Source organism: Xenopus laevis, chromosome 2S (genome assembly GCF_017654675.1).
Source record: "Xenopus laevis strain J_2021 chromosome 2S, Xenopus_laevis_v10.1, whole genome shotgun sequence".
Taxonomy (NCBI): domain Eukaryota; kingdom Metazoa; phylum Chordata; class Amphibia; order Anura; family Pipidae; genus Xenopus; species Xenopus laevis.
The window spans coordinates 133,872,702-134,014,980 of record NC_054374.1 but is presented as its reverse complement, the minus strand read 5'-3'; the positions used below and the strand labels follow the sequence as shown (position 1 = coordinate 134,014,980).

Below are 142,279 nucleotides of genomic sequence, written 5' to 3'. Positions count from 1 at the left end.
TAATAAATGTCTTAAATACAGACCATGAACTTAAGGCATCTAGAGAACACAATGGCATAGAGATGGCAGCTTTAAAGATCTGTTTGTAACACCTGCAGCAGTTGCTTGGTTCTGCCCAGTGTCTGCAATAAATTTATTTGCAAACTGCAAAGCATTAAACTTATATGTTGGCCCTGGCAACAATTTGCTACTTATGAATTACTCTTAACCATATTGTTTTAATTATTTGATGGTCCTTTTTTGTTGTAAATAAACTGTAAAACAACTGTATTTTTTCTAGATGGATAGTTGTTGATTTTGTGCTTTTATCTTTTATCCTTTACAAATATATTATATATTTTGCACAAACAAAATATAATGGCACAGATTGCCTCCTTGTTTAGTTCTAGATCTTCCCATAGATTTCAGATCTGGTGTCACATAGTGGTCACACCTAAAAAGGACACGAGAATAGAACTGGGTACAACCTAAATCCAATATTCTATTTCCCCTGTAGGCAAGATTGTACATTACATATTTTATTTCAATAAAAGGAAACAGAATTAAGGTGGCCATACACGGGCCGATAAAAGCTGCCGACAGACCAAGTCGGCAGCTTATTGGCCCGTGTATGGGGCCCCCTGACAGGCTTCCCCCATCGAGATCTGGCCGAAAGTCGGCCAGATCTCGATTGGATGGGAGAAAAAATCCCGTGGGATCGCGGCCGCATCTGTTCCTTGATCCGACTGCCCGTTCACATTCGTTAGGATCTGATCGTTGGACCCTAGGGCCCACGATCGGATCAGCCCGATATTGCCCACCTCATCGACATCGCCAAACGAGCGGATCTCTCAGTGTATGGCCACCTTTAGTCAGGTGGGTACCAGGAAATAGATTCCTAATTGTAAGCACAAAAGTGTCAATAACTTTGACTCAACATTTCTTCCCAAGACTATAATACTTTATGTAAAATTTCACAGGGATGTCAGGTAAAAAATCACTTCATGGGTTTGTCTACTAAATGGTGCTAAAGATTGTCTATTCACCTATAGCAACAAGAAATCGGGTAGGCGGCGTTAACTGTTGTAGAAGCAAACATATTATCGGTTGCTATAGGTAACTGAACTTGGACTGTGTGTATTTTATTACATTTGGCAGTATTATACTATAGATAGACCTATTCCAAGCAATAATTTGTTTAGTTGTGTTTAGTTGGGGTACACTTTTATTTAATTTGTTCATTAATGACTTAGGGTAGGGGATTGTAAGTAATGTATCAGTATTTGCAGATGACACAAAACTATCCAGCCCAATTAATTCCATCCGGGATGTGGCATCCTTGCAACACGATCTTGATAAACTGGCAATCTGGGCAGCTAAGTGGCAAATGAGATTCAATGTTGATAAATGTAAAGTCATGCACCTGGGATGTAAGAATATCCAAGCCACTTATACCCTTAATGAGACTGCACTAGGCAAATCCATAATGAAAAAGGACCTTGGAGTCCTTGTAGATGATAAACTTGGCTGTAGCAAGCAATGCCAGTCAGCAGCATCAAGGGCAAATAAGGTCTTGAGCTATATTAAAAGGGGCATAGAGTCACGGGAGGAGGGGGTCATTCTTCCACTGTATAGAGCACTGGTAAGGCATCCATGTAGAATATGCCGTACAGTTTTGGTCTCCATCACTCAAACAGGACATTATTGAATTAGAGAGAAGGGCAACTAAGCTGGTGAAAGGTATTGAAAATCTTAGCTATGAGGAAAGACTGGCCAAGTTGGTGATGTTCACGCTGGAGAAGAGGCGCTTAAGGGGTGATATGATAACTTTGTATAAATATATAAGGGGATCTATAATAATCTCACTAATTCTTTATTTAACAGTAGGTCTTTCCAGCTGACACGAGGTCACCAATTCCGTTAAGAAGAAAAGAGGTTCCGCCTAAATATTCTGAAGGGATTTTTTACAGTGAGAGCTGTGAAAATGTGGAATTCTCTCCCTGAATCAGTGGTACAGGCTGATACATTAAATAGCTTTAAGAAGGGGTTGGATGGCTTTTTTTGCAAGTGAGAGAATACAGGGTTATGGGAGATAGCTCATAGTACAAGTTGATTCAAGGACGCACAAACTAGCAGCAGCAGTTGGGGAGACACGCAAACGGACATGGGGTAGGCGACAGAGCAGGTTTGTGCCTGGCACCCCCCCCCCAGCTTTGCGCCCTAGGCACGTTCCTACTCTGCCTACCCCTAGTTCCGGGACTATTCCGATTATCATTTTGGAGTCAGGAAGGAATTTTTTCCCCCTTTGAAGCATATTTGAGAGGCTTCAAATGGAATTTGTTGCCTTCCTCTGGATCAACTGGCAGTTAGGCAGGTTAAAAAAAGTTAAAAGGTTGAACTTGATGGACGTGTGTCTTTTTTCAACCTAATTTGCTATGTTACTATGATCATTATTTATTTTGTATGCTTTCTTAATTATTAGCCTTTATACTATCCTACTCTTTCTGTCCTGCCACTGAAAATGCTTTCTGATTGACTGTTAACTGTGAGGCTTCAGCTTTATTGCTATTTTTGTTTTTCACTTCTTTTATTTCTAAGTAGGCCATCTACTATTCATCTGTTCTAACTGCTGCTTGGTTGCTAGGGTAAATAAGACCTAGTACCAGGTAGTTCTTAAAATGTCAAACATGATCCATTATGTGTTTAAAAAGGAACATTTTTTTTCTCGCTGTGGATGACCCATGATTTTGGCTGGAAAAGAAATTTCCAGGGCCAGCCCTTTTCAAAATCGTTTAGGTACTTCTGCCCCTCAGCTGAATGGCCCTAATATGTGTAATAGAGAAGGTCCACAGTTTAAAATTACAGGGACTTTAGCATTGAACATTTTTTTCTGCATAGCTTCTTTAGACTTATCTCTTCAATCACATTACTAGTAAGAATTTTGTTTAATTACACCTATACTCACTTAGTCACGTCCCACGCAATTAAATATAGTACAGGATTAGCATGCAAGGGAACACCCTGCAACAGGGATGTAATTATACATTAATCACAGAATACTTCCTTAAAACAAAGAAATTGAGATGAAACCCCAATTACTGTTAAATCTGTCTAATGTGAACATTGCACAAAGTAAAGTTGTTTCCCGCTATAATTTCTTAGAAATGTTGCAAGGCATTAAGAGAAACAAAGAACTTGCTGCTCTACAGAGAAGCTAGAATCTGTGGCTTACATAGAAGCTTATCTGCATTGTCATCAAGCGATGACAATGCAGATAAGCTTTACAGGCATAGACAGATGTAAACTCCACTGAACATCAATGATTTAAAAGACGATGTAAATTCCACTTACCCCCCAATGAACTGACTTATTAGCACATTAATTAATAATTTTGACTATTTATATAAATTACTTATTGTACAGTAAAATCAACTGTTTATTTTGGGAACTATTTATTTAAAGGGATACTGTCATGGGAAAAAAAAAATTGTTTTCAAAATGAATCAGTTAATAGTGCTGCTCCAGCAGAATTCTGCACTGAAATCCATTTCTCAAAAGAGCAAACAGATTTTCTTATATTCAATTTTGAAATCTGACATGGGGCTAGACATTTTGTCAATTTCCCAGCTGCCCCAAGTCATGTGACTTGTGCTCTGATACACTTCAATCACTCTTTACTGCTGTACTGCAAGTTGGAGTGATATCAACCCCCCAGCAGCCAAACAAAAGAACAGTGGGAAGGTAACCAGATAACAGCTCCCTAACACAAGATAACAGCTGCCTGGTAGATTTAAGAACAACACTCAATAGTAAAAACCCATGTCCCACTGAGACACATTCAGTTACATTGAGAAGGAAAAACAGCAGCCTGCCAGAAAGCATTTCTCTCCTAAAGTGCAGGCACAAGTCACATGACCGGGGGCAGCTGGGAAATTGACAAAATATCTAGCCCCATGTCAGATTTCAAAATTGAATATAAAAAATCTGTTTGCTCTTTTGAGAAATGGATTTCAGTGCAGAATTCTGCTAGGGCAGCACTATTAACTGATTAATTTTGAAAAAATCTTTTTTTCCCATGACAGTATCCCTTTAAAGATATGAGCTATCTCCTACATAACATTTTCAGCAGTGGAATGGATAGTTATTGGGCTGCACAGCAAGGCCATACTGTAGGTATTTTCCATAAACTGCTTAAAAATCCCACTGGGGCCCCTATAGTTGAGTATCATAGTAGCTGTGGTGGGCGGGATGCGTGGGTAGGCCCAGACTGGCATTCTGTGGGTTCTGCAACACCATAGACAGTGACTATTTGTTGGGTCTCTGTGTACTTGGAACGCCTGTGCCTATTTTGAATCCCAGTCTGCACCTAAGTGCGTTCATGCATTGCGGCTACATTGTTACTCCTATCCTCCAGCTCAGCGGTCCCCAACCTTTCTTGCACCACTGACGAGTTTCAAACAAGACAATTTTTACGAGGACCGGGGGGGAGATGTCAGGATCAGACTGGGAGCCCCCCTTCTGTGAGGCGCCTTTCGCCCGGCCCTCACGCATGAAGGCGCGCTCGGCATGCATGCGTGCACAACGCTGCACGGTGCTGTATTTTTTTTTCTGCCATTTCCAATATCGGAAGAGGGGTCTGGTCCGGCAGGGGCCCATGAGGGTCAGGGCCCACCGGATTTTTTTCCAGCATCCCGCAGGGCCAGACCGACCCTGGAAGATGTAAATGCGTGGGTGCATTTCAGGCTTACCAAAAAAAACTGTCCAAACAGTATTTTTGTCCTTATTGCGATAGAAAGCTTCCTGGGCTTTGCACAACTGTTGTCATAGCAATGGAATGTCAGGGAGCTAGGGTTGCAGGTAATTAGGGCCCTTTTCATTGTTTTTTGACTATTTTAGACTATTATAGACTGCAAGTGGCACCAGAGGTTGCCCAGTTCAGCACAGCACTTGGTCCGCCGCTTGTCCATGGCCTGGTAGTTGGGGACCCCTGCTCTAGCTTGTTTCTTTAACATCCTGAATTCCCATATTCTTAACTTTGGCCGCACTCTGGCTTTCTTTAAGTCATTTTATAGGCTTCCACTTGCAAATTGTCACCTTTAACCTGCCCCCAGAAAAAACATGACCTCATGCACAATTCCACGTGGCACCCAAGCAGCAGAAAGATCACTCTCATTATAAAAAAGTGAAAAGCACAATAAGAAAGGAAGGGAGCCAAAATGAAAAGCAATGTGCCAGTAGGTGTGTATTATTTACTGAGCAAAAATGTAGACATAAATATCACATAGAATCTCCCAGCAGCAGCCCCTTGCTAACAACTGGGCATTCTTGATTAACTTAGATGCTTCTTTTGTGCCACGAGGAATCACTATTACTTTTTCCAAAGCTTTTTTTTTTTTGAGCAATTCTGGTAGAGACTTATATGACTGTATTTAGTTTAATTGAAACTTTTGATCTCATCTGCTTTATACATTGTGTGCACAGTGTTTAAAAATAAACAACTGGTGACTGTCCACTCCTCATCTTTCTCTTGCAGTTAAATTGGAAAGGTAAGAACAAGGAAACACCTTAAGCTTGTGTGAGCAATAACATTTCTTCTTACTTACCTAGAAAGGATCAAGGTCAGACCCAAACTGCCCAGGAATCTATATTTAAGGTCGGTAACCTACGTTTACATGTAAAACTGCAAAACTACAATGCTTTGAGTATGAAGTTCTGGGGTGTTTTGTTTTTTTTTCTGTGGGAAGATGAATCATTTTCAGCCGGGATAAATTAAATATGTAATCAGGGTATGAAGGTAAGAGCAGGAATATCCAGACTTCTAGCTCACCTATGCAAAATGTCTTTTTTTAGGGTTTAATTTTCATTCCTGTTTTTTTTTTCAATTTGTTAATACTCACAATGTGTGCGTAGTTTTCTGTCTATTCAGCAACGTACTGGTCTATTTATCTCTTTATCAAGCTCTGTTTTCATAATTGGGTAAATTGGGTCAGTCTGTCACAAAGTCTGTGGGTCATTGGTCTAGGTTGCAGCCAGGTCACAAATCAAGTTTGTCCGCCTTCCCCCAAAGTTAGATGACATCACTTTCAGTTTTAAAATGACACCATTACCCCTTTTATGGTTTGCATTATGCAGCTGGTCCAAGCAGGTAAAAATACGATGTGCAGGTCCAGACGTGTGTACACCTAGACGAGTGTAGATCACTAAGCCATAAAACACTGTAAACTGAAATTACTAAATTGTAACTATGGGAAGCCAGTATATAGCATATAGCTATATATAGCTGAATTTAGCTTGTATAGTTCTTTTTCAGTAGAATTTTATTCAAGTGTCACATTATTTCCATCGATAATTATCTTATCACAACTGAAAGAAAGTAAATTTATACAATATCTAACATTGCTTTAAAATTTCCCCATAAATGTGTTCAAACTTTCCATAACCTCCCAAATTTTGTAAAATGGACTGCACACATGCCAATTCTTTTTCTCACTGTTGCTATTTTCAAAATGTTGGGAGGTATGATATTGTCCCATAGTTGAAGCCAATCTTGTTTAGACAGTGTCCACCCTATTTCTTTTTCCCATGCTTTAACATATCCAATACCTGTGTCGGGTGTTAAATTGCCTATATAGAAGTGATATAGCCTCTCTAGGCGTGGGCCCATTCAAGCACCACCTTATCAAAAAAGGAACTACTAGAATCATGAGATGTGGTGGTATTCCAGCATTTACGTAAAAAAAATTAAGAGTTGGGAGTCTGTATCTTTCAGTAATAGGGAGTTGAAAATATTTCACTAGAACAGTGCCGTCCAAATTCTGTGGAACTGAGGGCTGGAATTTTTCTGGCCTACGCGGTGGAGGGCCGATAATGGAAGCCAGTGTTGACCACTCCCCCTTTAAAATACAACCATGTTACCACAAGAACTTTTAGGACCATCTCCACATTAATGGTGGCAAAACACAAAAAAAAAAACAAATAGTTGCTACTCACTGCAGAGATATCACTCATGTGAAATATCTAAGGGTGATATGTGCCCCTTTAGAAGGTATGGAGTAAGAAATACAAGGGCTCACATGTTTAGGTCTAACTTTCTTGGGTAACCATAGATATGCTGAGGCAACATATAGAAAAGTGTAAGCATTCTCCAAGGCTACCCACTGAGGGGCTCTGTAGTATTATGCATAAGGGAAAGCATGGCTGCAAAATAATAATTCCTGTAGCTGGGAAGGCCCAGCCCACCATTGAGTGTGGACCTGTATGGCTAAATCTGGGAGCTCTGTTATTCCAAATAAATTTGAAGACCTTGGCTTCAAAAACTTTCAGATCTTAAGGCTTAACTTGAATAGGAAGTAGGTAAGGATGTCATAGGACATATCACATATAATATAACATCAACAGCAAATAGCTGATTTTATGCTGTATACCATTAACATCCAAACCTATTGGGGCAGATTTACTAAAGTGGCCATCAATTGCGAAATTTTGCCAGAGATCCCATCCGCAGTTACATCGCCAATTTACTAACAGGCGTAGAGGACAATTCGCTAGCGAAAGAGACCATCACTTACGTAGTTTTGTGCCCTATAGCATGGTGAATTTTTGCTCACGAAAGTGCGAATTTTACAGAACATTACCTCTTTCTCCAGAGTTTGCTTTGCCACCTTAGACCTGGTGAACTGATAAGATTATAAAACAACGGGCAATGAGTTTCACTTAATGGCCCCTTTAAATATTTAAACTTTTGCGCCGAAACGTGATGACGTGATCCGTTCGGGCTATAAAGCCCGGAAGTGCGCCCTGCGCACGCCATAGGAGGCAAGTCTCACAGAGGGACCGGATCGGCTTGGCGAGTGTCCCAGTTGGGCCCCTAGACCACCAGGGTAAGAAATGCTAACGCTGATGAATTAATGCTAGCGAATCTTCGCCAGCATTCGGCTGCTGAAACGCAAATTTGCATTTTAGTGAATTAGAGTAGTGGTAACGAATTTATGCGTTGCGAAGTGGTGTGAAGTGTTCACTGGTGAAAATTCACCCTTTTATTGAATTTGCCCCATTATAAATTTATTGGCTTGGATTTCTATCACTAAAGGCTCAATAGCCAGGACAAATAGCAGTGGAGATAAGGGGCAGCCTTGATGGGTGTCCCTAGCAATTTGGAAAGCCTCTGATATGCTGTGGCCTATATGAACCTTCGCTGTCGGATTAGCAGAGCTGACAACCATGTCATAAAGTTATGACTGAAACCCCAATGTAACAGGGAGACTTTCAAATATCACCAGAAAATAGAATTGGATGCTTTCCTGAAATCCAATTTTAAGATCATAACTGGTTGTGAAGTTAGCTTAGCTCGGGATATCAATAACACAAGACACTAATAACTTAATATCAATATTTTGTACTGAAATTGGTCTAAAATTCCGGCATTCTGTAGGCTCCACTGTTTGGGTGTAGGCAAAATATTAGCTAATAGTGATGCTGCTGTAAAATGTTTGCCTAAAAGAAGGCCATTAAACATATCCATCAAGAGTGGAGAAAGAATAGGAACACATTTTTTATAATAGGTGGCCGAAAAGCCATCTGGCCTCGGGGCTTTAGATAACTGTAGAGTGCTAATAGCTGAAATCACTTCTTTAAGACTCCATTCGTTCTTTTTGGTCCAAAGACAATTGAGGAAGTACCTGCTCCTGAAAAAATTGTAACTTTACATCCTGAAAGGGAGTAAATGTGTTAGAATTCAGCTTACTATAATAAGTTGCAAATTATTTTACTATAGTCGCTACTGCTAGAGACCTGGATGCTGTTCCAGATGTATAATTCTTTTATTCAAAAATAGCTTGGTTCGTGGATTTGGGTTGGTTTTTCCACACAGTCTCCATGTAGTCACTCTTGTGTCATTCTGCCCAGTGATGTAAACAGGCCCAGATGCTATGTCGTTGGGGCCCCCACAAATTCCCACAGGTAAGCACCTCTACAGTTTAATTCTTGATGTAGCATTTCCAGGGTGCCCCTGCACCCCAGCACTTACACCACTGGCTTTTAATGGCCATATTACCATACAGGACTCCCTGTGACTGCAGGAGGGCCCACTGAAGAAGATTTCACCATCTACCCTGTCCCTTTACAAAGCCCCAGTGCAGCACAAGAGAAATCTCTTTACTCCTGGAAGTGCAACAAGTCCTCAGAAATACTGCACACAGACAAAGACAAGTGAATGAGCCACAGCGTTTTATTGTTAAACCAGAAAGTCTATGTCTGAGTATTATCATCCATCCAGGATGTGGCATCCTTGCAACAGGATCTTGACAAACTGGCAATCTGGGCAGCTAAGTGGCAAATGAGATTCAATGTTGATAAATTTAAAGTCATGCACCTGGGATGTAAAAATATCCAAGCCACTTATACCCTTAATGGGACTGCACTAGGCAAATCTATTATGGAAAAGAACCTTGGAGTCCTTGTAGATAATAACTTGGCTGTAGCATGAAATGCCAGTCAGCAGCATCAAGGGCAAATAAGGTCTTGAGCTGCATTAAAAGGGGCATAGATTCACAGGAGGAGGGGGTCATTCTTCCACTGTATAGAGAGCTGATAAGGCCCCATCTAGAATATGCCGTACAGTTTTGGTCTCCAGTGCTCAAACAGGACATTATTTTATTAAATAGGGTACAGAGAAGGGCAACTAAGCTGGTAAAAGGTATGGAAAATCTTAGCTATGAGGAAAGACTGGCAAAATTGGGGATGTTCACGCTGGAGAAGAGGCGCTTAAGGGGTGATATGATAACTTTGTATAAATATATAAGGGGATCATATAATAATCTCTCTAATGCTTTATTTACCAATAGGTCTTTCCAGCTGACACAAGGTCACCCATTCTGATTAGAAGAAAGAGGTTCCGCCTAAATATTCGGAAGGGGTTTGTTAAGATGTGGAATTCTCTCCCTGAATCAGTTGTACAGACTGATACATTAGATAGCTTTAAGAAGGGGTTGGATGGCTTTTTTTTGCAAGTGAGAGAATACAGAGTTATGGGAGATAGCTCATAGTACAAGTTGACCCAAGGACTAGTTAGGCAGGTTAAAATAGAGTTTAAAGGTTGAACTTGATGGACATGTGTCTTTTTTCAACCTAACTATATATCTATTACCTGAAATACTCAGCACCTCAGGTTTTCTGGATATGAGTTTTTTTTTCATAAAATGGTATGCTATAAAAAACTACATTTTAATCAAGTAATTCAGTTCATAGTTCTGTCCTTTACCATCCCACACGTATCACTGCCTTCCTAAGGTACCTTGGACCCATTCTGACAATTCCAAAAATATATGGTTTTCTTTGGTCATACACAGTAACTATGAGGGGACTACTAGACCTTGCAGTATAAAGTTAATATAATTACAGATCTTGCTACAGAAGTAAAAACAGACAAAATTGCAAAGAGGGATGTCCTGTTAAAACATTATTTTTTTCTTAGGTAATCTGAAAGGAGTTCCCTCTTTGTCAATGTGTGGGTTTCCTCCTGGTACACATTCCACATGCTAAAACCAACAGGTAGGGTAACTGGCTCCTGGGCTTTAAATATGTTTTTATCATTTCCCCTAATAATAACATTGGCATCAAGCTTCATTTCTACTGGTGAGGCTGGTAAAATACCAACCAGGTGGCAAACCTGATAAAACTGACTTAGCATGTGACAGGGACCTTAGATTGTAAGCTCCACTGGGGCAGGGACTAATGCAAATGACGTTTAATAGTATGTGTCAGTGCCATATAAATAACTTGTAATTATATCTTAAACCATCCCCTAGGAACAAACATTAATGGGGCGGTTCATCCTTAAGTTAACTTTTAGTATGTTATACAATGGCTAATTCTAAGCAGGGTTGCCAGATTGGTGGTTTTCCAGCCAAATTGGGCTACTAATTTAAAGCCCAGGCAGTTTTTGAAAGTACAAACTAGAAAAGGAATGGATTTGGGCTACTTTTTGGCCGTTTGGTTGGTTTGTACTTTGGAAATGTTTTTCTCGTCCTCATGTGTCAAGTCTGTGTCTCCCAGTGCATGTTGGGTAATGTAATTTTTGTTTTACAATTTGCCGACTGCCAAGTTTCATGTAAGACTATAATACCCAGCATGCAGTGGGACTGGCTTGTGTAGAAGTCGTGGATTACCAGATTTTGGGCTCTGTACCCCAGTCTCCTATCCCTCTTAAGCATTCTCACATTTTCCTGAGACTTTCCTCAATTTCAGGGCAAATATCTGCTGGCCACCAAAAGGTTGACCTGTTTTAGCAATGTTTGTTGAAATTGTATATGTATTAGGGCCACATGTCACCTCCTGGGCCCTATCTGTCCAATTTTGCTTAGTGGGAAAATATGCCAAACAGTGAAAAATTGAAAAAGGTTTATTTTCACTTATATTCATTTTTTTTAGACTTTTGTTTCACTGCACAAGTGCTATTTTTGGGCTACATATGAAGCACCTCTTGGCTAGTTTTGGGCTGGATTTGTAGCTGACTTTAGATGGTTTTGAAAATTAGACCTGTCAATCCTGAGCAACTTTTCAACTGGCCTTCTTTTTTTTTCCATAATTTTTTTAATGATTTGCCTTCTTCTTCTTCTGACTCTTCCCAGCTTTCAAATAGGGGTCACAAACCCCATCAAAATTATGCTTTGTAACAATACAAAATGTATTGTTATTGCTACTTTTTTTAAGACTCCTCTTTCTAGGCAGGCCTGAATTATTCATATCCCAGTCTCTCATTCAAAACGATGCAATTAGATACCTCCCAACTGTCTCGTTTTCAGAGGGACAGTCCCTCTTTTAACAGCTCAACCCGCAGTCCCTCGTTTGTACTGGAAAGTCCTGATTTTCTCTGCACTGAACAGATAGAAAAACTAATAATGTTTCTAACTTTATTGGCTTTTGACAGAGAGCCCAGAACAGCCACAGCTGCAGATAAGATACTTTTGTAACAATTTCTAGATATGCAAATAAGTTATTGTTACAATATAACATGTCCCTTGGGAAAAGATGGTCTCACAGTTTAAAGGGCAATTCACCTTCATTAGCAAAACTGTAATAACTGAAAAAAAACACAGAAATATGTTTAAAATTTCATAACCTGCCAAATTTTGTAACATGAACATGGTAATTAGGGGGTGTGACCACAAAAAATGGGCGTGGTCAAAAATCTTATTTTATAAGATAAATGTGGTAAAAATGGAATAACACAAAAACCACATGTCATATTTGTCTCAGAAAATCATTCTCTAAATCATAATCATTAATTAAAGGTGAACAATCCCTTTACCATAAGAGCAGACTCTCCTCAGGGCATTTAACAGGCACTTTCCTCCAGGTCATTCCCAAACCCTATGGATTAATTGAAGAGTGAAATAAGCAGGACGTGAATTAATGTAATGACTTGCCCTGTGAGTAAGGGATGGGCGGGGCAATGTCCGAGTGGTGACGCCCCTGTTGTGTTTAGTTGTGGCTGGAGGATCAGCGCGCGGCAGGGCTCGGGTTAAGAGAAGTGGGTGGGGCGCTGATTTTCGCCTTAACTACACCTGTAGCTGCCGTGTATCCGCCCCGCACTGCGCAGCTTTGTTAGAGGAAAGCGGTAAGTGCTCTCTGTCTTTAGGGGGGTTCGTGTGTTTAAAGTTCTCAGGAATAGCTACTTCCCCGCACGCACACACGAGTTCTCGGCGCCCGCCAAAGAGAACGTAAGATAGTGTAATATAGAGGGGAGAGTCGCACTATGATGGATGTGCCGGGACTATTTCCAGTCTCATGATGCGGCTCGGGACTTTCCTTGTGACTCCGGGGACGGATAGTTCCGCTCCCATAACTTTCACGTATTATTCGCCCCCTTTCCTATAAGCGCTTCCCCTTCACATGGTAAAATACTGCGCGGCTTTCCCAGCGTGGAAGTCTATAGAAGTAACGGGGCGTGGGAAATAAGGGTGAAAAAAAACCATGAGAAAGAAATGTCCTGTGTTTGTATCAGGATACATCCTGTAGACTTCCTGCTGCTGTTTAATTACTACTCCCTATTCCAGCTACATCCAAAGGCTCATTGGGGAGGATTGCTGGGAGTTGGGGCAGTTACAAGAGACACATGCCTGGCGTCATTATGTGACAGAACAGGAGAGACATCTCTGGGGGTACATAGGGGACACAGTCACCCACTGTCTAACAGGAGAGACATATCTGGGGTACATAGAGGACAGTCACTCCCTGTCTAACAGGAGAGACATCTCTGGGGTGCATAGAGGACAGTCACTCCCTGTCTAACAGGAGAGACATCTCTGGGGTGCATAGAGGACAGAACAGGAGAGACATCTCTGGGGTGCATAGAGGACAGTCACCCACTGTCTAACCGGAGAGACATCTCTGGGGTGCATAGAGGATAGTCACCCCCTGTCTAACAGGAGAGACATCTCTGGGGTGCATAGAGAACAGTCACTCCCTGTCTAACAGGAGAGACATCTCTGGGGTGCATAGAGGACAGTCACCCACTGTCTAACGGGAGAGACATCTCTGGGGTGCATAGAGGATAGTCACCCCCTGTCTAGCAGGAGACATCTCTGGGGTGCATAGAGGACAGTCACCCCCTGTCTTAACAGGACAGACATCTCTGGGGTACATAGAGGACAGTCACCTTAATTTAACAGCAGAGACAATCCTGAGGTGCAAAGAGTACTGCCATCCTATCTAGCAGCAGAGACATCCCTGGGGTACATACACGATAGCTGCTCTTATTCATCAGGAGAGAGGGAGTTGCTAATGTATTCACCCCCCAAGTGAATGCGGACACACACACACACACACACACACACACACACACACACACACTCTCTCTCTCTCTCTCTCTCTCTCTCTCTCTCTCTCTCTCTCTCTCTCTCTCTCTCACAATCTGACTTTCCTTTCCAACAACTACACAACTGTCACACATTATTTCCCAGGTATCCCTTGCTGCTGTCAATGACTGGCACGTGTATAGTATTGTAACATTTCCAATTTTACTGTGCAGTGTTGTGTAACACAACTGGCTACCTTAAATACACACAATGCTGCTGAAAAAAAACACTTATATTGTGACAGCAGGCAGAATACAGTAAGGAGACAAGCATTTAAGGAGCATGTACAGGGATTGGGTTCTTATACTCCCCTTTGAGTTAACTTTTAATATGATGTAAAGAGTATATAAAAGTATATTCTGGGACAGTTTGCAATTGGTTTTCATTTTGCATGATTCTTTTTTTATTTAGCTTTTTATTAAACAGCTCTCCAGATTGCATCTAGTTCTCTAGGGTCAAAATTCCCCTAGCAACCATGCATTGATCTGAATGAGAGACTGAAATAGGAGAGGGTCTGAATAGAAAGTGGCCCCCCTCTTTTCTGAAAAATGCTGTGGCCCAGAACCCATGCAGTTTAGAAAAACTCCTGCCTTTTTTTCCTACTCTCAGTTTCTGATTTTACTCTACTGCACATGCACACAGCCTAGCATCAGAGATTCCTGGTAAATGCAAGAGGAGCACCATTAGTTTGTGGTAATCATCGTTGGTGGGGTTCCTAGCACCCTCCCCCCAGTGATTTCAACAGTTCCCTTTTAAAGGAACAGTTCAGTGTAAAAAAAAAAAAAAACTGGGTAAATAGGCTGTGCAAAATAAAAAATAAAAAAGTTTCTAATATGGTTAGTTAGCCAAAAAATATAATCTATAAAGGCTGGTTTTCAGCTCTCTAACTCTGAGTTAAGTCAGCGACTTGAAGGGAGGCCACATGGGACATTTCTGTTCAGTGAGTTTGTAATTGATCCTCAGCATTCAGGTCAGATTCAAAAGCAAACCGTTATGACCCATGTGCCCCCCCCTCAACCGATTGGTTACTGCCTGGTAACAAATCATTGGAAACAGTGGCGTAACTGAGTGCGCCGGGCCCCCCTGCAAAAAAAATCTTCAGAGGGGCTCGGCGCACTCCAATTGCCATCCAGCCTCCGCCCACTCAGTGCCGACTTGAGTCCCCCTTCGCCGCAGGTAAGAGAGCAGCTGGGAAGGAGGGGGTTTTCTTATTAGGTATAGAGGAAGCAGACCCCACAGTCCAGGCCCCCCTGCGTTCTGTTCTGTTAGACATCCGCTCACTCCAGCCTTTATACATTACATTTTTGGCTAACTATATTGAAAACATTTTTTTTAATTTTGTACAGCCTATTTATTAACCCAGTTTTTATTTTTAAACAGCACTGCCTTATTTGGTGATGCAGTGATCATAATGGGGAGCAGATGTCTGGCACATTGCAAGCATAGTCAAAATTCTGCATCAAACCAATTGATACACTGCAAAATGCATCCAAATACATTTGGCACAGGTAGACTATTTCAGTAGAAATTACAGTGTCTAACAAACATCCCAAATAATTAAAGACTGTTGTTGGATGCTATTTCAGGGGTGTGCATCTAAATAATTAGGGGTATTATTCCGTTGGATCAGTGGCAAAACAGGATGCCTATTTAGGGCTTCTCCCTACGTAAACACACTCCCTGCTTTTATAAATGAGGATACCTGGAAATGCAGGTCTGTATATGCAACTACATGCAGCCCCATTGGCTCCTATCTTGGGCATAACTAATATGTAGTGTTGAAGCTCATTCATGCAAGCATAGGGTCGGGAACACATGCCCCAGAACTTGAGGGAGTAATCCTTAACAAATTTTGCATGTTTTCTTTTTTTTTTTTTTTTTATTTATTTAGATTTACCATTGACGTGATAGTAAAACTTTGCGTTTACATCATGAGCATTCTACCAACACAAGACAGCATACCAGGTAATTGCATGAAATTTCTGGCTACACGAGTTTGCTGCGAACAGGCTTAGCCAAAATGAAATTGTTGACCTACTTCTAATACTTTACGGGTGTGACACGCAGGATATTTCCTGTCCTTTGCATGGCAGTGGGCCAATAAGGGGTTAATCCCCCGCCGGAAGGCGGCACAGGAAGTACAATAAAAGTCCATCCGGGTCCCCCCGCGCCCATCTCAATTTTCCTGTCGAAGATACCCCCCATACCAGAGGTGCTACTCTCTCCCTCTGAAGCGCCTGGGACCGAGGTTCTTACCTTGTGTGTGTTCCAGGGGAAGCCGGCGGGCTTCTGGCCTTTGTTGCCGATGGCGCAATCAGCCGCAATGCTGCCTTAACGGAGGTAGCGCATGCGCGATAAGACGCCAGCGCCCATCTCTCTAATGGCGCCTACGTTTTCACGCTGCGAATTTACGCACGCGCCTTTTCGCGCCGGTTTAAAAGGAGGAGCGCATCACAGGTTAGTTCCTCTTATGATTTCAAACGAACTGGCTGGTGTTCATTTCTGGCAAGACAAGACTGAGGAATCTGTGTGCACCTGTATTCTCGATTGATCCCAGGTGTAAGTTACATGGAGGTTTTAAACGCTGGAGCCTTATTCTTTGGAATATCTTTTTAATTACTTGACAATGTTATTTATTTCCTCCAGACTGTCAATTATGAGCTGCAGACGCTCAGGCTCCAGGGGGTAAGGCACTAAGAGAGTTTTTTTCCATCGTGATTGATACAAACTACAAGCAGCGGTGAGTAATTATAATACCTTATTTTTCAGGAGTCCCCCATTAAGAGAGGAATCTCAAAGAAGGAAGACTCCCAGAACTGATTGTATTGCATGCGGAGAAGCAGCAATTCTAGGCAAAAGGCTCTGTGAGAAGTGTCTGCAGGAAGTGGCTGGCCCTCCTCTGATCAACTGCACTCTATTAAAGACTGGATGCAGACTACCATAAAAAAATCTGAGTGATATGGTCAATGTAGTTACTGAGAAAGTACTACACAATCTAGATGAAAGACACAAGGCGCCCTCCTCTATGACTGAGGTCAGTGACAGACCTCACAGGAACACGCACTACTCCAGTGTTTCTGAAGGGGAGCTATCTTTAACCGATCAAGAAGAAGAAGAAGAACAGTCTGAAGATACCTGTTCTTTCAACCTTGAATACCTAGAGCCACTCATCAAAGCAATGAGATTTTCTCTGGAACTTGACAATACTGAGGATACTCCTAAACATGACAAAATGTTCAGATCAGCGGTCAAAAAAGGAGAAAAATTCCCGGTACACAGAGTCATTAAAGAAACCATTTTAGAGGAATGGAAGACGCCAGATAAAAAACTTAATTTCTCCAGAAGACTTAAAAAGATGTATCCATTCGAAGAAGAGGACTCAAAACTCTGGCAAGCCTCCCCTAAGGTGGATGCGGCCATCACTAGAGTGGCTCGACGTACTACCTTGCCTGTGGACGAAGGAGTCTCGCTAAAAGATGCGATGGAAAGAAGACAAGACATGACACTCAAAAAATCGTATCTAACATGTGGAATGTCCAACCAAGCCTCCATAGCCATTACCACTCTGGCCAGAGCCAACCACATTTGGATAGAAGAACTGGAACAAGCTGTCAAAGCGGGAACAGACAGAAAAAAAGCTTATTGAAATGATCCAAGATGTCAAAACCGCAAACGAATTCACTACGGAAGCATCCATGGATCTTGTCAGACTCTCGGCCAAAGCTATGGGCCTTAGTGTGGCGGCCCGTAGAGCTCTCTGGCTGCGCCACTGGCATGCTGACCCGCAAAGTAAACATAACCTTTGCTCCCTCCCATTTGAAGGGTCACTTCTGTTTGGTGAAAGACTCGACAAAATCATATCCAAAGCCTCTGCAGGAAAATCGGCTTTTCTTCCTCAGGACAAAAGAGACAAGAGGCCCTTTAGAAAAAATCCCCTGCAGGAGGCCAAACAGTATAGACCGGGAAAGCCCTTTACTAGGCAACCCTGGAGAAGAACCCAGGGACAAGGGGCACCTGGAAGAAGGGACTTCAAACAGGACAAAAAATCGGCATGAGGGTGCGCGAGCCCCTCTGTCTTGCCTTGGAGGAAGACTTCAGAATTTCAGGACAGTGTGGGCTCAACACGTATCAGATCAATGGGTTGTAAAAACCCTAAGCAATGGTTATGCCCTGGATCTTCAAAAATTTCCGACGTTTTACTTTGTGTCTTCAGAAAAGCCTCGATCCCCACTAGCTGTTTCTACCCTAAAGATGATCCTTGGGGACCTACTAGACAGAAAGATCATCACAGAAGTCCCCAAAAGAGAACATTACAGAGGTATATATTCTCACCTATTCTTAAGAAGAAAAAAGAATGGGGATTTCAGAGTAATTCTGAACTTAGGCCATCTGAACAAATTCCTCAGAACAAAAAAATTCAAAATGGAGACACTGAGGTCTATATGCCAGTTCATAAACCATGGAGACTGGATGCTCAAGATAGATATACAAGATGCCTATCTGCATGTTCCAGTGTGGGAACCACACAAACAATTCCTACGGTTCCTGATCCTGGGAAAGCACTTTCAATAACAAGCGCTCCCATTCGGACTAGCTTCAGCCCCAAGAGTTTTCACCAAGGTGCTTGCTCCCATGATGGCTTTCTTAAGGCTAAAGGGGATCCAGATTTTCGCATATCTAGACGATATATTGGTGAAAGCTCCTTCCAAAAAACTCCTCCTACAACACCTGAGTATAGTTCTAGATACTCTGAAAAAATGGGGGTGGCTCGTCAACTGGGAAAAGTCCATGTTGGAGCCAACACAACAGATTCAATTTCTGGGAGTTATCATAGACTCCAAAAAACTTCAAGTAAGTCTAACAGAGGAAAGGATTTCAGACATACAACACCAAGCAGATTATCTGTCTCATCATCCATCCTTGACTGCCAAGAGATGTCAACAAATTCTGGGGAAACTTATGTCCACCATAGAGGCGGTGAAATGGGCACGAATTCAAGCAAGACCTCTCCAGATAGAATTCTTGAACCAATGGAACAGGAATCACCTGGAAAACTCCCAGTTGATTCACCTATCACAGACGACGATCACTCATCTCTCATGGTGGCTCAGGAGAGAGAACTTGCAAGTTCCTGTATCTATCGCCTCCCCTACTTGGGAAACACTGACCACGGATGCAAGCAGAGCGGGGTGGGGAGCACACTTCAAACACTTCCAAATTCAAGGGAAGTGGACACCCATAGAAAGCAAAAAATCCTCCAATTGGAGGGAACTGAAGGCGGTGCTACTAGCGATCCTACACTTCCAAAAACACCTCAGAAAAAAATCTATACTGATCAAATCAGACAACCTAACCACAGTGAGTTATATAAACAACCAGGGAGGAACCAGATCCAAACAACTGTTGTGCTTGACCACAACTATTTTCGAATGGGCTCAAAACAATGCGAACCACCTCAAAGCCTCCTACATACCAGGGACATCGAACACCTTAGCGGATCTCCTCAGCAGGAAATTTCCGGCTATCGGGGAGTGGGAGTTGAACCAGCAGATTTACGACCTAATATGCCGAAAGTGGGGTCACACATCCATAGACCTGATGGCTACCTTTCAGAACAAGAAGAATCTAGTGTTCGGTTCGTGGGACAAGGACCCCAGAGCGACCTTTTGGGATGCTTTCTCATTCCAATGGAACTTTCAACTGGCTTACATCTTCCCTCCAATCTCGATGTTAGCAAAAACCATCAAAAAAATTCAGGAGGACAAAGCTCAAGTCATCCTCATAGCTCCCTGGTGGCCGAGAAGACTCTGGTTCCCCCTCTTACTTCAGATGTCTCAGGAGGAGCCCTTCAGACTCCCTGTAACTCCGAACCTTTTACACCAGGGATCCCTACTGCACCCAGACCCAGGGTACTGGGCCCTGACTGCTTGGAGATTGAAAGGATAAAACTCAGAAAGGAAGGACTCTCAGAGGGAGCAATCAACACTCTTATTTCTTCTAGAAAGATGTCTACCTCTTCCAAATATAACAAAATCTGGGAGAAATTTTCCAGCTGGGGGTTAGAGAAATTTGGATCGTCTTTCCTCATCTCAGAGGTCACCATCATCGAATTCCTGCAGTCAGGTTTAGAGGCCAGTCTCAGCGCTTCTACCTTGAAAGGTCAGATTTCTGCCATATCTGCTTATACGGACATTCAATGGTCCTCATATCCTCTGATCAAAAAGTTTTTCAAGGGCCTCATCAGAATCCATCCTCCAGTTAAAGACACAGTCCCTCCCTGGGACCTCTCCCTAGTACTGGATGCACTGACCAAAGCACCCTTTGAACCTTTAGATGATTTACCATTAAAAATCCTGACGTTGAAGACGGTCTTCCTACTTGCCATTTCCTCAGCAAAAAGAGTGGGAGAACTACACGCTCTCTCATCTGATGCAACTAAGATCCAGTTCCTTCATGATAAAGTTACTCTAAGAACTCGAGAAAACTTCATTCCCAAGGTTGCCACAAAATTCCACATGTCCCAAGACATAGTGCTTCCTACTTTTTTTGAGAATCCCAAGAACGAAGAAGAGAATAGACTCCACAATCTCGATGTGGTGAGATGCCTAAAGCGCTATATACACAAGGTGTCAAGTTTCAGGAAATCTGAAAATCTTCTTATTCTCTTCGGAGGTCCTAGACAAGGCATGGGAGCTTCCAAAAAGTAATCTCAGCATGGATTAAAGAATGCATTCTCATGGCCTATTCCTCTCAAACAATACCTGGGCCATCATCAGTCAAAGCACACTCCACCAGAGGTATAGCGGCGTCTTGGGCCTTCCATGCCCAAGTTCCAGCTGACGAGATCTGCAAAGCTGCTACCTGGAAAAATTTACATACTTTCTCAAAACACTACTGTTTCGATGTTTATTCAAAAAACCTAGCTGGGTTTGGGCTAAGTGTCCTCTCAGCTGCTGCAATAAAAGTTCCTGAATAATCCCTCCCTATGTGTTCTGCTTTTACATCCCCTTATTGGCCCACTGCCATGCAAAGGACAGGAAAACAGAAAATCTTAACATACTTACCGTGATTTTCATTTCCTGGACTGTAGCATGGCAGTGGGCAGGGGTTTCCCTCCCTATTAGGGGGTATTGTCTCCAGTCGTTGAGATGGGCGCGGGGGGACCCGGATGGACTTTTATTGTACTTCCTGTGCCGCCTTCCGGCGGGGGATTAACCCCTTATTGGCCCACTGCCATGCTACAGTCCAGGAAATGAAAATCACGGTAAGTATGTTAAGATTTTCTGTTATCTGAGCCGGCATGGAAGCATTGAACATTGTCACCATTGTGATTTTGGGCAGTTCTTCTGCCCAGTGTGTTCTCAGAGCTTAAAGGGCATGTAAAGGCAAAAATATAAAATCCCATTTTTACTTTCTTTAACGAAAAAGAAATCTATCTCCAATATACTTTCATTAAAACATGTCTACGGTTTTTATCATAAACCTGACTGTATGCAGTGAAATTCTCCCTTCTTTTACTGCTGTTGATAGGAATTGTCAGATGGTCCCTAACTGCTGTGCAGGTAAACGATCATACTTTCAAATGGCAGGGGGAGCCCCCCCACCTTACTTCCCAGAACTCGAGCAGCATTGTTGGATTCCCTGTAGAGATTTGTATCCAGAGACGCAGTGCAGTCTCTATATTATGATTATTAATCAGTCTTGCTGTATTGGCTTCTATGGCAGATATTATTTGACTTGTGCTGTTTTGATAATTTATGACGATCCCTAAGCTTAACCTCCCAACTGAAGCCCAGACCACACTGAGCATGTGCGAGTCTTGATATTGCAGAAATGTCTAACAAAGTTACAAGATGACAGCCCCCTGCGCCAACTTTGAAAGCATAAATCATTTGTCTTATTAGGCTGCTGGTGCAGTAAGTTCATGTTTATATTTAGTATACATAATACAGCATTTCTAACATTATTCTATTTTAGACTTTAGTTGCCCTTTAAAGGCTTTGAAATTGATGGGAGTTGGGGGGGGGGGAAGCTGTTACTGGCACCCTTCTGCTGGCAGATAAACACTATGGGGTAGATTTATCTAAGAGTGAATTTAGAGATCTCCATAGTCCGCAGAGTGAAATACCGCCTCTCTCCATTCATTTCTATGGGATTTTTATTAAAGGGTGATAGTGAAAGTTCACCATTTGATAAATACGGCTTTAAAAAACCTATAGAAATGAATTGAGAGCGGCAGTATTTCACTCTGCGGACTGTGGGGATCTCTTACTTTACTCTTTGATAAATCTGCTAGTGATGTGTGAGTCGAGAATTTCTCAACCTGCACCCGACCCTAACCCGCCCCCTCCCAAACCGCACCCGACCTGGGCCCGCTACTGCTAGGTCACGGGCTGGGAGAGCAGGAGACGAGCTCGACCTGGACCTGCCTGCGACCTGAAGATTTTGTGCAGGAGTCTGCCAAAACCTGCAGGTCCCACGGGATTCGGGCCGGGCCACATATCACTAAAGTCTACCCCTATGTCCTGTGTGCCTGTTTAGAGGCAAGTTAAAACAAGAACACAAAGATAACTGTGGTTAAAATCTCTCTGTTCCTATGTCTCGAGGTTGCAGTGCCTTTTTTTTTTTTTTTAATATATACCTTTTGAGCTGAAAAGGTGGAAATTATGTATAGGCTCGCAGTGCCATTGTTACAGGCCCACGGTGTGGCCGTGGCAACAGTGATTCTGTTTAAGAAAATGAGTGGAGACACAGAGCCAATGTTACTGGTGTGCTGCTGCTGCTCAACTGACAAAACAGCAGCTCTCTGTGTCTAAACTCCCTCACAGTGTGGGCTTATGGGTAACCCCTATTGGTGGGAATGTGAATGGATTACACCACTATACAGAACTTGGCTACAGTCTGATGCACAGATACAGTATACATCCACAAATATATATATACATTCATGTAAATGTGACCTCATATTTACTGGGGTCACACCATCATCTCACTGACTTGTGTAGACAAACCTGTATTTGAAAGACTTGTCACTTGCTTACTGTATATGTATATCTCGTTTTAGAGGAACATAGTGATTTGTGGTTATGTGTCTTTAACAAAGCTTTTTGTTTGTCCATCCAGTATCCAGTATTTGTTTGTTGTTGGGATGTTGTGTACTTTGCTCTGTCATCCTGTGTTTATGCAGTTGTTGTGGTTGGGTAAACTTGTGTCTAATCATTGGCTCCTATATTCTGGTTGCAGGCTTTGCTTCCTTTTGAGTCTTGCCATCTCTTTTTGAGCGAATGCCTGTTTATGTTGAGCACACTATAAAAAAATAAATAAAAATGTGGCGTGCCCCTCAAATGGTTGCATGTTATCAGGCCAAATCACCAGGGTATTTAAACTTTTGATCAGGGTCATTTGGGTAGTTTGTGTAGTGATTATGATTCAAAAAGAGTAAACACAGTTGTTTGACAATAAATGGCTTCAGCCAACCACTTACCATGAGTGAAAGAAAAGTTTTTGTGTTATCATTCATATTCTCTGAAACATGGTTAAGAAATCCTAAATTCTGCCAGGGTATGTAAACTTATGATCACAACTCTATGTAGTGTTGCATGTATGTGTGTCTGGTTATTTACATTGTCTGTAAGACTATAGAAATGACAGAGATATAGCTTTTTATAGTTTTATTGCTTTGCGGGTGGGCATGGCAGGACTATATTTAATAGAGAAATATTAACTGAAGCTTCAAATTTTCTTTGGGGTGTTGTCATTTTAATTTTTTTTTTTTTTCCAGAGGAAGCAGTAACCAAATCATCTGGTGATGTGGATGGTTTTGAAAAAGCTGTTGTTGGAGGTAATTCTTGTCCTTATGTTTGTGAAGATTCTCATTCATCCAGGTCATGGTATGTCTGTAGAAATAAGTCAAATCAACTGGACTTGCTGTGCTTTTCTTGAAGAGTTTGCATCTGTCAGAATTCATTTCTGAATTGAGAAAGCCAGTTGGATGACTGGTGAAACGTCTTCAAGAAAAAAGTACAGTTGATTTGACTGATTTCTAAAGACAATTCTTGTCCTTATTTTGACCGTAGTGCAATCAGCCAAAAAACACAGCATTCCCCAAAAGTGCCCCCCTTAGGCTCACTCTGTCATGCAACCCCTCCCTCATCTTGGTGATGTATTATGGAATTTTATGTTCCTCTGCTATCCAGAGAATCTGTGAACCCCCACTATATAAAGCATAGATGCTTCAAGTTGAGAAATGGTTGTTATGTAGGGTTATAACAAACAAGCGAAGTTGTGCTCCCCACTAATTTTTAAAACTATTAGGCGGGGGTGCAATGAGGCTGCGGCCACAAAATACATATAGACAAATACAAGAATCCTCTGCACTCAACCCATTATCAATATATTTAAGACAGAGACATTTTGTGCATACTACTACTGAAAAATGCCTTACCCTTTAAACAAAACAGGGATTGTTTGTCCATATATTGCAATATATTTAAGCTGGCCAACTACGTCAAAGCCATCCCATATCTGGCCAGTCCTACGCTCAATTTTCATCTGATTCATGTTATGTTGGGTTGCCACCTGCCCGGTTTTGACCCGGACAGCCCAGTTCTTTGAAGGGCTGCCTGGGTGAAAACTGCCTGCCCAGATTTCCAAATTAGGAAAACCAGGCAGAATTTCCTATGATTGACACGGCGACCAGCCAATTGCCGATCGGCACATCATAGCCCCACCCCTGATGTCACAGCCCCGTCCGGATTCCACCTGATTAAAAGGTGGCAACCCTATTATTATGACTATATGGTTTCCTTTCTCTCTGTGGAATTGAGTGTGTTTGTGCAGGGGCAAAGAAAATTATGTACGACCATTATGTAGTTTTTTTTTTTTTTTTTGTAGTTTGGGAGGGACTGCTAAAATGCTAAACTAATTTATTTTCATTTTAAAATCTGAGGAACAACTACAAATGATGACCTGAGAGAAATATGAAAATATACTTGTAATATGTTACAACATATTTGAAATGCGGTCACTCACAAGCTAGGGTCTCTTTGCCCTTTTGTTAAAACCTTCAGTGGCTATATGTGGTTGCTTGTATGACTTTCTGGATTCCCCCTTTAGCTTGTACTTGCCTAAGCAGGGTCAGTACTGGCTCCCCTTAAAGGATAACTAACCCTTAAAAATGAATAGGGCTAAAAATGTCATATTTTAAATACTGAACTTATTGCACCAGCCTAAAGTTTCAGCATCTCAATCGCAGCAATGATCCAGGACTTCAAACTTGTTACAGGGGGTCACCATCTTGGAAAGTGTCTGTGACACTCACATGCTCGGTGGGCTCTGAGCAGCTGTTGAGAAGCTAAGCTTAGGGGTCATCACTAATTATCAAGCAGAAAATGAGGTTGGCCTGTAATATAAGCTGATGCTACAGGGCTGATTATTAAATTCTGATGCTGATTGCACTGGTTTCTGTCTTGCCATGTAGCAATTATCTGTATTAATTACTAATCAGCCTTAAGCTGCCCATAGATGCAAAGATCCGATCGTTCGAATCCTCGAACAATTGGAATTCCCCATCTCCCGACCTGCCACTAACCTTTCAGATCAAATAAAGTAGAAAAAGAAAATATCAGCCGATGTGTTCTGTTCCTCTTTGTTGCCTTGGCCATCCTGCCCTGTTTTGCAGCAATGGTTTTCCGCATACTAACTCCTGTAATATATCCACACTGTTTATTCCAATGCTTGTAACTGCCGAAACCTATTTTCCTCTCTTAGGTGTAATTGCTGCCGTATTCCTAACCCTTATTACTGTTGTGGTGCTGATCACAGTGTACTTGTACAAGCATAAAGGCAGCTATCGTACCAATGAAAATGCAAAGGATGTGGAGGCAAGCAAGACCTTGCAGATGGAGGACCGTGCCCTCACTCCAGAAAAAAAGGAATATTTCATGTAATTGCAAAATATTTTGGGACTTAATTATTCATAACTGAAGGACTCTTATCTGTGGACTGTGGAATGTTTTGACAACCCCTCCCAGTCATGGTTGACTGTACCGTAACTGTGAAGTTTAGAGGATCCGGCCTTTCATGCTGGTGGTCTCTCTGGTCCCTTGCAAGGAGATGGGTGAAGGATGTATTTTTTTAACTTGTGGCATATAGGATTGTAAAATAAATGTAACATTTTACTTTAGTTTTTGGAACCACATTATGAATTTTATAACACACCTTACATATTCTTTAGCACTGTTTTGGTAGTTGCAGCATGTACCTTTGCCCCCTCCTTGTCTTGCACTTTTATTGCATTTCATTTTCAGCACTGGAGCTTTCTGTTCTGCAAATACTTTTATATATAATTTAATAATTTAGTCTTGTCAAGAGGGCTTTGCTTTAGTTAGATATGTAGTGACCCCTCACTGACTTTAGTTTGTTCCTGCTGAGCATAGAAGTACAGTGGCAAGTCCTTGCTTCAGCCTATTTATTAAAGAAATAAAAGGTTCTCATTTTTAAACTTTTTGCAGTATTATTTACAAGCGATTTATTGGCCAATTCTCATAATTTGGATAATTTAACAAGAGTAGTGATGAGCAAAGCTTTTTTTGGCAGGTATGGTTTGCTTTAAATCTTTGCTGGTGAAAATTTTCATGAAACTGCTGCAAAATTTGTGTGGTCCGTTTTGGAGAATTAACATTTGTGTGTATACAGAAATAAATATATAGTGCTAGTGCAATAAAGATGGCTGCTTTAAGTTGTTTTCAAACCCCACCAACTGTTCTACCTTGTGAGATTCCTTCTAAGACAAGGGTATTATGATTTCCTATGGGGACACAAGGGGATACTGCAGGAAAAAAGGAGGATAATGGAGCAACTGACCAGAAGACTAGAAGAAAAGTTCAGTCTGGAGGTGGTTTCAGATCTTGGGAGGATCTAGTTTTTTGTTTTTTGAAACGAGGCATTCTTCTATATTTGAGGAAGTTCAGAATGAGCTGGAAGGTAGACTTTTTTTTTTTTTTCCATCAAGATATTTGATTAATTGAATTACAAAAAATATAAGCTATTAAAAATAGAAAATTAGGCAAAACACCTATTTTTCAACAAAAGTCCTATTTGTTTTGATTTCTTTGAGTAAATGTGTTTTTAGGTGTATACTGTCCTTTTTAGGGGAGCAAGCAACAATCATGAAAACAAGAAAATCTATCAAGTATAAATTCTGCTTAGAAAAATGATTAAAATATTCTCCCCCATACATTTCATCATTATAGAAGGTTTTTCAAAAATTACATCACATACGTGTATAACCCAAGAGGAACCAAAGCCTTCATTGGCAGCAACTGCAGCAGCATCTTCCAGACATCTGCATCTCAGGCTTCACCATCTGGGCTGTCTTCTCCACCCCTGCCACACGCACCCTCTCCATCTGCAGCATTGAAGGATGCAGGCACCCAGACAGAGGAGCAACGGGGTGGGGGGCATACAGATGGTGCTAGCAAGAATGGGGAACATGGAGCAGCAGATGGTCAACTCCTCTCCACAGTTATTTCTTAATCGTCATTTTATAGCACCAGCAAGTTTTACAGCATTTCTATTTTTGTCATATAAGAAATATTCTAACAAACAAGTTTGCAAAAGTTTGAGCAGTTAAGATGCTGGTGCATTTTATATACTTATCTTAAACTTTCGCAAACTTGTTTGTTAGGTATTACTTTAATCGTCAGATTTTTACGTGAAGTGAAAGGCAGATTTGCTATATCAGAACCCCCCCAATTTCCTGACCTACTGAGAAGTTGTCCCAACTCCTTGAAACTATCAAATGTATCTGCCAGTACAACCACTTCAGGGAGAGAATTCCACAAATTAGCATTTCTCATTGTGAAAAAACCCTTTCCTAATATCTGGAAAGCACATTGCTAGACCACCCTTTTTTCTCCCTGTAGCGTAATCCTAAACCCAGAAACCCATGCGCTACATGATTTGCAGGGAACAGCACTACTGCACAATAGCTTAGTACCCAGCGACTAAGATTTTTAGCCATTGTTGTGCTCTACTATAAGCAATACTTGCAAGTCACCTTCTCAGTGTAAAGGTGGTCATAGATGCACAGATACATGCGATATTCAGTGGTGGTAGACGATAGTGATGTGCGGGCCGGCCCAATATCCACGGGTTGGTCGGGTTCGGCCTGACCCCGCAACCCCTTTGCGGGTGGCTTTAACTGCTGGCTTTATAGCTGTGCGCCTGCTTGCCCCGCCCCTTTTGTGACATCATGGGCGGGTCCACACGAGTCTATAAAGGGGGTGCGGGTTGGGAAAAAACTGATCCGCACATCACTAGTAGATGAGCCAACTGATAGCAGAAGACTTGGATATTGGTCGGCTCGTTGATCGGACAGGTCAGAAAATTTTGGTTGGGCACCTCTGAAGGTGCCGGAACATCGCCCACTGCTTACTGCTGATCGTCAGATACAGGTAGAATTGTATTGTTTCTAGCTGTATATCTGACAATTCACCTCTAAGGGGGTTATTTATCAAATGTTGAATCTTAGAATAATGTGAAACTTTTTAAACTCTTAATAAATTTGATTTTATTCCCAATTCGAACGGTATATTATTAATAAAAAACTTTAACATCTATAATTCTATAGAACATTTTCGACCTGAAAATTCTAATAGAATTCAAACTCTGCAAAAAAAACATGAATATTGTGCGTCAAATTTTTTTGAAGCGCAACATTTTTTTCTCCTATTGGAGTCTATGGGCGTAATTTTTGCAGCAAAACTTGTCGGAAAATTACGCTTATATTAACATCTTCAAATAGTTCAAGGGAGCTCTGCCACTGACTTCTACATGAACTCGGCAGGCTTTAGGTGGCGAATATTCAAATTTGAATCTTTGAAGGGTCTGACTGTAATAAATCTTGCATTCTAATTTAAATTCGAGTTGGTGGTTTTAAATTCGGAATTGTGAGTTTTGACCCCAACAAAAAAAAAATCTAATTTGAATTTACCATTCAAACCTTAGTAAATCTACCCTTTAATATCTGGATTGAAACGAACCATCAAAGGATCATAAGTGTTGCGTCTATGGCCACCTTAAAGGGGAACTCCACACAAACATAACAAGGTTTTTGGAAAGTAAACATCATTTCAAGCAACTTTGCAATATACATCAACTTTTCATGATTTTTAATGGTTTGGAACAGTTCCCTAAGCTTAGCCCCTGCTCTCCTGCTGATCTGTCTGACTACTTTGCTGAGCTGGCTGACTACTGTTACTTTGTATCAACAGCCAGCTGTCCACAGCCTGCATCCTCCAAACCCCACAATTCCCTGCACATGTGATTTCAATAAGGAAAGGAACATCACAGTGCAATGCATTGTGGGTTATGTAGTTCCTGCATGCTGTCTGTAAGCTGTGGAGAAGTTGTTACAATTTGTAACATCAGTGTTTAGTCCCTCCTTCCCTGCCAGGATTTCAAATGATGCAGAAAGAGAAGAACTGTTAAACAGCTGGATTTCAGCATAGAAAATGGCATTTATTCATACTTTTTTAACAAACAGGTAACTGTGATGGATATATTAGGGGTTTCTGTATTATGTGGGCCTCTTTATCAAATTCTGGTTTGGAAGCTTTAAGTCTTTACCATCAGTGCAGTCAGAAAAAAAGCTATTAACTCTACACACCCCTGTTCAATCTCTATTAAAATCAACCACTTAATACTAGAAAGCTGTTAAATGTTGGTTAAGAAATCTGATATTGGGGTGAAATGGCCTGCAACAACTGACTCCTAGCTTTCTATTACCTTATCTAATAGTATCAATCAAAAATAACCATCTCGCTCAACTCAGCTCTGCTTTTGGACAGAGAGAGAGCGGAGAATGTTACTTACAAATATTAGGTATATACAAACCCCCCTTTTACATATTGAGCTGAGAAAGATGGACGTAATTCCTCCCACTTCAAGCTATGGAGTATCTGAATGTTGTCTTAAACATGTTGTGCTTTGTTAGTCTTCCAAAATCTATTTATAGAGAATAGTGGGCAGCACGTACATTCAGCAACTTGTTTTTATTTAGTACTTTACATAAACGTGACCATAGCTGACCCTGTTGTGGCCAAAATGCACTTTTTCACTTTTTGTTTCAAATAACTCTCAAATTATGCTCAAATAAATGAATCTACTGCAAAATGAGTTTGAAGTTCCTAAGAACCACGTTGTCACAAGTCCTTGTTTTATTCTTAAGATTTAGATTTCATTCAGGACATAACATATCCTTTAATATCTGTCTGAACTCAGGGGTGACTTTATCCAACAAGTATATAGCCGATAAGCAATTTAAAGGAACAGTTCAGTGTGAAAATAAAAACTAGATAAATAGATAGTGCAAAATAAAAAAGCAGGAAGTAGTGTTCTGGCTATTATGTTACACACCCAGTCACTCCAGCCTTTTTACATTACATTTTTGGCTAACTAACTATATTAGAAACATTTTTTATTCTGCACAGCCTATTTACACAGTTTTTATTTTTACACTGAGCAAAAATAGTGGCAGTTGCCACACCCAAGATAAACCTTCTAAGATACAAACAACAATGACCTTGTTGTGACCTACTGTATAACCCCCATTTGGAGTCCCTACACAAAACTATAAAGGAACTGCACTTAGTCTGCACTCTCTCCAGCTCATTTACACCCATCTTAAGGACTGGAGTCCAAAACTGCACTGCATACTCCAGATGAGGCCTTACGAGGGACCTACTGTATAAAGAGGCAAAACTATGTTTTTATCTCTGTCGAATAAGCACTGTTTCTGAGAACTCCTGCACATCTGTAGACGAAAACCAGAAAGAAATCGTCAGCGATAGGTCTAACACACATTCTGGAGTTGACCAGCTGCCGAAAACTATAAAAAGCCAATATTTGTACACAAAGAGTAAATTTGCCAGCACTCAGTTTGCCTTTCAAATATAATTACAAAAAATGAGGTGTTAGTACCCAAAATATACAAGCTCACATGTCACGTCATTGTACGTGAGTCCTACTCTGTCTTGTATGTAGTGCATTTAAAATCAAGTCCCCCAGCAAACTGTGTGACTGAGTAGTAAGACCATTGTGCACTTACCCTTAGCTCAGGAGCTCAAGTGGGTACTGGTAGAACTACACAAGCGTTTTTAAGTGCGATACCTTCCTTTCTGAGATGAATCGCAGGCGTCACTTTGGATTTGCTGAATCTAAGGTAATAGGAATGTCAGACATTGTCGTTGGGTGCATCTGACACGACACGACTGTTGGATGAAGACACAACATGCAACGTTCACATCCGACAGTGAACCTTAGATTCGCCACATCCGACGTGACGCCTGCGATTCATCTTAGCTCTTCGGAACGGAAGCTATCACACTTAAAAACACTTGTGTAGTTCTACCCTTAAGCCCCAGCCAACAAACATACACCTGTGAATAATTTCCTTCCTACACTATTAGCATTTTAACTTTGTAGTGCATTTAAAATCAAGTCCCCCAGTAAACATGTGACTGAGTAATAAGACCATGATGCACTTCCCCTTAACTCGGGGGCTATAGTGAAATAGCAAAGAGCTTTTTAGCCCAACCAATTAACATACATCTATAAGTGATTCCCTGTTTTAAAGGCTAAATGGCAGCCATAGGCAATATTTAGCTACAATTTGAACACATAACACAGAAAGAAATCGCCAGCGCTTGGACTAACTCACGCTGTGGCGTTGACCAGCTGTCGTAGACACCATTGTCCCAGCGCTCCATCTAACCACATTCTGGAGTTGACCAGCTGCCGAAAACGATAAAAAGCCAATATTTATACACAAAGAGAGAAAGAGAAAATTTACCAGCTGTGTTGGCCAAGTTGCAGGGATACACAGCGGATTTCAGCACAAGAGTGCAGACTCACATGTTTTTGCCAATCTCTTCCGCATGTGCCTTCACCCAGGTCGATATAATTATTTTGGGAGCAAGCTGGACAGGAGGATAATGCCAGCGTAAGGGCTGATTCTCTGTATTTCAGTAAGCCTATATTCAGCCCATGTGGCATTAGCCTGGGGGTTGTCTATATCCTTCATTTTCTAATCCCTTAAAGGGGTTGTTCACCTTTGATTTAACTTTTAGTATAATGTGGAGAGAAAATTTGCAATTGGCTTTCACTTTTTTATTATTTGCGATTTTTAAGTAATTTAACTTTTTATTCAGCAGCTCTCCAGTTTGTAATGTCAGCCATCTGGTTACTAGGGTCTACACTACCCTAGCAACCATACATTGATTTGACTGGAATATAAATAGGAGAGGACCTGAATAGAAAGGGGAGTTTTAAAGAGTAGCAATAACAATAAATATGTAGCTTTACAGAGCATCTGGTTTTAAGTTGGGGCAGTGATTCCCATTTGAAAGCTGGAAAGAGCCAGAAGAAGTAGGCAAAGAATTGAAAAACTATAAAAACGAAGACCAATTGAAAAGTTGCTTATAATTGGCCATTCTATAACATACTAAAAGTTAAAGGGATCCTGTCATCGGAAAACATGTTTTTTTTCAAAACGCATCAGTTAATAGTGCTGCTCCAGCAGAATTCTGCACTGAAATCCATTTCTCAAAAGAGCAAACAGATTTTTTTAAATTCAATTTTGAAATCTGACATGGGGCTAGACATATTGTCAATTTCCCAGCTGCCCCCGGTCATGTGACTTGTGCCTGCACTTTAGGATAGAAATGCTTTCTGGCAGGCTGCTGTTTTTCCTTCTCAATGTAACTGAATGTGTCTCAGTGAGACATGGGTTTTTACTATTGAATGTTGTTCTTAGAACTACCAGGCAGCTGTTATCTTGTGTTAGGGAGCTGCTATCTGGTTACCTTCCCATTGTTCTTTTGTTTGGCTGCTGGGGGGGAAAAAGGAAGGGGTGATATCACTCCAACTTGCAGTACAGCAGTAAAGAGTAATTGAAGTTTATCAGAGCACAAGTCACATGACATGGGGCAGCTGGGAAATTGTCAATATGTCTAGCCCCATGTCAGATTTCAAAATTGAAAACAAAAAAATCTGTTTGCTCTTGAGAAATGGATTTCAGTGCAGAATTCTGCTGGAGCAGCACTATTAACTGATTCATTTTGAACAAATTTTTTTTCCTCTTTCCCATTTTCTCCAATTCACTTTTTTATTAGCTGCCAAAATAGTGAATTTTGTAAAAACAGTACCATATACTGGTCTTGTCTAACTGTATGATCAGAGAGATAAATCTAGTAGGAAAAGAGAAAGTGGTTCTGTTGTTGCTCTGCTCATGAAACCTCAGATGACATTTCTTATCTCTTTCCCACCAGAGCAACATCAGAACAGTAAACTCATCCTTCTAGATGTCTGTCTCCAACCATAAAGTTACACATACTGATAAGCAGATGGCAATGTTGACACAAAATTAATTTCATTAGCAGTTAATAATAAATATAGCTTTGTTATAACAATGTTATAGCAATGTTCAGTGTTTACATCCACTAATTTGCCAGAAAAGATTAAACTGCACAGCAAGTACAATTGTAAATGCCCGTGGCTACCTACTCTGTTTTTAACATGGCTACAAACTGCTTTCAGGACCACTATATTCTCGAATATTCCTACAAAATATCTGCACTGGTAAGTTTATAGCATCTCTCAGAACAGGCTACAAGGAAAGCAGTAACACCTTTCTTGCAAAATTAAAATTATATGCCAAGCCAATAACAATGAATAGTGATGAGCAAAATTTCCACCAGGTTTCGCCGCCAAAAAGATGCCCATAGACTCTAACGGGTAGGAAAAAATTGTTTAGTGTCAAAAAAAATGTCACCAATAGGCCGATGCATCTGCCAAATTATTTGCTGTTTTGCGAATTTTTGGTGAAGCAAAATGGTTCTGATTCTGCCTTCACTAACAATAAAGCATAGGGAAAAAAAGCCATAGGGAAAATATATACAGTAAGCGACAAGTACATCTGCTAATGCAGTACGATTGCATTTTTCTGGTTCCATCTGCACCACATTTTTATGCAACCAGGTTTTACTGTGTAGGCGTACAATTCTTAATGGACAAGGAAACCATGATTTTCAGGGGGTGCCACTATATTAGACACCCATGAGTAAATCCAATTCCAGAGTTTTTCCTGGGCCAGAGGAAAAAAAACCCCACAGTGCTACCATCCTACTTACTGTACATGTCCTATGCTTAGACAATAAAGACTAAAAAGTCCATAGAAATAAATAGAGGTGGAATTTCACTCTCACACTCTACTTTTACAAAAATCTGCCTTATTGACTCGCACATGTGCAGTACAGTAAAAAATGGGTGTAAGTGTTCAGGTTAGGGTGGGTTCTGGGTCAAAGCTGCCAACAAGGTCAGTGCCTGCTGCAATGTCACTGGTGGGTATGGGTCAGAAGAAAATAGCTACTCTATGAGGGTCACTCCAGTTTGGGATTGCAAACAAGTGGGGTACACTGGGATTTACGTTCTAATGACATACTCTGCTCTAGCATGAATGTGATAAAAGTGTAAAATCATAAGAACAATGCATATTAACCAATGCTCAGTTTAAGGAATACCGAATATTGGTCAAAGGAGCATGCAGGTGAAACAAGCCATCCTTAAGCTGCAAAAACAGAAAAACCCATCTGAGAAATTGCTACAATATTAGGAGTGACAAAATCTACAGTTTGGTACATCACGAGAAAGAAAGAAAGCACTAGTGAACTCAGCAACACAAAAAGACCTGGATGTCCACGGAAGACAACAGTGGTGGATGATCACAGAATCATTTCCATGGTGAAGAGAAACCCTTTCACAACAGCCAAACAAGTCAACAACATTCTCCAGGAGGTAGGTGTATCGATATCCAAGTCTACCAGAGAGAAGACTGCATAAAAGTAAATACAGAGGGTGTACTGCAAGGTGCAAGTCACTCATAAGCATCAAGAATAGAAAGGCTAGATTGGACTTGCTAAAAAAAAAAAAAATACATCTAAAAAGCCAGCACAGTTCTGGAAAAACATTCTTTGGACAGATGAAACCAAGATCAACCTCTACCAGAATGATGGCAAGAAAAAAGTATGGAGAAGGCGTGGAACAGCTCATGATCCAAAGCATACCACATCATCTATAAAACATGGCGGAGGCAGTGTGATGGCTTGGGCGTGCATGGCTGCCAGTGACACTGGGACACTAGTGTTTATTCATGATGTGACACAGGACAGAAGCAGCCAAATTAATTCTGAGGTGTTCAGAGACACTGTCTGCTCAAATCCAGCTAAATGCAGTCAAATTGATTGGGAGGCGTTTCATAATACAGATGGACAATGGCACAAAATCTACAGCCAAAGCAACCCAGGAGTTTATTAAAGCAAAGAAGTGGAATATTCTTGATTGGTCAAGTCAGTCACCTGATCTGAACCCAATTAAGCTTGCATTTGAATGCTGAAGACTAAACTTCAGGCAGAAAGGCCCACAAACAAACAGCAAATGAAAGCCGCTGCAGAAAAGGCCTTGCGGACCAATAAAAAGGAGGAAACCCAGAATCTGGTGATGCCCATGACTTCAGGCTGTCATTGCCAGCGAAGGGTTTTCAACCAAGTATTAGAAATGAACATTTTATTTACAGTTTTTTAATTTGTCCAATTACTTTTGAGCCCCTGAAATGAAGTGATTGTGTTAAAAAAGGCTTTAGTTCCTCACATTTTTATGCAATCTTTTTGTTCAACCCACTGAATTAAAGCTGAAAGTCTGCAGTTCAACTGCATCTGAGTTGTTTCATTTAAAATCCATTGTGGTAATGTACAGAACCAAAATTAGAAAAAAAGTTGTCTCTGTCCAAATATTTATGGACCTTACTGTAAGTTAAAAAGAAAAAAGTGCAATATCTGGACTAAATACAAACATTCATATAACACGCTGCCCACCCTAAGACGTAGCAGTGGGAAGGGAGGCAAAATGCTGTGCTAGACCAGAACCACATTTACTTACCCAACAATAAACCCATTTTCTGAATGGACCATACACACTGCAGGACCGTGAGCAGAGAAATAACGCAACAAACTGGAGATTATTAATTTATGAGGTTTATTTAAACTTCATCAGTTTATTCCAATCTTCAAAATAGTTTTCAATCTACATTTGTTTTAGTATAAAAAAATCCACAAGTGCACCACAGTGTATTAAAGACTTTGGGGGTCATTTGCGTAGGTGGGGCTGTGCTCATGGTTACATGTGAATTGGCAAGCCCTGTGCAGGTTCAAACTTTAGATTCTGCAAATGAGGTCATTAGCGTAATGCCTTATAGCCACCTATTAGTGGCCACATTTGCACATACACAACTACTAGTTTTCCTTCTTTTTAGTTCTGTGTCACCAGGTATATATATGAGCACAGCAACTTAGCGCAAATGATCCCCATGAAATGCTTCACTTCCTTACCACATCAGTCACAACAGTATGGAGTAATGGACATTGTTCGATAGATGCAAGGCTGCAACAGCTAAACAGTATTTCAGACCTATCAGATATAGGGGAGTGATATTTCATCTTGGCATAAACAGGTTTGCTCGAATAGGGACCTTTAGTGTGATCTGCAGTGGGATTTTGAAGCAGCAAACACACAAAACTTATTTAAAGGCAACATACCTTATTTCTATACCTTTTTACAGTAAGGCATAGGGTATTATGACCAAATAACATTATGTTTTGCACAATCTTATATAAATGCAAATAAACAGGAATATCTAATAGCTCCTATTGTACTGACAGAAGACCTCTATTAAAAGACTAGGAAATAAACTTGTTAGGCACCCACAGTGAGCAAATCAGCAACCTAACAAGTTAACTGATTTAGGGTATTCTGCCATTATACCACCATTTATCTCCCGATTGTTTTATGTGCAAACTTGGGCTGGGTGCAGTACAGCAATTTTTGAAAGCCTAATGTGCATATAACCAGCCAAAGCCCACACAAGGAACCACTGTGATAAAAAAAAATGGCAGGTCATGCTCCCCAGCAAAGTTATCCACTGGGAAAGAGGTGCAACCCTCACTCCCAGTGATGAACTTTCCGTGTCCTTGTATAAAATTCTATACTATATGCAGAGGGCCAAAACCATGCAGGAAATAATTTGTACTGCAGCTAATGTATTTTATTCCCAAATTTTCTTAAAACAAAGCCAACAGTCTGACAGTTTTTAATATGAATTGCATTGTATACTGTATATGTGCAAGTTACATACTGTATACACTGTGTATTGCTGCAGGTCTAGCTGTTATAACTTCTAGCTGTTCGATTCAAGATTGGCATTTATTCTGTGTAGGAGCAGTCTACAGGTGATAAACTAGTTCCAAATTTTCATTTAAAACATTCCAATAAAAATGGGGCATGCTTATAAATGCTGTCTTTGCACATGAAACCAATGTAGCCTTTTTTTGTTGACTATATTAATAATGCAATATTTTACATATCACGCACAAGTGATATATATATATATATATATATATATATAAATGCTTAAAAAGCATAGTAGTTTTGTTCCAGTGTAAAGCTTTTTTCAAAATCTGATTTTGTGTTTTATTACGAATACGTTATGTTCTGTTAATGAAGCTTTGTCCCTGCTCCCAAATGTTCTTTGTGCAGGTGTGGGTGGATATCTCTTAATTTGCACAGACCTCTTTAAAAGAAACCATTAAAAGATCATCCCTATGGTAAAACACAAAGGGCTACTGAATATCAAAAGGATCTATCGGATTTAATAATGTTCCATTTGTAAAATGCATTGCTTTGGACTACCACAGCCAGAAGTCTAAATCTAGTCTTTTACACTGAAAAGAAGCATGTCAGGCCTCCTAACTTTTTGCATTTGTTCAGTGGTTCTTAACGCTGACATTCAAAGTATGAATTATACATTTATGTAGGTTGGAAAAGTACTTAAAAAAAAAAAGTGTTGTTGAGTTACCACTCCTTGCCCAAAACACCATTCCTTCAGGGAAACAATTACCGTTCCATTAGGAAATGAGCAGAACATGTGTTTAGGCTATCTTACTATATGGGTTTTTTGGTGGTAAAGGTAGAGTCACAAAAAGCACCATGCTTAGCAGCCTTGCCTATTTCTTCCATTTCCCAGAGCCACTTGAGTAATAACAGAAGTTGAACCTTTTGAACAGAAAATATAGAATCATTAAGTATTGTGATATGATTTGCATCTGAAAATGATAATATAGCACCCTCGTGTGTAGTCTAACTGCTAATCTCTACAACATCCAACTATTCTATCATGCTGCTAATTGAAAATACAAATAACCCTGAAAGCAGAAATTATTTCAAGCAGCATTCAGATTTATAAAAAAAAAAAAAAAAATGGTTGGTTTGCAGAACACATAAACAAGATGCATATATCTGAAATCTGGGGACAGAAAAGAAATAGGACTTCCTAGAATACAAGGAGAACTGAGGACATTCAGCAACAGAGCCCAAATATATATATATTTGTGAAGGCATTTCCTTTTGCTTTCTTTAAAAAAAGATACCATATGCATTCATAAGTGTAATTAATACAGCGGTGTCCTATCCCAAAGCCAGCAACAATTATAAAGCACAACAATCTGCATCTTAGTTACTTCAAAAATTACTCCTAACGTACAGTCCTTCTATCCCTCATCGAAAGGACTCGGTGAGCCTAAAAATCAGCCTGTAATTTGAAAGTTTATTAAGTGAAGGTGCATGGGAAGAGGTTAGAGGTGTTTTAAAGGGTTGCAAAGCGTTTCCTTTCCTTTTTTAAAAGGACCTCCTTTAATATAGTAGGAGTACTTAAAGAATGAGCACCAGGAAGACATCCCACCACATCTGTGACTAAACAGCAATTCTGGGTTAATATTCTAAAGCAGAACATTGTGGGAAGTGCTCACATGGTGAGATGCCATTCCTTGTACAAAGGCTAGCCCATTTTATTATGTTTATTTTTTTTGTTTTCATTTTTGCTTTTTAACCCCCGTTTCGATGCCTCTGGTTCCATTTCACCAAATGGTGTATCCACCATCTGAGCCACCCATGAAGTAATTGCCTTTCCTCTGTGTGACTAATACATTTGCACCCTGCATGGCAGCCAGCTGAGCAGCATTTGGGGGGCAGCCAGGAGGTGGTGGCTGAAAGAGGAAAAAAAAAGCCATTAGAATGGTAACAGATTTTAAAGTGTAAAAAGCAAAAGATATACCAGGGCCCCACACCACAAATTAACAATGTCTTAAGTCACTTTCATAGCAAATATCTGGTTAGGAAGATCTAATGCACATACTGTATATGATCTTATATGGCAGGATTCCCAAGGGCCACTTTTGCCAAGTTTATATGTTCACTACAATATTGCTAGTTTTTTTGGCTGGGGAATGGTTTTGCTCATTACATTTGTATTCATGTTTTTTATACCCTGAGGCAAATTTAACCATGTTACAAACAGGTCAGAAAATAGGTGCATATGTCTTTGTTATATAAAAGATAAATATAACATATACACATACAAATACAAGAAGTCCTCTGCATTCAACCCTATTATCAATATATTTAGGACATTTAGACATTGTGTGCCTTAAACTACTAAAAATGCCCTTTAAAAAAAAAACAGGAATTGTTTGTCCACATAATGCAATATATTTAAGCTGGCCAACTACGTCAGTCATCCCTGGTATGGCCAGTCCTACTAAGCGTAAATGTTGGTGTAGCCTATGATTAAGTGTCCCAGTGACACGAAACAGGCGAGAGATGACTATATAAAATAAAGTTTTCATTTTTTATCTACTACTTTATCTGATCAATACGTGAGTCTACCAGTGTGCCCTGCATCAACATTTACACTTTGTATATGGATTGTCCACTCCCCTGAGCCGAGGGCCTGGAGCACCTGGGCCACGTTTCTATTTTGGTGAGTGACTCCGCAAGATAACATTTGCTTTATGCTTAAAATATTCTCGGTCCAGTCTATTGTCTTCATGGCCAGTCCTACACTCAACTTTCATCTGATTTATTAAGAATTATATTGCTTCATTATTAGGGATGCACCGAATCCACTATTTTGGATTCGGCCGAACCCCCGAATCGTTCGCAAAAGATTTGGCTGAATACCGAACCGAATCCGAATTTGCATATGCAAATTAGGGGTGGGAAGGGGAAACCATTTTTTTGCTTCCTTGTTTTGTGACAAAGGGTCTCGTTATTTCCCGCACTTAATTTGCATATGCAAATTAGGATTCAGTTCGGCCGGGCAGAAGGATTCGGCCAAATCCTGCTGAAAAATGCCGAATCCTGGCCGAAACCCTAACCAAATCCTGGATTCAGTGCATCCCTATTCATTATACATTTTACGCAGGGACTAAGTTTTACCCGCAACTTACTTGCTGCTTTCAAGGTTAAGAATGTCTCAATGTCTAAACATATTGACAATGGGTTAAGTGCAGAGGACCTCTTGTATTTGTCTGTATGAACCTTTTGGTCACAGCCTCATTGCACCCCCACTTGGTTTAAAAACTAGTGGTGAGCACAACTTTCCCTTGTTTGGTATAGTTTATACAGAAGCAGTGGCCAGCTCCATGTTGTAGCTCCCACCCTTCCCAGCTATAGTCAGGTGATCTCAGTGGTGGCAAATAAAAGGGCAGCCAAGTATGGGAGTTTTCACCTTGAAAGCAGCAAGTAAGTAAGTTGCAGGTCAAACTTAGTCTCTGTGTAAAATGTATAATAAAGTAATAGAATGCATAAAAGAAAACAGTAACACCAAAAAATGAAAGTGTTTTAAATGAAAGGCAATATAATGTAGCCCTGCACTGGTACAACTAGTGTGTTAGATAGTTAAAACACAACTAAAGCTTATATAAAAAAAGCAGATAGATAATTTTTAAAGAATAGCATTCTATACTACAGAGCTTATTTTATCTGCTGTGTATTTGAATGGCTGCCCCATGGTTACAGAGTAGCTTGTTTATATTAATTATAGTAGTCAATCTGAAACAAACACACTACATTATATTTTCATTACTTTAAAACTCTTTCATTTTTTTATGTTACTGTACCTTTAATGATTCAGATGAAAGTAGAGTGTAGGACTGGCCAGACCAGGGATGGCTTTGATGTAGTTGGCCAGCTTAAATATATTGCAATATATGGGCAAACAATCCTTGTTTTTGTTTGAAGGAGAGGGCATTTTTTGGTAGCTTAAAGCTGGCCATAGATGTAAAGATTTTTAAAAGATCTTATCGTTATCGTGAGACCACGATTATCTTGAAACGATTGTTTAAATGTATGATTTGTCCATCAACTAAAAAGACCATTTCAAGTGATATTGCCAGGAAAACTAAGGGTAGTTGTCGGTTTGGCCCTGCAAACAGATAGATTGCACTGGGTCCGCTAACATTTTTTAACTTGGCCGAACAATTTTCTAAAAAATGTTGGATGGAAAATCGAAATTTGACGGATTGGTCGGATTGCACTGAAATTGATCGTTCACCAACGAAAGATCTTTGCGTCTATGGGGACTATAAGGCACAAAATGTCTTAAATATATTGATAATGGGTTGAGTTCTGAGGACCTCTTCTATTTGTTTGTATGAACCTTGTGGCCACAGCCTCATTGCATCCCACTTAATGGTTTAAAAATTAGGGGTAATGGAAGTACACTTTAGAACTCTAGATTTTAAAATACATTGCAAGTAATCTGGGTTCTAATACTACATAAAAATAATTGCGATATGAATTCTAATACTGATATACCAGAAGCAGTTATATTTGTCCCTATACAGTGATTGAACATTCGGTGAGAACACTTACTGGAACAGATGGAGAGCTACCCACACCAAATCTAGCACCTGCATCATAGCCCCCATCAACAAGGACAGTGGAGCCAGGTGGGTAGACAGGACCGATAGGGTAATAAGCCATAGGTACTGATGAGGCCATTGGTGCAACTTGCATAGGCTGAGTCATAGGAAGGTACATTGATGTGTTTGGATAATGTGCAGATATAGGGGCCATATTAGCTTGCGATGGATGCACATACCCAGATCGGTAGAGCTAAAGAAAAAACATATCTGTTAGTAACAATAAATTACCAAATAAAGTGAAACAATATACTTTAAAAGCATAATATTATACCTGTAATGGTGCAGCTATAAAAATATATAATTTTAACCCCCCCCCACCAGCATAAAAGGGTAATTTTTAATACGCCCACAGTATACATGGCAGACAAGTAGGACCAGTGAGAATGCTGTCTTTTGTAAGGAAGACAGGGTTGTGCCAACAAATAAACCATTAGCACCTTGTTTGTTTAACAAGCTAATTGATTGCTGTAGTAGCTGCTGAGTGTGAACTGGAGTGACCCACCTGCTTGAGTGGAATTCCTGACTGCACACAGAGGAATCAAGTATCAAGTAAGTATGTGACTACTCGTTAACTTATACTATTACTAATAGCCAGAACACTACTTCCTGCTTTGCAGCTCTCTTGGTTTCCACTGATTGGTTACCAGGCATTAACCAATCAGTGACTTGAGGGGGAGTAGCGCAGCGGAGCTCTTCGGAGCGCCATCTTCTGTATCTTCGGATACTCTTCTTTTCCTTCGGCAATCTTCGGAGCTTTCCAAGCATGCACAGTAGGCACAAATACCAGAATGGTCCCAACTGCGCATGCGTGAAAAAGCTCCGTGCTGGCACTCACTTCCACAAGGAACCAGAAGATTGCGCCGGAGAGCTCCACTGCGCTACTCTGCATGAATATACCAAGGCACATGACAGGGACACTTTTTCCACTGAGTTACTAAGGAGGGAGAAAGCAGTGAGGGGGACTAATGGACAGAAGGGGATGGGGATTTTTGATTAACGTGGGGGGGTATAGTTCTCCTTTAAAGTCACTGATTAACTCAAAGCTAGAGAGCTGAAAAGCAGGAAGTAGTGTTCTGTTATGTTAGACACCTAGTCACTCCAGCCTTTATACATTACATTTTGGCTCTTTTTACACTGAACTGTTCCTTTAAAAGGTAACTGTGAAACATTAATGACCTGAACGTGGTTCTACCTGTGACTGTTCCTGCCCCACTGACAAGTAAGGGGGATAATAGATAAGGGTCAGAAGTCAAATGCCTACCATCACCAGATGTAAACATTACTAAAGTAGATCTCGAACTTTTTCAATAATAACAGAACTGGAGTAACATTTTGCCACCAGGTGCAGAACATAATGTAACAACATTAATCTCTTAAAGATACTTTTATTTGTTCACACAGGCTGCAAGGCACACTAGTAGGTTGATGAAACAAATTCTATGGAAAGGGAACACAGTGTGTGTGGTCCACTGGGGTAGCTAAAGTAAAGCACAATATTTACACAACATATAAATGAGGCAAAGAATAATAATGGTGGGTTTCACTTTGATAGTTGAGTTCCACTGGGTAAAGCTGGTCATACACTAAAAGATCTGATTGTTTGGCGAAGTTGCCAGATCATTCCCTGACATGGCCACCTTAAGGTGGGCAGTATTGGGCTGATCTGATTATTTGGCCTAGGGCCAAACACACAGGTCACAATTAAAGGGATGCAGGCCATCAGAGCAAGGACTGCATGAGCAAGCCAATATGGTCCTTGTCCTAAAGGGATGTTTAAACCGGCCTGATCGATATTTGCCCAATTTTCAGCCATATATAAGTCGGGCAGGAGCGTCCGAGGGCCCAATACATGGCAAATAAGCTGCCAACTTGGTCCGAAGAGAGCTTAAATCTGCCCATGTTTTGCTAACTGGAAATGATCTTTTTCGGTAGCATTTTACCTTTTTACATTTATTGTTATTGTAGCACATGGATACGTTACCTCAGAATAAGCAGGAGGTGCCTCTGTATAAGGAGGAGCCTGAGGCAGGTGCATGGTTGGTGGATATACTGACTGAGGATTAGGAGCCTGGGTTGGGTAGGCTGGGGCAGTAGGGTATTGTCCTGTAGAATGAAAGGCACAAGTAAGGATACACAGTACATTCAAATAAGAGCAAGATAAAACGTTGATAAATCAGTATAATATTATAATAAACAAAAGCCATGAATATCTTGAAAATGATATCCTTATAAACGGTGAGTACTGATGTCATCAGTTATAAACGATGAGTAGTGATGTCATTTCTGTCACGACTCATTGAAACTTGTGTATTATAATAAATAAAGTACCCCCTGTTGCAAAATATGAGGATATTAGAAGTCACCTTGGAGTTCTATGACCTGTATAATATCCTTATAATTTACAAGAGGGGTACTTTATTCACTCTATAAGTACCATACTTAAGGAGTCACAATGTAATCATACATTACATCTGACTGTACATGTTTGCAATGCAAGATATACTGTGCCTGCATCCATGCTTTTAAACACAGAGTAGCCGCACATCATTAAAGGGGACCTGTCATTCCAAATTCTTTATTATCATGTTAGCTGAGCAAAATAAACATTACTTACATTATATGTCTTATTTAAATTTTGTTTCCTTTATTCTTAGAATTACACTATCACAGCAAGCAAACAGGAGCCATTATGTGTACACTGTTATTAAGATAAACTTTGTATCACCCCAAAAACTTGCATATGCACCAGAATGCGGAACGTAATGTCTATGCACAGTGCCCTAAATAATAATGGAGCCTGAGGAGGGACGGGGCAATGTGAGAAGTGCAGTTATATGAAGCAAGAGCTGAATTGAAAGTGAAAGTAATTGACTGCCCTACCTCCATGACTCGGGCAAATTTTCCACTTAAAAACATTAGGGATGCACCGAATCCACTATTTTAGATTCAGCCGAACCCCCGAATCCTTTGTGAAAGATTCGGCTGAATACCGAACCAAATCCGAATTTGTATATGCAAATTAGGGGTGGGAAGAGGAAACCATTTTTTACTTCCTTGTTTTGTGACAAAAAGTCACACGATTTCCCTCTCCGTCCCTTATTTGCATATGCAAATTAGGATTTGGATTCGGGTTCGGCCAGGCAGAAGGATTCACCCGAAATCCGAATCCTGCTGAAAAAAAGACGAATCCCAAACCGAATCCTGGATTCCGTGCATCCCTAATAAACATACAAACTGGTCATTATATGGTCCCCTTAAAAGACAAACAAAAAAACCCATATAGGACTATTATTGTACTGGAAGAAATCCTTAAAGGTGGCCATACACATGATGACTTTACAGTGATCTGATTGATTGGACCGAAGGAAAAATATCTGCCCTACAGTTAAATCTAACTCTTTAAAGACGGAATGCCCTTCAAAGAACTAAGGCTTATTGGCAACTTTTTACACAACATTTCCCTCTTCTTAACCTCAGCAAACCAAGAGACAAGTATGTTTAGAATGGGCCATGGAAAGAAAGTTATACAATAGGAAATTGTACTATAAATAAGTCACACCATACTCACTGTACTTTCACTTTTAACAGTAAACAATTCTTCTCAGTTCTAGCTACATCAACTATAGTGGAAAGCATTGCTATACAATCTAAAGTAATAAGTGTACAAGATTGATGAATGTGTGTATACAGTTGTATCTTGCATCATCAATAACAAGGAAATGTAATGCATTCCTCTTTAAAATATCCTTCTGAAGGGGCAGAACACCATTAGTTTCAGAAGACAAAAATTTATAAGTACTGTTTATATAAGTATAATTATAAGTACCTTTTCCTATTTCTGGCTTAACCTTTGAACCTGAGCATTGTGTGTTTTTTAATATTTATCCAATAATTGCGGTCTCCTTCAAATCAATTACCATATTTATAATCAACTGTTAAGCACTTTAAACTTAATGAATTAATTTTTAAGCTTGAATGAATTCATGTTAACTGCCAGTCACAATCAATTATTAAGCACTTTAAATTTATTGCAATCAATTCTTCAATCTGATTGATTGTGGGTATATTAGTAATTCATATGATAATACACCTTATTGTAAAGGATATAAATCAGTGTGAAGTAGAATTGATTTTAGTAAGGATCATATCACTATATACCTTTAAGCTTTACTATATTTAATGGAATGAACTGTATCGTACCTGCACTTTAAGTGTAATTAAATTAAGTTTTAATTTAATTGGTAGTTTTAACTGTTTGAATTATAGCACTGCACTTTAAACCTTTAATTTTACTGTGATTACTATAAGGTAATCATTAACATTGCACGTCAATATAGATATCATCCAATAGGTAGTTGATATAATTGAGAGACTGCTGAGCGAGTTTGAAGCAAGTGGGGTACATTTCTCCTTTATTATACTGTAAAACTTAGTCAAACCCTCAAGTATCAGATTTGTAAAGCATTTGTTTAGTAGATGCTATATCACTATACATAAGCAAGGATATTAAGTCGTCCTTGGTACAAATCATTAGAGAAACAACCTCCTCCGTAATGATAAAGTAAAACAAGTATTGTGACATTCTTCCATAATGACCTCCTGTAGATCATCCATATAATCATTTGTTCAACTCAATCTCCTTTTTTCACTGCTAAGAGGAAGCACAATGGGCTAGGAATTCACTTTTTAAAACTTTGTGTTTTTTTGTTCCTCCTTAGGCTGCAGGCACACAGGTTGAGTGAAGGGCACAGCTGCCTTTCTGCCTGCATATTTTTGTAGGCTGAGAGAACAAAATCTGCTCCATACCCCTGCTGAGGTCAGAATGGAGATGCCTCCTTTTGCTTATTTGGGTTGACCTCCGCTTCAGCTCTGCTGTGTGTGTGAGCACAGACAGGCCGCTTAGAAAGTGGTGTGTGGCTCCGTTCTCAATAAAAGTCAAAAATATCAGAAAAAATAAATAAAATAACAGTAGTAGTGTAGTTTAGAAGGTGGTATCTTACCAAGTTAACCCCCAGTCCACAGGTTAACCAATCAGTTTTGTGATATTGAGAAAAATTCAGGTTGGGAAGAGTCCATCCAATAGTAAAATAGTAGCCAAAATATTGATAAAGTTAAAAAAGGTTTATTAGGACATGCATAAGCCAATGCGTTTCATGCCTAAAGTAAGTGTCCACTTTAGGCACGAAAGGCGTTAAGCTTATGCATGTCCTAATAAAGCTTTTTTTAACTTTATCAATATTTTGGCTACTATTTTACTATTGGATGGACTCTTCCCAACCTGAATTTTTCTCCATATCACAAAACTGATTGATTAACCTGTGGACTGGGGGTTAACTTGGTAAGATACTTCCCAACCTGAATTTTCTACATAACACACACACAGGCTGCTCGTATTCAAATCAATGGAACAGGGGCACGGAGCAGATCAACTAATCTCGGACAAAAAATACGCAGCCTGAGAGCAGCTGAGCTAATCAACCAGTGTGCCCACTTGCCTTACATTTCCGTGCTTATAATATTGATGAAGTTATTATCCTTTTAATAGCTAGTGTTTACCCTTATTAATCATTTTTACATTTGAATTCGTACCGGAGCAGAAACAAATGACACAATACACCTGGTGTGCTTAAAAGTAGGGATGCACCAAATCCACTTTTTGGCCAAATACGTTGTGAAAGATTTGGCCGAATACCAAACCAAATCCAAATTTGCATATGTAAATTAGGGACGGAAAAGGTGGAGACAATGTTTTTTACTTCCTTGTTTTGTGTCAAAAAGTCACGTCATTTCCCTTCCCACGCCTAATTTACATATACAAATTAGGATTTGGTTTGTCAACGCAAAAGGATTTTGGCCGAATCCGGCTAATTTGACACTGGACTTTAAAATCCAACTATGAAACAATACAGTGTGTCAGATATTTGTCAAGGAGATGGAGTGCAACACCATTAATTCATGCACAGCAGGCCTGGAATGTGTTTGTAGCAATTGGCAGGGCCTAGTTTTAATCCCAGTCCAGGCCTGATCATTCGAGTGCAGTACTAGGCACTACCAGAGTGATGCAATGATATGACTCGATTACTGCTCTTCACTATCAGTCAGTGCCAGTCAGATGGGCCCTGGGTTGTTGTTGTTGCCCTCCAGTCCTTTGTACAATAAAAAGGTCAGACACATCAGGGCGTTACACAGTCACAAGGTCAGTAGTTAAGAGAGTATGGATTTGATATTGCTGTACGGACTATATAGGTGAGCTCACACTCCCACAGGGACCCCCCAAACCCGATCCTGGGAAACTAAACGTGGCCCTTTTTTTACGAACATTTCGTGCTAAAACCAAGGCCCGAAATAAAGGAGTCGCAGAAGGCCCAGAAGCACTGCTATGCGTTGCAGCTCAGTGACAAACAGCGGCTCCGTCAGGTGCTGACGTCAAAGCAATGGCTGAACGTGAGCGGGACAGAAATCACCGGCAATCACTAAACACACGCCATGACACTGCTCCGTTGGGATTCTTACCTTTATTATTCATTGCCCCGGGTTTGCGTCTCTTGCTCGTTCTGTATTTTCTCTGTGTTGTTGTGGGAGATGATTCCACTTCCGCTTCTGTCTACTTCCTTGTTGTGATTTTTCGCTGTACGCAGATGCTAAATCCCGGATGAGGCGCGCCCCCTGGCGGTCCTTATTGCTGGCTGCAGCTTTTGGCTTGTGATCACATGACAACATGTCCGGACTGGCAAACTGTGGGTTCTGGCAAATGCCAGAGGGGCTGCTATAAGATGTCATAGAAAGTCAGTATTTAGTGGGCTTGTGGGGGCTGATTGGGCCTCTGTATACTTAAAATGCCAGGGCCTGTTTTGACTCTCAGTCCACACCTAGGGCGGAGCCACGTATAAATGGGCGGACTGTGATGTAAAAGGGGCGTGGCCACGGGGGCATGCTGCAAAAGGGGCCGGGCCCCATCGCGAGAGGGGCAGAAGACTAAGGAAAGGTAAGTTTCTGCCGGAGGACCAAGGGCTTTTGTTAAAGGTATTACAAATTACCGGCAGCTACATTGCCGGTAAATTTGTAATACCGGCCCCGGCAGGTATTTTACTGGCTAGGCCGGTAAAATACCGACCGGGTGGCAACCCTATCCACACCTGAGGGATCCCCAACCTTTTGAACCTGTTAGTAGGGTTGCCACCTTTTCTGCAAAAAAAATACCGGCCATCCAATATTTTTAGGGTTTTTCCATATTAATAACAATGTCCCCAAGCAACATTTGTTGCTGAGCAACACAAGCATGAAAAATGTTCCAGGGATGCAAAATAAGGGCTGTGATTGGCCATTTGGTAGCCCCTATGTTGATTGTCAACCTACATTGAGGCTCTGTTTGGCAGTAAATCTGGTTTTTATACAACCAAAAATTGCCTCAAAGCCTGGAATTCAAAAATAAGCACCTGCTTTGAGGCCACTGTGAGCAACAATCAAGGGGTTGGAGAGCAACATGTTGCTCACGAGCAGGGCCGGAACTAGGGGTAGGCAGAGTAGGCACGTACCTAGGGTGCAAATCTGGGGGGGCGCCAGTCACGTACCTGCTCTGTCGCTTACCCCATGTCCGGTCCCGTATCTCCCCAGCCCCTGCCGGAAGTTCAGTGTGTAAATGTACTTCTGCGCAGTTTCCGTCTCTCCCCAGCCGCTGCTGAAATTTCTGTGCGGAAATGCGCTTCTGCGCATACGATCGCAGTTTTGCGCATGCATGCTTCAAATGTAGCTGGCGCCGTGGCCCGGCCAGGTTGCCTAGGGCGCCTGGCTGGGTTGGCCCGGCTCTGCTCACGAGCTACTGGTTGGGGATCACTGGTCTAGCACATAACTTACATAAGGACTGCTGGTTATGCAATTTAACAGTTATGTTCATTAAATAAACCCATTGGGTCCAGTTAGACAGCATAGTCGCAGCTTTAGTTCAAATAATCCTCTTTAATTCCAGCTAGATAGGTGTAGCTGCACAAAAACATGTTCAATGCAGAATATACAGTAAAATTATTATAGGGAGAGTCAACCCAAACAATAATGTTTGCCTAATTAAAGAAAACACAGTTCTAAGCAACGTTTTTTAAATAATTGGTATATGTATTGCTATTGAAAGTAACGTTTGTCCCTTTCTAGTCTCTGCCATGGTGTCTCAGACTGTTGATACAATGTAAGACAAGGCAGCCGATTAACAGACCCAGGCCCGGATTTGAAGCGAGGCCTAGGGTGGCAAAATATTAGGGGCGGCATGGCGCCCAGCCACTTTCCGGAAAGCATAGCTCCCCACCACTCCAATGCAGGTGGGTGCTAGGACCGTGCGGCCTAGGGGCACCCACCCACGAGTTTGGCGTGTAACAATCCTGTCTTTGCTGGGGAACTAAGCACTAGGGGGGTAATTCACAAAAGTAGATAGAGCCCTTTCTGGAGTAAAAGTGCTGGTAAAATGGAGTAAAATACTTTCTCCATATTCACAAACAGAAATCTGCCTAAATTCCAACCCTACCGACACTTTTCTTATTTTAGTAAAAAAAACACTTTTATGAATTTATCAATAAAAATTAGAGAAGAGAGTGCACACCCTTAAAAATATATAATGTGAGGTGCTAATCCAGAGGGAGACTCCCCATGTGGGTCTCCAAGTCTTACATATAGAAAATTTAAAACGGATTGCACACTCAATTTAGAAAAATGAAACCATATATTTATTACATAAGACAAAAAGAGAAAACAAAAAAAATACAAAAATTACAAAAAATTAAAGTGAGCCCAACGCGTTTCGACCATATTGGTCTTCCTCACTTCCTCTCTTTTTGTCTTATGTAATAAATATATGGTTTAATTTTTCTAAATTGAGTGTGCAATCCGTTTTGAAATTTCTACTTTTATGAATTTGTCTTTCAAACGACATAAAAATGGTGCAAAAACGACATTTTAAAAATGGAGTAAAGCTCAGTATAACTGTCCCCCATGTGTCAAATAACTTGCTCTGCTTTGCTTCACCCATTCTTCATTTCACACCTCTTGTAGGTTCCCCATTGGGGAAGAATTAGCATATTAATAGGGATTAGCATTTTATAGTCAGGGCACTAGTTTCTGTTTAACCCTATAGGTGTAGCCTCATTAACAAAACAAGTAAAAAACTGATTTAACAAAAAAGTGTATTTTATACAATTTTATATATAAAACTCACGCATTATTTGACTAGTTTTATCTTAATGAATGAGGCAATATTAGCAATTTGAGTGAAAATATCATGAAATATTTGTTTTTATCAACACGTCTGTGTGAAGGATTGGTCCTTGAGTGCTTGCTACAATACAGTTTAAATTTAATTGAACTGTCACGAAATTTTCAATGAAGTGACCCATTTTTCAAACCTGAAACCTGTGTCAGTTCATCAGAGTGTGTTCTACTCCTCTGAGCAAATGCCATTCTGACCTGCTGGGTAGTAGTGCCCAGTTCATTCACCTACCGGGATACTCTCTCCCAGGTGAAATCCAGGGAGGTAGGATTACCTTGTTTGTGTCAGTCTGCCAATCTACTACTAACCATTCAGTAGGAAAAATATAACAGACAATGTTGTGGCCATAAATTGTACAAAAGTTATGTCCGATAAATAGTAGTGACAACCGCCCACTGATATCATCAGACAGGCAATACATTCAGAGATCTTATCTGTAGTTTACATAAATCTTTTAACCTGCCCAATCAACTAAACGACCAATCCCCATGGTAGAAAAATGTCGGGACATTCCAAAGAATTGCACGAATCTTCACGACTATAAATATGCATTTACATTATGGCCAGCTTTAGTGCTCATTCAGAAAGCACTTCTGTCTGGGGTCTGACCACACTGTACTACATGGAGAATTGTGGGCACAGCCAGGGCTGCCATCAGGGGGGCACAGGGGGTACAAGTGTACCTGGCCTGGCCCTATAGACCCTTGGCAGCGCTGAAGCCGTGCTGCCTCTTCGAAAGTCCTGAACCACCGAAAAGCCAAAGTCCTGAAAAGAGCCGATCTGACGAATTCCCGAAGTCACGAAAAGACGCGAAGTCACAAAAAGAACCGAGTTGAAGTCCAGAAGCCACGAAAAGAGCCGAACTTGAAGTCCTGAAGCCACGAGTTCAGTTCTACTGAACACCAATGTGTGTGTGTGTTTTTCTTTTTTTAAAAGACCTAGCCACCAATGTATTATTTTAATACGCTACAGGCCCCTTCCATCAATGCTTTTTTTTTTTAAATATTCTCTGCGCCCCAATGTTTTTTTTTTTTTAATTGTAAGGGGGGCCCTGGTGCCAACATTTTTTTTTAAATTATCGGGGGGTCCTGGCCACCAATGATTTTTAAAAAAACTTTCATGGGGGTCCCTGGCACCAATGTTTTTTTTTAAAAAAAGAAACTTTTATGGGGGTCCCTGGCACCGCAGTTTTTTTTAACTTATAGGGGGCCCTGATCTGGGGTGGGGCTTGGGGGCTGGGGTGGACGGGGCACAAAAATTTTGTTGTATGGGGCCCCATGATTTCTAATGGCGGCCCTGGGCACAGCCATGTCCTTACTGCCAGTCATAGGGCAGTACAAACTGTACATCTGAATGACATGCAAGTTAGAGGGCAGGAGGGAGCCCTAAAAATATCATTCTGCTATAAGCAGCACTATATTCATGGGGTTGAATATTGGTTTCTGAGCTGTGGCTATTCTACTACTTGCAGGGCAGGAAATAAAGTGCAAAAAACATGGCAGATTGTGCCCATAGTAAATGGCTCCTAAAGTGTAGTATAATACAAACTAAATCACACAGATTACATACTCATAATAAATTTTCATGTTTAGTCACAGAAAAGCAGTCATATTTTCAGCCATATATTGCCATATTTAATAATGTATGAAAGAGAACATTTTGATTAGTTTCACCAAAAATGAAGATAGGAGATGTGAAAATACACTTGACAAAGTGAGACAAACTTCGGTGTTAGATGAAGAGAAAATTCACACTTTAGTAAATGTGCCAATATGGTGGCAAAGACAGAATAAGGTCAGTAAGGTACAGCTGGAAAAATAAGTGGATAATTTGTGACAACCCCTAAATTTAGCTTCTCAACAGCTGCTCAGAGCCCACTGAGCATGTGCGTGTCAAAGACACTTTCCGAGATGGTGACCCCCTGTGACAAGTCCTGGATTATTGCTGCTATTGACAAGCTGAAACTTTACACTGGTGTAATAAGTTCTGAATATAAAATATGGCATTTTTAGCCATATCCATTTTTAGGATTTAGTTCTTCTTTAAGCCCTAATCTTTACTGTTCTTCATCTGGATGGTTGAAGAGGGAGCTGACAATATCCATCCACCCTCCCCTAAAAAAATAAATATTTTGTTGCAGCTTTATGAGGATGTTATGGTAATTGTTAAAGGTGTGGTTCACCATTAAGGTAAGTTTGAGTATGTTGTAGAATGTCCCATTAATAGCGACTTTACAGTTGGTCTTTATTATTTATATTTTATCATTTTTTTGCCTTGATCTTTTGCCTCTTTCCAACTTTGAAACTGACCCCATCTAAAAAACAAATGCTTTGTAAGGCTACAAATGTATTGTTATTGCTACTTTTTATTACTCATCTTTCTATTTAGGCGTCTCCTCTTAATATTCCAGTCTGTTATTCAAATCAGTTTATGGTTGCTAGGGTAATTTGGGCTCTGGCAACCAGATTACGGAAACTGCAAACTGAAGAGTTGCTGAATAAAAAGCTAAATAACTCAAAAAAACACAAATAATAAAGAATGAAAAACAATTGCAAACTGTCTCAGAATATTAGTCTCTACATCAGGGGTCAGCAACCTTTACTATCAAAAGAGCCATTTTGCCCCTCTCCCACTAAAGAAAAATAGTCTGGAGCCGCAAAACATAACACAGTTATAAACTTTTTTTAACCTTTTTTTAATTTTAACTGTTACAACAACAGAATACAACAAACAGAAGTGCATTGTGTATATGCAGGGCTACTTTGAAATAAATTAAACACTGAATAGCCCTATTAAATGCTAGTGTTCTCATCTGTTTATGTGATTTCTGTTTCTGAAGCTCCATGCTGATCTTCCCTCTCTTGTCTTGAGTGTGTGACTGCAGTAAGGACCATGATGAATCATCTTGCTGTGGCTCAGTCTTGCCTGTCACATCTATATAGCCCTCGCACCTGCTGGCGGTTTCTTGAGTGTGCTTATCGCGGTCGCTCACTCAAGAAGCCATCAGCAGGTGCGAGGGCTGTAAATATGACCTGACAGGCAAAGCCGAAAGACTGAGCCGCAGCAAGCAGGATGAAGAGCCGCATGCGGCTCTAGAGCCGCAGGTTCCCTACCCCTGCTCTACATCATAATAAAAATTAATGTAAAGGTGAGCAACCCCTTTAATGATTAATAGTCTTTTTCTGAAAGGTGACTCGGCAACAGTTAGAACATCCAATTGGACCAGTTTGGTTAATAATTTGTTTAGGTTGTCTTTGTCATAGAAAACAAACAATGTATTACACACATTTTTCCTCCAATGCTAATGTGGGTATATGTGTTATAATAGCTATAGTCTGTCCTGCCTATCCCATGCCATTACAAAAACCACAGGGACTTGGAAAGCTGACCAGAGCCAAATCATTCTTCATAGCAGTAAAAGCTACTTAGGTTTTCTTATAACATTTAATGAAAAAAGGTACAATAGATAGTATGCCTCCATAAGCACTCGTTGCTGTACTAAGCACAGGGGAGCCCAGGGGATATACCACTAGTCAGTAACCAGTTGACCAGAAGATGGCAGCAGCCCATTATTTCATGGAACACAAAAGGGAGTTTTTCCTTTCAGTGTTTTAAATATATGCTTTGAGCATAATACCTTTTTTGGCAGCAACACAAATTCTGAGTTCCTGACAGTGAAAGGGTTAACATCAAAGCCTAGGTTCTAACAAACTACAGAAATAACAGTCAGGTGTCTGCAAATACCCCTTTGATAAATAAGTAACCAGAACAATTGTAAAGCAGTACTAAAGCAAATATCCTATGTCAGGTGCCATGTATTGGAGCTAGGAGTCAATTCGGCCGTACAAACCTGTAAGCAAGTCTCACTGTTGGATAAACACAGCATCAGACAACCCCAAAGGTACAACAGAAATAAGTAAGGGAAGCTCTTGGCTCATTGTTCTGAATATTCCAGTTAAAACTGGAATTCTATAAGTAAGTGCAAGTTGAGTTCTTATTATTTTAATGTCTATTTAGCTTTAGCCTTGAAAACTGTTTTGCATCCAGATAAGATCCCTGCTAGGCAAGTCTAAAAAAATGGACATTATGACACACGGAAAATTTGTCGCCTGCAGTTAAATCTATTACTGCGGACAAAAAAATCTTCCAAAAAAGACTTCCCATAGCATAACCTTAAGATTGCTATAAGTACAACCTATAACTTACAGCGATCTGGCTAAAAGGGATACTATTGTGAAAATGAAAATGTAATTTAAGCTTCAGCATACTGAAATAAGAAGTTTTCTAAATATAATCAATTCAATATTCTGCACCAGTTCTAAAATAATCACGTTTATCTTTGCTATTCCTCTTCTCAGCATGTTTCTCTTCATTCTGTCTTCAGGCAGGGGTTGGGTGTCATAAAGGAAGCTCCCCTATAAGATATATTGGATCTAACTGTCAATGAATATCTGACACCCAACTGCTGCAAGAAGACAGAATGAAGAGAAACAGATGCTGAGAGAGGATTAGTGAAGATAAATTTGATTATTTCAGAAACAATGTATATTTAATTGATTGTATTTAGAAAGTTTCTTATTTCAATATGAAGAAGCTTATATTACATTTTCATTTTCACAATAGTACCCCTTTAACTGCAGGAAATGCTAAAGGAAGGGAGGCATATTACCATGATAAGGCTGGATTGCCATAATATGTTTTAATTGCAGCAATAAACTATGGAAAGTATTTTTCAGGAGCTTTATTGCCCATGGTAGCAAAGATTTAACTGCAGTGTATGTGTATAAGAAACGGATCCGCACACACGCTGATTAATGCAGTCGGGGAATATCCCCTTTTATTCAGCCACCAAACATCAACGTTTCGGGGGAGGAACACCTTCCCTTCATTCAAGGGTGGGCATGCAGACAAAGCAAGTAGAAAAGCTGCCTGAATTGTTTATCCATGCAAATTTAATAAAATAACAAGTCTGTGAACACAGTGAGTACAGATAAAGCCTACGCTCCTTCAAAAGGAGACACTGCTTTCAAGTATGTTATCAAAACAGACCATTCTTGTTTTAACACACTGACACACCCAGTGTTTGGGAATTAAATTTTTGGACTGACACACAATGGATGTGCCTATTTTGAACTCAAAATAATATATAGAATTTTAACACGAGAAAATTCAGACTCATTACATTAGATTTTTTTGGAGACTCCCAACACTGCTCTTTACAAAGGTCTTTTGCATTTATTGTAGCTAATCATCTGAGATGATAAACATTTAAAAAATAGAAGGGTTGATAGAAATTCGGAATTCTCACATTCCTTGTACTTGGGAACCTATGGGCAAACTGCTACCTCGCCCTAGGCAACCCGGCCGGCCACCATGCTCCCTTCCACCATGTGCATGCATGTGCCACAAGAGGAAGAGCGGTGAAATTTACAAAAGCAGTGGTTGAAAAAAAATTGTGTAAAAACTACATAAATGCTCTGAAAAATTAAAAGGCAATTGCCATAGTAAAATTGTTATAGGTAACAATACTTTTTTGGGCCCAAACTCAGCACCTGCACTATAATACAATTGTAACTCATACGATAAACAGGTCTCTTAAGGGAACTGAGATTTACAGCTTAACCCTCTTTAGCAAAACTGTAATAACACATTAAACATGATAAAATATGACCCCAAACTTCCCAGAATTCTGTTTAAACTTTCCAACTGCCAACTGGAGGGTAGGGTTTTTTTGATAGATGGTTGAATTCTCCTTTAAGATGGCCATACAAAAATAGGATTTTATTCCTTGTTTGATGAATTTCAGATATCGATTGTACTCTTTTATCCTTTAATCATGCACCTTAAAGAGATACTGGCACCAGAAAATATACTTTTTTTTACATCTATCTTAATACTGGCCTTCCATGCTACTTATAATTTTGCCATAAAGAATTTGCCCAATGCTTTTACATTGCCTATCTGATTCCGTGTGATTGCCTATCTGCCATATTTGTGCCGCAGGAGTCCGTTAGCATTAGAAACTTTTACTGACAGGCTGGGATGACACAGTCAAGTTGGCAAAACAGTCAGGTGTAGGAACTAACAATTACTTACAAAAACAGACCTCTCAGCAAGAAACGATCAACATGACCTATAGGTAACTTTAAATGTACATTCATATTTTAAAAAGTAGTTTTTAGTGTCACTATTCAGATCTAAATTGTACGATTAAAGTGGTAAAAATAACAAATCAGAAGATGTTCTGGTCATTCATTGACTGACAGCAATTGTATGAAAGTTATGTCCCGGAAATTATTTGGAGCCCACACTCCTTCCCAAAGTGTGGAGCAGCTGTTCATATGAGACATACAGGGGTAAATTTATCAAAGAGTGAAGTTCCGCAGCTCTCCATTCATTTCTATGGGATTTTGAAAGGTGTATTTATCAATGGGTGAAAGTTATATTTCACCCTTTGATAAATACGCCTTTAAAAATCCCATAGAAATGAATGGGAAGTGGCGGAATTTCACTCTAGTGGCGGAACGTCACTATTAACTTCACTCTTTGATAAATATACCCCACAGTTGTTTACTGTGTCTGAAGAGAAAATACAATGAAACCATGCCATGGAAACAATTCCTGGAATTGTACACAAAATAATGATTTGAGTTAGGTTCTTTAAATCTGATATTATTGTTTGAGCTTAGGCTGTAAGTTAGGTCTAACAGGAAATGCTGTGATGGAGTAGAGATAACGGTTGATATACTGAGTAATGCCTCCACTAGTATTTCAGGTAGATCTCCTGAGTTTTTGAACATGGCACTGTATCTGCTTGCTTAAATAGCAAGTGTTGATTGTCTTTTTTTTTTAAGCCTTGTACAGGTATGGGACATATTATCCAGAATGATTGGGACCTTGGGACTTTCCAGATAATAGATCTTTCAGTTATCAGTAATCTTCATACCTTAAAAATAAACCCAAAAGGCTGGTTCTGCTTCTAATAAGGATTAATTATATCTTAGTTTGGATCTTAGTTTGGATCAAGTACTGTTTTAATATTACAGAAATAAGGGGAATAAAAAGCATTATTTGGATAAAATTAAGTCTATGAGAGACAGCCTTTCTGTATAATGGGATTCCGGATAATGGATGGGCAATAACAGACTATATTTGTCACCCACAAGTAGCACAGAAGGTATATCCTGAAAATACCTTTGCATTAACAAACACTGGCATTGCCACATGTAAAACACTTAACTTGTGGTGATCCAGCATAATCTTAGAAAAAAATCAAAAGGCAGAATTATCTTGTAATAATGCCGGATCATCACATAGTGTTTATAGTTGCTTTTTGGAATCTCACACCATATTGGGTCAACCTGTACTGATGACAGGTTCTAATTCAAATCTCTATAGCTTATAAACCTAATACTGCCCTCAAGATGCATTGTGCATCCCCTATCGATGCCTTTGTATGGTTGCTGGTATTTTACCTTCTTAAAGGTGTAGTTGAATTTTTTTGTTAACTTTTAATATGTTATGGTCAATCATTTAAAATAGCCAAATAGGCATTTCAATAAATAGTGCATGTCTTTGGTATATTACAGATCTTATAGCAGCCCCTCTGTCTTCTGCTACAATCTACAGATTGCCAGGCTGGGCCTTTATGGGACCTTTTTTTGGCACCACAAATGAATATAATCGCTCACCTCACATGCTTGAATGGTGCACCTTTATAGTGAAAAGCAGGCTGGCCAGGGGTACTATCCTAATAAGCTCTGTGCTGTGATATTTTTTGGATCTCAAAGGGATCCCAGTCGCTGTGCATAAACGCAGTAAAGAAACAGCAGAACTAAGACATAAAAAACATAGTTTAATGCAATGTGCACCCACCCAGGGCACTGCTGTATGGTGGAAGAAAAGCACTGTCATGGCAGGGATTGCTGTCATATGGCCTTGTGCAAAAAGCTACTGTAAAATTACCTCAAAGTAACACCAAAAAAATTAGGTGTTTTAAATGAAAGACAATATAACATAGTAACATAGTAAGTTAGGTTGAAAGAAGACATACATCCATCAAGTTCAAAATGTTAACAATTTTAACCTGCGTAACTGCTAGTTGATCCAGAGAAAGGCAAAAAATAAAATTTTGAAGCCTCTCCAATTTGCCTCAGAGGGGGAAAGATTCCTTCCTGACTCTCAAAAATCGGACTAGTCCCTGGACCAACTTGTACTATGAGCTATCTCCCATAACCCTGTATTCCCTCACTTCCTAAAAAGTAGGGATGCACCGAATCCACTATTTTGGATTCGGCCGAACCCTGAATCCTTCGCGAAAGATTTGTCCGAAAACGAACCAAATCCTAATTTGCATATCCAAATTAGGGGTGGGAAGGGGAAAACATTCTTTACTTTCTTGTTTTGTGACAAAAAGTCACATGATTTCCTTCCCGCCCCTAATTTGCATATGCAAATTCGGATTCAGTTCGGACGGGCAGAAGGATTTGGTTGAATCCGAATCCTGTTGCAAAAGGCCGAATCCTGAATTCAGTGCATCCCTACTAAAAAACCATCCAACCCCTTCTTAAAGCTATCTAATGTATCAGCCTGTACAACTGATTCAGGGAGAGAATTCCACATCTTCACAGCTCTCACTGTGAAAAACCCTTTCCGAATATTTAGGTGGAACATCTTTTCGTCTAAACGGAATGGGTGACCTTGTGTCAGCTGGAAAGACCTACTGGTAAATAAAGCATTAGAGAGATTATTTAAATGGGCACTTAAAGGGGTTGTTCACCTTCAAACAACTAGCTGGTTTCAGATAGATCACCAGAAATAAATGACTTTTTCCAATTATTTTCTATGTGTGACGGTTTTTCTTATATTAAAGTGTAATTTCTCTCCTTCTGAAGCACCTCTGGGGGGGGGGGTCGCTGATCCTGTAAACTGTTCTAAGTGGATACATTTAGTTAATACATTTTTAATCTTTGTCCGTGCTGAGCAGAATCTCTGGGTTTCATTAAAGGCAGCTGTTAGACTTGATACAATAGTTGCTAATACTCCACAGATACTGCTGAGAAATGTATCAACTCAATGTTGCAAAATTGTAACAGTTTAGAGTCTGCGCCTGAATTACTGAACTGCCAGACTCAAACACCAGAGACAAGAACATTCAACTTTAAGCTTAGATTTTGGAAAAAAAACTTAAAAAATAAATAATGGAAAGTAATTGAAAAAAAGTCTTTATTTCTGGGGAACAATCTAAAAACAACTGAATTGAAAAAAGTGTTTGGAAGGAGAACAACCCCATTAAAGACCAGTTGCATACCTCCCAAGTTTTCAGCAGGACAGTCCCGCTTTTGACAGCTCAATCTGCAGTCTCGCGTTTGTACTGAAAAGTCCCGACTTTCTCTGCACTGAACGGCCAGAAAAAGAAACAACGTTTCTAACCTAATTGGCTTTTGCCAGAGAACAGCCACCAGATGCAAATAAGATACTTTGTAACAATTTTGAGATAAGCACATAAGTAATTTTTAGATAGAATTGCCTCACGAGGAAACTTCGTGAGACTTCGGAAAACAAAGCGATCCGAGTGCTACAATATAAATCGATGGCGGGAGGCAGTTGGGGGAGATTAGTCGCCTAAAGAAGAAGCGATTCATCCCTCTTTATCGCTCGAATCTGAACGTGTGTCTCTGCCCTTAGACTCACAGCTTAGAGGGCAATTCACCTTCATTAGCAAAACTGTAATAAGGGAAAAAAAACAGAAATATGTTCAAACTTTCATAACCTGCCAAATTTTGTAAAATTAACATGGAAATTAGGGGGCGTGGTCAAAAAATGTCCCTCTTTTCATTTCCACAACGTTAGGAGGTTATACAGTTGCAAACTTCGGTCTTTCCAATATTGGCCACCTCTATTTTAAAAGGTGAGAGTCAAGCAGCGACCTGGCAGTTCTAAAATGAAGTTCGAGCCAACCAGGGTAAATCCCTCGCTTTCAGCAACCACGCCCCTCAACCAAACCAACCAATCTCTTCCTCTTTCTTTTTAGCATGTTTACAGCCCTCAATGAGAAGGCTGCACATTTTTGTCTCAAGAGTATGGCGTCCTTTCCATCTGATTGGTAGACTGCTGTATCTGGGGGCGTGGTTACGTCGCGTCAAACTATGCGTCGTGTCGGGCACTGCTAGTCTCCTCCATGTTTCCTGGCCGAGCCTCTTGTCACTTGCTCTCGGCTGCTGTGAGGGAGTTTGACTGGCGCTTCCGCATTACAGCTGTTTGTAGCCCCTCCCCGTTCAGAACTTCCGAATGAGCGACTAGAACCGGAAATTAGCCTCCTGCTTGTGCTTCTCACACCAAAAGCGCCGCTAACCATGATCTCCTAAGGAATCTGAGAGCGACTCCTTTGTATACGCGATACCCAATTGTTGCACGGTGTGACGGCTCCGCCGCTAAATGAGGAGGGGAGCGAATAGGCTGATGATGTAAATCTGAGTTCCCATCCGATCAGTTTGAACGGTGCGGGTGCAGCTGAGCGAGCTATGCGTTAGTGGGAGGGTCGCAGCGCCGTGTGATATTCCTGCTGGACACTGCCAGGCTTCCGCCCACACAGCTGCGCCACTTCTGCTGGGGATAAGAAGGGACTGTGGGAATCATGGCCTGGGCACTGAAGTTACCGCTGGCAGACGAAGTGATCGAGTCTGGATTGGTGCAAGACTTTGATGCCAGCTTATCAGGGATTGGACAAGAACTTGGGGCTGGTGCCTACAGCATGAGGTAAGCACTGCTATTTGGCCTGTGCAGCAATTAAAGCAGTCATTTATTTGCATTCCAGCAGACATGGGGTTAGTTGTACTTTAAAGGGGTGCTTCACCTTTAAGGTAACTAAGTATGTTATAGAGTGGTCCAGTCTAAGCAACTTTTTAATTGGTCTTCATTATTCATTTTTTTATATTTATTTGCCTTTTTCTTCTGACTGACCCCTTCTAAAAAAACAAATGCTCTCTAGGGCTGGATTTTTATTGCTCATTTTTATTAGTAATCTTTCTATTCAGGCCCTCTCCTATTCATATACCAGTATCCAGACCTGGACTGGCAATCTGTAGGTTCTGGCAAATGCCAGAGGGGCTGCTATAAGTTGCCATCAGTAATTAGTGGACTGGTGAAGGCTGTTTGGGCCTCTGTGTACCTGAAATGCCAGGGCCTATTGTGAATCTCAGTCCGGACCTGCCAGTATTTTATTCGTCAGTGCATGGTTGCTAGGGTAATTTGGACCCTAGCTACCATATTGCTTAAAATGCAAATTGGAGAGCTGCTGAATAAAAAGCTAAATAACTCAAAAACCACAAATAATAAAAAATGAAAACCAATTGCAAATTGTCTCAGAATATCGCTCTCTACATTGTACTAAAAGTTATCTCAGAGGTGAACAACCCCTTTAAAATGATTAGAGGCTGTGGACTCTCACTACCAGCAGTGATCAGGATTCCATAGAAGGTGAGTGCTGTGAGTAGTGGTTGCACGCGTATTCTGCATTATAACTAATTCCCCTGTGGCTAATATGATGGAATCCGACACTATTTTAGATGGAATTGCTTTTCATTACAATACTCGTGAATTCTTGGAGCTCACAAGTTCAGAAACTCTTTATGAACATTTTGTGAGGACATATGTCTTCTAAAGGTTTAGTATATTATCGGGATTCTAGGGACATGGGTTTTTTTTGGATAAGGGAACCATCTATAATTTGGATCAAAGATAAATTCTTATGGATGATGTGATCCTTTCATAATTATGACTGGTTCCACTTCAGAGTCAGGGCCCCGCCAGACCTGCAGACTTACACAATTTGAAAATAGGACTCCGGAGAACCAAGAAAGTAGTTCAGTGATTCATTTTATTCATACAGTGCACCGTGCATACAGTGCACTGTATGAATAAAATGAATCACTGAACTACTTTCTTGGTTCTCCGGAGTCCTATTTTCAAATTCTATAATTTGGATCTCCTGTTGGATCTCCGTTTGGGAGTAACAGTAGTTTTCAGGTATTTCTTGGTTTTTTTTCCAATTGCCCCCACCAGTGTTTGGCCAGCCGCACCAGGAGGGAGCTCCTGGTACAAGCGGGCATGTTGGGGCACGTGCATAATGAGTGAGTGTCATGGCTTGCTCATTATGCATGTGATGTTAGAAGCACATTTGCACATGCGCTCTGACTGACATGGCTGCTGTTACTCTAACTGGAGTGCAGTCTCTATTAGCCCATACCTTTGGTTGGGGAGAATATTTTTGCCCAACAGGTGCCCTTTAAATCTACTAAAAATCATTTAAAGGAGAAAGAAAAGCATATTTAATTGGGGGTGCCAAAAGTTAGGGACCCTCAAGTGATTATAAATAATTAACTCACACTCCTATCAGCAGAAAACTGCACCGGTCCGAGGGTTCTTCCAGTGAGCACCATGGAGAGATCAGCTTCCTTCTTCTTCCTTCAAATTTCTCTTGCCAGACGCATGTGCAGTAGAATGAAATAGCTGACTTCTTCATTAAAGTTCGACATTTTGTGCTACTGTGCATGAGCACCCGTGGGGAGAAAGTAGAAGCGAAGAAGCCGATTGCTCCGTGGTGCTCTATGGAAGAACCCCGGGCCAGTGCAATTTTCTGCTGATAGGAGCACAAGCCCGGGTGTGAGGTAAGTATATACAATGACTTGGGGGAGCCTAACTTTTGGCACCCCAAGTAAAGAACACTTTTCCTTCTCCTTTAAACATTAAAGGGGAACTACAGCTTCCAAACCAAAATTTGATAGAGGCCCACATAACACAGAAACCCCTAATATACCCATCAAAGTTACCTGTTTCTTCAAAAAGTACGGTATGAACAAATGCCATTTTCTATGCTGAAATCCAGCGGTTTAACAGTTCTTCTCTTTCTGCATCATTTGAAATCCTGGCAGGGAAGGAGGGACTAAACACTGATGTTACAAATTGTAACAACTTCTCCACAGCTTACAGACAGCATGCAGGAACTACATAACCCACAATGCATTGCACTGTGATGTTCCATTCCTTATTGAAATCATGTGTGCAGGGAATTGTGGGGCTTGGAGGATGCAGGCTGAGGACAGCTGGCTGTTGATACAAAGTAACAGTAGTCAGCCAGCTCAGCAAAGTAGTCAGACAGATCAGCAGGAGAGCAGGGGGCTAGGCTTAGCCATTAACAATCATGAAAAGTCTGCATCTTTTTTCATTGATATATATTGCAAAGAATCATGTTCACTTTTCAAAACGCTTGAGTTATGTTTGTGTGGCGTTCCCCTTTAAATGAAACCGATAGGATTGTTTTTGCCACCAGTATGGAGTCTCACGGCTTCACTACCATCAAGTACAAGGTGCTGGTTATTACAGAAGCGTGAAATCATTATTAGAAATTATGGCATGGCCATCCCATAATTCTGAGCTATTCGGATAAGGGATCCCATACCTGTTTATTATTGATGGCTATGGTAATGGCACACTAAACAATTTTTTGGCATTCATCTGCTTTTATTCTGGTCACTGTGTCAGACAGAGAGCATGACTTCATTCAAGGTGGCTGCTGGCCAGAGGCTTTGGTCTCTAGTTATGTGTAGAGCGCATGTTTATCAGGGAGCAGTCTGCCTAAAATGACATTTCTTGTACACATTTTTTGTCCTAATCCTGTTCTCTTATGGTTGTATATTTAGTGCTGCCTAATTTAGTACATTGAGTTCAAATCTGCATGGCGTGCATAGTATTGTGACTGTATGATCCACACCAAATATGCAGTAGAACAAGCCTGATGGAGGTGGCTGTGACTAAATGATGTTTCCAGAAGTATAGCAAGCATGTCTTGCATTCAACATCAGTATAGTGTAGAATTGACTTTGTAGTTGCTCAGTATTTATTGGCAACTTCAAGTGATTTTGGGAGATTTAAAGGAACAGTAACACCAAAAAATTAAAGTGTTTTAAAGTAATGAAAATATCATGTACTGTTGCCCTGCACTGGTAAAACGGATGTGTTTGCTTCAGAAACACTACTGTAGTTCATATAAACTAATTGCTTTCTACCTTTTACCACCAACGATTGACATTATTGCAGGTGGAAAAGCTGTTACAGGAGATTAGTCACCCACAGAAGCAGATTTATCTCTGGCTATTAATCTCTAGGTGTGCCATTGCCATTAGAGCACATTAGATAGTCTTGACTACTTCTGTTTTGCGGAATAGCCTACTGCCATAAGTAGCACCAGCTCACTAGTGCATTTTCACATGGCAATTGTAGGTCGAGGGTCTTACGGTCATGGGGAATGCCCTTGTGCCAGAACTGTCTTCTTTTAGCCATGATTCATATATTGGGGTTTCTATTCTAAGCAAGATGAGCCGATAACATTTTTGTTTTGTACTTTGAATTAGCTGAATGTTTACAGTACAGAAGTGTCTCAAAAGGCATGTTAACTATTTCGATGGTTTAGATGTCAATGCTGTAGAACGAGTTGTGAATCAGATTTTGAAGTGGGTCAATCACAACTGCAGCTTTAGTAATACAGTTATGGGGCCTGTTATCCAGAATGCTCAGGACCAGGGGTTTTCTAGATAATTTTGGATTACAATACTTTTCAGTTTGCAAAAAAGTAAACTTTAAATAAGCCTAATAGGATTATTATACTTCCAATTAAATCTAAAATTAAAGGATCAAGTACAAGGTACTGTTTTGTTATTACAGTTAATTTATATTTTAAAAAGTGAATGATTTCATTATAAGAGAGTCTATGACAGAGTTCCTTTTTATATTTTCTCTTTTATATATATATGTGTATATATATATATATATATATATATGTATGTATGTATGTATGTATGTGTGTATATATATATATATATATATATATATATATATATATAGATATATATATATAGCAACACCAGGATTTTTTTTATTTTTATATATATATATATATATTTTTATTTTATATATTTTTTATTTTTATATACTGATCTTACCGAGCACCCGGGTAAAGGACTTGGAACGGAGTGCTGTCCACTACAACACTATATATATATATATATATATATATATATATATATATATATATATATATATATATATATATATATATATATATATATATTCAAAAGGCAAGGACGTGAATTGTGACACTGGATTGCCCACTAGTACACCCCGGCTGCTGTAGCACTGTTGACCTCGTTGACCTAAAGGTGGCCAACGAGGTCAACAGTGCTACAGTAATATAAAAAAGTTAAAGTGTTTTAAAGTAATAGAAATATAATGCAGTGTTGTCCTGCACTGGTAAAACTGGTGTGTTTGCTTCAGAAACACTACTATTGTTTATATAATTAAGCTGCTGTGTTGCAATGGGGCAACAATTCAAAGGATAAAGGGCTCAGGTTACACAGCAGATAGCAGATAAGCTCTGTAGAACATAATGGTGTTATCTGTTATCCACTATTTAACCTGTGCCATATAGCCTTTTTTCAATTTCTGCCATTGCTACACAGCAGCTCTTTTATATAAACTATAGTAGTGTTTCTGAAGCAAAAACACCAGTTTTACCAGTGCAGGACAACACTGCATAATATTTTCATTACTTGCTGCCACTTTTGGTCATTTAGACTGACTCAGCAGCTTATCTGCCAGTGTTTGTGGCCTTCCGACAGGCCTCCCTGATTGATATCTGGCCAAAATTGCCAAAATCTTGATCGGGCAGGCTTGATTTCTCTGTCCAATCGAGGACTACATCAGTTTGTTGATGAATTTTGAAGTGGAGGGGTAGGGGGTCCTCATCAAATTTATTACTTATTCTTTTTGGCATAAAATAGCAAGGTTCAGAATCTCTCTGGCTGGTTTTGCGCAATAATATGGTCCAGGACCCCAAGTTATTGGCAAGAAGATTCTGGGGAACCCCTGTTTTAAAGCTATTTGACCAGTACTGGCTATTATAGGAAATACCCAAAACATATTAAAAAATAACAGCAGAGGGGAGATAACATTGAGGACATTGAACATTTGGCATGATGTGAAACCTTGCTGGAGTCAATTGCAGCTGATGCATAATTCTGTATTAAATGAGCCGGTCTCTAGTAGGAAATTTTCAGTATCTTCCTCTCAGTCCTCTTGACATACGTTAGGGATTTTATTTAGGATGGCCTGCATTTTGTGGTTGTTAGGATCGATGTTTTGAGAGCCAAATAGTCACATTAGCTCAATATTGCACAGCTTAAGGTTGGGCATATCAGGGAAATGATTTGCACCCAATACAAGACATTAATAAGGAGCTCAGGTCTGAGCAGTAGAGACAGTTTGGTGGGAATATGCAGACTAATAAGGGATTCATAATTTTTCAGTTCACCACAGTAGCAGAAAATAAGATCATAAAAGAAATGGCTAGTGGATTATACTTTACCAGGCTGCAAATACCATGTTTCATATGTTTTTGCAGTTTCCATTGCCCCCAGCACAGCAGTTTTAAACATCATCTTGCAAAGCATCCATGGTAAATTATCCTTGTACCGGGAAATGTTAAAAAGATCTGTTTTACTTTACTGTAATCCCTTCAAAGTGCCGGCTGTAAATTATTTCAGAATATAAGCTTCAGGGGAGATAAGCAGATACCTGTCCTGCAATTTATAAAAAGAGAAAAAATGTGTAAAAAGTAATTACACGTGTAAAAAACAGAAGCATGGCATGGGGTTGTTGTTCTTTTATTTTTAAATAATTTCACAGAAAAACTGAACAGCTCTGATACATCTGTTTATCAAGCCTTGTCTTTATTCTTTGCTTTAGGGTAATAGCAGATGGCTAGTTTGTCTACCATGCTTAATCTGCTTCAGCGCAGGCAACAAAACATCTGATGTCATATACCTAGTAGTTGATTGCTGGCCCACCTTGATTTGAATGGGTCACAGTTTGTACTGGGTTGATTGGGTAGATCCAACTGGGCCCATGGGCCGCTTCTGTGCCCCACCCCCCACCTCCCTGCTGTGTTTGTTTACCATATGTAAGATTTAAAAGGTATTACCACATAGATTAACTGGCACTGCCAATTTGGATATGATCTTAAAAGTTCTTGTGGTAATATGGGTGTGGTTTACAGTGGGTGTGGTTTAGGAGGGGGGTGGCCAACACTGACTTCTATTATCTGCCCTCCACCACATAGGCCAGTAAAATTTTGGCCCTCTGTACCACAGAAGTTGGACAGCACTGGAGTAGATCATTTCTTACAGATCCATCAGTGTGTGGCTATGTTGCACCACTATCTAAACAGAGATATACAGGTGTGGGATCAATTATCTAGAAAGCTCCAAATTACGAGGATGCCATCTCCTGAAGACTCCGTTTTAGACAATTAAAATTTTAAAAAAATTGATTTACTTTTTTTTGTATTGATTCCAACTAAGTTATGATTGATCCATATGATTTAACCATATGAGGTTGAAGTAATGTTTAATTAATGCTAATTAGCGTTTAAATCGCAGGGAGGATGGCATAAGAATTTCTTCGGATTTACAAAGTTGCCTCATGAGGAAACTTCAGACTGAAATCCAAAGTGATTCGGATGCCATCCCACTGGCAAGAATGCAAAGGCATTTTGGGGAGATCAGTTGCCCACTGTAGAGAAGACTTGTTGCTGGGCGACTAATCTCCCCGTCTGCAACCACCCTTAAGTTATGTAGATCCAAATTACAGAAAGATCCTTTAAACAGAAAACTCTTCGCATAGGTATTCCCCTGTAGTAAGCACAATTCACTGGAATATTTGAGAGTATAGGGCAGTGATCCCCAACCAGTAGCTCGTGAGCAACATGTTGCTCTCCAACTGCTTGGATGTTGCTCTCAGTGGCCTCAAAAGAGGTGCTTATTTTTGAATTCCTGGCTTGGAGGCAAGTTTTCGCTGCATAAAAACCAGGTGCACTGCCAAACAGAGCCTCAATGTAGTTTGAGAATCCACATAGGGGCTACTAAATGGACAATCACAGCCCTTATTTGGCACCCAAGGAACATTTTGCATGCTAGTGTTGCTCCCCAACTTCTTTTACTTCTAAATGTTGCTCACGGGTTCAAAAGGTTGGGGATCCCTGGTATAGGGTTTCTTCAATATACTCTGTAAATGTAGCACTGGTGATGCTACCCCCTGGCCAAACAGCAGTGAATGCATAGAATTAAGCTTCCCACACACTGATAGATTCTCTTGTTTTGCAGATATAATTGTACAAAATGTGTGGGGGGGGGGGACAATGAAGATCCATTGAGAGAGGAAAACATAAATGCAGGGATGCAGTCCTTGTCCTGCTCAATAGACCGGCTATCAGTTGGGCAGGCAAATTGGTGGGTGCCAGGGACAGTCCAAGTTGCAAGCTTTAAGAAGCCCATGAATGACCTGCTATACTTATTTTAATTTGTAATCTCCTTATTTAAATTTTTATAAATGGTGTCTTAATCGTGTCTTTAATCATCCATCCCTGTTCTATATACATAAATACTTTTAAATTGTATTGACAATCAAAGGTTAGTATAGGGAATACTTAATAAGATAATGCAAATGGATATCTGGTGATTAGGTATGAGCAAAATATTTCACTGTGAAAAAAAGCTCCCGTAGACCTTATTGTATAGAAAAAAAAAAATGTTGCACTGTTTGAAAAATGTTGTGCGACAAATGCCCCATTGACTTAAATGTGTTTGCCGAATTCTTAGCCATTTTGCAAATTTTCTGTGAAGTGAAATGGGTCAGATTCGCCCATTTCTACTGTTGGTTATTATTCTTGGTAGCCATATGTTTGTCTACAGATTCATCTAGCAAAGTCCGAAGGTATAAAAGGTTCTGTATTGTAAGGTATGGGATATATTATCCGGAAACCCATAATCCAGAAAGCTCCGAATTACATATAGGCCATCTACCATACACACACACACAGAGAGAGAAGAAAAAAATAATGGAGATCGCACTCGCAGGTTTTAGAAACGATAAGTGTCTGTTTATTAGTGGACAATCGCCCCTCTCACACTCTCACACTCACACACTCTCTTATCAAAGGTCAAAGTGAATTTTCGAATTAAAAAAACTTCAAATTAATTTTTGGGTACTTCGACCATCAAATAGGCCAAATTCGACTTCGATTCGAATTGAAAATACTTCGAATATTCGACCATTTGAAAAAACTTCCACTTTGCCACTTTAATCCTGCCGAATTGCTATGTTAGCCTATGGGGATCTCCTAGAACTTATAGCCAGTATTTGGCTAACTTTTGAGAAGTCTAAGGAAAAAAAAAGTACGATCGTACTATCTTAAAAATCCTTCGACTTCGAATGTCGGACTTCCCGATTTGATGGTCGAATTTTGATGTTTTTTTTCACTTAGAAATTCGACCCTTGATAAATCTGCACCCTAGTGTGTGTGCGCACAGGAAATGACCAAACCCTGGTCCAATTTTAAAATGAACAGTGCAAAAAATAACCAATATACCTGAACATGTATATATAATAACAGTGACCTCCATTAATACACTAAAACAACCACCTGTATAAAAATATTGTAGTAAAATGTTCAAAAATAAATATAAAATCATCTCCTAAATATAATATATTAAAAATACAGTTATCCAAGTGCAAAGTGTTCACATTAAAAGCCAATTGTATGTTATAATGGAATTATCCCATCTATACATTTTAAAACCATAAGATATAACCATATATCAATTGGTGGAATCACCTTTGGATATAAGCAGGAGTTTAAAGGACATATTGACAAAAATTAGCTGTATTAAACGATTTGGCTCCATTGCCAAACTTTCTATATGTTCTGTATTTTTTTTTTTTTTTTCATGTCTGTTTTACATTAGTCTATATTCACTCTTTTTCTTATGGTTTGCAAAGCTGGTAAAGTGCTACAAATATTTTGTTGTGCAGTCAGAAGTGAATCAGCTGAAAGAAGTATAAGATTCCTTATACTGAATGTGTTTTTCTCCAGCGATGTGCTTGCCTTGCCCATATTCAAGCAAGAAGAATCCAGCCTGCCATCGGAGAATGAGAACAAAATTCTGCCTTTCCAGTATGTGCTGTGCACTGCTACCTCTCCAGCTGTGAAACTTCATGAAGAAACTCTGACCTATCTCAATCAAGGTAAAACTTTGCATTCGCTACTTCCAATCAGTCAGAGCCAAGGGACCAGGTAGACCTTTTAACAATTGGACTGCAGCAAGATATGAACAACAGCAATTGTATACACATTAGTTACCTGAGGCTGGTTCTGTCTGGGGTTAATTCTCCCTTTTATTAACTCCTTAGTTTATATAAAGGATAATGTACCCCCTACTGTATATTATAAGGATATAGGAAGATACCAAACAGTTCCATGACCATATAAAATCATTACAAATCCCTACACACTCCCTTGTCTTTGCAGAGGTTTCACTGCTGCTTCTCTATCTAGCATTCCATACCGGTTTTATTGCTTACACTGCCAGCTTTTTTTCTATCCCTGATATCTAGGAAGCTACTCAGGATTTTAGCTGTCACACACAAATCCCTTTATCTTGTATAACTTGCATATGTATATTTAAGGATCAAGTATTGATTTCAGAAATATGGAATACTTAATAGTAAGTGTTGGTAGTGAGCAGGACTCTGTCTACAATTCTTATTCTAAATTGAACGTGTTTATAGCTGCAGTATAGCATCTGGGCCTCTGCCCTGTTGTGTGTCACTGTATGCAAATGTATTGGCACCTGTTTCCCTGTTGTTGGGAGTTGCACTAAAAAAAATATAGTTTATGATCAACTAATATGCAGGCCCTGAGCCAGGAATCCACAGCAACAGGCTATTCTGGCACATCATTCCATCACAGTTACTCTCTGACCTCCCATTGGCCAATAACTAATGCCAATGTCTGCACCTGAGATCTTTTTAAAGTACACAATCGTATTCTTGAGAAACAATATATATTTTTTTTAAATTATGTTATACATGAAGTTAACAAAATCAACAATTCATGTACATGCTTATTAAGGTAGATTAGTAGGTGATGCTTGGCAGGAATGGCACCAGCTTTTTCTTTCAGATGGGCTCTGAAGAATGTTTGCTATAATGTGCTATAATGTTTAGTTTCTGATCCATAATATTCATTGCAAAACAAGATTTCCTTTCAATATTGCCACTTTGCCTCAAAAAAAACCAGAATCATAGAAGGAATTATAACTAAAGGGTAATTAAACTTATAAATTTTAGTATATAAGTAGCGTGATGAGTTATTTCACACAGTTGGTGTTTTTATTAAATACTTTATATTTAATACAGCAAATTAAACGGTAACTTGAACCGGGGGCATAAAGGGTGTGGGGAAAAAACAAATCTTACAGGTTAGAAATGTCTGCTGCCTCCAGCCAAGGAAAGCCCCATATTTAGTACCAGAATTACATTTCAAATATCTTTCAAACTGTGCCTTAACAACTTTAACAGCTAATTATATATTGAATTTACAAATAAATTAAAGGAGTACTAAACCCCCCGCAATGTTAAGTCCCCATTTGCCCCCCTCCGTGCCTTCCCTCTGCACAGTCTTACCCCAGAATTCTGTCCGCACATGCAGAGTGAGCGCAGCAGAGCTCACGGGCGCCATCTTTTTCTCTTTATTAATCTTTTTGAAGTAATGGCGCATGCGTAGTTGGAGCAATCTTCTGGTTTGCGACAACTGCGCATGCGCCGAAAGAGACGGAAATTGCCGAAGGGGAGGAAAAAGGCACGAAGATTACCGAAGAGAAGAAGATGTCGCCCTTGAGCTCAGCTGTGCATGTGACTGCATGTTCGGTCACTATTTTTAAGAAGGGACAGAATTCTGGGGTAAGACTGTGCAGGGAGGGGCCCAATGGAGGATGGCCAGTGGGGACTTAACATCGTGGGGGGTTTAGTTTCCTGGTGGTTTAATATTTTTATGTCCTGTACTCTGTTAAAGGGCTACTCTTGTCAGGCATTATCAGTATGTTCCTCAAAGGTTCAAAAGGTTGGGTATGCCTGCAGTAAGTGCACAACTAACCCATAAAAACTGGGATCAGAACCAAAAGTCTAGATTCAGTGCACTCAGGAACAAGCTAACCTGACCTATAACTAGATCTGGGCCTGCCACATGCACTGCCAGCCACAAAGCTCATATCACTGACCTAAAAAACAGGACCTCTGCTTCAAGGAAATGATTTTTACATGTGCTCGATAAGTAATAAATGGTATGTCCAGACAATTTTAACAGTGAAAATGCCAAATGAGCCTTTGCCTATAGAAACGTTGTAGTTTGTATTGACTAATGGCCAGCCCTCGCATGGTTTTGTCTTTGTGTTTGTCCAGGTAAAGCCCACACTGATAACCAGGAAAAGTAACGCCAACAAATGAAATTTTATTAAAATTAAGATCTAATGCACTGCTGGCTTTCACTGGTAAAACTGTTTTGTTTGTTTCAGCAACTCTATGATAGTTTATATAAACAAGCTGCTGTGTACCCATGAGGGCAAAGCTGAAAAAGGAGGAAAAGCACAGGATACTCCGCTGATAACAGATGTAGTTTACAATACGATTCGACATACTTATCTGTTATCTACTATTTGTCTTGTTCTTGAATGGCTGCCCCCATGAATACAGAAGCAGCTTGTTTATATAAACTATAATAGTCTTTCTGAAGCAAACACACCAGTTTTACTAGTGCAGGGCAACACTGCATTATTTATTCATTTCTTGAAAAAATTTTTTTGATGATACTGTTCCTTCAAGTCATGTATTCTTTTCAATGGATTATGATGTGAATGGAGTCTTAGTCCATTCCATTTAGGGATGCACCGAATCCAGGATTCGTCCTTTTTCAGCAGGATTCGGATTCGGCCGAATCCTTCTGCCTAGCCGAACCGAATACTAATTTGCATATGCAAATTCGGGGCGGGAGGGAAATTGCATGACTTTTTGTCAGAAAACAAGGAAGTAAAAAATGTTTTCCCCTTACCACCCCTAATTTGCATATGCAAATTAGGGTTCAGATTCGGTTCGGTATTCGGCCAATCTTTCACGAAGGATTCGGGGGTTCGGCCGAATCCAAAAAAGTGGATTCGGTGCATCCCTAATTCCATTTGCATGCATACTTGTAAATTCTTGTTTACAAGATGCTCATTACATTATATGTGATTGAGAATTACAATAGTTTTGTAATTTTAGTGGCGGTATGAGTTAATAGCTTAAAGGGGGTGGTTCACCTTTAAGTTATGCTTAGTATATTATACAATGTCTTATTCTTAGCAACTTTACATTTGGCCTTTATTTTTTTTTGTTTATATATTTTCTTTCCTCTTTTGCCTTCTTCCAGCTTTCAAACAGGCGTCACTGACCCCAGTAGCCCAGAAACTATTGCTCTAGTGTTACTGTTACTTTTTATTACATATATTTGTATTCAAATTCCAGTCTCTCAGTGTCTACATCATACCAAAGGTTTATTTAAAGGAGAATTCCCTCTTTTGAGGAAGCAGGGAAATATTCATGTCATACATAGAATGTTGATTGATTGTTTTTATTATATATATATATATATATATAGGGCAGTCTTATGAAATCCGGATGTTGGATAACCGAAAAATTGAAGAATTGCCAGAATTAAATGGGAAGTTGGTTAAGGTGAGTTACAATTTTATGTTAATTTCATAGTTCCATTAATAAGTTTCTACATCGCTTTTTTTGAAGTAAGCAAATTAATTGGTTTCCTTGAATACAATACAGATGACCTCTGTGTGGCATTACGCAGTTTAGTGATTTTCAGTTGAATAGGCTTTCATTTTATGTGTTCAATATAATTGGACCTGAATTGGGTCTGAAATAATAATATTGGCTAGATATCATGGGAAGTTAACAGCTGCTCAGAAGTATCTGGGTGCACCTAAGTAACAGGTCCACCAAGGGAGAGTGTGAAAGCTTTGTAAAATAGTATTTTGCCTAAAGCACAGTAAGAGACTCCTAAAGACACTTACAATTGTGCCTTTGTGTTACACCACCTCAGATCTGGAACAACCCATTCATATTGCTGTTTATGTTATTGCAAATATTCAGTACAACATTCTGTGTTGTGTTGTAGTGTTGTAGTTCCACACACTGTTATTCAGTTTAATACAGGAGCATGATGATTCAGATAGAGAGATATCACACACACTTTCCATATCAGGGTATTTATGGCCTTAGCCTACCCAAGAGGTCTATAGAACCTATGTATTACTTCAACGTATAATCATAATCAGCACGCAGACAGGTTATACAATATAATACACCCCTGTAGTGAAAAAGTTGGACAGCACTAGTGTGAAGGTAAATACATAAGACTTACCGGGGTGAAGAAAACGTGTTTGAACTAATAAGATACAATATTAGAGTTTTGCTGTACAACAAATGAAGCCATTTACTGTCCTGCTCTATTTAGAGTATTTTTCGAGTGGTGTTTCATGACCGTCGCCTACAATACACAGAGCACCAGCAGCTAGAAGGATGGAGGTGGAATAGACCTGGAGACAGAATACTGGACATTGGTATGTAGTCATGTGCATATGAGGATGATTATGGACTCTTCTTTAAGAAAAAGACAATATTTGTCTCATTGGTAGATACATTTCTCCTCGTCTTTAAATTTTAAGACTTTTTAACACTGCAACAATATTTTTTGGGAGTAACTGGTGCCTTTTATTTTATCATGAGTGGTGTTAGCTGGTCGTTGAGATTTGGGATGAATATTTATTTGCTGTATTAGGAGGTGGACCTGAAAGTGGGATTGAGCCATAGAAAAGTATGGACCGCTTGTACCAATCACTAAATTGTAACCATTAACTGGAATTGCACAGTGGACCTTGTGCAATACTTTCCTAAGCACTTCAGTTTTTAACAGTGAATAAATCTGAGGAAAGCGAGTGTAGGACTGGCCAGACCAGGGATGACTTTGACATTTTTGGCCATCTTAAATATATTGCAATATATGGACAAACACATGCCATAGCACAGTGGTACCATGTAAAATATAGTGGCGTAAAATAAACCTGAATTACCTGTAAAATATATCCCAGTAGTGTCCAACAAATAGACCCATAATACATAATTGATTGAATTTTTATTTGAAAAGCTAATGTTTTGTAAACATCACTGTGCTGTGGGTTAGGCCTTACAGAACATTAGTTTGATACTACAGCATACCCATACTGAGTGTCCTGTTTTGACCATATGCCCAATTGTCCGGCCATGTATGTGAGCCTTGGGGTACTTTTGAGCAGACCAACCTTCAACTCTTTTGGGTCATAGTTGATTTGTCAAGACTGGTCTGCTGATACACCTCGGCAGGTGCATTAATTTCCTTTCACATCTGATTGTTAGGACATCAGGAGGACCCTATTTGACTGCAAGACAATTGGTTGGATAACTTTAAAGGTCAGCCAGCATATGGCCATCTTCAAAATACTAGAAGGAAAAGTAAACTGATGTGTGTTGGATATCTTTGTAATATAAATAATGATAATTTGATAAGATATGGACCCCATGGTGGGAGTCGGGCCTTGGTACCCAACCAAGGAGTGACATGATGCCGGAATAGGGTGTTCCCTTGCAAATTAACAATGGGGGTATTAAACCAACCTGTAAGTAAGGAGTAAAGAATTTGATGATACGTAAAATAAATCCAGTGACACATATACCTAAAATAACTTTTTATTGTTTTGTCAATGTTTATTGTTTATAAAACAAATAAAATAATACTTTTTAAAAAATATATATTAGATGGTTTTTTATTAATGAAAGAAATAATGTTATTTAGTGCCTTTTAAAGTTGCAGAGTAGTTAGCATTGACTTTTTCTCAGTAGGCAATAAGTCTACTTTAATATGACATTACTCTTCAGCAGATCTCTTGCATTATGAAACATCCAGCTTACCTTTTTTTTTTCTTTTACAGCAATATAGAATATTAATGAACTGTTCTCTGTACATCATTTCATGATTTCATCCATTTCAGATATTCCTATGTCTGTTGGAATTATTGATCCTAGAGCTAATCCGACCCAGCTGAATACCGTTGAGTTCCTTTGGGACCCTGCAAAGAGGACATCCGTGTTTATTCAAGTAAGCTAGTGTTTTCTGCTTGGTACTCTCTGTATTTATTGCTTGTGCACACAAAACAGTATGCTTTTACATTGCTTTGGGTCTTGGGTTAAGATAAAACTATCAACATTTCTATTGAACAGAAGGCATCATTTTAAGGTGACCAATAGCTCATACAAAATGGTAACATATATATGAGAAAAAATAAGCCATTTAGTCATAGTTCCAAAAATATATTTTGGTAGCAAAATGTCACCCTAATTGATACTCAAGCTCGGCTTGACTAGTATCTTGGACAGCCCCTTGGTATCCAAGTCCTGAGTCCCTCAAGTTCTGATTTATGCCCTGCCACTAAGAGGGATGAACTGTTATATAGTAAGAAAATCTGATCCTGAATTAAAATTTGAGGTAATTTTTTTAGTTTAAACGGATATTTACATCCAGTTGTTCCTTGGGACTCAAATGATAACAATGTAATATATGATTCAGTTATATGGCAGTGTACTTTGACCTTTGCTTTCAAATCCAAATCTAGGTTCATTGCATAAGCACTGAATTCACCACGAGGAAGCATGGAGGTGAGAAAGGTGTACCCTTCCGAATTCAAATCGACACATTTAAAGAGAATGAGAATGGAGAGTATACCGAACATTTGCACTCCGCCAGCTCTCAGATCAAAGTGTTCAAGGTACAGTTAGCTGCCTTGTGTAGTGGAAAGCAGATTTGACATTGTTGACTTAACTCCTTAACATTGCATAGAGAATAATAGCAGCAGAACTTATAAATTGCATAAGAGGATGGCTTACCAGGAACCACTCATTTCCTGTTAATTACCAGTTTAGTTTCTTATTTGTATCAGCCGTTTTCAACCATTTCTTCTTAAAGGAAGAGTAACACCAAAAACTGAAAGTGTGTTAAAGGAGTGCCAGTATAATGTAGTGTTGCCCTGGACTGGTTAAACTGGTGTGTTTGCTTCAGAAACACAACTATAGTTTATATAAACAAGCTACTGTGTAGCCATGGGGGCAGCCATTCAAACACAGGGTACACTGCGGATAACAGATAAGCTGTGAAGAATCCCATTGTATACTACAGGGCTTATCTGTTATCGGCTGTGTATCCTGTGCCTTTTCTCCTTTTTCAACTTTGAATGGCTGCCCCCATGGCTACACAGCAGTTTGTTTATATAAACTAAAAATAGTAGAGTTTCTGAAGTTAATACATCCGTTTTAACAGTGCAGCACAACCGTACATTATATTTTCATTAGTTTGAAAGACTTTCATTTTGTGGTGTTCCTTTAACTTCTCAACAGCTGCCCAGAGCACACTGAGCATGTGCGTGTCACTGACACCCATGACATGTCTACACAATGGGAAACTCCTGTGCACATTTTTGAAGACCTAGATCTTTTTCTGTTTTACAGATACTGAACCTTTAGGCAGATACAGTAAGTTCAGTGTATTCCCCCTTTTTTTGTCATATTTGTTTTCTGCTAGACTCAATTGTCTGTTGTACTGTTTGACCATTGGACCTTGGCCTAAAGACCAGATAAACCTGATTTGGTTCAGTGCCTTGATTGCCAAATTCTGCTCATTTGGTGAGCTTGCGAAACAAGAAGATCTCAAGGTGCACGGCCAACTTTAGTTAACTAATACACCTGTATTGTTGCTCATTTCTTGCTAATATAGCTAGAGCCTTAATTTTTGGCCTCAGGAGCTTTCCTTTCATTTGAATATAAATAGCATTTCTCTGCTTCTGAGCTAAGCTAAATTGGCTCCTACCCACTAACTACTTAAGAACAGCCTGGCTTGCTACAATAAAAACTGGCAGCCCCCACTCAGCCTACTGGCTGCAAGCAACAGTTTTTCCATGGAGCTCTAATTGCACTTGTTTCAACAAGTGCAATTAAGTTTATAACCCATTCTACCTTCATGGCTGGAGCAAAGAGAGATTTTAACTAGGTGACGTAACAATGGAATTACTTGCAAACCTCAGAGGGAAGTGCGATAATTTCTGAGCCGTCTCTTTTGGGCCTCATCTTTTCATTCACATTTTGCCTTTTGATTTGTTAATTTCATGTCTAATATAAGAGAAGCTCTGCCGGATTTGCAATCTGTTTTGCTCAATTAGCTGCAATTCCTCCTAACTCAATATATCACTAGTGAGAAACCCTGAGTTTCATTAAAGGCTGATGTTATAATTATAATCACTTGTCAGTTTGGCAACTGGTGTGAGGGCAGTACTATATGATGTTATGAGACATGCCTTATAAAGTATTGCCATAACATTGTGCCAGTACTGATAACATGGGACTGTGACATAAACTGATGGTTGATAAACACTAAGGGCCCTAATTATCTAAATCTGAATTTTTTATATATAAAAAAAAAGTCTGACCAAACTAGAATCCACGATTGGACCTATAAAAAAAAACACGATTTAATCTGATCGGGGACACACACGATAAAATCTAGTAAAAACCCGAACGATACAATTTTTTTTCTATTTTTTTCTGGCTATTTTTTTTGGATTTTTTTTACAGAAAAGTCTGAAATAGTCTGATTTTTTGGCTATTTCTAGCACAGACCAGATAAACTTTCAAATAGTATAAAGACCTCTCCCATTGATATACTCGAGTATAAGCCGAGTTTTTCAGCCCCCAAAATATGCTGAAAAACTCTACCTCGGCTTATACTCGGGTCAAGCGCAAAAACAGTCGCCGGCGTCCAAGAATATTCGTCGGCATCCAAGAATGGTCGCCGGCATCCAAAAACGAGACGCCGGCACCTCCAATGGGAGCAGAAAACCTCAATTTCTTGATTGAAACTTACCACAGGCTACTACATTTCTCACCCTAGGCTTATACTCGAGTCAATAAGCTTTCCCAGTTTTTGGAGGTAAAATCAGGTATCTCGGCTTATACTCGGGACGGCTTATACTCGAGTATATAAGGTATATAAAACCTTGGTAGGTCTGAGATATCAGATTTTCAGATTCTAAAAATTTGGAATTAATAGTAAAAAAAAAAGAAAACTTGATTTTTTTCAACCCCCTAACTGTTCCTATGTTGCATCCTCTGCTTCTTTTCATAGTTATTGGGAAGGAACAGCAGTGTTCATCCAAGTTGAATCAGCGTAATTTTATGAGAGCAAAATTGTGTTCTGTGCTTTCTGTGCTATGATTCTGTACATAACTCAAGCAGCAATGTGGCCTTCACTTGGAAAACCATAATAATGTCAATTCTTTCTTGCAGCTGCTTTACATTCTTGTCTTTATAATTAACATGACCTATCGGTAACTTTTAATGTAGATTAATATTTTGAAAATACATTTTTTTTTACTGTCAGTATCACATTAATGTTCTGCATGCAGTTTGACTAAGAATCTTCTTGTCTGCTTTACAAGAAATCTTATCACCACTGAAACCCCACCCCTCCCTGTTTTCTTCTTATCCCCTCTTATAATTCTAAGATAAAAACAAAACAAAATTTACACAATACAGAAAATAACTAATAATGTATAACAGAAATGTTCTTTACTCCATGTATTGACAGGAAAAAGAAAATATATTGTCATTCATGTGTAAAAACTTCAATAAACAAAAAGTTAAAAAAAATAAATAGTATCAGTCCATGTAAACTCTGTGTATCTGTTTTGGGATCCTATAGCCAAAAGGAGCAGATAGAAAACAGAAAACAGATCGAGAAAAGATGGAGAAGAGGACCCCTCAGGAAAAGGAAAAATATCAGCCTTCTTACGAAACAACCATCCTCACAGAGGCAAGTACATCTGAGATGGGTTTTGGAAGTCCGGAGCCAAAGCAGCAAACTAGAGGCTCATCTAATGTTACCTTTTAATTGCCTGGGGATGATCAAACTAACAAACTGCTGCCAGGAACTGTAATGTGTCATGTTATTCCACTTGCTTAAAGGGAGGATTATCATGTGTGCATAATAAAAACTGACCACTGACGCAAATGTTCTTAATGCAGTAATGTCATGTGTTTTATACTACTGGCTTCATCATGCTGTTATTGCCACTAACCTCCCAAAAATATTGTTTGAAGAATTCTTCTACAGTGTTTCCACAGCTATAAGTAATTGTTAACCCCAGTGTTGCAAAAATATATACTAGTATGTTGCCTTAAGGTCGCCTTACACTATAAGATCCGTTCATTTGGCAAGGTTGCCAAACGAGCGGATCTTAACCCGATATGCCCACTAACGACTGCGCAATATCGGATTACAATACTACGAATGGGCTCCGACTGGTCGCAGGACCGCATCAACTAGCCGATGTGGTCCTGGATCGTACGGAAAATCAAACTTGACCGATCAATATCCAGCCAATTTTTGGCCTGATATCAATCGGGAGGACACGTTGGGAGCCCCCATACATGGGCAGATAAGATGCCGAATCTGTCTAAAGGACCGATAACAGCTTTAATGTGCCCGTGTATGGCCACCTTTACTCTTAAAATCCAGTCACATCATGGGTTTTATTTTTTCTTTTCAGTGCTCACCTTGGCCAGAAATCACTTATGTGTCAAACACTCCTTCTCCAGGATTTAATAGCAGTCACAACAGTTTCCCAATTGGGGAAGGGTAAGTGTTATGTCTTTTACACACACCCAACATGCTTTTCAATTGGTGCCTGTGGTTTTTTTATTTTTTATTTTTTTAGAAGGTTTAATAATGCACTTAGAGCGTGATAGGTTGGGGTTCTCACTCCAGAATGGAGTGAACCAACAAATGGCTTGTGTATTTCTTTGCAAATAGATCTAGCGATTAGCCAGGAGTTGCAGTGTGCACCTGGGTGTCCCCTGCTGATATCTGCAGCAGTAAAGAAGAGTCCGGACATTTGCAGAGTTGTTTGAGCCATTGCTTGTGATAAGAACGTTAGCTCAGATTTCATTCAAGCTGAGTTGGCAATTAACCACCTGTACAAGGTTGCAGGCCCTTCTGTGTAGCTCATGTAACCATACACCTATATTCAGCATGAGCCAAATGTGTTGTGTTGTCACAGTCTTGCCAGAGGAGAAGGAAATGAGGTGAAGAGGGATTTGTTGCCTTGAATCTTTCATTTGCACTATCCTAATAGATCCACAGCATTTCTATTCTCAATAACTAACCTACAAAAAAAGGCACTAAGCATTGTGAAAGGTTTAAGAAAAAGGTCAGTGGGTTCGTGTCACCTTTGCAATGCTGCAGTGATCCACGTAACATGTCCCTCGTGTCATATACACAGGGCTGGCTTTTTTTTTTTTATAAATATAACTAGACTAGCGTTAATGCCCCCCCCCCCCAAACATTCAGAAAGGTGTTCTGTCGTGTATAATTTCAGTTGTTTTTTTAACCATTTTCCATTGGCTCATTTACAACCCCATAGCAACAGCTGGATTTGCAAAAAAGGGAGACATTTTGCATACAGGCACTTCAGACTCTGCATCCACTGGGATCATACGACTTATATGCATTTATTTAATAATTTGTCAAAATAAGCGTTAACCTATGGATGTACAGTCTTTGTAAACTATTAAGATCTTCATTGATACTTAGCCAGTATCTGAGCTTTTTTTAAGTCTAGGTGATTGGAACATTGTGCCACTCATTGTGCCAACTACGTCAGTCATCCCATATCTGGCCAGTCCTACACTCAAATTGCATCTGATTCATTAAAAATTCTATTGCTTCATTATACATTTTACAAAGGGACTAAGTTTTACCTGCAACTTACTAGCTGCTTTCAAAGTAAAACTCCCAAACTTGGTTGCCCTTTTATTAGACACCAGTGGGATCACCTGACTATAGCTGGGAAAGGTGAGGGCCACAACATGGAGCTGGCCACTGCTCCTGTATAACTATAAGAAAAAAGGGAAAGTTGTGCTCACCACTAATTTTTAAAACCATTAGGCGGGGGGTGCAATGAGGCTGTGACCACAAAATACTAGTGATGTGCGGGATGGTATTTCCCCGACCCTAATCCACCCGCCTGCATCCGCACTTCTGGGTTCCTTTTAAAGACCCGCCCCGCTGATGACGTCACAAAAGGGGCAGGGCGAGCTGGCGCAGAGTCTATAGAAGACTAACACGAAAGTCGGAAGCAGGCATTTGATGGTGACGGGCGGGGAGAGCAGGAGAAGAGCTCAACCCGCACCTGCCCGACACCCGCAACGAAGGGTGCCTGGTCGGCCCAAACCCACCTGACCCGCGGGTATCTGGTCGGCCCGCACATCACTACAAAATACATATAGAGAGAGATCCTCTGCACTCAACCCATTATCAATATATTTAGGGCACTGAGACATTTTGTGCATACTGCTACTGAAAAATGCCTTACCCTTTAAACAAAACAGGGATTGTTTGTCCATATATTGCAATATATTTAAGCTGGCCAACTACGTCAAAGTCATCCCATATCTGGCCAGTCCTACACTAAATTTTCATCTGATTCATTAAGAATTCTATTGCTTAATTATACATTTTACAAAGGAACTAAGTTTTACCAGCAACTTACTAGCTGCTTTCAAAGTAAAACTCCCAAACTTGACTGCCCTTTTATTAGACACCAGTGGGATCACCTGACTATAGCTGGGAAGGGTGGGAGCTACAACATGGAGCTGGTCACTGCTCCTGTATAAACTATAACAAACAAGGGAAAGTTGAATACGGTAAGCCCAATGTAAAAAAGCATAAATAATCATCTATGTATGCTTCCCAATGGGCACCCTGGATCCTCAGACGTGTTGCTCTTCAGGAAGCACTAGTTTACGTGAATACTGATCAGTTTGTATCCTTTTTTTTTTTTTTTTTTTTTTTTAAGGAATGGCTCACCAAATCACCAGCCTGAACCTCCTGCTCCCATTGTAGATGTAAGTGCAGGATTGACACCAATTCAGGTACTTTAATTGACTTTATATTGTATAAACCTTTTAAGCTGCCAGGATATTACACGGTACTGGTACAGCCATCGCACCAGACATTTAATTGTAGTTAAATTGGCTGATAACATAATCTATGTGTTAATTTGTGTTAATTCATATAATGATCCGAAGCCTTTTTTACATTTGCATCACATGCCATTTTTATTTAAAGGGGTTGCAAGACATTCTGTAAACAGGTGAATTTTATTTAGAAATATGTTTTTCAACACCCTTGTATTTATTCACGAGATACTGTTTTCAGCAGAAGTGGCATTTTTCATATACTGCTGTAGAACAGATTGTTGCTAATGAAATGTTTTATATAACAAATAGTTCAACAAAGGCAATAGTAAAACTGTCCCCACCCATTGTCTAAATGTTAGTTTGCAGATATAGCCTCTATGCACATAAGCTCATGTTTTATCAGTAATGTGGGTGTATCTAATATTGTATACACAGGCCTTATCAATGGGAAGCGTATAGCTTGATAAAGAGTCATAAAATACTTTGCTGCATATCTACAACCATACGTGTGTACCATAATAAACACATACGTTGGCACCAATTGGGCAGCAAGTAACATTCTCAGATTATAGCAACTATCTCTGTTTTTAGATTCACTGGAAAATGCATTTTCTGCTGCCTTTGTTTTTTTGTCTGCTCCAATGAGGCCAAGTTGAGGTTTGATAGCCCACATGACTACCTCACGCAGGCTGAACGTGTTGTCTTCTAGAGAAGGAAATGCCCTTAGAATTGGGACACTGATTTGCTACATAATGTTCAGACTGGAGTTTTGTGGAGCTATCTCTATGCATTTCTCTTGTAGAACCTCTTGCCTACAACAACCCCTCAGGAGGCACAACAGTGGCTACATAGAAATAGATTTGCTGCATTCTCGCGGCTTTTCACAAATTTCTCAGGTAACGGACTGGAAGAAAACCCTTACATCTTAACATTCCCTTCAACCCTTCATACAACTTGCCTTCTCTTCCTTTAAGTATTCACAGAATGTACTTTTCTGTGTGCTGCCCGACCTTGTAAACTGCCAGAGCAGGCTGCGTCTCTCCAAATTTTGAACTATAACTTCCTGTAAACCTCAGATCACTTAAGGCTGAACTCCATTCAGCTGGGAAGCATGAAAATCATGGGAGATTCTGGTCCAGTTTGGTGGTATCCTTTATTTAAAAAAATATTTGTTTCTGTGTAGAATGCAAATTGCATCCTACTAATCACATAGAAATGGAAACAAATACCCAGTTTTGCATGTGATTTCATCACTGGCTATGATGTCATCGTATGACCGTGTCTTATCAGAGTTGCCTCATGCTGTGCCCTATGGCCTTTGACCAGACGTATTTGACCACCTACTGTAGGTAGACCCTTAACTGAATCAGGCGACAATCTACTGTATGATGGAGGCCCAAGTATACCTGCTCTTTGTAGGTATGTGATAAATATGCCCCTATCACTGGACAGTGTGTAAAAGCAGGCATGACAAAATTACTGCATTGTAATCCTTACCTAGATTTCTACTTCCCATGGAGATTGGTGCTGGAGGATGCTGGGAGTTATAGTTTGGAAAATACTCTCTGGGATCAGGCTGCCCTTTCTTCCTCTTATATCCAGAAATAAAATCTATAACAGAGAATATCTTCCGCTTTAAAGCAATGTTTGATCTCCTATATATCTTTTTCATTCTTTTACAACTCTGTGGGCACAAGGGACAGTCTTAGGGAAAAATTACAATATAAGGGTTAGTGTAGGAGATGTGCTTTGCTCTTAAATCTTTAACTCTCAGCCTAATATTAAACAGATGCACATAGCGTTTTTTTCAGTTCATAAATGCCAGATGTTTGGGAATTTTAATGATCATGTCATACAAAGAATTTTATGGACACATTTGGCAATCCATGGGAAAGGCAAAACCACAAGACAGCCACATCCAGATTAATTTTAACAGGTTAGACTGCAGTGAGGGCAGAATTAGGTTGGTAGCTCTCAGATTAGGGGTTAGACACACCATGCAGAAAAACATTACATTCATAAGGAATAAACCATCCTTTCTTTAATCAAGATCCTACTTTATAGAATGGTTACGTTTATTATCCACGGCTTCAGCCAAAATCATTAAATACCAAACACTGTTTTACCAGAGTTATTAAAACTTTTAGATTACAAAAGATGCTTTGTAATAACTGTAAATAAGAAGTGCAGTTTCTTACTGACCCATTAAGGCCAATGCACCTGTAGAGTTGTGTACAAAGGAATTCACTCGGATGGAAACTGTAGCTATTTGGGGCAAGATTCCTGAGTGAGTGTAAGATCCAGCCGGCTAGACCCATTAGATATTAAAATATATAATACAGTTATACAATGTTTCCTCTAAATTGTGCGCAAGCACAAATAATTTTGTGTGAAAGCACATCATTTTGCAACTATTGTGCCCGAGTACACCGTTTTAAAAACATTCGGTACAAATGTGCGCACAAAATCTTTTTGTGCACATGACATGAGAAGGAATTGAAGGGAACATTGCTGGTATGGGATCCATTATCCGGAAACAAAAAATTTTAAATTACTGAAAGGCCATCTCCCATAGACTCCATATTATCTAAATAATCCAATCCGGTATTTCCTTTTTCTCTGTAATAATAAAACAGTAGCTTCTACTTGACCCAAACTAAGATATAATCAATCCTTATTGGAAGGAAACCCAGCCTATTTGGTTTATTTATTGTTTACATGATTTTCTAGTAGACTTTAGGTATGATGGTCCAAATTAACGAAAGATCTTTTATCCGGAAAACCACAGGTCCTTACCTGTGTAATTATAATATTCCATAATATATATAATATTCCATAAAGGATCATTTTAGTTTTATTTTATGTTCAAGATCAATGCTGAGACACACAGGTACACACATTTCTCTGCATCACAATACTGGGGCAGTAGTAGTAGTAGTATTAGAAGTGTGATAGCTGTTTGAGTTGCTTCTTCTCTTCTTTTTCTTCATATGATACATAGGAACTTGCATATAACAGAACATTTACGCCACTGAACTATAAAAAACTAACATTTGGAATTTTTCAGGTGCAGATTTATTAAAGTTAACTAGGGATGATATTATCCAAATCTGTGGTCCTGCTGATGGCATTCGTCTCTTTAATGCCCTTAAGGGCAGGTAAGTTGTATCTTTTTAATTTTTGGGTCTTTGTTGCTTACTTCTATTTCAGTGCAGGTATATGACCTATTATCCAGAATGCTCAGGACCTCGTTTTTTTTTTTCGGATCTTTCCGTAATTTGGATCTATATACCTTAAGGGTAGCACTCCACAGGCGATTTTACCTGCAACACCTTCCGTTCCGACACGATGAGACTAATTGCGGGCGTCATGTCGGATGCGCTGAATCTAATGCAATCCGCTTCTGCATGCGACATTTGTATTACTTACATTCGATTCGGCACATCCAACGGGATGCCTGTGATTAGTCTCATTGCATTTGAACGAAAGGTATTGCTGATAAAATTGCCCGTGTAGTTCTACCCTTAGTCTACTAGAAAATGTTGTAATCATTAAATAAACCCAACAAGCTGGTTTTGCTTCCAATAAGGATTAATTATATCTTAGTTGGGGATCAAGTACAAGCTACTGTTTTATTATTACAGAGAAAATGTTCTTTTTAAAAATTTGGATTATTTGATTATAATGGAGTTTATGCCTTTCTGTAATTCAGAGCTTTCTGGATAACGGGTTTCCGGATAACAGATCCCCACACCTGTTTGAAGTGGTGAAATACTTTTAAACTAACAGTGCACACTTCTTTGGTGTATTCTCCAGTGGCTGATGTTAATAATGCCCTTACTGCTTAACTTTAATGTTTGGTGTCAAGGGAGAACAGCCTCACTCTTTTTATTGTTTTAAAACTATACTGACACCAGTGCTCAAAGAATTAAAACTGGTTAATAGGTTGTGCAAAATAAAAAAATCTCATGTATAAAGGCTGGAGTGACTGGATGTGTAAGATAACATAACAGAACACTACTTCCTGCTTTGCAGCTCTCTAACTAAATCAGTCAGCGACTTGAAGGGAGGCCACATGGGACATAACTGTTCAGTGAGTTTGTAATTGATCCTCAGCATTCAGCTCAGATTCAAAAGCAACAGATATGACCCATGTGGCCCCCCCCTCAAGTCTCTGATTGGTTACTGCCTGGTAACCAATCAGTGGAAATCAAGAGAGCTGCAAAGCAGGAAGTAGTGTTCTGGCTATTATGTTACTCATCCAGTCACTCCAGCCTTTATACATTACATTTTTGCCTAACTATATTAGAAACATTTTTTATTTTGCACAGCCTATGTATTTACCCAGTGTTTATTTTTATACTGAACTGTTCCTTTAACTTAGCAGTGGATGCCAGGTTGCTCCCTTAAAGAATGATGACTTCTGGTGATCTGTTGGTTCTGGATCCTTATGCTCTAGTCTACATCCCATAATACAGTGATTTGAAAAAAAACAAAAAACTGTGCCACTAGCTGATGCAGGGTTGCTGCCTGGTCTCAAGGATGACATCCTTGCATCAGTGAGTTTTTTTTATCTGGGGTGTTGGTATCAAATGAATGCTCTTCTTCTGTTCAAATAAATATACAGAAAATGAAAATGATACAGCGTACTATATTTGCAAAGAAGATACCCTTGCATTCAATGTGTATTTAACTGACATGCAGCGGTACTAGATAATGCTGTTTTTGTCCGCATTTTCTTGTAGAATGGTGCGGCCAAGGCTTACCGTTTACGTGTGTCAGGAGTCCCAGCAGTTAAGGGAGCAGCAGCAACACAAACATGAGAATGGGGAGCCAGGAAACAGTGCTTTTTTTGGTAATTGTTCTCATGCAGCTACTCTTTAATTCCTTCAATGCATTGCAAATGCTAAACCTCAGTTTTGCAATATTTCAATTTCACATATTGTTGGAGGGAATGTTCTATTGCTCCTGCCCTGTGGCTTATCTTTGTGATGCTCCCTCTTTCTTTGTCACTTTCTATTTTGAACCTATTCAGCAGTTTGTCTAGCAATACACTAAGGGGCAGATTTATCAAGGGTCGAATTTCGAAGTGGAAAATCGACCATCGAATAGAATACTCCGACATTCGAAGTCGGAGGATTTTATTCATCGTACGATCGTATTCCAATCGTAGTACGATCGTATTCCAATCGTCGTACGATCGTACTTCAAATCGTACGATGCGAACAATTTTATCGTACGATCGTACGATTTTCCTTCGATACCTAAAAACTTAAGAAATATGCTCTGGCAGGTCCCCATAGGCTAACATTGCACTTCGGCAGGTTTAAGTTGGCGAAGTATTGAAGTCAAAGTTTTTTTAAAGAGACAGTACTTCGACTATCGAATGGTCAAATATTCGAACGATTTTTACTTTGAATCGAAGTAAATTCGAAGTCGTAATATCCGATTCAATGGTCGAAGTATCCAAAAAATTACTTTGAAATTCAAACTTTTTGTACTTCGAAATTCACTCGAACTTAGTAAATCTGCCCCTTATTATTTAGAGGCTGAGTAGAAACCCGCTGTTCATACACTGTCCATATACTTAGAGCTTGTTTGGCTCACTTCCCACCTTAAAGGAACAGTAACACTAAAAATGATTACATTCAAAAGCTATTCTATACCCCTCTACATCTACACTGCACAACGTTTCTTATTTCAAGTGCTTTATGTAAAATTACAATTAAAAAAGTTCTCTTCCTGTTCTCAAAAAAAGGCGATAGGACGACATGAATTGTGCCAGACCCTGTGTATTTGCTTCACAGCAACTGCTGACATCATCTCCTCAAAATGGAAGCCAGTTGCTGTGGCTTTACAAAAAAAATTTCTCTTCCCTTGTAAGCTCTCCATTTCTTCTTTAACGGTCTTGTAATTTACGTTCTATGGGGAGGGTGCACATTGGCATTGTTACCTCCTTATTGCTAAGCAATGGGCAGGTGAAGGAATGTGTGGACTGACTGTGGATTTATGGGTAACCTGGGTGCTTCTCACTGACAGCAATAAATCACGCTGAGTTAAAACACAAGGCAGTAGAAAATTCTTCATAAAGCTGCAGCAACTGTCTTTGGGCTGGAGGAGGAGAAGTGGAGCACCCGCATGTAGGGTCTGGCACAGTTGTCCTCATATTGCTTTTTTTTTGAGAGACAGAAAGTGAACTTTTTTTAATGGTATTTTTACATAAAGAACTTGAAATAAGAAATAGTATGCAGGCCGCATGTATTGTTAGAGGAGTATATTTATATATGGAATTATTCTTTCTGCATTTAACAGTTTTGTTTTATGTATTTTCTCATAAATGTAATAGTTTATCATGCCATTTACTTGGAGGAAATGACGACCATTGAATTAACTGAGAAGATTGCCCAGCTCTTCAGTATTTCTCCCCATCAAATCAACCAGATCTACAAACAAGGTCCCACTGGAATCCATGTTCTTATCAGCGATGAGGTAACATGATCAGCGTAAAAGGATTCCCTTGTTTATTCCCCCGTTGTATCATTTTAATAGAAATTTAATAGGTAACAATTATTTTGCTCTTTTATACAGTGGGGCTTGAAGGTTTGTAAACCCTTCAAAATTTTCTATGTTTTTTTTTTTTTTTTTAAATGAATGTAAACTAAAACATCATCTGATTTTCAAACAAGTCCTAAAAGTACATGAATAAAAACTAGTTAAAAAACGGCATTTCAGTTTATTAAGGTCAGGACTTAGACTTTGCCATTCCAGAACATTCACTTTATCCTTCGCTAGCCATTCTTTGGTAGAACGATCGTAGTCTTGCTGCATGACCCACTGTCTCTTGAGATTCAGTTCATGGACAGATGTCTTGTTCTGCTATTATTCTCAGACTCCCTGATCACAATTTTTTAACTTAAGTACAAATAGTGTATTTATAATGTAAAACAAAAAAAGTTATACAATATATCTAACCCTCCGTTCCACACTGGTAGTTTGCTGCTTTCTTGTTATCTGTCCAGGCTGATGCCTTAGGCCAGGGATCCCCAACTTTTTTCACCCGTGAGCAACAATCAGATGTAAAAAGAGTTGGGGAGCAACACAAGTATGAAAAAAATAGATGTGATTGGCTACTGGTAGCCCCTATGTGGACTGCCAGCCTACAGGAGGTTCTGTTTAGTAGTACATCTGTTTTTTATGCAATCAAAACTTGCCTCCAAAACAGAAATTAAAAAATAAGCACCTACTTTGAGGCCACTGAGAGCAACATCCAAGGGTTTGGGGAGCAACATGTTGCTCAGGAGCTACTGGTTGGGGATCACTGCCTTAGGCTAATGCCACATAGGACAAGAATCCGCCCCTCCGCTCGCATTAGTCCACTTGTGTCTGCAACTGAAACCCCTGCACTGGCCCACATGCAAGCACCAAGAACAGATTTCAGTGCCAACATATAGTCATGCATTTTGTTGGAGAAATCCACTTTGTGTGCCTGCGCGTGAGAAACCGATTTGTGCACCATTAGGCTAAGGCATTTGATACATAAAATTTCACCATGCCTTCAGCTTTTCTATTAAATGTCTATATTGACCAACTTAAATGTGTTCCCAACTTCCATTTACCACAGTTTATGCATTTCACTATAGCTGTAATTTTTTTTTTTTTAAAAAAGAACAACTTGTCTTAATGTGATCCTTGATAAATCGATGCTTTGAAGTCCTTTTAATCTGTACACTTTTTTTTTTTTTAAGACTGTAAAAAAAAAGTGCCTGCAGATTGGGCATATGTTCTTTTAAGTGAATACATTGATTTATAAGTCTGTGAAAACACTCCTTACACTATTCTCGGCCCAAATTTACTAGTAGACAAAGCAAACACTGCCTTTGTATGGTTCATTCTCTCAATGAATCAAATTGTTTGGCCATGACCCTTAAAAGGAATCGCTGTTTCCTTGAACAAAAAGTAAACATTGCTTTCTTTTTACCCTGGGGACTGCAGCTGCCATTTAACGATTTCATTTAGAGACAGAACATACAGGAAAGTGACCTGGTTGCTGAAAAAAGTGATCCTACTATATCGGTAGAAATAAGTCAAATCAACTGGACTTGTTGTGTTTGTTCCTTGAAGACGTTTCGCCAGTCATCCAACTGGCTTTTTCAATTCAGAATGACTTGTAAATAAGATTTTTTTTTTTCTTTTCGGGAATATATACTCTGGAATGATGCTTCAATTAGCATAATCTGTTTATCATAATCCGCAAGGATGTCATGAAGTTAGGTAAAGATTATATTAGCATGATTGGAGCTTTGATGTGTTATTAAACCTACCAAGGAGAGGTGCCAAAACATATGTGGCAGACAATTGATGTCGTAGCACCTCCCCCCCCACCACACCCCCGGCACAGTCCAGATTCTAGACCGAGAGAGTGACTGGTTCAAAAGAGGTGTTAAAGAAGCCAAATATGTAAAAACGGAAAAACCAAGTTTGAATAGAGGCGGGGGGGGGGTAACGACATCTATTGTCTGCCAAATACAATACTGTTTTTGGCACCTCTCCCTGGAAGGTTTAAAGGAAAACTATACCCCCAAAATGAACACTTAAGCAACAGATAGTTCATATCATATTAAGTGGCAAATTAAAGAATCTTACCAAACTGGAATATATATTTAAGTAAATATTGCCCTTTTACATCTCTTGCCTTGAGCCACCATTTCGTGATGGTCTGTGTGCTGCCTCAGAGATCACCTGACCAGAAATACTACAACTCTAACTGTAACAGGAAGAAGTGTGGAAGCAAAAGACACAACTCTGTCTGTTAATTGGCTCATGTGACCTAACATGTATGGTTTGTTGGTATGTTTGTGAGTACAGTGAATCCTACGATCCCAGGGGGCGGCCCTTATTTTTTAAAATGGCAATTTTCTATTTGTCATTACCCAATGGCACATACTACTAGAAAAGTATATTATTATGAAAATGGTTAATTTACATGAAGCAGGATTTTACATATGAACTGTTTTATGCAATATCTTTTTATAGAGACCTACATTGTTTGGGGGTATAGTTTTCCTTTAATAACACATTAAAGCTCCAACATGCTAATACAATCAACACCTAACTTAATGACATAAATGCGGATTATAATAAACAGATTATGCTGATTGGAGCAACATTCCAGAGGATAGATACACGAAGAAAGATCTTATTTACAAATTATTCTGAACTGAGAAAGCCAGTTGGATGACTGGTGAAACATCTGCAAGGAAAAAAACACAGCAAGTCTAGTTAATTTGACTTATTTCTACAGATACGCCATGACCTGGATGAATGAGAATCTTCACGACCGTAATCCTACTATGTGTGAATGCAATAGCAACTTTATAAAATAAACTCCACTGGGGCAGAAACTGAAGTGAATGAAGAACAATCACTGTAAAGTGATGTGAAATATTTCTACACTATATAAATAATTATAATAATGATGGGAAGCAATTTATGTAAAAAAAAATGCCTTGCTTGTTCAGTTAACTTTATTTAAGACAGATGTTTTTAGACTATTTTTTAGGTTCAAGATTCCTCTTCGCTCTCTTTTGCTTGGGGCCCTTCTTAGGAGATAACAAGGTTACTAATATACAACAGTAATGTCATAAAATGTTAGAGACTGTAGTTTTAGGTGTTGAAAAGAGAATCTGCAGCAGAACAATTTGCCCCTGTTGTCTTTGTGCGTCATTGCATGGGAATCTATGCTTGTATTGCTTAACTTGCAGCTCACTGAACAAATCTAATAATGATTTGCGTGGCAGGATCCACCGTGTGTGTGTCACGGATACATTAGTTAGGGGTAACAGGTCGAATGGATTTTCTTTAGGTGCGCAGGGGCTTGTGAAAGATTTCAAAGGTTGGTCAAGGGTTGAAATACACTGAGCTGCGGTCATTCTCTTTATTTGGTCAGCTTTAGGTTGAAAGGAATATTATGGGAGGGGATAAGGTATATTCTAGGACAGTACTGTCCAACTTCTGTGTTACCGAGGGCTGGAATTTTTCTGGCCCACATGGTGGAGGGCCGATAATGGAAGCCACACCCATGTTACTACAAGACCATGTCTACATTAATTGTGGTAGCACACCAAAAAACCAAATGGTTGGTGCTCACTGCAGGGATATAACTTCTTACTCATATGTGAAAAAAGTTGTCATATTAAGACATACCCTTTAATCCATATGCCTCCTCCTCCGCTGTCGATAACACTGCACCCCCAGCAAATGATTAAACACCTTGGGCCCCTAACAATAATTTTCAAATGCTAACAATCCCCCCAGAAAAAAAATACCAGGCTTATGTTCCACAGGCAGAGCCGGGCACACACAGGAAGCATAGAGCAGGCAGAGTATGGCACACCCAGAGAGCATATGATGGGCAGAGTACGACACACACAGGGAGCATGGGGCAGAAAGTGTATGGCACACACAGGCAGACTAGGACAGGCAGAGCATGGCTCACACAGGGCGCATAGGGCGTGCAGACTATGGCACACAAAGGGAGCATAGGGCAGAAAGTGTATGGCACACACAGGGAGCATATGGAAGGCAGGAGACAGGGAAACCTATCAGGACCACTCTAAGATGTACTACATACAGTGACACAGTGCTGGTGCTCCATTAGCATTTTGTATAAAGTGTGAACAGGGGAACAATGTGGGCAGTTTCAGTCTGAGTCTCAGGAGTGAACAATAGAGGTGTTACAAGTGTGAACAATGCAGGGGGTATTACATGTGAGAAGAATACTGAGAGTTACAGTCTGAATTTGAGGTTTAAACAATGCAGGAGTCAGTTAATCTCTGTAGTGATACCTTTTAAAATTTACACATGGTAAGCAGACACAGCAGGCAGACTTTCATGTGGGGGGCACACAAGGGGGGTCGCAGGCCGCCAGTTGGACAGCCCTGTTCTAGGACAAAGAGCAACGTAAACTCAGGTTAAGAGAGACTGTGCAAGCTGAGTTATAAATGCCTTCATGCAAATCAAGGAAAGCCCTACAACATGAATATAGAAGGAGGATGTTGTTATGTGGCTGCAGGTTTGAACTTCAGCACATTGGCAATAAATTGACTTACTCGCAGATTTACGGTGCCTTGTGAAATTTAGTTACCATGCTTGTTTAGAAGTCTGCAGTCCAGGAGACGCTTTATCCCTGTTGTGATAATGCATTTGTTCTTTTTTTATTTATTTTTTTTATTTATTTATAGATGATCCAAAACTTTCAGGATGAGTCTTGCTTCATCTTGGACACAATGAAAGGTATAAATTCACCTTTGTTTATCTGTAGCTTTTTCTGCTTAAAGGTGATTTACTGTGATATTAATTTTCTCCTACATTATATGTTCAAAAGAATCCAGCCACTTCCTGTCCAACATACCCAAACCAATGGCTTTAATATGAAGTTGTCCTCTTTGCTGCTATAGCAGCATCTAGCTTTCTATGAAGGCTTCCCTCTAGATAATGGAACATTGTTAGTAGGAAGCATGAAATTGTCTAGATTGTAATTCTACACTGTTCATCCTTCACCAAATTTTATCTGCATTATGCATTCAGACAGGGAGTGTTCTCCCATGTGCCCAGACATTTCTATCTCCATTTTCATTGCTCCAGATCTTTTTTTTTTTAAAGGCTCTCACAAACCACTCAGTCTTATATAATTCTATATATTGAAGTTATTTTTTTACTTTCTCATTTAGGCCTGCTTGCTTTTGTCTGAGGGGGGGGGGCTAACATCAGTATTGATACTAAAAATGATCATTTTTAATCTCCTTTATTTCTACTGTCACCTTGCATGGGGGGGGGTTATTTCTCTTGCTGAATTCTTGTACTCTATCCTCACATGCAAAGAGCAGAGATATCAACGTTTGCATGCCATAATGTTTTTGCAAAAACTATTCAAGTTAGAGATCATTGCATCTGCTAACTGTCAGTTTAAAAGGTTTTGGGTTGTTCTGTTACTTTTACATTAATAAAAGGGTAGATATAGAATGTCACAGATTTTAGGCTCATTAGATTTAACCTTCTTATATTACCTGGCCATATTTTGAGGCACAAAGCTTTGCTGTATTAAATTAATAGTTGATGAAATATGATTTATTTTTAGTGCATGGTTTAGTTCAGTCTTATGTAGACCTCTAGTGGTCAACAGCTGAGCATCAGCGAGATCCCTCAACTACATATATAATACGTATAGAGAGAGTGTGTGTGTGCGTGCGTGCGGGCTTGTGCACCAACAGGCTTTACTATTAAGTATTACAGGAGACATTTTGTGTAAAAAAAATAAGAATGTACCAGTGCATTATACTCATTTAGATATAGAAGAATTGTGCTTTAAAAAGTAGCGTTTCAAACTGATTTATTGAATATTTCTGCAAAAACCCTAATAATCCCTCCCTTCTCTTCCACTTCCTGCTCCCTGAATTCCCAGGCTGCGAGGGGGAGCCTGCAGCACTAAGCTCACTGCTCTGTAGGACAGGAACCAATCGGCAGCTAGCTAGACCTGATAGGGAACTGAAGCCTGTCTGTGCTTGTGTGACTGCAGGGCTGTGATTGGCTGTCCCCCTCCTACTGTGCTTCTGGCAGGGACCGTTCAGACACGCCCACCCCTCATTTGAAACACAGACAGGGACCAGAGAACATCTATATGGAGCTCCAATAAAGGGGCTATTTTTAAAGATGATATTAATTTTTAGCACCATGTAAAAGCAACACCATATATTACTCATATTTGCCTACAAAATGAGGGTTTTTTTCATTTATCCTGTATGTCTCCTTTAAATAAATATTAGTGTGTGTGTGTGTGTGTGTTCACAGTTATTCCCTGTGTCATTCCACATTACTACACATAACTTAATGTATGGACATATTTGTTTTGAGTTTTGCATGTGTGAATTACTTCGTCTGAAATAAAAAAAAGGCACATGATACACAGCAGATAACAGATAAGCTCTGTAGTTTACAATGGGATTCTTTAGAACTTATCTGTTATCTACTGTATATCCTGTGCTTGAATGGCTGCCCCCAAGGCTACACAGCAGCTTGTTTTTATAAACCATTATCGAGTTTCATTTTTTGGTGTCACTGTTCCTATGCCGTGTGTGTGTCTACTCTATCATATACCCTTTGTGTTTATGTGTGTATATATGTGTGTGCTTACATTCAGCCTAGGATCCTGGTGTTTACATTTAAAATATGGTTTAGAGTAATGGTGATAGTTTGATGATGTTTCCATAATTCTGTTTACTCAAAGAAGTAAATGTTAAAATCTAGAGAAAGGGATTCTGTTTATTTATTTATTTTTTTTCTTTAGCTGAAATAAATGACAGCTATCACATCATCTTAAAATGAGGTGCGAGGTGCCATGGATCAGATGAACAGAGATGAAATCAGGAGAAGAAGCAGATTCCGTCTCTCTGAGCCTTTTCTGAGCTCACAAGACTTACATGCACTAGCAACAAGACCCTAAAGAAAAAAAAAAAAAAAGTGTTTTGCCATGTGATGGATTGGCATACTGTGATCTTTACCCACCTTCATTTCTCACCCGGTCTGGTAATCCTCAGCAGAGAGGCTTTTCTTGTGCCGATTGAAATTGGGCATTCTATTCTATTTGCTCTGCTCCATTCCATACTGTGGGGACTATAGAGAATGTTCCTGCAGGCCCAAAAAGGCTTAAAAGGAAAGCATGTTAATCAAATAAGAGGGTAGTTTATTCTGCTCCCAGCTTCATGTAATATGAACACAGTATGTTTCAGACATTGTGAATGCAGAGAAAGTAAAAGCCTAAGCTGAGCGGCATATGACTGTGGGTCGTACATTCACTGGCATTTTCTGTTTTTTTTTTTTATACCCGTAAAAGGCTTTTCATAGGCTGCTGGAGGATGTGAGGCTGGTATTCGAAGTTCCTAAACACTGTGTAAGTGATCATCCAAAAAGAAAAAAAAAATGGAAAAGGGTTTCATTTATATGTAGCATGTGTATCTTTTGTATGATGCTTTTTGTGCCTCCTCCTTATTCTTCATCGGTTGCTGTCACTCCCCTCGCCAGAATTTTTACTTGTCTTTGTACATTTTTTTTTTTAATGGATGCCTTTTTGCAAGGTTTGTCACCTATTATTTTTACATGACTTGGGGGGCAGATGACGCTCCTTTCACTTGTAGGGTAATTTGTTTTGCAGTTAGGGAACCTGGAATCAGTTAGTTTATGCATTGCTGCAAGTGACCAGGTAAAGTAACAACGACAAAAGGAACCTCCCCCTCCCCCCCATTTTTTATGGTCAAATCTAATGTTGTATTTGCCGCCCACCCGCATGACTTCACACCCCTTTATTGTTCCCCCTGTATTACAGTTGCTTTGCTCTATTTATGCAGACACCTGTGGAAGTCTACATGTTTCATGAGATAGAGTAACCCCCTAATATCACCACCCCTAAAAAAATGTAAACATTTGAATCCCAAGCTACCATTTTTAACAATACTATAGATGAGATAGTGTTTAGTTCCAGAAACCAAATGTTATAATGTCCTTAAATTCAATTGACTCAATATTGTAAATTGGCTATAAGAAAGGGCATATATTTTATGGGTAGCTGTTTTTTCAACTAATTTGGCATTATGGCGTTGTGCAGATGTTTACTTTAAGAGAACTATTGCCAGTATCATCCCCATCCTGCAAAACTCAAAAATTCTGTGTTTTTGTAGCATTTAGGGGAATAATAGTCCAATCAATTAGCTGGAATATCTGAAATTTGGTTTGTCAATTGTGGGAAATAAAATAAAACCGTGTTCATTCCTCAAAACTATAATACACCAAATAATGTATTTCATAATAAACGGACACACATTTTTTTTTTCTGTTTTATAACTTATAATGTGGTTTTTCAATCTTAAATTTCTCTTTTCTTTAATTGCATTGCACTGGTATACATGTAAATCAATTAAATCACTGTTTACATCTCATAGATCATTACAGATTGGACAGAATTCTTGTTTTATCCTGGTAGTTTCCATAGTTTGCCAGGGGCCCCAACCCATGAGCCACATTCAAACATTAAAGGGATACTGTCATGGTTAAAAAATTTTTTTTCAAAATGAATCAGTTAATAGTGCTGCTCCAGCAGAATTCTGCACTGAAATCCAATTCTCAAAAGAGCAAACAGATTTTTTTATATTTAATTTTGAAATCTGACATGGGGCTAGACATATTGTCAATTTCCCAGCTGCCCCAAGTCATGTGACTTGTGCTCTGATAAACTTCAATCACTCTTTACTGCTGTACTGCAAGTTAGAGTGATATCACCCCCTCCCTTTCCCCACCAGCAGCCAAACAACAGAACAATGGGAAGGTAACCAGCTCCCTAACACAAGATAACAGCTGCCTGGTAGATCTAAGAACAACACTCAATAGTAAAAACCCATGTCTCACTGAGACACATTCAGTTACATTGAGAAGGAAAAACAGCAGCCTGCCAGAAAGCATTTCTCTCCTAAAGTGCAGGCACATGACCAGGGGCAGCTGGGAAATTGACAAAATGTCTAGCCCCATGTCAGATTTCAAAATTGAATATAAAAAAATCTGTTTGCTCTTTTGAGAAATGGATTTCAGTGCAGAATTCTGCTGGAGTAGCACTATTAACTGATGTGTATAGAAAAAAACATGATCCATTTAAAACAACTTGTAATTATCTTTAAACTTAAAAATCCCAACAATACAAAAAAAAACAAACAATAACTATTACCAATTATGTTACTAATATATATATGGTAATGGAGTGGAAAGAAGACGTTAAAAAGTATTCATTAGTTACAAGCTCAAACACCAAGATTAGAAACAATTGTACCCTTGTCTGGTACATGTTAGATCTCGGTTGTCTGCTTGGCGTATGCATATTGGGTAATTAGAGATCTACCCTACCTACACCTAATGTTACCAATGTTATAGTAGTTTATTGACTAGCTGCTGAAGCGGATACTGAACAGATGTGCATTTCACATGGGGAAATGTTTTAGATTATTTTGCAATATATAGAACTGATTTATTTCACAGTATTGTAAAGAGATTGTACATCATTCCTGCCCCAGTGGCGCTTATAGTCAAATCTCTAATGTACCTCTCACAGTCACACACTATGGTAAGTTTTAAGGGCCAATTGACCTTTCTGTATGGTTTTAAAGTGTAGGAGGAAACAAGAGTACCTGGAAGATACATACAAGCACACAAATTATAAAACTCTTTCCAGAGTGTGACTTTGTTGTATTTGAACCAAGGACCCCAGCATTGCAAGCAGGCAATTCCACCCACTGCACTTATACCTTGCCCTCAAGTGAGCTCTCAGTCTGGTGACTGCATTAAAGATTACCTGCTAAAGCAAAACAGTTAAACATGAAGATAAAACATGTTCATATCTGACTGCACAGCAACATCTACTGGCTTTCCAGAGGACACCAAAAGAAAGTAAAAACAATAGAAGTAGGTGGCATATTTGAATAAACAGATAACTGTAAACTATGCAAGGAATAGATGCAATTAGATTAATGGGGCATCAACCCCCTATGGTCCCTTTGGGGTGCCAATTTAATTAGCAAAAAACCCAAAGGTAGAACCAAAGAATTGTGGTTCCATATAGTGGTTTAATGTGTTGCCACATTCCAGCACTGGGAAGCAGAAACTCATTTGAGCAGTTTAAAGGACAAGGAAATGGGCATTCATGGGAGGGGGTGCCAATTTATAAGGAACCTCCCAGTGACTATAATATATATATAATAGAGTCAAATTCAGTGCCCGCAGAATACCTGCAAAGAGGCTGTGTTTGGGGCAGAAAATCCCTGATTCCCTGACCATACGGATCTGTGGGTAACCCACCTGGCTACCTGACTACGGTGCAGACTGGTCCCTCCCAACCCCCTAATTTTGCAAGCATTTTTTTTTATATATCTTTCCAGCTGAAGCAGCGTGGAGTGAATGCACTTCTGGTTTCGCGGGTCCCAGGTTGGAAAGTAAAGGGTCTGGGTAAGTGGATGTGTTGTGGTGGGTCAGGTTAGGGGTCAGCAGGTCCAGGCACCGGTCCTTCCGATTGGATCCATGCAGGACTCTAATATACAGTATGGCCAAGTAAAAAAAAAAAAATCATTAAATATATAGCTACCCTCACTTATGGGAGAAAATGCCTGGGTGCAAACCATAGAAAAGTCATAGAATATCATGTAAGGCAAGACACTGTCAGGGCTCAAGGAAGACCGAAACATTGGAATAACATACCCCCCCCCACCTGAATCAAATGCACAAATATATATATAAAAAAAGAAGTGCTGTTATTAAGGCCAAACTAGCAATCTGTGGATACTGGCAAATACTGTTGTTAGATGCCATAAACAGTCACTTTTGTGGGATGGCGGGGGCTGTTTGAATCTCTGTGTACTTGAAATGCTAAGGCTTATTTTGAATCCCAGTTCAGGCCTGCTGCTATTCACACTGGAAGGTACTGGCCCATAAGTTACATGACTGAACCTGATACCATGGTAGTGCTCTAAGGCTAATGCCAGATGGTGCAGAAAACTGACTGCTACGCTAGCATTAGCCTCCGGTCTGCACCTGCAAAAATTGTGTTGGCCCAGGTGCAGACACATGTTACTGATTTCAGGGAAGATGCGCAAGAGTTTGCATTTTAATGCCAAAATCCACTGCATGTGTCTGCACCCTGGCTAATACAATTGTTGTGGGTGCAGGCAGGAAAGGTTGCTAATGTCAGAGTAGAAGGGGCTGATTCTCGGACTGTGTAGTTCAGAAGGCTAATTGTCTGCCCCATCTGGCATTAGCTTTACAAACTTATTCAGGGATGCAATGTCAACATTTGTGATTGGCAAAAAGAAAGGCAGGAGTTGGTATTGCATGTGAGCAAAAAGAAGATTTCTCTGAGAAGAAGAGAGGAGACAACTAAGAACATATGGAGGTTCAAGTGCAGAGATGTAGTGAGGTGCAGAGGATTGAAGAGCATGGAATCCTAGCATTAAAAATTTGTAAGTTATGCTTTGCTTGTCAGTGAGCCATGATAAGGTTCAGGTGAGGAGCAAATTCTCTTTTATGCCAAATGTACATAAAGCATATTGACAGCTGATAGAAAAGAGGTGTATGAGCCTTGCAGCAGTGTTCATTATGGACTGGAAAGGTGACAGTCTCAGGAGGGGAAGGCCAATTAAAAGAGAGTTACCTTAGTCAAGACGTGATATGACGAGAGTGAATAAGAATTTTGGCAGCATCTTGGTTGATAAATGATCGTATTTTGGATATGTTCCTTAGGTGGAAGTGACATGATATAAGTGACTGGATATGAGGAGTGAATGACAGGGCAGAATCTAGGATAACCCCAAGGCACCAGGCCTGGGGAGAGGGGGGTGATAGTGGAATTGTTAAGTATGATGGATACTTCTGGGATGTTACTGGTGTTACATGCAGGCAGGAGGGTTGTGATTGCTGCTGTTCTTCTCATAAACATTAGGAGAAGGCACTCAGGGCAGGAGAATTTTAGTGACTGAAGATGTGAGAGATGGAAATCTGTCAGGCCGGATAGTCAAAGTGGGGTAGGATAATACATGTGAAAAGAATCACTGTTAAAGTTTTGATTGGATATTACTATATTATGATCTTGGGGTCTGCTTATAAAGCTCAGCCATAAACTGGTCATACAAACTCAGTTATACTGTACCTCCCAACTATCCCTTTTCTGCTGAGCAGTCCTGATTTTAACAGCTCAAGCCGCAGTTCCAATTTTTATTAAAAAGTACAGTTTCTCTTTGATCTCCTGAAATGACCCCAGAAATAGATACGTTTCTGAAACTTAATTAAATAAGAGGCCTTTTTGACAGAGTCCAGAATACTGTGTGCCTGCGTTTTGAGACAATTATAACTTTCCTTGAAAAAGGTCCCAACATGGACCTGCACCCACAACATTTTTTCTGGTGGCCTTAGACCCTTTCAAGTTAAAAAGAAATTGGTGGCCAGCCCCAGTTCTAAAAATGAATTGGTCGTCAGAGCCTGGGGCATAACTACAGAGGAAGCAGACCCTGTGGCTGGGGGCCTAGGAGGCCCTTAATCATGTATAATTTCAATAAATATTGGTAAACCTCTATACATTTTGGGGGCCTGAAAAATAATTTTCTGTGGGGCCCAATGATATCTTGTTACACCACTGGTCAGAGCCCCCTTTCAATAAAAAAAACAAATGGCGGCCACCCCCCTTCAGGTCTATTCATCGACTGTGGCTTCTCCTCTTCTTTAGATCCATTTGGCTCCTTTTGTAGCATTCAGTTACTTCCAGTGGCTATCAGCCATTTTGGCAAGGGGGGCCTGACTTTAAACCACTGGCCTGGTACAGTTGTGCCCCCTGATGGCAGCCTTGGATGTGGCTATAAAATGGCCAGATCTTTTTATCCCTCTTTCCATTTTTCAAATGTTATGAGGTATGATATCGTGAAAAACATACTCCAGCACACAGGAAATGTGCTGAACAAGGTATTAACCTGTGTTTAATTGTGCCAAGCCAAACAAAAACAGTTCAGGGGCGGAGCCCAGGTCTTGTAGAAAATACTCATCATTACATGACAACATTTTTTTTTTGTGAGTATGAACTCTAACAAGGTGCACAGAAAGTTAATGTGGTATGTGGGTGTGTTCAAGGCTGGATTTAAATAGCAGGCGCCCCTAGGCCCTCTCCCATTTATCTCCCCCTTCCTCTCCTCTTCCATTGTGCACATCTGCACATTTTCAGCATTGGGTCAAGAGTAATGGGGATTGATGCACACATTTTAAAAACTATTGTATCTCCTGTGAATCACCAGTGCTTCCTAATCAATGTGGGTTTGGTTGGGCAGCTTGCCACCCCCCTAAAATTCTGCCGCCCTAGGCCTTTGTGGCCTTTCCACAAATCCGGGCCTGGGTGTGTTGGTACGATTAAGATAAGAGTGGACACATTCTATACCTTCCTCATGAGGAATAGAAGTAAAAAGGTCACATACATCCAAGGAGTAGGGTTGCCACCTAGTATTTAACCTGCCTGGCTGGAAAAAATTATGCTTGATGCCAATGTTATTAATTGGAAAAAACGGCAAGAATATATAAAGGCCGGTATTTTTTTCCAGAAAAGGTGGCAACCCTACGAAGGAGCAAAAATCGTTCTTGGGGAATGGAGTTTTCTTTAGCTGTAACAAATAGTCAAAAGTATAATTTACACAAAATTGCAATGTAGGTAATATCTGTTGTAATGCTATATTGATATATATATAGCTAATGGTTGCAATATGGAACTCACATTAGAAACCATGGGCCATCCTGTTTGTCTGATATAACTATTTGGCCCTTGTGTGAGCTCCAATAGTTTTTGTAGTATGGCAACTGGTCATTTAGTCAGACAGATTAGAAAATGTCTGTCAGATAATATTTAGATCTGTTCATGTGTTGCCTAGCTAACGATTGTTGTCTGGTAATTATATATTTTTTTATTTGAACATTTTTATTGATTTTCAAAGATAGTAGGTTAAACAACTGGTAATACTAATAAATAGGGGATGCACCGAATCCAGGATTCGGCCTTTTTCAGCAGGATTCGGCGGAATCATTGTGACTGGCCGAACCGAATCCTAATTTGCATATGTAAATTAGGGGTGGGTAGACAAATCATGTGACATCACAAAAGAAGAATTTTTTCCACTTTTTCCTTTCCTGCCCCTAATTTACATATGCAAATTAGGATTCGGATCGGTATTCAGCCTAATCTTTCACCAAGGATTCGGTCGAATCCCAAATAGTGGATTCAGTGCGTCCCTACTAATAAATAGGTCCATATAATTGTGTCAAGTAGTTTTGTGGTGTGTCACAGTTTTGTACGAGTGAGTCAAATAGGATAGAGAGCATTGTGCCCAGTGGCCTCGTTTTGTGCCACAGTTTTGTCAGACAGGAGGAAGGGAAGAATAAATTGGGGAAGAATTGAGTCTGTTAGTTATTTAATGTCCAACATATCATCGAAGTGTTATTTTTGGTGTATTTTCTCGTTTCACGTCACTGCATATTAAAACATAGTATCGGTACGCGAATGTATATCGGAACTAGAGCCAAGAATTACTTTGTGACTGAAAATATAACCATAGAAAGGGACTTTTAATGTTACTGTAAGGAAAACAGACGAACACTACATCCTCTTTTTCCCTTACAAAAGAGTTTGCCATTACTCTGAAAGGAAAGCGGCAGCCCACCCACAAACAGCTCGTAACCCGTCACCAAGGGACACGGGAGCGGTAGTATCGCGAGACACTAGCGACTCCTCTGCGCTGCGGCTACGCCTCTGCTTTGTGGAAAGACTCCCCAGCCGAGTCACCTTCATACTATCTTTATTGTGGAAAGGAAACCATTTACGTGCCGCTTTATCTCGACAGAACAGTAACCCAATTCATTCAAATCACTGGCTAGGACGGCACCAAACCCCTCCCACACTGCACCATCTCCCATCATGCCCCGCGCTGCTGCGAACTACATCTCCCTGCGTGCTCTGGCGTGTCACGTGATGTCACAATCCCTATAACCGGTCATCTGTTGGACCTGGAAGCCCATTGTTACCGCTGTTCGAAGCCGGGTGGGTTGGGAGGGAGGTAGCGGGGGTTTATCACAGTAGATTCCTGTCCTTCAGTGCATGAACCCCACAGTTGTAAGGGAACAGTCCCTGTGCTCCCCGCTTCTTCTTACACCTGTGAATAAATATATGAAGCGCTAGTTTCGGGCTACAGATTAAGGGAAGAACCGAGGAGGTACCCGGCCCGACGGACTACTCATAGGACTGTACGAAGGAGATGACTGTGAGGGCTCCATCCACTTCCATTGTGCGATTCTTTTAATTCAGCCCCTCTTTTTCTCAAACCGATCCCTATAAAGCCAATGCCCCTGCCAAGCCCATCCGCTCATTCGCTGGTGGCCGGAGCATCTTCCTCTGATTCGGCGGCGGCGGGGTCTGCTGTGACAGCGGCGAGCTGTAAGTGGAGGGGACCCTGATCGCAACGCTCGGCCCGTTCCGCTGTGCAGATTGGGGGATCGGCAGAAGGCAGCGCTGCTGGAAGGACGACTTACACACTAGGTAGGAGGATGCCTGTGTTCTTCCGCCGGCCACTATTACTCCCCATAGTGTCATTGCTACATGTCAGCCTTCCTGCTCTTCTCTCATGCTGTATTCACGCTCAGTAGTCGCTGGAAGCCAATGCAAGGCTCTCAAACTACAGCTCCCAGCATCCTCCCCTCTACAGAAGGCTCTAGGCTGCTGGGAGAGTAGTGTCCAATGAGATGTGAAAGGTGCAGCCCCAGGCAGCGGTGCAAGCATGTCTATACCCTTACTGCTGACTTTGTTTTTGTTTCGTTTTTTTCATTGTCTGGCATTTAAGCTTTTTTTCCGTTTACTAGGTTCACTCCCCCTAGCAACCGCAATGTCTACAGTGCTCTGTCACTGCCTAAGTTCAACAGGGAGGCCTAGTTTGGATGCAGCCACTAGGGTTTGCCACCTTTTCCGGGAAAAAAATACCGGCCTTCCTATATATTTTTACTGGCCAGGCAGGTAATATACCGGCCAGGTGGCAACCCTTATAATATGCAACTGTTTTAAAGGGAAAGGCACTTTCCAGGGTAATGTTGCACATGACTGGTCACTAGCCATGTTTCCATGCAACTCAATAGAGAGGAGCGAGGATGCATTTTCTGATGCTAATGATGAAATTTGCAACTCAATGCAACTTCCTCCCACATTTGCTGCTGGACTGCATGGTGTGTATGTACCCGTGCAACCTCCTAGGGATGCGCACTGTGTGATGACTTGGCTACTCAGATTACTATTGGGCAGCCCCTAGGTTTATGTAAAAAAAATACTTGCATTCCTATATATTTATCTTTTTCCCCTATTAATAACATTGGGATCAGCCATCATTTTTACCGGCCAGGCAGGTAAAATACCGGCCAGGTAGCAACCCTAGCAGCTCCTGGCTTATAAGGTGCAGGTGTGCTTACATATTCTACATAGCACTGTGCTTATAATGTTGCTACATAGCAAGTTGGCACTGTTTGCCATCAAGGCTGAAGCATAGGAGAATATGACTTGCCCAAGAACCAAGTTGGCACATGAATTAACACAATGTCTTTACTAAGTAGGAATTAGGGTTGCCACCTTTTTTGGGGAAAAAATAGCGGCCTTCCTGAATTCTTTTCCGTTTTTTCCCATTAATAACATTGGCATCAACCATCATTTTTACCGGCCAGGCCTGTAAAATATCGGCCAAGCCTGTAAAATACCGGCCTAGTAGGAATACACCAAGTTTTCCACTGAGACATTTTAATAAATGTTGAATATATATGTATATTGCATGTGTATAAGTGCATATATCCCAGTGTTGTCCCTTTCATTCAAACATTAAGGTGAAATAAAGAGCAATAGCATGTTTATCAAGGCCTCCCTCAACCGAGTTTCATTATGAGCATTGCATCATTAGCCTAGTGTTTAAATGCACAGCCCTGTGTACAAATGAGTGCCATATGTGCTGCTCTAGTCCTGTTTGAAAGCAATGCAGAGCTGAGCTATCAATCAGTAGCCATTATTTACCATTGGGGGTGCAGGTAGCACTGTCTGGTGCATGAATTCAGGCCAGAGAATAATAAGAGAGTATTTATTTTGTTATTTGTGCAACATATCCTGCGGCCAATGGCGTACACATTTCCACAGGGGGGGAGGAACTATTGCAATTCTGATTATACAAATTAAATCTCTGTACATAATATTGATTTCATTTCATTTTTCCAAAAATAAATTGTTCTCTGCAAGCCCCATTTTTTCCCATTCAGGCAGCAGCAGCTGTACATAATATATGCAGAGAAATAAAATTCCAGAGAATAAGTAGAGGTCATTAATTAATCTACAGGTTGTTCCTATTGGCTGTTCCTTACATTACCTTGTTTAAAGGGAATATAAACAGGATTGCAGCCTTTGTTGCTATTTCAGGATTAGCAACACTGGGCGAGGGCCTCAGTGTTTAGCTGTTGCTGTTTTGTTGCTCAGCGTGACCTCGTTCAGAAGGCGAATGCTTAATTATTAGATTGACACAGTGACTTTAGAGGGATGTCACGGGGGAGGGGAGAGTTACAGGAACACTTCCCCCAAATTGCTGAAAACTATTTTATTGTTGTTGTTGCTACATCATTTCTGCCCAAGCTTGCCCTTTAATTATCCGCTCAGTGTTCTAAGAAGACAAGGTCACATTTACTCCAAGCTATTTGCTTTAATGTATTAACTGCAACCTACTATTGGGGGGGAAAAAAAGAAATCTGAAATAAATAATTCGGAAACTATGACATGCCGTTGTTATAATAATGAATGCCTTTTTTTTATCAACGAGATAAGTCAAATGACCCTTTTAGGGTAGGGACACACTGGGCGATTTGGGGAGATTTAGTCGCCTGGCGACTAATCGCCGCGACTTTCCACGACCAATCTTCCCCGAATGCCTCCCCTCACTCTGCGCCTGGATAAAATGAAAAATCGCCTGCGCTAATCACATGCGGCGATTTGTTTTCCGAAGTCGCCCGAAGTTTCCTCGTGAGGCAACTTCGGGCGATTTCGGAAAACGAATCGCCGTGTGTGATTAGCACCGGCGACTTTTCATTTTATCCAGGCGCAGAGTGAGGGGAGGCATTCGGGGAGAAAAGTCGCTGCGATTAGTCGCCAGGCGACTAAATCTCCCCAAATCGCCCAGTGTGTCCCTACCCTTAATGCAATGATCTGCTGATAGTTTACATAAAAGGCAGTATTGAGATTGTGTCCTATTTGGGGGACTAATGTTGTGATTAAATTATGTATCGTAAAGACCAGGCTCATGTTGGCTCTCTAAAAGCCACTTGGCCAAGGCATGGAATAGTTGGCCCTTACTGACAACCGTACTCCTTTATACGACACGTTTGTTATTAATGGCTAGAGAAATGGTTTGGAGGAAGAACAATTTGCTGGGTTCTTTTGTTTATCCAGAGGTTTTGTGTTACCCAACGTATATCCAGATTCTTATACATTATTAAAGGGGTTGTTCACCTTTAAATTAACTGTTAGTATGATGTAGAGAGTGATATTCTGAGAAAAGTTGCTTTTCATTTTTTGTTATTTGTGGTTTTTTAGTTATTTAGCTTTTTATTTAGCAGCTCTCCAGTTTGTAATTTCAGCAGTCTGGTTGCTAGCGTCCAAATTACCCTAGCAACCATGCACTGATTTGAATAAGAGACTGGAATATGAACAGGAGAGGGTCTGAATAGAAAGATGAGTAATAAAAAGCAGCAATAACAATACATCTGTATCCTTACAGAGCATTTACTTTTTAAATGGGGTCAGTGACCCCTATTTGAAAACTCGAAGGATTCAGAAGAAGAAAAATAATTAAAAAAAACTATAAAACATAAACAATGAAGACCAATTGAAAAGTTGCTTAGAATTGGCCACTTTATAACATACTAAAAGTTAACTTAAAGATGAACCACGTCTTTAACCAAGGCCTTCTGGGCCCATGAATAAGCATTTCAGCAGTGATGCCTTGCTCTTGCTTTTCTCTCCTGGAATTCCTTTATACCATGTCTCAGGAGTTTTTTCTTATATCCAGGGCAGTCCTGCAAGTCTCTCCTGCACAAGGCACAGTCACAATATATCTGCTGAGGCAGCATCTGCTTTTAGTGACCGGTCGGAAATGTTCATCTGCAGAATTGTGTTTTGTTTGTCTGTCCTTCCCTTTATGCTCTTGCATTCATATTGTATCATCTGTGCTCGGCCAGCAGGCCTTGTAAAATGCAGCCTCAGAGACCCCTTAAATCCTGTAAACTGGATGCTTGCCAGGCCTAATGTGTAGAATGAAAGGCTGCTTCTACCGCTGCAATATGTCTTGCTCACACTAAACCTTGAATGCAATTGGGATAAGTGTGTATTCTTGTATAGACCAACTTTCTCCTGCTGATTCAGGTTTACCTCCGTTCCCGTTATGCGTGTCTTCTTCAGAGTGGTTCAGAATCGTCATATATAAATGAATTTTCAAACGCATAAACAAAAATGGTTGTGAGTTAGAAACATACATGACATATTCTGCAAGCAAGTGTGTGCGTGTACCCATTGAGACTTGTACATGGATTCATTCATAAAATAGTCGTGTTTGCTGTCACCTTCATTGTTTTAGCATTGAAGATTAAAATGAGTGAGGCCTAGCTTCTGATATGATATGTATGTGACACTATGGGGGAGAACATTGAGAGACCTGTATTGTAAGGCTGTATTTTGTTAGTTATGATCAAGATAAACCAGTTCCTATGGTTTGAAAATCATCTTAACCATTTTTTGGCCTACAACTGAAATTGCTTGTCTGATTGTTAGGGGTTACTGGCCCTGAAAACCAGCATCCTAATAGTAGTTCCAATTTTAAATCTGCCAACACACAAATGGATTTAAAAAAAAAAAAATACAGACAAAAACAGAACACCAGTTCTGCCTTAGAATACTGCATCACTCTTAAGTGAATTTGCCCTTTAATATAATTATTCTGCAACACTCCAGTTTGGAATTCTGCTAAATCTAAGGGCAGAGACACGTGGTCAGATCCGGGGAGATTATTCGCCTGGCGACAAATCTCCTCTTTTTCTCTGTCGACTAATCTTCCTCGTGAGGCAACTTTGGAAAACTAAGTGCTCCGAGTGCCATCCCGCCGGCGATTTTAATTCTAGCTGAGGGGAAGGCAGTTTGGGGAGATTAGTCGCCCCAAAGAAGAGGAGATTTGTCGCCGGTTCGACTAATCTCCCCAAATCTTATTGTGTGTCTCTGCCCTAAAGCTGGCCATAGACGCAAAGAGCTGATCGTATGAATCGAGGATACGTTCGATTTTCGGAGCGTGTGGAGAGTCCCGGCATTTTTCGTCCGGCGGAGATCGCTGGACCATGCAGTAAGTGGGGTTTTAGAGTGTAAGCTTGCTGGGATGACGGTCAGATTGGGTTAGTTCTGTTTGAGTATGGACTGGAAATTGTGTGTGTTTGGGTTGTTTGATTTACATGATTGGAGGTTGTTTTAGCTCTACATACAATAAAGGCCCTGGTAGAAGATTAAGTCTAGTTCCTAGTGATTTCAGCAGACTTCCCTAATAAAAGGATATTGACAGATCTGTATAGGGTTGTCTTTTCCTAATACAGTAGTACCACATTAGTCGGATACATTTGCATCCCCATTCTCACTGGTGTTGCAAGAAACATTCACCGATCCTGCGGCAAAAGTATTAAAAAGAATATGGTGCTACTGTATAGCTGGCCTGGCTATTGATTGTATTGTAATTAAAGATAGAGTGATGTTTGCGTTACTGACCTTGAGGAATTCTGGCTGCATCTTCCTTGATACGTGAGTCCCCTTTCTCTGTATTATCTGAAATAGATACACATCCACTCTGTTTAATACACTGCTCATAATGTTTTATTTAAAAGATCTAGAGGAGGACAAAAGAGTAAAAGAAAAAAAGTAGCCTTTGAAAACTCTATACTAACTTTGTTTTCACATGTGCTGGGGTATGTCATGGTAGATATTTTGCATCCCATCTCCTACCCTGTGTATATTTTAATAATATAAGAGAAATGCTACAATGAGGGTTGGCGTCCATGACTACAGGTTCTCAAGGTTTGGGCCAGTTGTTCTAAATAACTAAAATAAAAAACAAAACAGCAGACCGAGGGCCAATATTTTTGTGCCAGAATCCCTTTTAATTATATCTCTGCACCCTCGACAACATCAAAACAAGTGGCTAGTGTAAATGTTTTTTTTTTTTTTAATTCTCCAAACCCTACATTTCTGGGGGGGGGGGTGTAAGTAGCGCAGAACAGACTAATGACATTATTGTCTTATATTCAATGGAAAATATATGCTGAAGTTATCAAGAATGACTCCATTGTTATTTGAATGGCTGCAGTGTTAGGGTGTGGGTTATGTAAGATTGATGTGACTTGAGTTCTTAAGTTTCTGATTGGAAGGAAGGCTGTTCTAAACAGTATAAAATTATTCTGTTAATAGATGTGTCTGATCAGTAGTTGTCTGGTATGGTGCCCGCTATTTTCATACTGCACTGAAACGCACCCGTGTCTCTGTAGCCTTCTAGCCCCCACGTTGAGCTGCTTTGTAACACTGCTATTTTGGTAAACATGCCACTAACTCATTTTGATGGGTGATACTATGTATTCTTTAAAAGTAGACTTGTTGAAATGTGACAAATTCATCATTTTTGAAATCCAAAATGTCAAATCTACTGCAAAGATTTTAGCTGAATCTGTTTGATAAATATTACTTTTGTAGGTAAAATATTTATTAGGCAGGTTAGTGCGTTAGTGCAGTCCTCTCTTACCAGGACACCGCAGTTCCCGAACTAGGTGCAATACTTTACTATTTTCATACAGAGGCTACACATTGGTTTTCATGTGAAAAATAATGAAAACTTTGGTAACAATATGATTGGTTTCTTCTGATGCTTCTGTATGTAAAGTCTTCTAAGCTAATTGTACCATTAGAGGCTTTTGCATTCAACATATTTCATTTGGTACACTGGATTGCCAGCACACGGTTTGCCTTTAAGGGTAAGGCCACGCGAGGAGATTCGGGGAGATTTTGTCGCCTGGCGACTAAACGCCACTTCTTTTGTGCGACTATCTTCCCGAACTGCCTCAGCGTTTTTCCCCATAGGCTACAACGCAAAGTCGCCTGCGCTAATGCACACGCGGCGATGCGTTTTCTATTGAAAACGCATCAACGTGGCGATTAGTCGACAAAATCTCCCGGAATCTCCTCGTGTGGCCTTACCCTAAAAATAATTATTACATAAAATGAGGTGTTAGTACCATATTTTGCCAAAAATAAGTAAGCTCACATGCAACATCAAAGCCCCTCATTGTATGTGAGTCCTACACTATCCGTGTAGCAAAATTTAATAGGGCTGGGAGAGGGGAAGTGGCTGCATAGGAAGTGCTGGAAGAGGAGCTGACAAGAAGGTACCACACTTTGGCCAAAATAAGTAAGCTCATGTGCCATGTCAAGGCCCCTTATTGTACATGAGTCCTCACATACAATGAGGGGCCTTGATATGACATACAAGCTTACTTATTTTGGCTGAGGTGTGGTACTAATACTTATTTTTAAAGGCAAACCATGCACTGGCAATATTTTTCCTTCTTTTTGTGTACAAATATTGGCCATTTATCGTTTATAACAGCTGGTCAACTCCAGAATGTGGGTTAGCTGGTCAACGCAACTGCATGGGTTAGAGAGAGCAGTGGAGATTTCTTTCTCCGTTTCATGTACCTATTTCATTTGGTAGTTTGCAAGCATAGTCCATCAGATCTGAGGGTGCACATTCAATGCAACCACTATGTGTCTTAAGTCTGCATATAGATTTGGTGTCAAACTTTGTTTGATCTACCTGGGGAAGATCACCACGGGTTGATCAAAATTATTATTTTTCTTCCTTTTTTGCACATAATGCTGATAGAAGTGGTTCTACCCTGCTATATACTGTATGTGCAAAATTTATCCTTAAGTTATTACTTGTGTTACATGTATGTTTATCTCAGTTTGGTGTGAATTCTGGTTGAATATCAGCTGATGGAAATATGGATATTGTCTTGAAGCAGTGGGCTATTTCCCTTTACACTGCAGCACATTGCAGAGAGTATTATTGGTATAGAGGGTGGCTGTCACCAGTCTGTCCCCATAGCAGCCTCTATTTTCATCACCTTATGCTGTTCCTGCTAGATCATAAATGCAGCTCTGTCATTGTTCATATGATAGGGGCTGGTAGCAGAGCGGAAGGAACTGAGAAAGAAATTGCAGTGATTTGAGTCATGTGAAAGGCCGGATGTGAAGCAGTCCTACTGTAACTGGATCCATGGCTGTGGTCTATGGAAATGCCTGTCCTCGTTTAACCCTTCCTGTGCTCTGTACAAGATTGCAGTTTTTTCAATGGCTAGTACTTGCTGTGTTGATTCCTTTGTCATTCTGCTTGGGAACCTATAGCTGGAATGCCAAACCGACTTCCCTCTAGTATCAGCCAGCTTCTGCAAATGACCAGTTTCAGTGGATTCTGTGAGTTCTCACTTTCAGCAGAACTGGTGGATTGTTCGACATTCCTGATCTTATAGCAAAAAAGTAAAATGCATGTAATAACAGAAGAGCTAGCGCATACAGTGCAATGAAATGGAGACACTAAATTGCGTGTTGTCTGGACTGCATACTACATGAAAACTTTACACAAGGCCTTTGACCGATGTCACACCAACAGATGACTGGACTTCCATTTGTGGGAAGCATATTGTCCTGGCAATGACACTGGTATATCATCTGATTCAGACTTGGCACTTACAAAGCTATGCCCCAACCACTGTCATTTTTGTCCGACATTGGTCAGGTTAGAAAATTTTCATCAGTCATAGTGAAATGTGTCCATTGTCCAATTGTTTGCAGGATCCAGCAGACAGCTACCCACAGTTTCCTAGCTTCAACTAGACTCTATTGCTTGTTGTCTTTTTTTTGTTGATAGACAAATAATGGATTTCAGGTCCTACCACAACAAAAAGATCTTTAAAAAATATGTTACAATCTTAAAGGAAAACTATACCCCCAAAATGAACACTTAAGCAACAGATAGTTCATATCATATTAAGTGGCATATTAAAGAATTTTACCAAACTGGAATATATATTTAAGTAAATATTGCCCTTTTACATCTCTTGCCTTGAGCCACCATTTCGTGATGGTCTGTGTGCTGCTTCAGAGATCACCTGACCAGAAATACTTCAACTCTAACTGTAACAGGAAGAAGTGTGGAAGCAAAAGACACAACTCTGTCTGATAATTGGCTCATGTGACCTAACATGAATGTTTTGTTGGTATGTTGTGAGTACAGTGAATCCTACGATCCCAGGGGGCGGCCCTTATTTTTTTAAAATGGTAATTTTCTATTTATGATTACCCAATGGCACATACTACTAGAAAAGTATATTATTATGAAAATGGTTTATTTACATGAAGCAGGATTTTACATATGAGCTGTTTTATGCAATATCTTTTTATAGAGACCTACATTGTTTGGGGGGTATACTTTTCCTTTAAAGGAATTGTTCAGTGTAAAAATAAAAACTTGGTAAATAGATAGACTGTGCAAAATACAAAATGTTTCTGATATAGTTAGCCAAAAATGTAATGTATAAAGGCTGGAGTGATTTGATGTATAACATGTCAGTCAGAACACTACGTCCTGCTTTTCAGCTCTCTTGGTTTACACTGACTGGTTACCCTGGCTACCAGGCAGTAACCAATCAGTGGCTTGAGGGGGGGCCACATGGGTCATATCTGTTGCTTTTGAATCTGAGCTGAATGCTGAGGATCAATTACAAACTCGCTGAACAGAAATGTACCATGCAAGTCACTGACTAACTCAGAGTTATAGAGCTGAAAAGCAGGAAGTTGGATTCTGGCTGTTTTATTAGACATCTGTTCACTCCAGCCTTTATACATGACATTTTTGGCTAACTAACTATATTAGAAACATTTTTTATTTTGCACAGCCTATCTATTTACACAGTTTTTATTTTCACACTGAACTGTTCCTTTAAGGTGGCTATAGATATTAAGCTCTATGGTGCAGGTACCCTCACTTGTCTTGTCTCTCTTGTCTCAACACACAAAAAAGCCATGTTTGGTCCCACTAACCTCCCAAGATGTGTAGTGGGGGGAAGAATTTGTTTGAAGTGGATGTTTGAATTGGTGGTGAGGGTTGCTAGAGACTGGGTTTGCAACAATAATAAACTTTATTTAGAGAAGAATGCAATGGACATCTATTACAGTTAACCCTCCATGGGTACATGTGGGGGTCTGGCTGGCATGCTGGAGTTGACAGGCAACTCTCCACTGTGGCACTAATCACCTCCTGGGCATTCAGTGGCTTGGCAGGGAACAGTATGGGATCTCGCTGTGCAGTTGGAGCTCCTAATCACCTCACGAATAGCAGAGGCAGGTACAGTAGAACCCGGAAACCAGGAAAACATTTTGTAAAATCAGGGAAATGTGTTAAAGTAACTTTTTCTTCAAGTGATGGAAGGATATAAGTACAGGAGTCCATTTTACTTTGATACAATATTTACTGTGTTAATAACAAGCACCGCAGTGTTAATGTTGCACTATGGGGGGCATGTGCAAGGCCTCTCTGTCATATCTCAAACCATACATGCTAGGTCTCATGAGCCAATTAATGGATAATGTTTTGTCTTTTGCTTCCACAATTTTTCCTGTTACAGTTTCTGGTCAGGTGATCTCCGAGGCAGTAGACGCACCTCCCTTTCCAGTTCACTGGAGGGTCTGGGTTGAGCTCTTCTGTCTGCTCTCCCCACCCGTGACTTTATAATGCTGGCTTCCGATTTCAACTTTTATAGAGGCACGCCTGCTCGCCCTGCCCCTTTTGTGACATCATGGTCGGGTTAAAATTCTTTAATAGGCCACCTAATAAACTGTTCCTCTTTCTTAAAGGAACAGTTAAGTGTAAAAATAAAAACTGAACAATTCCTTTAAAGGAGAACTAAACCCCCCTGCAGCTGGGGGCCCCATTCACCCCACTCCTCTGGCCCCTCTCCCTGCTTCCTCCCTGCATGGTACTGTATATGCAGAACAGAACAATTCAAATAAGTTTATATTTCTCTGTGTATTTCAAGTTTTCTATCATTTTTACAATTTACATTTTTTTTGTGGTCCCACCAATATACAGTGGAAACCCCATTTTGCGTTTTTCAGGGAACCAGAAAAGGTGTAAAATCCAGGAAAATGAGGGAAATGTATTATGCATAATATATAGGTTGGACCACAAAACACAATGTAAAATGAGGGGAAACAAAATCAGGGGATGTAAAATTGTATATCATGCATAATGCACGTCCCTGATTTTTCATTTTCCTATTTCTTTCTGGTCCTCTGAAAAACATAAAATGGGTTATGGTGGTGTAGAAGCGGAAGCCAGCTGATTAACAGACCTGTGAAGAAGCATACAAGGCTGATTTTTCTGGCACATTATTTCGAGAGCCAGCACTGCTGAAAGGGTCAGACAAGTACTGCTTTCAGTAGACGTTACATTCACAATATTATTTTTTCTTTAATCTCTAGGTTTGCACCCCCTTTAAGTTAATGCGCAAAATGTTTTTGGGTCTTATTGATCTGGATGTTCTCTATTTTACGTTCATCCCATGTCTTTGAATTAAGTTCATAAAGATAAATATTGATTTAGATTATTTGAGTGCTTTGTTTGCACCCATATACTTTCCAGCTTGTTCTGAATTGTATAGGTGGGGCTTTCTCCTGTGTACTGCCTATTTCACTGGCTTCTGTTTGTAAGACTGAAGCAGTCTTCAGTACAAAGGATCCCCAGCGATTGTTTAAATTGCTTCAATCTGCTACTCAGGAAACGTGTAATGAATGCATTCATTTACATTTATTACTTCAAAGAGCATATCATTAATTTCAAGATGGCAAAGATAAAGAGACATGGCTTTTTAAGGGGAGAAGGTCATTGCTTATGTCATTTATCTGCTTTATCTGCTTTCACATAGCACGAGCAAAATATTTCTATAAAAAATTGCCTAAAGTCTATGGACTTCGATGGTAATTTAATTGTGAGGCTGCAGTGCAAATTAGGGATGCACAGAATCCTCTATTTTAATCTTTTATGAAGCATTCGGCTGAATACCGAATCATAACCCAAATTTGCACATGCCAATTAGGGAAAAGAATAGTTGAAAAAAAAAAAAAAACTGCTTGCAGAAAAAAATTGCAATTTCCTTTTTGGTGTGAAGAAAAGTCACATGGTGTTAAAGTCTTTGGATTTGGTTCAGTGCAGGCATTTGGATTCTGTGAATTCCTAATTTGAATAAGGTCACTTTGTGACCATTTCTTTCAAGCTGTTTGAGATGAAATAGATGATTTGCAATGGTGAGATCAGTGCAGATGATGGATGCAGCAGGAGGTCGATAGGCTTTTCCGATTTCCATAGACTTTTTCCAATCGCTTTCTATTTGTCACTGTTTTTCTAATATGGAAGTGTAAAGTTTCATTTTTCACCTTCTAAAGCAGCTGTGGGAGGGGGGGTGGTCGCCAACGCTTTAACCATTTTAAATTGATACATTTAGTTGATACATTGTTGTCTTTGTCCCTGCTAAACAGAATCCCTTAGTTTGATTAACAGTTGCTATTATTCCACAGATACTGCTGAGAAATGTATCAACTAAATGTAGCAAATTGAAACCGTTCAGATGCTCCTGGATCACTGAGCTGTCAGGATTTGGGAAAAACAGTAAAAAATGGAAGGCGGCTGAAAAAAGTCTTTGTTTATGGTGAACAATCTAAAAGCAACTGGGCTGAAAAAAAGTGTTTGGAAGGAGAACAACCCCTTTAAGGGTAAGGCCAGACGAGGAGATTCGGGGAGATTTTGTCGCCTGGCGACTTATCGCCGCGTCTTTTGCGCGACTATCCCCCCCGAACTGCCTCATCGTTTTTTCCCCATAGGCTAGAATGAAAAGTCGCCTGCGCTAATGCACACGCGGCGATGCGTTTTCAATAGTCGCCCAAAGTTGCCTCACTGAGGCAACTTTGGGTGACTATTGAAAACGCATCGCCGCGTGTGCATTAGCGCAGGCGATTTAGCGCTGTAGCCTATGGGGAAAAGACGCTGAGGCAGTTCGGGGAGATAGTCGCGCAAAAGACGTGGCGATAAGTCGCCAGGCGGCAAAATCTCCCCGAATCTCCTCGTCTGGCCTTACCCTAAAGGGGCAGTGAGTTTGGTTCTCTTATCAACTCTTGCCAGGAATCCAATGCAGTGTACTTGCATAAAAACTTGGACTTTACATTTTCTTTGTATCCATAACATAAATGATTTATTACCTTTAGTTTGCGCATACCAGCCACACCTGATGGGAGTCTGTTTTCTGTTACCTTTCTGTTTTCCTCTCTCCAAAAACAACTTGTCTTCCTTTTCTCCTGTACTATTTGTTACCCTTGAAATATCGGGATCATATTGCTTCTCTCCTTTGTCTACGTATGATTTAATGAAGCCTTTCCTGATATTTTGTTATTTAAACAAATCACATTAGTTGTCTCCTCCTCTGCACAGTCTCTGTTTAATTAATAAACCTTCTTGAAAAATTTGGCATGTACAATATGCCCGTCCTAATGTAACTTTATTCACAATGTTTAGTACGGTCATCCTGCACTCCATGCTTTGTGAGGTTTGATTCTAGCAAGGACTCCATCTGCAAGGTGTTTGTATGTTTCCCCCCATGTCTGCATACGTTTCCTCTGGGTACTTTGGTTTTCTCCCACACTCTAAAAAAACATAAGGACAGGTTAAATGGCTCATGGTTAAAACTGATCCTACTGTGTGTGAATTTGAGAGGAACTTTTGATTGTAAGCTCTTCTGGGGCAAAGACTGATGTCTTTTATCTGTATCTTCTACCATAGGAGGTTAATTTTTCATCCTGCTGGTGCAAATAATACAGCTAATCTGCACAGCTGCCAGTGTCTTTACCTGCCATTTTCCTCCGTGCAGAACCTATGGATTAGCCGTTTATATGACTCATGCGATGGTGTGAATATGCGGAATGACTGAGTCACAGAGCAGACGATAAATATATAAAAGTACAGACTCTCGGTTGCAAAACACATGTTGTGAAGTGACATTTGCAAATAGAAACCAGATTGAGCATGGTAAAACAGAGCAAGATACGGCTGCCTCTCTCCCACCTCACAGAGATGTGTGCTCTGTGGAAAGGTCATACGCAGGAAGCAGGGGGCGTTGTGGGGCGGGACTAATGTGCCTGGTGACATAAAGAGGAAACTGTCCCGAGAATAACTTTATTACTATTATTAACATGTATCTTAAGAGCGCCAACATATTGCACAGCAATGACTTCTACACACAGCTTCTTGCCTCCCATTCTGTCATCAGTCATGTGGTAGAACATTCAGAACTAGGATTTCCAAAACAGACTCAATCACACAAGTATTGTCACATTAAACTGCTTCTAGAAATCTTTGTTTTCTGGCCTTCTCTTATTTTAGTGAGGTTAAAGGGCAACACTTTCTACAGGGCTAGTCACCTACAGCATCCAATCAGCAGGCACCATGTACTGGCAACTTGTTTAGAAGCAGACATCTTATTGGTTGCTCTGGTTACTGCACCTGAGCAGACTTTGTGCCTTCTATTACATATGGGGGTGCTTTGACCTCCTGCACAAATTTATTGGGGGGGGGGTTGTCATAAGAAAATATAACACTGCAGTCATCAAATGTAAAGTTAATAAAAGTAGGTTTAACAGTAACATGAGCAAAACTGTTGGTTATTCGGTTAGAAGAGAAAAAGAAAAAGGCATTAAATTACAAATGTGTACAAATGTATATACAGTACCTGCCATCAGAAATCACAGGGCCCCGTACAACAACAGTTTCTGGGTCCCCAAGCCCCACCCAGACCCCTCCCACTCCACACCACCGTAAAAAGGCCACACAGACTTTAGAGCTAAAAACTTTAGAGCTAAAAACTGTAAACACACACACAAGTTATAAAAAGCCAATGGTGGCCAGTGCCCCCCTACAAGTTAAGAAATATATTGGTGGCCAGGGCCCCCCCTATAAATGAAAAAAAAAAAAACATTGACAACAGGGCCCCCCATAAGAGTTTAAAAAAAAAACAAAAAAACATTGGCGGTCAGCCCCCCCCCCCCCACAAGTTAAAAAAAATCATTGGTAATCCGGACCCCCTATAAGTAAATTGATGGCCAGGGTTTCCCATAAGTTTTAAAAAAAAAAACATTGGTGTTCAGTGGAACTAACCTTAAAGGTCTTTCATTCTTCGCGTCTATTCAATGACCTTTGTCGGATTCTCTTCTTTGGGTCCAAACGGCAGCTTTCTGATATTTTCATGGCTTTCGGTTACAAACGGCAGCTTTCAACTACGTTAGCGGCTTCAGGTTTTTGGGTCTTCTGCTCTGGGTCTTCTGCTCTGGGTCTTCTGCTCTGGGTCTTCTTCTTCAGGGATTTAGGTCTTCAGTGCTTTGGTTGTTTGGCTCTGGTTGTTTGGCTTCGGGTCTTTGGCGACATCCACACCGTTAAGGCCTGGGATGACTGTACCCCCTGATGGTGGCCCTGTGTATACACATATACCCACACAAGGATTATATACCATGGGAAACTATTCAGAAATATACAGTGAAACCTCAATTTTACATCCCATGATTTTAAGTTTTCCCCCATTTTACATTGTTATTTTGTGGTCCCATCTATATATTATGCATAATACAATTCCCTGATTTTACATTTTCCTGGATTTTCACCATTCTTTTCTGGTCCCCTGAAAAACGTAAAATGGGGGTTCTACTGTATTCTGATGGGGACATGTCTGGAAAAACACCAATGGAGAATTGATGCATATCAATGTGTTTATACTGTGCGCTCATTTTGTGTAGGTTTAGGCTACTTATCCTGCTCCAAATCTCACTAACCCTCTTCCATGTCCCTTTATTCTGTGATGTCTCCCCCCCCCACCCCTCACCTCCTCCCTCACATGAAATCACTTGCTAGTTGCCAGGGCAACAGTCTCCAGCATTCTAAAGCCTAGTGATATTAGGCTAGCAGGAATGGCAGCGTAGGCCTACCCTGGCAGCAAACTAGAACAGGCAGCTGAAAGGCGGCTTAGGGTTTTCTGCTGTTTTTCATGAAATTGTAAACTTTAGTTGGAGAGCCAGCAGAGTAAAATGCATTCACAGCAAGTATCTTTTTTTTTTTTTTTTTTCTTGTCCATGCTATATTTTCTTGTCCATGCTATCTCTTTAAATGAACAGTAACACCGAAAAAAAGAGTATTAAAGTAATTACAATATAATGTACTTTTGTTCTGTGTTTGCTTCAGAAACTTTACTATAGTTTATATAAACAAGCTGCTGTGTACCCATGCGGGCAGCCATTCAAGCTGGAAAGGCACAGGTCACATAACAGATAAGCCCTATGGAATACAGTGGTGTTTTATCTTTTATCTGCTGTGTATCCTGTGCCTTTTTTCCAGCCTGAACGGCACTCCCATGGCTACACAGCAACTTTTTTTATATGAACACCAGTAGTCTTTCTGAAGCAAACACACCAGTTTTACCAGTGTGGGGCAGCAGTGCATTATATATTAATTACTTTGCTGCACTTTAATTTTTTGTTCCTTTAAGTGAACTCATTCTTTCATTCTTTGACTGGATAGTGGGTATTGATTTGTAGTACATTTCATAGATAGAACAATAATATACTTCCAGGTATATGCCTGCAGTTAAAATATTGTTTGTTTTTTTGGACTTTATATATGTGTTTAATCATTTTTACCTTCTGCAAAATTATACTTTTTGCCAACCTCAATGTTGCTCTATGTACTGTATCCTCCCTGCAGGCCACCTTAAAACAAATGGATGCAGTCACGAGCAGGAGTTTGAAAAGAAGGTTTGAAGAGGTAGATGTTGGCTCCCCCATCTCTACGCCTAAAGATTCAGATGATGAAATCTCCAACAGTGATAGCGCTGAAAGCTGTGACAGCATCAATGCACCGACCACCAATGAGCTTATGCGTAAGTTAACTGTATGCCGTGGCTTCTCTTCAGTTCAATAGTTTTTCATTTATTAGTCACTTGTGCACCTGGTCAATGATCCAGTCTTGCATTCCGTTACCCTCTTTTCTTCATTATGCCTTTTTTCTTATGCTACATTTAGTTGATACAATTACTTGATACATTTCTCAGCAGCATCTGTGGAATATCAGCAACTATTGTATCAAGTCTAACAGCTGCCTTTAATGAAACTCAGGGATTCTGCTCAGCAGGGACAAAGATAACAAATGGATCAACTAATGTATCGCTTTAGAACAGTTAAATAGTCGGCGAACCCCCTCCCAGAGCTGCTTTAGAAAGTGAAAAATTAAACGTTACACATTAATATTAGAAAAAACGCCCACAAATTGAAAATAGAAAAAAATTGGAAAAAGTCTGGTGAACAATCTGAAACCAACTGAACTGAAAAAGGTGTTATTATATAAACATGTACAGATTAAAGCATCCCAGCACATCCCATGCATTTCCATAAACAATTTGTATTTTCATTGACATTTATTTGTATTTTTTCCTAGTGTTTCAGATATAAAATAAAGGTAATACAAAAATACAAAAATCTTGGCTGTAGGAAGGAGGCTGGGTGTTCTGAAAATACAACTCTTGCCTTAAAGGCACAGGAACACTGAAAGCGTTTTAAAGTATTTAACATATAATTTACTTGCACTGTTAAAATCGTTGTGTTTGCTTCAGAAAGACTACTATAGTTCATATAAATCGGCTGCTGTGGAGCCATGGGGGCACCTATTTAAGCTTAAAAAAAAAAAGAGAGAAAGGCACAGGTACATAGCACTTAACAGGTGAGCCATGTCCAAAACAATGGTGTTTTATCTATCTACTATGTAACCTGTATCTTTTTCTTCTTTTTTTCCAGCATCAATGGCTGCCCACGTGGCTACACAGCAACTTGTTTATATAAACTATAGTAGTTTTTTTGATGCAAACACACCAGTTTTACTAGTGCAGAGCAACATATTATTTTAATTACTTTGATACACTTTCAGTTTTTGGTGTTACTGTTCCTTTAACCACCGTTTTGGAACTTGCTTTTTTTAGTTGATGTTGAGGGTTCACTTTATAATACAAACATATTATGCAGAAAAACAGATGGAAAAGATGTGTAATTGCCTACCACCTAATATTGATGCATTGTAGATATCGGTAGATATTACCACAAAAGATTAACATTGATTAACATTGAATGTTGGAAGTGCAAGGGAAGGTAGCAGCTTCTCAAAAGCTACAAAAAGGGCCTACCTTCCTTACAAGGATGGGTGCACTGATCCAGGATTCAGTTTGACATTTTGTTAAACCCCCCTTATACTAATTGGCATATGCAAAGCTTTCAGATTTGGTTGGGGATTCTACCAAATCCCAAAGTAGTGTATTTGGTGCATCCCTACTTACAAACCGCTTTTGTCAAGCGCATAGTAGTCTGGCATATGAAGTTTTTTTTTCCATGAAACCGTAAATCTAATAGAATTAATGTCTTTCTCTTCATCAGCAACATCTATCCTTAAGCGGCAGAAACAGCTCAGGCAGAAGAATGTGCGATTTGATCAGGTGACAGTTTACTACTTTTCCCGCCGGCAAGGTTTCACTAGTGTCCCCAGCCAGGGAGGCAGCTCTTTGGGCATGGCACAGCATCACAACTCTGTGCACAAGTACACTCTGTGTGAGTTTGCACAGGAACAGGAAGTTTCCCACCGTGAAATTCTACGCGAGCACTTGAAAGAGGAGAAGCTTCACACACGAAAAATGAAGGTAGGGCCATAATTGTTTTAAATGTTATGAGAAATTCAGAGCTTCTAAAGTGATAATTATTCAACTAAAAAGCTTTACATAAATGCCTCTGGCAGAAGATAAGCAAGAGTGGGGCATAAACCAGGGTCTGTTTTGTTTACTCTATGCCAAAGGCCCAATATGAAATGACGGAAATCAAACCCAGTCCTTCTAATCCTTCCCATGCATCAAGCTGCATAGATAAAGCTAATAAATAAAGGCACACACACAGGTAATATGGTTTTGTATATTTTTTGGTATGTGTATGCCAGCCCATTAATACTGACCAATATCCATGTACAATGGATATTTGTTGGTAAAGAGACATGACATGTTGGTCACTTGGTTCCTCCTTACATTCTCATCTCCCAATCTACTACACCAGTGCTGTCCAATTTCTGTAGTACCGAGAGACAGAATTTTTCTGGCCTACGTGGTGGAGAGCCGATAGTGGAAGCCAGTGTTAAACACACTCCTTTCAAACCACACCTATTTAAACCACACTCATGTTATCTCAAGAACTTTTAAGACCATGTCCACATTAATGGTGGCAACCAAAAGGTTGGTGCTCACTGCAGGGATATCACTGATATGTGAAAACTGTAAGTCATACCCTTAAATATACCATAAACATACCCTTAAATCCATATGCTGCCTCCCCTCTGTGGATAACCCAGCACCCCCACAGCCCTTGATTAAACATTTTAGAGGCCCCTAACAACAATTTCCAAATGCTAACAATCCAATACAAAGAAACCCAGGCTGATGTCCCACAGGGTACAGAGTAGGACAGGCAGAGTATGGCACACACAGGGAGCATAGAGCAGGCAGAGTATGGCACACACAGGGAGCGTGGGGCAGGCAGAGTATGGCGCACACACAGGGAGCATAGAGCAAGCAGAATAGAGCAGGAGACAGGGAAACCTATCAGTACTCTAGGATGAACAGTTCATACTGTGCTACATACAGTGACACAATACTGGTGCCCCTCCAGCAGTTTGTCTGAAGTGCGAACAGGTGAACAATGTGGGCAGTTTTAGTCTGAGTCTGAGGTGTAAACAGTACAGGGCTTTAGGGATGTGAACAATAGAGGTGTTACAGGTGTGAACAATGCAGGGGGGATTACAGGTTTGATTAATGCAGGGGGGATTACAGGTGTGAATGCAGGATCTTAATGTCTGAATTTGAGGTGTAAACAATGCAGGGGCCAGTTAATCTCTGTACTGATACTTTTTAAATATTATGCAGGGTAAAAAATCAGAGCAGGCAAATAAGGGGGAATTGCAGGCCCTTCAAACAGGACTCCACAATCCAGTGTTTTGGGCTCCCTCGGGAGTTAGTGGTGGAAGATAGACAGCCATACAGTTTGAGGACCAATGATTTGGAGGCACAAATACCAAAGATATGCTTCTATAGAATGTTTATATTGTGTTGTTAATTTTGTTTTTTATAGTCCATTATAACTGTTTTGGTAGTCTCTCATTAAGTGTCTGCTTGTCTGTGACCACTCCATCATAGGTGAGAAAGCTTTACCATCCATTTTTACATCATCTACTTGCACAGTATAATTAGATTCTTCCCCTAAGGCTGTGCATGATGAAACCGCTCTCTGAAGGGACATCTTACATCAAATACCTTATTTGCACAATGATGCAAGCACTGCTAAATCAATTTTGTCTTCCAGACATGTTCAATATTCTGACATCCTCGTACAATGTTATACCCAGCCACAGAGCATTTTTGTTGCATTGAGAGCATTTTTGTTGCATTATCAAGTGCAGTGTGATCCCAAGAAACCATACGTAACATGCACTGACACACATTACTGGCCAAACTACAGGGCAAAACATTATCAGAAAGTAACATAATTATGGCTGTAAATTTACATCTCTATCCACAATGTGCACATTTTGGATAGAGATTATCCAGTTGCATGAGAGACCGAGAGAGGGGGAGACGGAGAGAGAGGGGGAGACGGAGAGAGAGGGGAGACGGAGAGAGAGGGGGAGACGGAGAGAGAGGGGGAGACGGAGAGACCGGGGGGGGGAGACGGAGAGACTCGGGGGGGGGAGACGGAGAGACTCGGGGGGGGAGACGGAGAGACTTCGGAAGGGAGAGACTCGGGGGAGGGAGAGACTCGGGGGGAGAGGGAGAGACCTCGGGGGGAGAGGGAGAGACTCGGGGGGGAGAGGGAGAGACTCGGGGGGGAGAGGGAGAGACTCGGGGGGGAGAGGGAGAGACTCGGGGGGGAGAGGGAGAGACTCGGGGGGGAGAGGGAGAGACTCGGGGGGAGAGGGAGAGACTCGGGGGGGGAGAGGGAGAGACTCGGGGGGAGAGGGAGAGACTCGGGGGGGAGAGGGAGAGACTCGGGCGGGGGAGAGGGAGAGACTCAGCAAGAGAGAGAGACTCAGAGAGAGAGAGAGACTCAAGAGAGAGAGAGACTCAGAGAGAGAGAGAGACTCAGAGAGAGAGAGACTCAGAGAGAGAGAGACTCAGAGAGAGAGACTCAGAGAGAGAGAGACTCAGAGAGAGAGAGACTCAGAGAGAGAGGAGCAGAGAGAAGAGAGAGAGAGACTCGGAGAGACGAGAGGAGACTCGCGGAGAAGAGAGGAGAGAGACTCGGAGAGAGGAGAGAGACTCGGAGAGAGAGAGAGAGAGAGACTCGGAGAGAGAGAGAGAGAGAGAGACTCGGAGAGAGAGAGAGAGAGAGAGACTCGGAAGAGAGAGACGAGAGACGAGAGAGAGAGAACTCGGAGAGAGAGAGAGAGAGAGACTCGGAGAGAGAAGAGAAGACTCGGAGAGAGAGAGAGAGAGACTCGGGAGAGAGAGAGAGAGAGAGGACTCGGAGAGAGAGAGAGAGACTCGGAGAGAGAAGAGACTCGGAGAGAGAAGAGAGAGACTCGGAGAGAGAGAGAGAGAGACTCGGAAGAGAGAGAGAGACTCCGCGAACGAGAGAGAGCACGCAGGGCAGAGAGAGAGAGAGAGACCGGCGAGAGAGAGAGAGACTTCGGAAGAGAGAAGAGAGACTCGGAGAAGAGAGAATACTCGACGAGAGAAGAGGAGGTACCGGGAAGCAAGAGAGAGAGAACCTGCGGGAAGGAGAGAGAGGAGAGACCACGTAAGAGAGAGGAGAGAGAACTGTCGGAGAGAGACGAGAAGAGAGAAGCTCGGAGAGAGAGAGAGATACGGAGACTTCGAAGAAGAGAGAGAGGAGAGACTCGGAGAGAGAGAAGTGAAGATCTCGAGAGAGGAGACTCGAGAGAGAGAGAGAGAAGAGAGAAGAGAAGAGAGAGAGACTCGAGAGAGAGAGAGAGAGAGAGAACTCAGGAGAAGAGAGAGAGACCGGAGAGAGAGAGAGAGAGAGACTCGGCAAAGAAGAGACTCGAAAGAGGAGACTGCGAGAAGAGAGAGAAGAGACCGGCGAGAGAGAGAGAGCTCGGAGAGGAGAGAGATGGAGAGAGCGACTCGGAGAGAGAGAAGAGACTCGGAGAGAGAGGAGAGAGAGACTCGGAGAGAGAGAGAGACTCGGAGAGAGAGAGAGAGAAGACTCGGAAGAGAGGAGAGAGACTACGGAGAGAGAGAGAGAGAGACTCGGAGAGAGAGAGAGAGAGACTCGGAGAGAGAGAGAGAGAGACTCGGAGAGAGAGAGAGAGACTCGGAGAGAGAGAGAGAGAGACTCGGAGAGAGAGAGAGAGAGAGACTCGGAGAGAGAGAGAGGACAGCAGCTCGGGAGAAGAGAGAGAGAAGACTCGGGAGAGAGAGAGAGAGAGACTCGAGAGAGAGAGAGATAGACTACGGGAAGAGAGAGAGGAAGAGACTCGGGGAAGAGAGAGAGAGAGAGACTCGGAGAGAGAGAGAGAGAGACTCGGAAGAGAGGAAGAGAGGAGCACTCGGAGAGAGAGAGAGAGAGAGAGACTCGGAGAGAGAGAGACTCGGAGAGACCGGAGAGAGACCGGGAGAGAGAGATGAGAACTCAAGGTGAGAGAGAGAAGACTCGGAAGAGAGGAGAGAGAGAAGACTCTCACGGAAGGGAGAGAGAGAGAGAGGAGACTTCCGGCAGAGAAAGAGAAGGGAGAAGACTGCGTGAGAGAGAGAGAGAGAGACTCGAGAGAGAGAGAAGAGAGACTCGGCAGAGAGAAGAGAAGAGACTCGGAAGAGAGAGAGAGAGAAGAAACGAAGAGAGAGAGAGAGACTCGGGGAGGAGAGAGAGAGGGATCGGAGAGAGAGAGAGGAGAACTCGGATAGAAGAGAGAGAGACTCGGCAGAGAGAGAGAGAGAGAGAGACTCGGAGAGAGAGAGAGAGCGTCGAGAAGAGAGAGAGACTCGGAGAGAGAGAGAGAGGAGACTCGGAGAGAGCAGAGAGAGAACAGACTCAGAGAGAAGAGAGAGAGAGAGAGAGAAGAGCAGAGAGACTCGAGAGAGAGAGAGCGTACGGAGAGAGAGAAGAAGAGAGAGCTCGGAGAGAGAGAGAAAAGATCTCGGAGAGCAGAGAGAGATGAGACTCGGAGAGAGAGAGAGATGACTCGAGAGAGGAGAGAGAGAGACATCGGAGAGAGAGAGAGAGAGAGGAGACTTCGTAGAGAAAGAGAGAGGTATCTCGAGAGAGAGAGAGAGAGAGATCCGAAGAGAGAGAGAGAAGAATACGAGAGCAGTAGAGAGAAGAGAGATACTCTGGAGAGAGAGATGCCGTATGAGAGAGACTCGGTGAGGATGAGGGAGAGAGAGATTCCTGGAACTGCGAGAAGACGAGAGACTCGTGGAGATGAGAGAGTAAGAGATGACTTCGTTAGATGCAGAGAGAAGAGAGATCTTCGGAGTAGAGAAGAGAGATGTACTCTGAGAGAGATAGAGAGATGAGAATCTCGGAGAGAGAGAACCGGAGTAGGGAGGATCGGAGAGAGAGAGAGAGAGAGAGACTCTGGGGATGAGAGAGAGAGAGATGTGAGAGACTCGTGAGAGTAGAGAGAGATGAGAGAGACGGAGAGAGAGAACTCGGAGAGAGAGAGAGACTGCGGGAGAAGAGAGAGAGAGACTCTCGGAAGAGAGCGATGAGAGAGAGAGACTTCGTGAGAGAGAAGTAGGAGAGAGACGAAGCAGAGAGAAGAGATTCCCGGAGAGGAGAGAGAAACTCGGAGAGAGAACGAGAGAGAGACTGCGGAGAGAGAGAGAGAGAGACTCCGGAGAAGAGAGAGAGAGAGATCTTCGAAGGAGAAGAGAGATGAGACTCGAGAGAGAGAGAGAGAGAGCTCGGAGATGAAGAGAGAGAGAGAGAGCTCGAGAAGAGAGAGAGAGAGAGAGACTCGAAGAGGAAGAGAGAGAAGAGACTTCGAGAGAAGAGGAGAGAGAAAGAGACTCGTGGGGAGAGAGAGAGAGAGAGACACTCGGAGAGAGAGAGAAAGGAACCTCGGGGGAAGAGACCGAGAGGAGAGAACTTACGGAGAGGAGAGAGAGAGAGAACTCGGAGAGAGAGAGAGAGAGACTCGAGAGAGAGATGAGAAGAGCAACTTCGGAGAGAGCGAGAGCAGATGACTCGGAGAGAGAGACTCGGAGAGAGACTCGGAAGATGAAGAGAGGAGGAGAGAGACTCGGAGAGAGAGAGCGAGAGAGAGACTCGAGAAGAAGAAGAAGAGACTCCGGAGAGAGAGAGAGAGAAGAGACTCGGAGAGAGGAGAGAGAGAGAGAGACGTCGAGAGAGAGAGAGAGAGGAGAGCCCTCGAATGAAGAGACTCGGAGAGAGAGACTCGAGATGAGAGAGAGAGAGACCGGCAGGAGAGAGAGAGAGAAGACTTCGGAAGAGAGAGCAGAGAACTCGGAGAGAGGAAGAGAGAGAGAGGACTCGGAAAGAGAGCAGCGAGAGAACTCGAGAGAGAGAGAGGAGAAGAGACTGCGCAAGAGAGAGAGAGGAGCTCGGGAGAGCAGAGAGAGAGGACTCGGCAGGAGAGAGAGAGAGAGACTCGGTAAGAGAGAAAAGAGAGACTCGGAGAGAGAGAGAGAGAGACTCGAGAGAGAGAGAGAGACTCGAAGTAGAGAGAGAGAGAGAGACTCGGAAGAGAGCAGAGATGAGACGAGACTCCCCGGGAAGGAAAAAGAAGGAGAAGGGGGAGAGAGAGACTCGGAGGAGAGAGAGAGAGAGAGACTCGAGAGGAGAGAGAGCAGAGAGACTTCGAGAGAGAGAGAGGAGACTCGGAGAGAGAGAAGAGCCCGGAGAGAAGAGAGAGACTCGGTAGAGCAGAGGAGAGAGAGACCCGGCAGAGCTGAGAAGAGAGAGAAGACTCGGGAGGAGAAGAGAGGAGAGAGAGAGACTCGGAGAGAGAGAAAGCACTCGGAAGGAGAGAGACAGACTCGGCAGAGAGAGATGAGAGAACTCGGAGAAGAGAGAGAGACTCGGAGAGAGAGAGAGACTCGGCAGATAGAGAGATTAGAGACTATCGGAGAGAGAGAGAGAGAGAGACTCGGAGAGAGGAGAGAGAGAGACTCGGGAGAGAGAGCAGAAGGACCTCGGGAGACGAGAGAGAGAAGAACTCGGGGAGAGAGAGAGAGACTCGGAAGAGAGAGAAGAGATGCTCAGAGCAGAGAGAGAGAGGAGACTCGAGAGAGAGAGAGAGAGCACTCGAGAGAAGAGAGAGGAGAGAGAGAGAGACTCGGAGAGGATGAGAGAGAGAGAGACTCGGAAGAGAGAGAGAGAGAGAGAGACTCGGAGAGGAAGAGAACTCGGAAGAGAGAGAGAGGACTCGGAGAGGAGAAGAGACCGGAAGAGAGAGAAGAGACTCGGAAGAGAGAGCAGAGAGACTGGGAGAGAGAGAAGAGAAGCCGGAAGAGAGCCGAGGAGAGACTCGGCAAGACAGGAAGAGAGAAGAGAGACTCGGAGAGAGAGAGAGAGAGAGAGAGAGAGAGAGAGGGGAGAGAAGAGAGACTCGGAGAGAAGAAGAGAGAGACTCGCAGAGGAAGAGAAGAGAGACTCGAGAGAGAGAGAGAGAGAAGAGAACTCGGAGAGAGAGAGAGAGAGACCTGGAGAGAGAGAGAGAGGAGACGCAGCAAGAGAGAGGACGAGACCTACGGAGAGGAGAAGAGAGAGAGACCGGAGAGAGAAGAGAGAGAACCGGAGAGAGAGAGAGAGAGTAGATACGAGACTCGGAGGAGAGAGAGAAGACCAGGGAAGATGAGAGAGAGAACTCGAGAGAGGAGAAGGAGAGACTCGGGGGAGAGAGAGAGAGACTCGGGATCGAGAAGAGAGACTCAGGGAGAGAGAGAGATGACTCGGAGCAGAGAGAGCAGAAGCTCGGGAGAGAGAGATGAGAGGAACCGGAGAGAGGAGAGAGAGAGAGCTCCGAGAGAGAGAGAGAGAGACGTCGGACAGAGAGAGGAGAGAGGCACTCGGAGAGAGAGAGAGGAGAGACTCTGAGAGGACGAAAGAGAGAGACTGCCGGACGGAAGAGAGACCTCGGAGAGAGAGAGAGAGAGAGAGACTCGAGAGAGATGAGAAGCAGACTTCGGAGAAAGAGACTCGGAGAGGAGAGAGAGAGAGAGACTCGGAAAGAGAGAGAGAGAGAGACTCGGAAGAGACGAGAGAGAGAGGAAACCGGAGAGAGAGAGAGAGAGACGACTCTCGGTAGAGAGAGCGAGAGAGAGACTCGGAGAGAGAGAATGAGAGACTCGGAGCGGGGACGAGAGGAGAGAGGAATCGAGAGGACGAGAGAGAGAAGAAGCTCGGAGAGAGAGAGAGAGACCGGAAGAGGAGAGAGAGAGAGACGACTCGGGATGAGAGAGAGAGAGAGAGCGCGAGAGAGAGAGAGAGATCTGAAGAGAGAGAGAAGACTCGGAGAAGAGGAGAGAGAGAGACTCGGAGAAGAAGAGAATAGACTCGGAGAGAGAGAGAGGAGAGACCGGAGAGAGAGCAGAGAGAGAGAGAGAGAGAAGAGAGAGACAATCGGAGAGAGAGAGAGAGAAACTCGGAGCGAGAGAGAGAGAACTCGAGAGGAGAGAGAGAGAGCCTCGCGAGAGGAGAGAGTAGAGAGCCGGAGAGAGATTGGGACGAAGAGAGAGAGATGGATGAGAGACTGGCGGAGAGGAGAGAGAGAGACGCGAAGAGAGAGACTCGGAGAGAGAGAGAGACTCGGAGAAGAGAGAGATCGGAGAAGAGAGAGACTACCGGAGAGAGAGAGAGACTCGGAGAGAGACGAGAGACTCGGAGTAGAGAGAGAGACCGGAAAGAGAGAGGAGACTCGAGCGAGGAGAGAGACTCGAGAGAGAGAGAGAACTCGGAGAAGAGAGAAGATCCGAGAAGAGAGACTCGGAAGAGAGAGAAGACTCGGAGAGAGCGAGAGACTCGGAGAAGAGCAGATGACTCGGAGAGAGAGAGAGACTCGGAGAAAGAGAGACTCGGAAGATGAGAGAGACCGAGAGACAGAGAAGACTCGGAGAAGAGAGAGACTCGGAGAGAGAGACGAGACTCGAGAGAGAGAGAGACTCGAGAGCAGAGAGAGGACTCGGAAGAGCGAAGAGAGCCCGGTAGATGAGAAGAGAGAACTCGGAGAGATGAGAGAGACCGGAGAGAGAGAGAGTACTCGGAGAGAGAGAGAGACTCGGAGAGAGTAGAGAGACTCTGGCAGAGAGAGAGAGCACGATCGGAGGAGAGAGATGAGGACTACGGAGAGAGAGAGAGACTTCGCGAGAAAATACGAGGAGAGGAGAGAGACTCGAGAGAGAGAGGAGGACTCGGAGAAGAGAGAGAACTCGGATGAGAGAGAGAGGAGACCGAGTAAGACGAGGAGAGAAGACTTCGAGAGGAGAGAGTAGACTAATCAGGACTTGGCGCTGAGTGACGGTAGGATAGAAGAGAGAGAGCCTCCGGAAGACTGCTATTATGAGAATGAGAGACTCGGCAGGAGAGAGAGAGATCAATCTATGGAGAAGAGAGACGAGAGACTGGAGGCGAGAGATGGAGAGACTGCACGGAGAGAGAGAGCACTCGGAGAGAGAGAGAGAGAAAGCTCGGGGAAAGAGAGAGACTATCGCGACCGGAGAGAGGAGAGCGATCTCGAGAGTCGAGAAGAGATGAGGACACGGAGAGAGAGAGGAGACTGCTGAGAGAGAGAGAGACTAACGAGAGCAAGAGAATGAGACTCGGAAGATGAGAGATGAGAACTCGGAAGAGAAGAGAGACTCGGAGAGAGAGAGAGACTCGAGAGAGGAGAGACCGAAGAGAAGAGACTCGCCCAAGAGAGAGCGACTCGGAGAGAAGAAGAGCCGGAAGAGAAGAAGACTTACGCAGAGAGAGAGCAGAGACTTCAAGAGAGTATAGTCGAATATCAAATCCTTTAAATCCACTCCAGTCAGAATCCAGAGCCCACTGCCTTCGACTGACCCCAGTGATGATGTCACTATACAAGGCACCATGCATTGACAACTCGCACAAGCATGAAGATAAGGTGCTAAACTGCTTAAAGGCAGTTTACTGGTTGTAAAACAAAATGCATCGTCAGGAAATTGATTAGTTGTATAGGGTCATAGACGCGAAGCGGGATGACTAGGTGTACAGTGCGTGGGGTGAGTGACTGATTCGAGTTAGCGTTGAATGTGGATTGTGAAGTGAGTAGTGATTAGTAAGAATTAGCGATTGTTGATGGGTTGCTTAGATTAGTAGAGATTGGCAATAGACTTCGCAAGAATAGCTGTTGAATTAGATTGCGTGTGCAGATCGGTTGATTGGGCACTGAAGAGACAGCACTATCTGGTAAGAACCTATTATGAGCTTGACGATCGACACTGTGAGGATTCAGACAGATGTAGCATGTACGTGTTTGATGGTAAGAAGTATCGCTAAAATGAGAAGCACGTAGATGCACCACCGCCACTGGCGATCCATGGCGAGACTATGTCCTCGGACGAGTGTGAGACTCAGAAGGATGATGTTATACACATGCAGGGCTAGTTTAACGATCGATAGATAAGTGTAGTATAAATCGTCGTAAGATGTGAACACGGATTTAATGAGGAAGTGCGCACAGTTGATGTTGAGAATCCGAAGTAAAAGACAAGGACATCCAGTTGCTCGCAGAACGTGAATTTCAATCATGCACAACCCAAACGTCAATGTACAAGACACGGCAAGGATTAGAACCGCAGCGTGTATAGTGAGCGATACATAACATTGTGTTGTCATGCTGCGGCTCTGATGCTATAGTTTCGGAAAGTGCAGCGGAATGGTAGTGACGCCCACCGGGCAAAAGCGTCACTTAGAAGCCTTCCTGTACGGGGACGGAAGTTTCTGCGTGTATAGTAATAAACTACGTATGAAAGAGATCATTGCACGATGATGTCGTGTCTTGTAGCGTGTATCGTGCCTCCGTCACCGGACTCAGTGACAGACATCTGATTTGGAATAGTTTGTTATTTCTTGTTTCCTGTAACCTGCTCACAGCTCAGTGTCTTCAGGGCAGTCTTTCTTAATGGAGACTCAGATGAGCGATGACAGCACTATCTCTGCAACGGTGCGTTGTTAACAGTGAAGCACTAACACTGAATAAAGATAATCGATCACAAAAATAGTTAAATGTGATGCATCTTAAAAAGGATTATTCTCAGTAGGCGTCATTTGATCGTTTTTCATTGAATGAGGTCGTAGTTTTGTAAGTAATTATGTTACCGGATGATCTGAAGGGTGTGTGCTATAACCTGCGTGGACTCTAGTTGCTCGCAACGCTCTGCAATCTGAGGTCGGCCGAGTTCACATAGTGGGGTCCGGACACTTCAGGAGTTCTGGGCTGATAAGGATGCTGTACAACTGGATCTCCTACGTGCACAGAAGATAGTGGGCAGACTCTCCATCTCGGGTGTAGAGGAGACGAGTGGAGGACATTCATGGATTAGGGCAGTGTATACAGACAAATGCTGGTAAAGATTTATAGATGAGTATAGCTATCCAACACACAATGTACTTTAATTGTCAATTGTAACGATAAATATAATGTATTAAGTGATTCTGGGTTAGTGCACTAATACGCTCTTTAACAAACATGAGCTATATGCTGCATACACTATGCAATATTTGGCGTTTTCTAAGCTTTGCACGCATTTTGAGGAAATGTCCCTCACTGCCGCGATCTTGTTTCCGAGCGATACGGCAGACCGAAGCATGGAGTAACTGCTCGTGGAATCTGAAAGAGGCAGAAGCCGACACTAGAAGGATAAGTGTCAGATTAGCGGCGAGCAGAGGATGGGTCATGACGTAGCGCTGGGAAGGTTAGCGAGATGATGACTTTCCTGATCAACCCCTACCAACGAGTCGAAGACGGTGACCGCAGAGAGGCTCGCTTCTGCGGGCTGAAAGAATGGCTGGAGTGCGAATAGGATCGAAATCACGTAATGAAAAGACGGAGGAGAAACAGGACTCGAGCTATGGTTTCGCTCTCGGCGACAGGCGGAGAAAGCGGATGGTGGACTGCACCGAACGTACTTGCGTGACTACGACCAGGGCAAGGCGTTGTTCTTGGTAGTCAGGCATGGAATCAATGAAGTGCAGCAGTACCGCATGTCCCGTGTTAGGACGCGTGTTGTAGCACCACAACCATGAAATGACCTAGATGCCCATAATGTCAGTAATGGAAAATGAGGTCAGATGCGAATAATATTGTAAATTATATGGCTTCATCAGTAGAAGCGACCTTAAGAGCATTTCAAATATCAGTAACACAAATGAGTTTTAATAATGAAGTAGCGTGCAAAAAGACACACACGAGCACTCGGTAATAACACTCCGGGGACCATCAGTACGACAAGAAGGAACAAAGAATTTCATTTTAAGCAACATTAGGTTCTTGCACAGTCGGACAGTGAGGTTGTGGAAATGCAAAACTGCCGGCGTGATGTTGGAATGCTGATCAGTTAATGACTGATAAGAAGACTTGGATGATTTCTTAGGGACAGACTAAGATCAAAGGCATTTGATACCTAAAGCTTTCTAGTAGTACGTCATAGATATGGGTAAGATATAGAATTGTATGTGAAAGTAGGGAGGGGTTGTGTGTACTGATGCTGGGTTTTCCTTTTGGAAGGGGTTTGAAGAACTTGACGGACTTTTTGTCTGTTTTAAACCCGGATTTAACTATATAACTCATGTAACAGATATGGCCTCATCCTCCCCCTGTGGATAATAATACAACGCCCCCACGATATGATTAACCCTTAGGGGCCTTAACAACAATATTCCAAATCATAACAAACCCAGAACAAACCACCCCAGTAAGATTGCGGTCGATTATGCTGTAGGCTTACATCTCCACAGGTGAGTGGTGAGGGGCAAGAAAGCAGAGAATGGCGACAGACACACGCACTCATGGGCAAGACAAGAAAAGGCACATCACGAGCAGCACTGGGGCAAGCAGTTAAGAATGGCACAGGAGCACAAGCAAAGGCAAGTGGGCAACAGAGAAGAATGGCACAGGATAGAGCACAAGCAGGCATGGGGCAAGCCAGAGAATGTCACACACAAGCAGCACTGGGCAAGCAGAGAATAGCACACACAGAGAGGGAAGGCAGAACAGAGCAGGAGACAAGGAAAGCTATCCTTCTAATATGTACTACATACAGTGACACAGTGATGGTGCCCCATTAGCATTCTTAGTGTGAACAGGTGAACAATATGGGCAGTTTCAGTCTGGGTCTCAGGTGTGAACAGTACAGGGTTTTAGGATATAAACTATAGAGGTGTCACAAGTGTGAACAATACAGGGGATTAGAGTCTGAATTTGAGGTTTAAACAATGCAGGGGCCAGTTAATCTCTGTACTGATACCTATTAAAGATTACATATGGTAAACACACACACAGCATGTGGGGGGCACAGAAGGGGGGCCGCCAGTTGGACAGCCCTGATCTATACTATAGCTACCAGATTTCCTTTGGGTGTTTCCTGTGTATGTATGTTATATAAGTAAGATGTATGTGTTCATTTCTTATAAAGTTTTGCTTGTTCTGGAGTCCTCCTGACAAATTGAGAGCACCAAAATGGCGCATTGGACTCAGCGTGATGATGCATATACACAGCTTTCCCTCTCGTGTGATTGGGAGTGTCCCGGCACCAATTGGTGGAAGTTCCTTTAAATATGCTGTATAGTGTGTTTTTATGTAGCCTATGATTCATTTTCTGCTGAGGTACTAAATGCACAAGACCATGCCTAATGGAACCTAATAAATATACTTGATTTTTATTATGTCTGTGTGAAGGAATGGTCTTTTCAGTGACTGCTCAACTATATTACGGTTTTAATCTGCTTCCTCAGCTGAAGGTTCAGGGCAGTGCACCTGAACCTCTTTCTATACTGGGTGAGTTATCCTTGTGATCTTTTTCCTAAAGTGAGGGGTCCCCAGATGGGGGGAATAAATGTTTTTTTATAGAAAGCACTAGTTTTTGGAGCATCCCCTTAACGATTCATAATGTTGTGCACCAAGCCAACAGCCACTAAGATATGCAAATCTTCAAAAGGAATACGAGTTAATAAATGAACTAAGATTTCCTTGAAAAAGGTTTCCCTGTATTATGTTTGTCATATTTTGAAATATGTTTTACATTTTCCTTGCCGCTCTGTTAATTATTCTTTCACCTTCCTTTGCCTTTATCTTTTTTCATCTCTAAACATCTTTCCTAGGTGGATCGAATGTCTTTTCCATGTGGCTGTTCTCGGGACGGTTGCAGTAATATGGCTGGTCGTTTAGAATTCAATCCTATCAGAGTACGAACTCATTACCTTCACACAATCATGAAACTTGAACTGGAAAAGAAGCGCCAGCTACCTAAAACAACACAACCTGTGGAGGAAGAAGTTCCCCATGCCTCCATTGTGGTCCAACCCCATCAGGAAACACAGGACTTTCAAGAATTCATTGCCGAAAACTATCACCTGGAGAACGAGGCTGCCGTTCGACACCTGCAAAGTGCAGAGGAACGCCAGAGGCTTTTGGATGAGGGTGATGAGGCATCAAGTGCTTCTAGCCTCAGTCTTGACTCCACTGTGGAGGGTTTAGAAGTTTGTCTTTTGGAGACACCCATGTCCCTATCACCCTCTTCCTGTCATGATTCTGTCCTGCTTTCTTCTGGCTCCTCTGTCCTCTGCTTCACTGATGAGGACTCGGGGAGACCAGCCACTCCTCCTGAATACACAGATGACAATGTGGTATCTATTTATGATCACAACCACACAGGCTTGGAAGCTGAGCCTAAGGTCACAGAATCTGTCCACTCCAAGGCCACAGAGCCAAATAGCTTAGATAAGGTAGAAGCTGAAGATTGCACAGTGCCCTCCTGTTTTGAGGAGGGACACACAGAGGCACTTAGTACCTCCCCAAGTGTAGTAGCGAATTCCTCTGCATCTGATGCACATACAGACAGGGTAACAAAAGCATCAGTTTGTGAGGAGGGGGAACTGGAGGGGAATCCCGATAGCCAAACTATTTGGCCAGGCCATCATTTCCCTACAGAAGGTACCCTGACTATATGACACATTTTTCGGCAGCTATTTTGCACAAGCCACTCAAACGTACCCCTTCTAATTTAGTATCACATTTATCTTTCATCTTGCTTCCTCAAAGCATGGTCCCAAAGTTTTTTGTTTTTTTTTTAAACTGGGTTTTGCCTCCATTCAATATTAAGGATACATTTTCCTTAAGGGCAGAAAACAAGCAATCTGTGTGTTTGACAAGGATCCCTTAGATACTGTGAGATTTGTATGTGAAAGGTCTTTGCAGGGTTGTAATCATCAGTCAACATGTGAAGTCTACTTCAGCCATGATGTGGGCCAAATAGGGTGTTTGACATCCTTCTGGGTTTTGTTGCAATTTCTGGATGTCACAAGTTCTGTGTATTCTGGTTGTGATCCCATCAGACCTGCCTATCACAAATCTGCTGGAGAAAGAGTTTTACCGTCCAAAGAAAATAGGGGGTTCTCCTTGTATCTACATGCTTTTCCAATATTCATTGGGTTTGGCTTGTGTGGATCGTCACACAGTTGGGTACACACAGACCATTTACACTATTAATGGAGTTTAATCTGTTGACAAAGGCAGACGAAACAGGCAGGCACATAATATATGGTGCTTATGATAAGTGTGGAATATCACTTTCATAGAGCTTGGCTGTCTTCTCTTCTGGTGCATACATACTTGAGGTCACCAAGCACCTGGACTAATGATGAAGGATAAAGTCCTCCTTTTTAAAGCTGCTAGTTTTCAACCTGACAAAGTAGGTGGGTATATTTGCATTCTTGACTTTTATGTGAGTGTGTTGAGTGGAAGCACTCGTGCTTTTTCAGTTTCTTAGTGCTCGTCCCACTTTATTACTATAAATGGATGCTTGTTACCTTAAACTTCCCTTTCAATCACGTGTAAATGATGAAATTCCCAAAATATGGTTCATTGGTGTTATTTATTCTCTCCAGGCATTAAATATGTTCAGGAATTTTAGAATTATTAGTTTTAGGGGATTGTATGTGGATTTAAATAACAGTATTATTGGGGGGGAGGGGGTCGTGGTTTTTTTTTTTTTGTTAATTCTCTGGTTGTGTGGAGTCCTGGAATATAATTCTTGCTTCCTTGATGTTGGATAGACCCCATTGATTGCCGTGATGCTTGTCCGGGGCACAGCCCCCTTGTCTGCACTGAGAAGCTAAGCAGGGTAGTACAGGGTCCAGATCTATTTCCAGGGGAGGAACACCTACGTTTATATATTATCTTTTTGAACCAGAAAGACAATTGTGTTTGAGTTTGTCTGGTCCTGACCTCTTTGATTTCCATGTTTGAAGGCTTGAATGCTTGCACTGTAATAACTAACCCAACCTACATGCAAAGCTAATGCTGCATGACGTGGATTTATCATACATTTGCCTCACAGTGATCAGTTATTCCTAATCCTATACATCATGTGCACTCCTAGATTAATTACACAAGATAGAAAGTGCATATCTACTTTATCTGCTGTGCAAAATTATTCCCAAGTCCTTCTGAAAAATGAAACACAGGGAGGTGCGCCATATTAAATTCTCTCTAAATCATCCAGTGCTTCTTCCCTTGCAATTTGTCATTTTTATTGTTATGTTTCAGCACTGTTAATGCCTCTGCATTCTGACATTTTTTTTTCTGCCTTATTTATCTTTACAAGTTCACAATTGCTAAATAAGAGTAGTGCTGTGTGGTGAGTAAATGAGTTACTGTGGTGTATACATGCAGGACAGATTACTTCTATTGAGAGAGAACTGCAAGTGCAGGGAGCTAGTCGCATGACAACATTCAGTCTGCATTCCAAATACAGTTGCACATTTGTGCTTTTCAGTTTATCGCATTTAAGGCCATTTTATAGTAATTTTATATGGCTAGTGGTGTCTGAGCCAAATAGTGGTTTATTCTGCTGCCTAGTGGGGAGAGAGAAATGACACCTCTGCCCCAGTTGTAGGTGCGCTGGCTGTTTGACAATCAGAAGGAACTGGCCCAGCAATACACAAGTGCCAACTATCCATAGAGCAAAGCCACACATTTAGCCCTGTCTAGAATTAAGAAGAAACTCTGTAATACAGATACAATTAATCCTTATTGGAAGCAGAACCAGCCTATAGGGTTTGCTTAATGTTTACATGATTTTCTAGTAGACTTAAGGTATGAAGATCCAAATTACAGAAAGTTCTATTATCCGCAAAGCCCCAGGTCTCGAGCATTCTGGATAACAGGTCCCATACCTGTACTGGGTTTATCTCCTGTACCCTCAAACCCTCACTTACTGTCGCCCTGCACTCGTAAAACTGGTGTATTTGATTCAGATAACAAATATCTACTGTGTCTCCTGTGCTTGAATGGCTGCCCCCATGGCTACACAGCAGCTTGTTTATATAAACTATAGTAGTGTTTGTGAAGCAGTTTTACCAGTACTGGGCAACGCTACATTATACTGTCATTTATTTAAAAAAAAAACATTGGTTTTTTGGTGTTACTGTTCCTTTAAGTACAAGATACTGTTTTATTATTACAGAGAAAAAGGAAATCATAAAAAAAAAAAAAGAAAATATAGAACTATTTGCTTAAAATGAACTATGTAATTCCCAACAAAAATTAGGTTTCTGAAAAGGGAACCCTGGGAAAACCTGTACAATATTATTAAATCCTGCTTTTCCCATTCCTGGGAGATACTTAGTTGAGAAGTTAAAGGAAAACTATACCCCCAAAATGAATACTTAAGCAACAGATAGTTTATATCAAATTGAATGACATATTAAAGAATCTTACCAAACTGGAATATATATTTACATAAATATTGCCCTTTTACATCTCTTGCCTTGAACCACCATTTCGTGACTCTATCTGTGCTGCCTCAGAGATCACCTGACCAGAAATACTGCAACACTAACTGTAACAGGAAGAAGCGAGGAAGCAAAAGGCAGAACTCTGTCTGTTAATTGGCTCATGTGACCTTACATGTGGTTTGTATGTGTGCACAGTGAATCGTACGATCTCAGGGGGCGACCCTTATTTTTTAAAATGGCAATTTTCTATTTATGATTACCCAATGGCACATACTACTTAAAAGTATATTATTACGATAATTGTTCATTTACATGAAGCAGGGTTTTACACATGAGCTGTTTTACTCAGTATCTTTTAATAGAGACCTACATTGTTTAGGGGGTATAGTTTTCCTTTAATTTAGCTTTAGTTTAAGGGAGGAACTCCACAATGCGTCTGGTG

General features: G+C 40.8%; 4 protein-coding genes across 5 annotated transcripts; 3 read left to right on the top strand and 1 right to left on the bottom strand.

Moving 5' to 3' along the window:
* Positions 1-12,475: 12,475 nt before the first annotated feature.
* Positions 12,476-26,560, top strand: LOC100127312 (uncharacterized). The gene is made up of 4 exons (NM_001168380.1): positions 12,476-12,595; positions 15,727-15,800; positions 23,617-23,676; positions 25,605-26,560. Exons 2-4 carry the CDS (start codon positions 15,767-15,769, stop codon positions 25,781-25,783), a joined length of 273 nt encoding a protein of 90 aa, NP_001161852.1. The 5' UTR covers positions 12,476-12,595; positions 15,727-15,766; the 3' UTR covers positions 25,784-26,560.
* A 9,348-nt stretch (positions 26,561-35,908) lies between these two features.
* On the bottom strand, positions 35,909-48,300 carry dazap2.S (DAZ associated protein 2 S homeolog). The gene is given in 4 exon segments (NM_001092534.1): positions 35,909-38,989; positions 41,658-41,900; positions 43,692-43,813; positions 48,224-48,300. Coding segments are annotated over 4 exon segments (507 nt in total). The 5' UTR covers positions 48,237-48,300; the 3' UTR covers positions 35,909-38,860.
* A 12,738-nt stretch (positions 48,301-61,038) lies between these two features.
* Positions 61,039-98,906, top strand: lsf (transcription factor LSF). 2 transcript variants are annotated; one of them, NM_001090493.1, is given in 15 exon segments: positions 61,597-61,718; positions 70,945-71,096; positions 74,542-74,618; positions 75,412-75,517; positions 76,982-77,088; positions 77,603-77,755; positions 80,737-80,847; positions 81,584-81,672; positions 83,891-83,966; positions 84,817-84,910; positions 87,082-87,172; positions 88,760-88,869; positions 90,361-90,503; positions 95,255-95,306; positions 97,357-97,394. In NM_001090493.1, coding segments are annotated over 15 exon segments (1,521 nt in total).
* A 6,094-nt stretch (positions 98,907-105,000) lies between these two features.
* Positions 105,001-140,598, top strand: csrnp2.S (cysteine-serine-rich nuclear protein 2 S homeolog). Its single transcript, XM_041584754.1, has 6 exons — positions 105,001-106,158; positions 122,564-122,738; positions 124,279-124,543; positions 132,596-133,147; positions 134,977-135,046; positions 138,202-140,598. The coding sequence occupies exons 2-6, from the start codon at positions 122,579-122,581 to the stop codon at positions 139,048-139,050; spliced, it is 1,896 nt and encodes a 631-aa protein (XP_041440688.1). The 5' UTR covers positions 105,001-106,158; positions 122,564-122,578; the 3' UTR covers positions 139,051-140,598.
* The last annotated feature ends 1,681 nt before the right edge of the window (positions 140,599-142,279 follow it).

Coding starts and splice junctions, on each gene's coding strand:
- lsf (XM_041583038.1), top strand. CDS start 61,597: ATGGCCTGGGCACTGAAGTTACCGCTGGCAGACGAAGTGATCGAGTCT. Junction 77,756..80,736: donor CTCAGATCAAAGTGTTCAAG/GTACAGTTAGCT, acceptor GGGATCCTATAG/CCAAAAGGAGCAGATAGAAA. Junction 83,967..84,816: donor CAGGATTGACACCAATTCAG/GTACTTTAATTG, acceptor TTTCTCTTGTAG/AACCTCTTGCCTACAACAAC.
- csrnp2.S (XM_041584754.1), top strand. CDS start 122,579: ATGGATGCAGTCACGAGCAGGAGTTTGAAAAGAAGGTTTGAAGAGGTA. Junction 133,148..134,976: donor GAGAGAGAGACTCGGAGAGA/GTAGAGAGACTC, acceptor ACCTGCTCACAG/CTCAGTGTCTTCAGGGCAGT. Junction 135,047..138,201: donor ACAGCACTATCTCTGCAACG/GTGCGTTGTTAA, acceptor CATCTTTCCTAG/GTGGATCGAATGTCTTTTCC.
- LOC100127312 (NM_001168380.1), top strand. CDS start 15,767: ATGAGCATTCTACCAACACAAGACAGCATACCAG. Junction 15,801..23,616: donor AACACAAGACAGCATACCAG/GTAATTGCATGA, acceptor TTTTTTTTCCAG/AGGAAGCAGTAACCAAATCA. Junction 23,677..25,604: donor TGAAAAAGCTGTTGTTGGAG/GTAATTCTTGTC, acceptor TTCCTCTCTTAG/GTGTAATTGCTGCCGTATTC.